Source organism: Daucus carota, chromosome 5 (assembly GCF_001625215.2).
Source record: "Daucus carota subsp. sativus chromosome 5, DH1 v3.0, whole genome shotgun sequence".
In the NCBI taxonomy this organism is placed as follows: Eukaryota; Viridiplantae; Streptophyta; class Magnoliopsida; order Apiales; family Apiaceae; genus Daucus; species Daucus carota.
In genome coordinates, this window is record NC_030385.2 from 43,558,808 (window position 1) to 43,663,607 (window position 104,800).

The following is a 104,800-nucleotide window of genomic DNA, read 5'->3' on the forward strand; positions in this document are numbered from 1 at the left end:
TATATTTGTGCGGAAAAAACAAGAATTTGATATTTGGGGCCAATATTATTCAGCCAATTTAGTCAAAACTCCCCATAAGTCTACTTTACTAAAACCCCTCAGGACAGACTATTTTAACAGATAAAGCAGAGCAAGTCCAACATTATGCTAAGGGGTTCCCTACTATTATTATAATAATATTAAATTTAAACAACTTTGGTGTGGAGGAGAGAGGGAAATGATGTGGAGAAGAGAGAGAAATGAATATTTTAATGATAAAAATAGTTTAGGAGTGGCTAGCATATTCTAAAAATAGGGAAGGGGAAGCTTGTGCTAGTGATTTAGCACATCACTAGCATAATGTTGGAGTGCAATTTTATCCCATATTCCCTATTTTTGGATTTAAGACTTGATTTAGCACACCTATTGGACTTGCTCTAAACTCCAAAACCATAAAGCTCAAGCGCAGGGGCCCACTGTTTAGTCGCTGTTTTTTCTCGAAATTCGAAATCATAAATTCTCCCACAAGAAGCGCAAGGAATCTCTCTCTCGCTCTCTTTCTCTCTCGGTGTTGGAGTAATTTGTGGAGAGAGAGGAAAAGATGGTGGTCAGAAAAGTGGGGAAGTATGAGGTAGGAAGAACGATCGGAGAAGGAACATTCGCCAAGGTCAAATTCGCACAGAACACGGAGACTGGGGAGAGTGTTGCTATGAAGATTCTCGATCGGAGCACTATTCTCAAGCATAAAATGGTCGATCAGGTCTGTTTACTCTCTCTGATGACTCTCTATCTCTATCTATCGCTTGTGTGTGTTGAATTTTGGTTTATTTGATGAATTTATAGGAGTAGAAGTGTTGCTACTGCTTACATTTTGTAATTTTGTGTGTGTGAGAGGGAGGGGGGAGAGAGAGAGAGAGGGAGCGGGAGCGGGAGAGAGAGAGAGAGCCGGGAGAGAGGGGAGGGAGAGAGAGAGATGACTCAATATCATTTAGTTGAATTTGTAATATGAAGAACTAAATAGGAGTTGAGTTTCTCCTACTTGCATTTTGCATTAGTCTATATATGCATTCATTCGTTATGTAATAGTAATACCTGCAATATTAGTCATTAGATTAACTACTCTGCTTACGCATTGATTGTGTGAAACAGTTTATGTGTTTGTGAGATGAATCTAGTTTTACATTATGAAGATAATATAACTACAACTAGAGCTCGATTAGTCAATTTGTCTATTTGAGCATTCGGTTGTTACATAATTGCGGCAAGATTAGTTAGCTACTCGACTTATATATATATATTGTATTTTTCTGCGAGATCAGTTAGCTGCTCGCCTTATATTTATTCATTTTTTACTGCGTGAATTATTATATTTGTGTGTGTGTGTGTCTCTCTCTCTCTCTCTCTCTGTGTAGAATTAAAGAGGATTAAAGGTGCTCTTACTTGCATAATTGTCTGGTTCCTCTACTATTATCTTATATGCTCTAAACTATATATAACATTTTGATCCGTGGACTAAATTTGAACCACTTCTTAGGTTTTGAATCACTTTTCAGGTCATTTAAATGACAGAAAATGTGATTAAATTGTCCTCCCAAAATGAAGTCGAAGATGATAGGAATTAGAAAATAATTCATATGACCAGTTTAAAGGATTAAGTTGAATTAAAATGAATTCAAATATTAGGTAGTTCGGGAACTATAATTCTTGCAAACCGACATAGACTCTGAGTCAAAGATGTTATTTCTGATTTATCTGGCTAAGTAACTAGTGTTGATTAATTCATCCATTGCTTATATAATTGTAATCTCTCTGACATTTGTATGTTCTATTTCCTATGCAGATTAAGAGGGAGATATCTATAATGAAGCGTGTTAGGCACCTACATGTTGTTCGTCTGCATGAGGTATACACTCAAATCTGGAGTAACAGATTTAAATGTGGAGTTTGTAAAATGTTAAATTGACTTGTTAGCTTGAATAGGCATGCTAATATTATAATTTTGGACTTTACTAACGTCTACTGCTATTTTTAGGTCTTAGCAAGCCGCACAAAGATTTATATAATCTTGGAATTCATCACTGGTGGCGAATTATTTGACAAAATAGTAAGTTTAAAAGAAAAGGCATCAGTTGTGTATACTTCTGCTAGTTCACCGTGATAGTATAATTTGTCTTTACAGGTTCATCATGGGCGACTTAGTGAAGCCGAATCAAGAAGATATTTCCAGCAGCTTATCGATGGTGTCGGTTACTGCCACAGTAAAGGAGTCTATCATAGAGATTTGAAGGTTTTCTCTTTTATTTTGCAACCTTGATTGTGTTTACTATTTGTTTAGTACAAGTCTAACCTTTTCTTTTCTCTATATTTTCAGCCTGAAAATCTCTTGCTAGATTCCCAAGGAAATCTGAAAATATCTGATTTTGGACTTAGTGCGCTGCCTGAAGAAGTAATGTTTTTTCACTAGTGTCATTTATGAAATTTAATACCATCACAGAGAATCTGATTGTATGGGAAGTGGGAACAGTAAGACAAACACACATACACAAAAGGCACAGTGATTAAGGGGAAAGGGAACATCTAACAACAGGGAACATGTCAGATGATTTTTTTTCCTTTTGTCTGTTCTCATAGGGGGTCAGCCTTCTCCGGACAACCTGTGGAACTCCTAATTATGTTGCACCAGAGGTAAGTGTGGGACACACCTTTGTCTCTACAGACTTTGAAATGTATTCATGTCACCTTTGTCTCTGGTCTGCATTAAGTCATGTCCATTATCTTCTGTAGGTACTTAGCCATAAGGGTTATGATGGTGCTTTAGCAGATGCTTGGTCCTGTGGGGTCATCCTATATGTCCTAATGGCTGGATATCTTCCTTTTGATGAAATGGATCTCACCACACTGTATAGCAAGGCATGAACTTTATGTGACTAGATTGTATATTATCTGCTATTTACGAATGAAAATGAGAACTCTCCCAAGTATTCATTACCAATTTGTTAATTATTAATAATTTATGGTGATATATTTTGTATGAAACTCATTTAGTCATCACATAAACATTGTTATGGTAAATAAACAGAAATATATCTGTCGCGTATATGGTGGAGGGGGTAGATGTTCTACATGGAGGAAAACGTTAGGTATGTTTTAAAAATCATAATAACTTTAATGTACTTACCGGGTTCAAGCTCCCCTGCTTAGAAATATTAAGATCTTAAATACATTGTAAGGATGGTGATTTGTTTGAATTTAGACACTTTCGTGGTTCTGTGATTTTAGCTTGCGTACTGTTTGGGATGTTGTTCTTTATTACACTATGTATACATGTTCATTTCAGTTTGTCTTTGACCCTGAATATCCTGCGAGACACTGTGATCTAAAATTATTTTAATGTTATAATCCTTGTTTTAAATTTCAGATTGAGAGAGCTGACTATTCATGCCCGTCATGGTTTCCTGTTGGAGCAAAATCTTTAATTCGTCAAATTTTAGATCCCAACCCTCAAACTGTAAGTAATGAGTGCATCACAGAACATGTATAATTAATCTTATTTTTTATATGTTTTGTCAAGTCATCTTATATTAAAAATTTCCCTATCAGGTAACTCTTGGCATTGCTTACTAACCTCATAATCAGCTTATTTGCTATAATCCATCTATATGATGTAGTTTTAATATTGTAGAATTAATACTAGTGGATAATGATCTTCCCCCTCCTCTTTTCTGTAACCTCGATTATCTCTCATGTATACATCCACAGCGTATACATATTGAAGATATCAGGAATGACGAGTGGTTCAAGAAAGATTACACTCCTGCTGGATTCCTTGAGTATGAAGATATTAACCTGGATGATGTAAATGCTTTTCTAGATGATTCTGAGGTTGGTTTCACTTCTAACTTCCGTGTTTTCTTTCACTTTATTTTCTTTTCTTGTTATCTTCTTTCTTTGTTAATTCTAGTAGTTGAAATGTGGAGTAATCACTGAGATTTCCTTAAGATAGTAGTTTTTTTGTTTGTTTCGACCTTTACAATTAGTTCTCCCTGTATTAGTAGTCCTTGACTAAAGATACTACAAAACTTTCAGTACAAGCTTTAAGTCAAATAGTATAATTGGCAGTAAAAAATAGAAAATAACATCCAGGGTGATGATTAGACAAAATCCCCAAATATGATGTAAAATAATACTATATGAAGAAGGAAGTACAGGGCTATCCACATTATGGAGTTGGTAGAAATTTCCAAATAAAGGCCCAAAATTTAATCTTGTAACACATGAGAGATTTTACTCGTGTTCATTTCATTTTAGTAATATAACTCAGCTTTCCTCTAGATTGATCACCATGCAATATGGTGACCCGTATTTCTAATTAAGGTTCAAAAGATTAGACAGCTTAATTTTGGAAATTACTCGATAAGATGATGGATCAAGTGATAACTTTATGATTTAAATCTTGATCACCATTCAGCTAGGAAAGTTAGATTTCAAGTTCAAGCTCTGAAATTCCTGTAATATCTTTATGTTGGATTTACTTTATTGATATTCATTTTAACAAATCACCTGGTTTACTTGTACTAAATTAGGGAGAACGACCAGATGAGCAGTGTAGGGATGAAGATGCAGGTCCACTGAATCTCAATGCATTTGACCTAATTATCCTCTCTCAGGGTTTGAACCTTTCTGCACTATTTGATCGTGGGCAGGTATAGACTATAAACCACAAAGTCTATATTTTACAGAAATAAATTTCCTAGTTTTCTATTACAAGGCATTTGTTTGGTCAGGGAAAATTTTCCTCTGTTTGGTTGGTTGAAGGGAAATAAACCACTTTGTAAGGAAGAAAAATATGTAGAAATATGTTATGATTTTAAGGAAATATCTTCCCCTGCCAAAAGAAGGAAAGATTTTCTCATTCTGAGAAATCATTTTCAATTTTTCGCAGACATTATTTTCCAAAATCTAGTTATTTTTCTGCAACCAAAGGGAGCTTATTAGTTTTTTTAGTGTAGCTGTAGCCTGTAGGCAATGCTTTTTGCTAAGTTTGTACAAAAATTAAAATGCCGGGACTAGTTTAAATTTGCGCTCATGTAATCTTTCAAAATTATTTTTTGGACTATGTTTCTTGACTTTCTAGCTTCTCTTTGTAATTCTTTTAGGTGGGGGCTATTGATTTATATACTTTCCAAAGGTTTTACTAATTCCTTGGAGATAGCCAATAAAGAAATTTGTATATAGTCCATGGGTAAACTGAAGGACAATATATACTATAAAATCAAAGCAAATAAGTCAGTAGCCCTATAATTATTACTCCCGTTAAACAAACATAGCCTTTAAGGTTCGTTATCACTCTCGAGTCTCGACGTGTTGCAGTTCTCTATATTTCTTAGAGCAACCCCAAGTGCCACTCTATCCTCCCTCTTAAGTCATATTTTAACAAAACTATCACAAAAATCTGCTCCAACACTCTCCTTATGCCTCCCTACAAATTTAAGAGCCTCAAAGCCTTCCTCTCTATTGAGGAGCATCAAATGCCTCCTAAACCAATTTTATAATAGTATATATTACTTCCTTCTAATGTGGTCATCCTCCATTAACATATATTGTCTATAAATATAATTTTAAAAGTAAATAGAGATAAGTCGAGGAGGATTGTTGGAGCTGGGTGGTGATAAATGACTAGAGAGTCTGTATAATCATGATTTAGTTAGGAGTTTGTCAAGCAACTCTTAGAGTTGCTCTTATGTCATGCATATTATCCATTGGTATTATATATAAGGTTTAGATGAAATTGGTATTCTTTAAGATTTAGTAATTTTTCATTTTTCATATAGTATCAGTGGCAGTGTTGTCTGGACCTACAAAAGTTTCTCATTTTTTTGCAGGATTCGGTCAAGCATCAAACACGTTTTGTGTCACAAAAACCAGCCAAATTGGTTTTATCAAGTATGGAAGTTGTTGCACAATCAATGGGTTTCAAAACACACATTCGTAATTACAAGGTAAAACTATTTGCAGAATCTTTTGCTTTAAAGTTGACATCTAACAAGTTGAACTTGTTTACATCATTATAATTGTGGTTTTGCCAAGTTATTGAACCAATTGAAACCGAAATCATCTGTTTATGTTCAGATGAGGGTGGAAGGTCTTTCAGAAAATAAAGCATCCCATTTCTCGGTTATACTCGAAGTAAGTTATCAGTCTCGACTTCTACAGTTTTATGTGTATCACTTGTGCAATATTACCAAGCAATTCCATTCTCCAGCAGATTTTTGAAGTTACTCCGATATTTGTCATGGTTGACATTCAAAAAGCCGCTGGAGATGCTGGAGAATACCTGAAGGTGAGTTGCTCTTCTTGTGCCACACCCTGCCTCTCAAAAAATAGTATGAGATACTGTACCAAATTTCCCATACTGTTGTTTATCTTAGTTCCATAGTTCTCCGCAGTATAGAATGAGATTGTTTTAGCTCATACTAGCATTGATATAAACTTTTTTAGTGGACAGAAAATGAATTTAGATTGGATTTTCTTTTGTACAATAGTTAAAACTTAAAACCCTCAGTTTTTTTGTGTGTGTTGAGTTTTAAAGACAACTGAATAGAGATGATGCTCCTATATCCTTATACATTGATGTCATTAATAAATTTATAACTGGCCATGTATGATGCTGCCATAGAATTATCTTAGCTTTCTTTTTCCAGTATTGAAAGTTATACAATGTTTCAGTTCTACAAAAGTTTTTGCAACAATCTTGAGGACATCATCTGGAAACCACCTAGTGAGTATACCAAATCAAGAATTACCAAGGCCAAGAGCAAACAACGTTGATTTTGCTTGCTCTTCAGTTACACTGAAATTTGCCCTGTCGGCGGCCAAGATTCGATATGAACAAATGCTATAGTAGCACTTTTTCGAGATGCTAGGATGATTATGTAAAAGCTTTGTCAATATGTACAAATATAGTTTGAGATCTTTTACTGAACTGGAAAGACCCGAGTTACTATATGTACTTTGAACAATTCATTAGACTCAGACGCATCTGTATGTTGCTCTTATTTCTTTATAGTGTTTGAAGCGTTTAAGGCTCTTGTAGAATATAGTTCGATAACTTATATTTAAAATTCTCTTTTTTTATATAAAAAATTAAAATATTAAATTCTTATTAAGAAAAAAAAACTAAAATAATTTATAAAATTATAAGGGTCCTAAAACGTGTATAAGCAACCGGAGGCTCCATTCCTAAGGTAAAGAACCCGGGCAAGGAGGGAGTACGAGAGGACCTGAAAATTAAAGCTCTTGGAGTCAAAATTGAGTATATTAAGTCGGGAAATTAATATTTTTTGGTATCAACATTATTACTTTTTCTTAGGGGTGGCAATCGTTTCATTTCGTATACTTTCGTTTCGTGTATTTTCGTGTTTCGTGTACTCAAAGGTGAAACTCGTATCCACCCGTTATTAATTTTGTGTACCTAATTTGAAACCCGTATCCGATCCGAATCGTTTCGTGTATATTTCGTGTACTTTTCGTATATATTATATATAAAAATATTAATGTATTTTTTAATCAAAAAATGAATTTAATATATATTTTCCTTTATAAATTTATTAAATGTGAATGATATATTTATACGTGTATACAATTCTCTATAAATTTGTTAATGTATCTACGATATATATCCACACATACATATAAATATATACTTTATACTCAATTATATATTTAATATATCATAAATATATATATCGTGTACCCCAAATGAACCCATATTCGACACGAAATCTATCGTGTAATTTCGTGTTCGTGTACTTTCGTGTTTCATGTATCGAAAATCAAAACCCATATCCATTTTTTTCGTGTCGTTTCGTATTAGCGTGTTACGTGTCAAATTATCGGGCCTACTTTTTCTATTTAATTTATCACATACATCATTGCTATTTAATTTATCTAAAAATTAATATAACACGTGCCATCGTTGCAAAATACTTCTAACATAACGTTCAATCATCAACGTAGCAGGACCTGCAAATAATATTTTTCGAGTGGTGGTTTCTTTCATGATCACCACAGTTGCTCACTTCCCTTCACTTTATTTCGCAATAAAAGGGACCTTTAGGTCAATACTGTGCCTATATAGTTTTACAGAACTTCTGCTTCCGTTTCCAAACAATGTATACAAACTAGTGCCAATCTAGTAAAATGAATGGAATGGTCTAGGTATCCTAGTTCCGAAAAAATAAAGTCCTCAAAGAAGTGCGCACTTCATCGTCTGGAACTTCTGACTTCTCAAGTTGCAGCAGTATCACTTGGAACATCAGCCCCGCTAGGGATTTTGCCAGGAAAGTCGGTTGTCGAAGAATCTGAACCTATCATACTGCAAAACCCAAGATATCTTAAGCAAATAAGTAGGTGATATCTTATATATCTAAAGTAATCAGTAATTTGAATGCTTAAACGAAACACTGACCTTTTATCAACAATGACCACAGACCGAAGCTCACAGTTGTTAAAGCTGAGTAAACAGATAAATAAAAGATCAATGTCAGAGAATAAAGATTACAAGCACCAAGCCAAGTGAACAACTAAATTTTAACAAAGAACAGCAGTATACAGGATTCCCTTTGAAGGTCTTAACCATCAAAGAATATCAGCTGGGTAAATTTGATAGAGGAAGGAGGTTAGTACTGAATACATGTGCCGGAGCTATTCATATGTTAGAAGAGTTGGAAATGGAGATCACAGGTATATATCAGAAGTGGTACCAAGAATAAGTATTCTTTTCTCCTAGAAAAAGAGTAGTTTTGTATCTAACATTGGTTATATATTGTATATCGTTTTATATGACCATACAAGACTTCTGCAACCAGCCTAAAGTACAGTACAAGGATAAGGCCTTATATTTTGATCAATATTTTGTAATATTACATCAAAGAATCTTGTGTACTTGTATGATTATAACATAGGAGTAATTGAATACTTATTTAGCAAAAAAAATAAAAGTAAAACGTAAGTGAATACTTACAATGTGCCCATTTCACTCTTAATGGAAGGATGACAATCGTCTCCAAATTCTCTTAAGGTATGAACAAGAAATCCACTATGGGTGACAACCGCTATCTCTTTCTCCTTTCTCGTCCACAGCCTGATGGAATCATAAAAACAAATTAATTAATTAATTAATAACACAAAACATCCTATTGAGTGGGGTCATGGACACATCTTCGGTCATCCAAAGGCCAGTGTCAGGAAATGCACATATAATTTAAGTATCCCAAAACAGTTACAGCGCGGAGTAAATGCAGAACATAGTAGGTCAGTTACCAACTTGCGCATGTTAAAACTCAGAAGTATGTCCCTCGTTTAAAAAAACTGTGTTTACTGGTTAAATGGCATGAGATGCTTAAATATACAGATGGATGTCTTTTGAAGCAAGCGGAAACTTCTTGCTGACTACTTAACTCAAACATAATCATATTTAAAGATGGGTACTTTACCAGTCCAAAAATTTCTTTCCTCTGGCAGCAACCTCTTCATTCTTCTCTCTTACATCAGCTTTCCACAAAACATCATCTTCATTTTCTATCTGCGCAAAATTCCAAGTTATATTAGTAAGCAACTCTGAGAAGCTACGTGAGTCAATTACATCAACCAGATTATAAACTCGACACTTGATATAATTGCCGGGGAAGGGGAGGACTTGCCAATGAGAAATCAATAGCAGGAAATATGGGTTTGTACTCGCTGATGCTTCTTCTTTGATCACATGGATGAACTCCCTGCATTGCGATAAAAGTGTGATGAGATTCTAGAAAATATAGCATTCTGATGATAAGTACACCAGAAGACAGAGTAACAGACACAACGTATGTTTTCATGCTGACACTATTGTAATGGACTAGTGTTAAAACAAACGATGCATATTCAGAATGTATATGTATCCCCACAAGAATGGCACAAAATGCATTTGTACTTCACAATTTTAGACTTTTGAGGGATCACTCCCTAACACCTTGACTTCCGAAAAAAGAGTAAGATATCTGTGGGAATATAGGAGCAAAACTCAATCCAAAACAAATAGGGTACAACACAAGGATGGCCTTATTTCTATGTAGTCTTATACATTAGAAGAATAAAAGGCTGCTGTTTGCTTTGCATCACATACCATATGCTCTCGGCAAAGCTCTACAGCTATGAAAGGTGGACATTTCGAACTTGAGATTGCAGGGCGGTTACTTTTACCAGCATTTTCCATCATTAGGGGAGGTACATTTGTTCCGTCTGCACCAGCTTCACCTCCAAAAGTTCCAACTGCTGTTTGCATAGTTCTATAATGTAATTATTAGTAAATTTAACCAGCAGACGGAGAATAGACAACAATGAGGAAGTTACATGGATATTATATAGCTTGATCTTCCAAATACAAATGATGGCATTATACACTTATAGTGAGGAGAACAAGATAATACAAAAATGAAGAAAGATGATTGCCACATGGAAATCCAAAGGCAGAAGAGTAACAAACCAAAGATTAATGAAAAAAAATATAGCTATATCTTACAAATTTGTTAATGTAGTAACTGTGACAGAAGAAATAATAAATCACGCGCAGCTAAATGCATAAAAATTAATTGGTTCTCTTCTGACTCACAAATATATAATGCCTTGGAATAATGTAGAATCCAAAAGAGGAGTCTTTCAAAGTCAAACAAAGCACAAAGTTCCAGTAAGAAATAAGAATGGGTAATCTGTGACCAAAAATTCTCATGTGTTCACCAATATAGACTTTTAATAAACTTACGTTAAGTATGAGTGGTGGAATTGTCGGAAAAACTGAAGCTAAGGGCCTTGTTGACTTGGTATCTAGACTAAGAAGGAACGAGCCATATCAAATACATTATGTATGTCCCTAGATGGATCAAAATTAAGTGTGAATTTTGTTTTGTTTAAGGACAGAATTTCAGATCCAATTACTAAAGAGAAATGTTTGTGTAAATATTGGGTAACTAGGAACGGCATAGCAGGAATGGCAAACATAGTGAATATCTTCAGAAAAGTAATTAAATGGCGACACTCAAATAATCTCCTTCAGGGCCAAAGTTTAGTTCAGTTTAAAAATATATGAATTGCTTATTTCATGTCTCCCTTTGTATCTTATAATTGTATCTGTAAATTAAATAGATAAGTAATAAGTAATTAAGAATGTCAATAATATAGCAACCATATGTATCAGATGCAAGAGACTTCTTTTCTGGTAGATCATACCCTGAATGTATATTAAATTCCACAATTGAACGAGAAAAGAGAAAAACAATCAGATTATTCCTATGTGAGTTTATTGAATAAGTCATATTGCAAATCTTTAACATTTAAAAAGAGTGAGCAAGACCAGGTACCTTAACAGTGGTGAAACAACAACTAATTCAACTCTATCGATGATCCCAGATGCATGAACATGCTTATGCAGATTGTCCACCTGTTAATATGCATCAAATAATTATATTACTACTCCCAGTAGGAAGTAGATCACAGAGACAGCGCATACAAATTTAATATTAAGCAGATGCAGACCTCACTGAGACGGGTTGCTATAGACAGATTTGAATTTCAAATTTTGTACGTATAAAGTTATATCAGTCATAGCTCGACTGGTAAGAAACTTATGATACGGATTTTACTTGAGAACAATGTTGATATCTTATGTCCTACTCAGCAAGTAAAAAAAACTCGGGTTTATTGTACATCCAGGTTCAAATTTTACTAAAGTTTATATACATTGCTTACCCATGAATTTCAAATAATAGCTGTATTCTGCTTATAATTCTATTTCTTTCTTAAAAAGCCACCACTGGATGTAAAGAAATCCGCCCCTGGTATTAGCTGATATTCTTAAAAAAGAATGTCTTACAGGTAAGCAGGGTAGATGTTTTCATTATGAACTCCAGAACCGTAAACCTATTGCTATATTTCAAATTGAAGAAATTGAATATAAAGTTCAAGGTTATAGTTTACGAATTCACGGTTGTTACCTGCTGCCAGCCTAGTGGAGTGAGATGGGCATCAAAGAGTTCTTGAGATAAGTAGGCACTGTGGTCCTTTTCTCCTGCTACATTATGAATTCCTTGAGCATGTCTCACCTACATACACAATAACCAGATTCACATACTCCTCCTTATATGAAGCATTGTGTTTTCAACTTTTAATTTGATTATATTACATGTTGTGAAAGAAGCAAATTATATAACTGGAAATAGGGGATGATAAAGAGACGACGAACCAGGTGAATAGTTTTAGACCGATGCAACGGGTAAACACTAGTGCCAGGAATCGGATTCGAACCCATATCAGCAACTACTGGATGCATAAAAAGCTAATTCAGTAATCACAACTTAAAATGCCAATATAAGATTACAGCACAATAACATCACACACATCTTATCAATCAAATTCCGTTTTCATCCCCAATCATCCAACCCTCTTATCTCAAATAACTATTGTCCTCAATAAACACATTCATGTCAGTATGAATAATAATAATACTCAAGTAAATCAAAAATCCATGTCCATATGTCCAATAATCCACTTTCTAAATTTCACAACCACAAAAATTTATCGCCTGGTAATCAATAAAATTTCTCCACACCACAACTGAACATATCAAACTCAACAAACCTCGCGTTCAATAAATATGATCACGAAATTAAACAAAACTCACAAAATAAATTATAATTACAAATCTGTCAGATAAGTCCAGTCAGATCGAATTCATAATAGGAATAAAACATTCTTATAAATATCGCAACCAAATGTTGCCACGAACACGTGACTAACTCCGTTGGAGATGCTCTAACACGTAAAATCCATAATAATACATTACATATGTATCGAATTTAACGGTGAATAAAAGACTTACCGGAAGGAGATGAGCAGCGAAGAGTGGGGAAATACGTTGAAGATGAGGAGCGATTAGGTTTGGTATTCGAAGGAAAAAAAGATACGGGATCGCGGAGGGAATATAACGGATTAATGTTGGGAGGTGGCGATAAAAATAATAAAAAATGGGGATGGACGTAATTGTTATTACCCGAAATAGTAGGGAAAGTGGAAGTCATTGTGGAGTGTTTGTGTTTGATTTGAGTTTGCATTGGGTTCAGTGCACCTCCCCATGTGTATGTCCGATTTATATGTATATTTTTATCGGGTTTTTTATTGGTACAGTAGAGTGTTGCCTTTTGTATGGTTGTCGGGGCTTGTCACGCGGTTCTCTGGAGTGGCCAGCTGGCAACTTCTCACTCAATTTGTTTGGAGTAAGGGTGGGCGGGTTAAAAAAATTTAGAGTTAATGACACTTTGTACCTCCTAACTTTGGCCCAAAAACAGTTTAGCACCTAGACTTTGAACTTTGACAGGTTGCAATCGATAGTTTATAATTTCTTGCAATGTGTCACCTCTACTAACTTTTCCGTTAAAAAAAAAAAGTTAACGTTAAGTGGCAGAGGGGTATGCTAGAAAATGCGTGCATGGCAGAGTGTATTTAAATAATATATATTTAAATATTTAGTTATATTATTAATCATTTAAAAAATAAAATTATGTTGTGATAAAAAATTTAAATTTATAACAACTACTTTAACTGTTTGAGAGGTAACAGTGTGTATATTAGTTTCTAACAACTACTTTACCCCCTGTGACCCCTCAAAGTTTATATATTATATTTTGAAATTATTTCTGAACACACACAACGATAAAAATTAAAATAATGTTTAAAATATTATAAACTTAAATTTTTTATCACAACATAATTTTATTTTTTCAATGATTAATATTATAACTAAATATTTAAATATATATTATTTAAATACACTCTGCCATGAATGCATTTACCAGCATACCCCTCTCCCACTTAACGTTAACTCTGTTTTTTAACGGAAAAGTGAGCAGAGGTTACACATTGCAAGAGATTGTAAACTATCGATTGCAACCTGTCAAAGTTCAAAGTCTAGGTGCTAAACTGTTTTTGGGCCAAAGTTAAGGGGTACAAGGTGTCATTAACTCAAAAATTTAATGACCCAACCTAATTAAATCGGGTTTGTTAATTCTCAACTCAAATCATAAAAATTAAATTCATAACCCAAACCAATTTGTATTACTTCGGTTTGGATTGGTTCGAATCGGTTTGATCGGATTATGAAATATAAAATAATTTTTTTTTCATAATATAGCAAAATCAAATTTCGACACATCAAAAGATAAAACTTTAACTGAATGTACTACAACAAGCAGGTGAAATACCCGGTGTATACAAAATGAGTTAAGCACTATAACATCTTAAAAAATCTGCACTACTGACCAAAACAATTAAAGCTCGATACTAGAAATTTCAGAATTACAGAAATAAATTTAAAAATTAAGTTGAACGGAAACAATTAGTAAAGTACAACAAATCAACAATTAGCAAAACACAACAAATCAACAATTAGTTAAATGGACTAAGCTAACATATTATGGGTTACTGGGATGGGGTGAATGATTTTTATGTGTAATTTAATATTTTTTAATCGGGTTGGGTTGGATCGGTTAAATAAAACCGAAACCCGTGTCCAACCCAATTAAATCGGGTTACTCATTTTTTAATCCAACTATCAATCGGGTCAAAAAAGTTCGGATGAAATATGGTCGGCTTGGGTTGGTTCGGTCGGTTTCAGCGACCCGTGTACACCTCTAGTTTGAAGTGTGCCATTGGACGGAGTAAAATTATTACTGTAGCCAAATAAAAAATTATGAATTCTACTCCCTCTGTCTCCTTTATTTCTTTACGTTATTTTTTGACACGCTTTTTCATACTCATTTAAATTTCACAATATATGTTTTAAAAATTTTTTCTCTAAACAAAAAATTGATACTTAAATTTTTATTCAAAAAAAGAAAATTTTAGAAAAAAGTTCTACAACTATATTTTATAAGAGTCTCAAAATGCTTGCAAACAGTGAATGTAAACAAGCACGAGGGACGGAGGGAGTAGTATTTATGATAATATATTTTGATTTTGTCAAATTTATTAAATAAATAATAAATAAACTTCATAAAATCTAAATAAATTATTATGCATATTAGATATCATAACATTTAGTTGGTTAAGGGAATAAATTGATAATAATTTTATAATTAGGCTTGCATGGGTTATAAATTAATAAAGTATTTAAATTTAAATATACATATATATTAAAAAAAATGCAAGCAACTCGATGAACGGGGCTAGTTGATATTGTTGAATATACTCCCTCCGTCCCAGTCATTTGTATACAAATGGCTGGGACACGGAGACCAAGAAACTGAGTAAGAAATGAGTAAAGTTGAATGAAAATTGGGTACAGTGGTGGGACCCATTTATATTTAATAATAAATTTGAGATAGTGGAGGAAAGTAGTGGGTGTAATAGTGTTTATATTATTATAGAATGGAGATAGTGGAAGAAAGTAGTTGGTGTAATGATGTTTTATATTATAAAAGTTTATTATTTTTGGAATGTATACAATTGATGGGACGTCCCAAAAAGGAAACTGTATACAATTCATTGGGACGGGGGAGTACTTCGTAAGCAGCCGGATATAAATGTTGCAAACTTTGAAATTCAAAAAATACTGATCGGATAATGTTGAAATGGACTTAGGTAACTCAGCTAACATGGTTTCTAGATCATGGGCCGGCCATATAGCTCCTCACTACATTCTAAACTAAGAAGATCTTTGTTAGGCCCAAAATATTTTTTCTTTTACAAACCAGGCCCAAGAACACTCCAGTTACGTTTTTTTGCTTCATGCACATTTTACAGAATGAAATAATCAAGTGGATAAATTATTCTATGAATACGATATGCATACGATACAATATTTTTAGAAAAATTAGTATTTTCTTTTTGGCATAAAGTATTTGCTAGTAAATCAATAAATTTGAAGAAGTAGCTTGTTATAGTATATTATCCAAGTTGGATTATTAAATTACTAAACCAGAAAAAATATTAAAAAAACTTTTAAAAGTGCTACAGATAATTTCTTGTGTGCCTCATCGCCATAGACATAACATTCTATTTAGCGATTCTTGTCTCTGCAACACAATACAAGCCCTTTTAGTTTATGACGAAAATAAGAGTTACTTCTACACAGCTAAGAAAAGTTAAGTTAAAATAATATGTAAAAACAGTTTGCAACTTGACTAATTTCTAACTAATCACTTGGTCAAATTTGTCATTCCCGTGATAATTACATGGACTTTTGTCCACAACTTGATCCTTAAACTATTGTATCAAACAAGCTCGTTTACTGTTTAAGATATCTTGCGATTTGCTAAGCAAAAATTTAGCTCCCTAAATGTATAAATAAAGTTTGATTATTTATCTCTGTGTGTATCTATTTTTTATATCTCAGAATTAAAACTGTTGAGTTGATAAAAAATGATGTTAAAAAAGTGTGTTGTTGCATAACTTTTTAAAAATATTTATATTTTTTAAATTATATATATTGTAAAAAGTATTTATATTTAAGTGTGTTCTTTTTTAATAATTTAAAATACTTGCTAAAGTCAAAAACAGCTAGCTAAAATGTTACATAGAGAATTATTTTTTGTTCTATTCAAATTTGTAATCCAAATAAAAGCCAACTATTATAACAATATAAAATAGAATCGCCTATAAAAAAAATCTTCAGGATAAACCCTAATTTCCACTTGAAGCTAGGCAATTAGATTATGATCATCTGATTATCTTTGATTAGCAAAAGCTGCCAAATAGCAAGGTCCGTATTAGCGTTTTGGATTATCTGCAGATTGATTGATTAATGATAAGCTCATGTACTTAAACTAGCGTTTTTTATACAGAATGCAGAGTTTTATAGTGCATGAAACTGCTAGTTTCGCAACAACAGAAGCTGACTGTGGATGAAACTAAGTACCCAGATCGCATTTCAATAATTCCTCAAGTAACACGATGAAATGATATGGCTGCAATTCAATCTTTGAATATTTTGTTTTAGATTTAGTGTAGTGCGGCTGTGGAACATTATTTTACCATCAAATTGAAAGTGGGAAATTTTATATATTTTGTCGTTATAAATAGAGGCGCATGGAAGTATATTACGAGATATTTTTCATTTATATAAGAGCATGTATCGTTGTAAGTGTCCGAGATTATACGCAAATAAATTTACATAAGAGGGCTTTCATTTAAGCTTTAACTCTTTTTTTTATATATATAAAAAATAATTCATCCATCAAAAGCCATACGGCATCTATAAATATAATCAAAATTGGACAGACGCTGTATTATATCACTGTTGAATCAATCTTTCTTGGAGAGACAACTAAACGATTTGAAGATAATGTGAATATATGTACTCGTTTTCATCTGATTGGCTTTCACCTGACTATTTTGAACAATCGGATGTAATTTCATAATAACCTTCAAATCTGAATCAAACTCATGAAAATCATATCGATCCATAACCTCGGTCATGAAGAACATCTAAGCACACCAAAACAAAAACCAAAAACCAACTCTTTTAACTCTTTTAATCTTTATTAATTTAAAAAGTGCCTATCTTATACTACTAAGTTAAATAATAATTTTTTGAAAAATAAGTCAAATAATTTAAAGTTGGTAAAAGTTATTTTTAAATAATATTCTATTTTATTGTTTCAAAAAGAATAATTTATTTTATTATTCCTTAAAAAAAACTAATATATTTTATGATTTATACGGCATCATAACGGCGACGAGGATGTACAACGCGACTAGAAATAATATAAGTTGCACCTTTTCTGTCAATTATATCAAGTGATCATATGATTAGCGGCTGCCGAATTGCTAAATTCTAAGTACCAAATCATTGGCTTTATACTCGTAATTACACACATATTGTGTAGATGGAGAGTACCAAATTAAGTGTTGTGTTTGATCCTTGAGGAGACCGACACCGGGTTTTGAGAATATCATAAGCTTCTAAAGTTGGACAAAAAAGATTCACAATCGGGAGAATTATTGTTTAATGAGCTTCCATAAAGTGCCAAATTATTTGTTTATTTCAAATTAACTTGTTGAACCATCACAACCACTTTCAATATCGACAACTCACGTAACCCTAGTTTGCTTTCGCAAACCTATTTAGTGTATTCTAATGACGTACTGTTTTTTTTATTTATGCGTCACATCTCGAAATTCAATTCGTTGTACCGTTATGTTTGACTGGGGAGTAGGGTTTGATCATATATTTTAAGTAATTCGACTGGATATTTAGTTGCTTCAATATTATTTTCAGAAAAACATACTCAGATAACAATAAATATTTTTACCGGTAAATAAAAACAATCATGTTTTGACAAGGATAATTATATCAAAATTATTATTTATCATAGAGTTCGCAAATTAGGTAAATATTTGGTTCTTTTTTTGAACAAAGATAATAATTCAATAATAAAAAGTCATACGGCATCTACATACATGATCAAAATTGAACAAACGCGTAATAATATCGTTGTTGAATCCTTCCATCTTGGACAAGCAACCAAGCGATTATTTGAAGAGATATATACATATTGTAATCCTCCAACTGTTGTTTTGAGCAATCAACCATAAATGTATCACCATAATAACCTTCCTCATCGAATCAACACCATCAAAATCCTGCAGATCTAGAATCCCGGACATGACAAACAGTAAAGAAAATCAAAATCAAACTCTCACACAATGAGAGAACAAACAAAACCCAAATAAATTAGGAACTTATTGAACAAAAGCAAAAGATGAATAAAGACTGCTAAAAAGAAGAAAAGATTGGGGCTTTCCACCGGTAAAAACCGATGGAAGCCCCTCAAATTATAGAAGCGGCTACTTCAAGAATAGAAAGAAAAAATAGAAGAGAACCCTCTAAATTCTAGGTAAATATTATTATCAGAAAAACATACTCAAATAACAATAAATTTTACCGATAAATAAAAAAATCATGTTTTGACAAGGATAATTATATCAAAATTAGTATTTATCATAGAGGTTGTCAATTAGGTAAATATTTAGTTCTTAAAAACATAGTTACAATTTTTAAATTATTAAACAATTTTTGTTGTCACATGAAATTATGTTAGGTCCATCTTTTAGTACTTTTACATGTTTCACATAAATCAGTCATTTAATATGATATCAAAATTCGATTCAGGAGAAGACTATGGTTTTGATCGTCTCTCTGCTCCACACTGCCTAAAAGCAAAAGAAAAAATAAAATCTGAGTACTCTGTGCAAATTAATCCATCACAAACATCTACAAACATTATGTCGGATTTATATTAACTTTCTGTGAAACTGTTAATTTTTTTATTTTGATAAATGTTTAGCTCCTCCCAAACTATGTTACTTGTTTCTTCTCTCGTTTCAGTTCGAATGCAGTACGCAACCGCGGGAATATGAATTTAGCTTACCAATCTCACGTAAAAATAATGTAAAGGGTCCAAGCCCATCCCTCTAGTACATGTCCTTGAGGATTTTGCAGATAATTTAGAAACACGTATCTACATAGGATGACAATTGACAAGTGCTTCACTGCTTCTTGATTTTACACTATGATTGTTTATGGGCACCAAAACCATTGGCCGAAACTACTACTTCTAAATCTAGCTCTCGTAACGCATATGGACGTCACGTCACTGCTTTGCTGTACGAGTGTATAGCAATTGCCAAATTAATGCGTACTACCATAGTCCTTTCACATTATTAATATTTGGGAGAGAAATATTTGATATGGATTTGAAGTTCCAAATAAAATATTTTATTTATTATTTTAATCTTTTTTAATTAATGTTTAATTATTTTTTTAAAATATATATCATGAAATCATAGTTTATATCTATTTTAAAATATGTCTCAATCATCGTAAAAATTATTAAGAAATGGATGAGACCGAGGAAAAATTATAATTAATATTATAATTATTGCCTTAGTACTCTTCGTGGCGACCAGGTGCAAAACAAAAGTAACCCTAGGCTCGTGTAATTTGACCAGCTGGACGTAGGCTATTACTGTACCTAGTATGAGGATTGAGGAGGTAAAAAACCAAAGCACTTGGCAAAAAGACAAAGCAACAAGTAAGAAAAATACTAAGCATTATACTGTATGACCCTTAAACCACCACAATTATATACACTACTCTCCATATGTGTCCATAAATAATTGACCAAAATAAGCTAGCAGGGATGGCATGGGTGGTGGTTTTGAGTTGTATAACTGTGGGCTAATTTTGGTGCTTTTTATTATACTGTAGCCGATCTGATCGATCGATCTATCTAAAACTGTTCAGTTTCCGCACACATAACAATACAGCTTGTCGCCAACAATGTGTTGGTGCGGTGTTTGAGTTCTTGTACTCTTTTGCTGGAGTTTAGGAATTTGGCTACCGGTTGTGTGCAGTAATTAGGAAAAAAAAAATATGGGGTGTCGGAGTAAATATTATTATAATTTTGTACAATAAAATTCAGAAAATCAAATTAGTCTCCGATTATTAAGTATAAACGTGTATGGAAAAATCATTTATAAAAAATGAAAAAATTGTAAATGTTTTAATAATGAACCAAAACACATGCAAGAGAGTGTGAAGATACTGGATGGAACCGGACCAGGTGAAAACTGAAGAGCCGCCGCTGTTTCGGAAACAATTCCCCTCACAGATTTGCATGTTTTTACGTCGTGTCGCTGTCTCTATTCATTTCACGGTTTTACCCCAACCTCTCTCAGTAACTTTGTATTCTTTCTTATCTTGTCAATCTCGTCAGGTTAATTTTTTATGGACCATGCATTTGGCTCTTTCTTCGTTTTTACTAGCCTTCCGAATATTATTAACTTTATGTGTGACGTTTAGGACAAAACTCGTACGGCTATATCAACCAGAGATCACAATCTTTTAACATTGAAGTAACATATATTTCATGATGCTAGAAATCATGAATCGTAATTAATTTGTTAACTTATCGATTCAGGGATTATCAGAAATTTTTTTAATGACTTAGAAAGTTTTAGTTAAATTAAAATATGAATGATGAATCAGTAAAATATTTTTAAATAATAATGAAGAATTTGTCCAGAATTTTTAAATGTATCAAGGATATATAGAATGCTGCAGCCTACACATGAATGTGAATATTAATAATATTGCAAAATGATTCAGGATTGAACATGTATGAATTATGATCATGAAAAGCTGGAATGTTTAAAACTCAAAAGTGATAAAGTGTTCATTGATTTATACCTTTGATTAATGTCACTTCACGTCTTCGTCAACCTTTCTTCATTTCAGATGGCAGTGGAGCTCCCATATTTATTATTTTTGACAGATCAATATATATTTTTTTACTTATAAACTTAAATCCATTCATGCAAAGATTTATGGGTTCACAAACCACATTGCATGACATGTGTAACATCATCTTTTCTGAAATATGAAACAAACGCAAATATATTTGTTTTCAATTTTGTGTGAATTACAAAAACACAAACACCACAAAACTATGCACACTTGAATTAATAACCCACCAGCAGATTGTGTTTTTCCTCTTGAAGAGCATCTCATAACAAATTTTCAATGATGTCTAATCCTCTCCAGACAACAACAAATTTTATAATTAGGAATTTCGTTTAGTCTTTGTAGTAATATATTTAATATGCACAGCCTCTACTTGTACATTAGTTTTAAGTTTGTTCTGGTCACTATATATATAATAACCAATTTGCTACAAGCTTCACATTATCAAGTCCCTCCAAGAGCCCTTCCAACTAGAGAAAAGATATGGAGTATAGTGGTCATGATTTGTTGGAGGAACTCTTGTCTCTCAGAACTGACCCCTGGGATTTTGCTACCAATTTTCCATTAGAAATGAACGATTTCTACAATAACATTGCTGCTTGTAGTAATTTTGATCATTTTCTCGAAAATCCTTTTCTTGATACCACACAACCCTTTTGTTTTGAAGAGTTTTCGAGTTTCCCATTCGATCAGCAAAGCCTTAATGTCTCCTCCACATTCAATGTGTCTTTTGGAAATGAAATCGCGACATCAGTCCCACAACTCACCTATGATTCTTCGTCGTTTAATACACCCTCATATGTTCCTCTAGAAGAAGAGTACTCGTCGCGAGCTGTTGCTAATTCTTGTAAAGTAGAGCTAACTCAATCCCCTGAGTTGCCGGTTTTCAACCAAGGAGTTTGCTCTGAGAAGAAGACTAAAGGCAAGAGACTCAACGGAGAGCAATCCAAAAATCTGATGGCTGAGAGAAGACGAAGAAAACGTCTCAATGACAGGCTTTCCATGCTTAGATCTGTTGTTCCTAAGATCACCAAGGTAGTACATTTTACAACATTTATTCAGTTGCATGACTTTCTCGTTTATTAGTCAATGTTGTAAAACTTTCTAATAATTTTTGTTGTTTTATTAACATGAATAAATGCTGTAAAAGATGGACAGGACATCAATACTCGGAGACACCATAGATTACATGAATGAGCTTCTGCAGAGAATCAAGAATTTGCAAGAAGAAATGAATCCAAACCAGCATGAGCTAACCTCGGCATCTATTTTAAAAAATGTGAAGCCTAATGAAGTTCTTGTAAGAAATTCACCAAAGGTAGACTTCATTATGATATGTTTTAATTAAGACATTATAATTCTCTTATTAATTAACTCCATTAAGATAGTACTGTATGTTCTAATATTTGTGTCTTTGGTGAGAGCAGTTTGATGTGGAAAGGCGAAATGTGGATACCCGAATAGAAATATGTTGTGCTGCCAAGCCTGGTTTACTATTATCAACTGTGACAACATTAGAAGCATTAGGCCTTGATATTCAGCATTGTGTCATTAGCTGCTTTAATGACTTCGGAATGCAAGCTTCTTGTTCAGAGGTATAATTCCATCCATGCTTCCACTTTTCTCCGGAAATACGTTTTTTAACCATCAACCTCTTGTTATCAAAAATAATATTCACTTGGATATAGAACGTCAAAATTACTTTATTCAGAGTAAAAATATACTATCTACATTATGTTGAGGTCAAAAAAAATAGCGAGGATGTTATTTTATCGATTATTATTTAAATAATCTATAATTGTATATTACAGGAGATGGATCAGAGAGGAGATATAAGTCCAGAAGACATGAAGCAAGCATTATTTAGAAATGCAGGGTATGGAGGAAGGTGTTTGTAGAGGGGTTTCTTTGTCCTCGAAAGTGAAGGCTTGTGGTGCATACTGGATCTTCATTATGATGTGATTTTTGTCTTATTTGGAGTAGTACAAGTAACAGGCTGCTTAAATTTATTTGTTATTCAAATTATTTATATGCTTAAATTATTTATGCGACTGGTAATTTAAAATTCAAGAGGAATACGTGTGTGGTCTGTTCTATCAAAGTCCATTTTTATGATTTTGGTTCACCACTCGGCTGAGAAAGAAGTGGATGGCGAGATTTAAGTTCACTCGTTTATTTGTGTTGTTTCATGTAAGTCTATTATATGAATAAAATTGGCTGAGGTAAATATTTCAAAATTTTAGTCTTCAGTTTGTTGTCTCGTGTTATCGGAGTTATCGGATATGTAAAAAAGTGTCGATCACTCTTAAAAAATAACGAATATCAACTGCCGTATCTCCCATGATGTATATAAATGTTAATTATTATTCTATTTTTAACAATAATTAGATAAGACAATCAAAAAGCAAAAAACAGGTGGAATCATATTTAATATTTACGAATAAATTTCGTGTCTCTGTTTTCTCGTAAACCTATTATACGAATAAATTGGTTTTGAGCCGTATCTTAAGAACCTCTCGATCAAGAACGCTTTGAAATTTTCTTATCTCTACTATTCTCTCTCAAATTAGGGTTTTGAGAGTCGACTCCCAAAACTAGCCGTCACTTCTCCATTCTTCACCTTCATCCTCTTCATCCACCAAATCATTTTCGCTCTCCCATCTTCTCCACTATTTACTAGTTTTTTGTTTTTCAATAAAATCGAGTGTTGCTTAAACCTCGAAGATTCCAATCGAGTTTTATTCTCGGATCTATTTCGGATTTGAGTTTGGGCTTGATTGTTTTCTGAATAAATCAGATCTTTTGAAATCAAAGATCCGATTGTGTTTTCCCGTCTCGCCTTTTGGCGTGTGTTGATTTAGTACCCCATTCTTGGGCGATTCTGCGTTGATATGTCGTTCTGTGTTATCAATGAGAATGATTGTGATGGAGTTTTGGGAGATCTGGCTTATCGCATCATTAATACTTTCGGCATGTTTATAGCTGGCTTCCGGCATGTAGATAGCTGGGGTATGCTTGGAACGGTGGCGATCGCATGTGCTCACCTTTCACAAATTATAGTTGTTCATTATTCGAGGACCCTTGTTCCTCATTGCTTAGTTTTTACAACTGAGTCGTCTGAACACCGCAACAGCCATGGAACTATTGTGAAGGTCAATTGTGAAGCTACCATTTTCGGGATTGATGTAGGCTGGATTACTCGAGAAGCCTTTGTATTCATTTTCAATTTCAAGAATCCTTGGATTCAGTTTGTTAAGCAGTCTGGAAACAATGCGGCTATTTGTTTAGCTCGTTTTATTGTTTATCAACCTGATTGCATTGTTAGTTGGGGAGTTGTCCCGACTAGACTTGTTTTTAATTTAATGGAATGAATTTGCATTTTGTCAAAAAAAGAACCTCTCGATCATTTTTCAAAAGTTTGCAACTATCAATTTCCAGTTCTTTATTGATGTGCTGTATTCAATTTGGTCGACTATACGCACTTAAACTTAATTTTAGATATTTTGATCATATAAATTTTAAAATTTTTTTTCTTTAAATCAAACAAATTTTTTATTTTGGAAAAAGCAACAAACATGTTCGTAATTTTCCGTCTCAACTATTTCTTTATATCTCTATATTTTGGTGTACCTTTTAATTGCTTACATTCAAAATTTATTAAAAATAATAAAATTTTGATAATATAAATTAATTAATTATTTATACACATTTCATATATTTATCAAACAGAAAGAATTGTATCATACCATCAAAGAATGAATTTTCCACTTCCGTAATTGGGCTGTTCCTATTTGCGTGATTGCAAACGTGTCCGTTCAACTGAAATCTACAACAATAAAGCACAAACTGGCCCATTTAGATGGCCTAGTTTACTCCACCAAGGCCCAAGCTAAAGTTTGATTTCATAAGCTGCGTCCACGAGTTTATCTTTTTTTTATTTTTTTTTATTTTTTGAAAATGAGAATGAATCTCAACGAATATGAAGCGGCAATTCCCCGTGATAATTCTTTCATTCAAGAAAGTTTATCATCTAATCATCGTATAAGATGATCGGGGAAATTTAGATAATAAAACTTTAATGTCCGAAAAAAAACCCGTCTTCTTCCAAGCATCCTGAAAATATAAACAAAGGAAATAAGGAGAATATAAGGCCATATATAACTGATTACATATATTATTAAAAAATAAAGGATAATATGTCCAATAATTAATAATTATTAACATCATGTGTATATCATTCAAGTAGTGAAAAGGAAATTAAATAAAGTCTCAACCAAAGGTGGATCTTTGGTGAGACACTAATGAATAAGAAAATATACTGAAGATATAACATAACAATTATTAACAAGCCAACAAAGTAGCACATAATTGCAGCCGACAAAGTGGCACATAATTGCCTCTTACAGGCCAAAAATACGCCATCAATCATGGTCACCCATAAATGGTACATAATTAACCATCAATAAAGGCATGGTTAACACACTAACCGATTTAAATGTGAAGCAAGACATTTCAAAAAATCCAAATAATTTCCATTTATACAAAAGAATCAACTTGAATGAGATAAAAGAAATTCTAATTAAGGAAATTAAAAAATTTATATGAAGTGCTTAGAGTCTAAGAGCATCTCCAACCATACAAAACCCTTGGCTAAAAAATGAGTTGGCATTCCAAAATTAAAAAATATAGCCAACGTCCTGAAAAAATAGCACTCCAACCACACTAATCTGTTGTCTATAATTTTAGCCAACCTCCTATGGATGGCTATATTTGTCGAACCTCTGCAGGTCTGTAAGAAATCTGTAGGAAGATTGCACATCATTTATTATTGTATTAAACTGATATATTCTATTTTAACAATCTAAAATATTAATAACATATTATTTTTAAATTATAGCCAACCAGTATAACCAATACCATTGAAGCAAAATGTGTTACAGGTGCAGCAAATTTTACATAACGTCTTACAGGTCCAATTTAGCCAACGATTATAGCCAACACCGTTGGAGATGCTCTAAGTATAACATCAATCAATAAATTTAATACAACAATTATTAAAAAGGTTATTATAATGATTACTAAAAAGGTTAATATCAAAAGTAAAAAAATGAAAAAGAGTCAATCACTGTTTAAGGAAATATTACATGATACAATTACCCCATATATCAATCATAATAATTAAAATTAAATGCAGATAATTAAAACTGAAAATTAAATACAATTCTACAAAACTGAAATCATAAATTATATCAAAATTTTAGTCAACAATATTACAACCGCAAGCCACTACCGCGAACCACCGTTAGACCACCACCGTCTACCCGATATGTAAAATCACGTAAAAACAACATGTTAACACTAAATCAAAAACCTATATTTGGTTGTGTCAAAAAATTTTATATCTGATCGTGGTTGCATAGAATTCAATTTTACGCAAGCAAATATCAAAATACAAAGGATATATTTTATGAATAATAATAGTAAGATTTGATGCATATCTATCTAAATTATCAATAGATCACGTAAAATAAGTATGATTGTAAATTAGAAAAAAGTACACCTTAATTTTATGGAGTATATTTACACAAAATGAGTCGTTTTCAAATATGATCAGTCCTTTAAAGATGTCCTTGCAGATGTCGGTGAGAAGCTCGATATCCGGATATTTGATTCGGTTGAAAACACAAATCAGTGAAGAAAACATACTCTAAACAATTATAAAACAAACCGAAATCATGTATACCTTGAGCAGTGATGAGTCTGTAGGTATGGCCCAGGAGAAGAGTGTTAGTTGGCCGCAGAAGCTTGATACGTGTTATACGAAGAGGCTCCCCGTGGTGGCAGCCGCCATGATGGTGGTCATGGGGTTGGAGGGAGTTTGAGGGAAAATGTTAGCCCAAAATTCCAACACTTGCGGCCCAAATTTTGTTTAGCATAAATCAAGCACTAATAAGTAATATAAAAAATTGTTGCAAAACAAACTATACTCCCGTCTTAAAAGTTAAAACACGTTTTGTTCGTTTGCATTACCAAAGATATAGAATCAAAAGCGCACAAATTTGATCATTTCAAATAAGTGGAATAGCAAAACTGAACAAATTAAAGGTAAATGTATTAAATAACTATTTCCCATGTTTAAATAAATATTTTATTTTATTAAATGACAATTCAAATTAATTATCCACTTATAATTTCAAGACAACTTAGTTTAAAAAATAAAATTAAAGACAACTTTTTCTATCGTATTATAACTATTCTATTTTCGAGAATATTACATACATATAAATAATTATTCAATTAACGGCGTAGTTACAATACATATAAATGTAAATACAATTTTATTGCTTATATAATAGTTTTTAAATATTTTTAAATATATATATAAATATTTAAAAAAGGAGCCTTTTTATTGAGATATTTTGATACTGATGTAACTATAATTATAATGAATTTCTTTAGCACTTTACAGATCGCAGACCAGAATGTCATCACATTATTGTTATGAGATTTATTGATGCTATAATACACAAAAAGGACGTATATTATACAAAAGTTCCTGAAAATATTAGGCTAAAGTACTTTTAGCTTTTGCAAGTCAATGACTTATAATAGGATTCAATAAATTAATGGTTATGATAGCTTGCAATTAATGCACTTGCATGAACATGCATAGTCTTACACAAAACTTAAAATATGAATTTTTATGTACTTACAATGATTTCATTTGGTTTAAATTAATTTATTATTATAGTAGTGGAATTAATAAAGAGAGGGTGGTTAAGAGATTCTCAACAGTTATCGGTTCGTAACATGCTCTCTCTGATTGTGGGCGGCATCTTATGATTCACAACCACGTGACCCATTAATCAAATTCTTAATTAGTGTTTAGTTCCAAAGCATATTATATATTAATCTTATATTTCATAAATTTATGATTTCTCGGGTGTTATTGTATTTTATCATAACCATAACCATGTGATAGGACAACTAATTAATGCTACTTGTGAAGCCCAAGTTCAACTTGCAGTTTCATATTTGTCAAACGATGGGAATAAAAAGTTAATTATCGATTATGCAAATATAATTATGCAAACAAGTAACTAGGAATCGGTGATTATCAAATATAATTTTTGGAGATTTTTTTTTAAAAAAAAAAAAAGAAATTTGAATTTTGTATCATTTATTTGAGTTTTTTTAATTATTAAAAATTTACTAATTAAATTTCCGAGTCTATCTGCATGAGCTTATTTCTTATCTATTAAATTATATAAATACACAGTCTAATATGTTCATTTGACTTGGGGTGATTTATAGATTTTGTTACAAAGCCAAGAAGTGCTCATAACAAGTTGAGAATAGTAGTTTTTATTTCATGAATTCTACTTCTTTTCAAAATATTTTAATTAATATTTTAAATTACTTTTAAGTTCTAATTCACATTTATTTGAAGTTCTAAACATGACCGTAATATAAAAGAAATAAGGAGCATGGACTTGTATCTATTTATGTAAAGTAAGCTACAGATTAGATGTTAGTAGAACATTTTTAGCATTATGCGGAAGAAAATGGGATATATATTGACCAAGTCAAAGGACGATGACTTGAACTCTAACGTGGACACGTCACATGGTGTGTTACATTCAATGTACACAATTTAAAACTGTCCAATTCTTTAGCAGGGTCATTTTGTTTACCCAGCCCTACAAAGGGGCGAATGTGTAATTAAATTTAGTGTATATTATTTGAAATATGTTTATTTGTATTTATGGTTCAAATTAAATTATTTATCGATTCAGCTTTAGAAACGTTTTTTAACGTCACCAGAATATTTCCCTTAAAATTTTACTTTATTGCTTTCAGTTAAACTTAACCAAAAAATTTTAAAAAAAGAAATAACCACTGTATAATCACTTTGCTTTTTACCAACAAGAAGAAGAAAATAAGCTTATCAAATTTCATTTCCTCCCATTCTTAAATCATGCAATGGATTTGTACCTTCCCCATTACTATCTCAATCAACATTAACATATAATCAAATCAACAATTCATCAAGATTATCTTAAACATTCTTATCATACTAGCTAATCAAAGAAAAAAGAGTCATGTTTATCGTCTTACGGTAAAGAAAAAGTGATCATTCATTGATCAGGATGTGAAAGGGGTAGGTTAAACCTAACTGCAAGACTTTCACTGCACTAGTTAGGCTACACGTTGAATAGTTCTAGTAAAAGGTAGTTATTGTACTAATTGATTTATGTTAAAGAGGGATTAGGTTTAAGTACGTGACTTTCATGAGTGCTTGTCGTGTAAATTTTAGCATCCTTTCTCTTACTAAGTACTAATAATGATATTACGTATTTGATTAACTATGAATCATCACTGTTCTAAAAATTCAAAATTTATTAAAATGTATTGATTAATTTTGAAAAATATTGTAATAAATTTTTCGTTTATATACTGAAGAAATCTCTCATAAATTCGATCGATATGAAATAGGTCAACTGATTAGTCTTATTTTCAATTTTTACAAGCGTGTAATTATATTCTCTCACATTTAACCGATAGAATCAGAAAAAAAGAAGCCAAATCTCGTTTTATGCCCGAAAGTTTGACTCTATCCATTAAATAACAAAGCTTGCATAAAAAAATTATACTCCTCACTTCGAAAACCATAGTCAAAGTACAGAGCATTAACATACACACACGAACACTTATTCACGCTTTCACACTACATATTCTTTATTTACTTAGACGATCCTTCATCTTGAAGCTTGGTTTAAGCTATGTATACTATGGCCGAGAAGGTTTAGAGAGGGTTTGTTTACCACTTAAAAACTCGATTTTTGGGTTTATAATTTAAAAACACTTATTCGTATTGTTTATGTAAAAAATCAAGAAACACTTATAAAAAGTTAGGAATGCTAGTTTTTGTTTCAGAACTTCTACTGTTTTCCCAAACACTTTAATCAATTACATGTGAACATGATCATTTCAAATTAGTCGGAGATACGCGTGAATTAATTAACGTCTGTATAAAAATGACCGAAATAAATGTGGTGCAAGTAATCAATTGCATTATCAGAGGCGGAAACACAAAGCTCAGACTTTACTCTCAATTTTCACGTATCTGTTTCTTTACTGGAAGCCTAGCTACCATGTACCATCCTACTCCATATAGTCCCAGTTATCCTGCACTGACCTCTACAGTATCTATTACAACTACTACTTGTAGTATGGTACTATCACTGCACTTCATTATTTAAGGTCTGCGCTTGCATTATTTACCTGTCTTGACAGATACTAATATTTAATTATAGCGTTCACAATCAATTGTTATAATTAATTATATAGGCTATTTTATAGTGAAAATGTATTTGTATTTGTATTAAAAACCGTTGCATTCACTACTTTTTTTAACTATCTTTATTTTATAATATTATAAAACACTTTCACATACACTATTTTTCTCCAGTATCTCAATATTGTTTATTAAATATAAATTAATTTCACAATTTTACCTACGTTTCATCTTGCTTGACTCATTTTCACGCATTTTCCTGATTTCTGTATTCCAAGTCAATATCTATAATTGATTGGGATGGACGGAACAACAACGAAATAACAATCACTTGTCAGAAATTATCTCCCTTAACTAAAAGCAAAAATAACATAATTATAAGAAAGAACTGATGGTGTTATTATTATAAGGATAAATCGGATACTATACAGAAGAGCGTATAAAACGGGACATGGTGAGCTCTGATCGAGACGATCACTGGTCTCCAAACGAGTGACACTCCTGTATGGAATTTATCATGAGGTAGTTGTGCATTTGCTCCCATTTCTTCCCTACTAACATATGACATATCCTATACAGCTAAACCTTAGTATCATTAATACAATGTGATCCGATAATTTTACTGTATTTAATTACGTAAATGATTAGTGCGACAATAGTGTGATTAAACTACCGTGTAACATCAATTTGATGCAGTTCATGATTCTCATAACAAAATCACACCGCAAAAATTGTTTTTTATTTGTTGAAGAAAATATAAGGGGTCTAGTTTCAAGATAAAATTATTTTAGAGACCATGCGCGATAAAATAATATAAATTGGTTGTCAATGCATGAAAGAAGTCACGGAGAGGGGAGGTGATAGAATACTCTGATACTCAGTACTGTATTATACAGTTTGCAAGTACCTAGAATCAAACGAGTGCCAGGTAAGGAAATTTACTGATCCTCAACCAAAATAGTATTTATGTACACACCAAATAACACATTAATTTGGTCTAGTTAGCCACCCAACCATGATTTATTACGAACACCATCAGTAATATTTGCAATATTTATCAGATTTTTCGCTATATATTCACTAACAATCATTTTTTTTAGATGGTTAAATCTTATCAGGTTTATTTTCATTAATAATGATGACCTCCTACATTCACAAAAATCTTCATTACTAAAAAGTTTTTACATAATTAAAAACATTAATTATTGACATGTATACATGTACACACTAGTAAAATCATGTTTCATTAAAATTCGAGATTCATCTAATTTTTTCAATAATTTTTAATATTTAACCGATATCGCATTTCATTTCACCCGTCTGAGTATGTGTGTGCATGAATATGAAAGAGATAGTTGGAAGCAAACGAATCTCCTTGGTACATCTTCCGGCAGAAATATTTATGAATAGTATCAGAGAGATATAGAAAGAGAAGCACAATATGACTTGAGAGAATGGCACAATTAATGAGCTCTAAATTTATTTAGTGGGTGTTTGGCAACCCATTTTAAACCGGACTTTTCTAGTTTATAAGTTAGAAATATTTATTCATACCGTTCGTGTAAAAAGTCAAGAAGCACATATAAAAAGCTAGAAATACTAGCTTTTGTTACAGGACTTCTACTTATTTCCCAAACATTTTAATCACTTATAAGTTTTATCTTGCTTCTAACTTCTACTCCACTTATTTATTTTAATCAATAAGCACTTATTTTAAACTCATGACCCTTAATTTTTCACCACAGTATTCAAATCCTCTCTTTCTTCAACTGCACATTACTTGCTACAGTAGCAATATTTGTCCCATCCCTCATCTCTGAATCCCTGATCTTTCATTTGATTCTCTTGTTATTTAACCTTATTTTCTCATCTTCTGTGCCATTTCCATTTATCTATCCATCACATTCTCACTTGCTCTTCATCCAGATCCCATCCCATAATTGAACCAGCCAATTAACATTTCTTAATCCCATATCTTAATCACCCATCTTAATATAAATACACAGCTACTTGATTAGCAAAACTAGTAAACAAACCTGCAATCATTTCATTTCTTGCCTTTTGCATTAGAAATGGGAACTGGTTGGAGAAGAGCTTTTTGCACAACAATCCCAAGAGATCCCCAAGCCACAACCTCATCATCATCATCATCACTAGATAATAACAATAACAAGACTCATTATCATGTTGTTCATGGCCCAGATGATTCTATTAGTCCTGCACCAACCCCAAGAAGCTTTTCTAAGCTAGGAGCTATTTTCTCCGGTGGACTTGGCAGTAGTAGTAACCCTTCTACGCCGCGGCTCCGTGTCAAGACCACCACGAGATCATCGTCATTCACGTCCTCCACGGCGGCTACGCCGGTTAAGAAAGACACCACCCCGAAACTACGGTGCAAAACCATGCCCAACACGCCGACTTCTAAATCTTTGAAAATACCGTCAGCTAATCATGGTTCTTCCAACCCTTCCTCTCCTAGATCCCCTTTCTCCATCTTCAAGAACTCCCTCCGTCTATCTCGGGTGAGTGTATCCCGTCTTTTGAAATTCTGGTTCCGTCATTGATACCTGTTTTGAAGTTGGTTCCGTCACTGATAACTGTTTATGCTAATTAAATGTACATTTTTTTTTTTGTGATTGCAGAATAATTGTGGAGTGTGTATGCAGAGTGTGAAAAGTGGACAAAAAACGGCGATTTTCACATCAGAGTGCTCCCATTCTTTTCACTTTCCGTGCATATCAAACCACCTGAGGAACCAAAACTCCCTGTTTTGCCCTGTATGTAACGCAGCCTGGAAAGACGCAATTCCATTACTTTCGATACATCAACCACAACAGCCTCCGCAGGTAGAAAAAAATAACAACCTGATCTTCAAAACACCAACTTACAACGACGATGAGCCGCTTATTTCCACCGTATCATCCATCAATTCCATCCCAGAAATTCTAGAAAACGACGATGAAATCGAAGAGTTCAAGGGCTTTTTCGTAAATCCAGTGTCCTCGTCTATTTCAATCAACAATGCGAAAGTCGAAACGAGATTGCTCCCCGAAGTTGCTGTTATTTCTACATGTCACACACACGAGACATACGTCGTCGTTTTGAAAATCAAAGCGCCTCCGCCTCGTGTTAACGGTGTTGCGCAGGCGAGGCGTGCGCCAATCGATTTGGTCTCGGTGCTTGATATCGGAGGTAGCATGACGCGCACGAAGCTAGACATGATGAAACGCGCCATGCATTTAGTCGTGTCTTCACTCGGCTCGGCTGATCGGCTCTCAATCATAGCTTTCTCAGCCACGGCTAAGCGGCTCATGCCGCTTAAAGGAATGACATCACAAGGTCAACGATCAGCTCGGCGAGTCATAGACCGATTAGATTTGCACAGCGGAAGCTGCGCTGGTGATGCGTTACGCCAAGCCACTAAAATACTCGAAGATCGGCGCGAGAGAAATCCGGTGGCTAGTGTCATGTTATTATCTGATGGTCAGGATGACCAACCGCGACAAGATAATAATTCTAATAATCGCCCTGTTGCGAATCACGGGTCCTCGACGCGGTTTGCTCACGTCGAGATTCCCGTTCACTCGGCTGGCTACAGTCACGAGCCAGCCGAGGACGCATTTGCTAAATGCGTCGGAGGATTATTGAGTGTCGTTGTACAAGATTTGCGTGTTCGAGTCGGTTTCGCGTCGGGTTCTGATCCAGCTGAAATTTGCGCTGTTTATCCTTGCAATCGTCCATCAGTCTTTACCTCAGGTACTTAAAAAGCCTAATTAATTCAATTTTAGAATGCTTATTTGATTAAATTTTAGTTAGCGGTTAGTGAATTGAATTTATCGTACAGGTTTGATCCGGATCGGAGATTTGTACGCGGAGGAAGAGAGGGAGCTGCTGTTAGAACTGCGGGTCCCGATTACAAGCAACGAGGGCCACCACGTGCTATCCGTTTGTTGTTCTTACAAGGACCCAGCGACACAGGAGATAATACATGGTACAGATCAGCCTCTCCTTGTGCCAAAGCCACAAGCATTTAGATCCTCAATTCCTAAGATCCAAAGGCTAAGGAATTTTTTCATTACTACGAGAGCAATTGCCGAGTCTCGGCGTTTAATTGAGCTAAACGAAATGTCTAGCGCCGTGCAGCTCCTGGCTTCGAGCCGGGAGCTGCTGGTGCAATCGGGTTGTCTAGGGGAGGAGTATGTTCCGAAATTGGAAGCGGAATTATCGGAAATAAGGTGGCGGAAGGAGGTCGAGGAGGAGGTGATGCAACGGCGACAAAGGATGGGGGAGGAGAAGGAGGATCGGCTACCTAAGGTGTCTTGTGCGAAGAAGTCTACTAAGAGAGTGAGCGATTTGCATGGTTTCGAAAATGCAAGGTTTTGAGCAACTTTGTACTCTCACTTCAATCACTAGCTTTATTACTTTTCTAGTTAACCATAAGTGAATTGTGTAGTTAATTACTTACAGTTACGGACTGTAATAATCCCTTTTCTAAAGTAGTACTAGTACTTGGCTTTTGAGTACGGTTGGTTGCTTAACGATATTAACTATTTTTCCAAAAGTCAGTGATATTGATTAACCTATATCTCATAGTTTGTTGAATCCGCTAAATCTTCAATTATTCAAGCAATTATATAATCAATTCTTATTTCATATCATTAAGTTTTTTTTTTCACAACATTTTTTTCAACAAATAATGTAAAATGTTAGAAGGTTTGTTGAAGGTGTAGTTTTTTTTTTTTTGTACTCTTCTAAATTATAAATTTGGAATAGTGTGCATTTAATTTTGGAAGATTGTGGTATGATCTCTGTCCCACAGCAGAGTGGACGATTTGATTTTGAGATACTTGTACTTTGTTCTGATTTGAATGAGATTGGTCGGTAGTATATTATGGGGCTCCTTCAAATTTATAATCATCCGGAACACAATCTTTACAAAACTAACCACCCAAATTTTCAATTCACAAAACTAACCACTCTAATTGTTTCATCCCTCGGGCGAACAAAACTGGGTGGAAAAAACTTCTGTAAGCCCGAAGAAAAGGCGAACACATTTACTGTCCTAACTGTGAACGCCCCATGCAGGGGCAGTGTTTATTTTTGTTAAATACTTTGTTTTTAAAATTCAACACTTCGTTTATTTCATTCGTTTATTTTATTTTAAAAAATTCAAAAAAATTGAAAAATATGATTATTTTATTTATAAAAAATTAAAAACACTATAAATTAAATGTGTTGTTTCGTAAATATTGAATTGATATTATTTTATTGATTAAAAATGTCATGATTTGAAGTGTTTTTAAAATCCAAACACTTTCGTTTATTTTATTTAGTAAAAAATTGTGTTATTTCGCAAAAATTCAATCGTGATTATTTTATTGATCACAAATGTCCTGATTTGTAAATATTAATATTTTTGTAATTTTTTTTCTGAATAAAAATATAACATAAATATTTTTGTTCAGAAAAAGAAAATTTTAGAATATCAATATTAAATATATGGTCAAAATTCCTAAAGATAAGTGTAAAAAGTCAAACGTCCTATATAATGGACCGGAGGGAGTACACGAATAAAATTCGTTAGTGTTTTAATACAAAAAAAAAAAATCTTGAATATTCTAGAAAAAAAATCGGATCAAGTTATCACCACTTTTTAGTTTTTAGTCGATAACAAAAGAAATTAAAAATTATATGTAAAAGATATCTATCGGACCTAGCCGGCTGATCTACCGATATAGATTAATCAAAAATCAGGAATTAATCGGAAGAATTAATCAAAGTGAAAATCGTATCGTGTGTATTTTAATATTAAAATATTATTTAATATTTAGTTATTATTGTACTGGTTATTTATTAAGAAATATATATTTACATCATAAATTCTATAATGTTTCATATTTAAAATGATATAATATTTTAATTTTAATAAATAAAAAACTTATAAAACTGAATAGGATTACAAAAATCAAATCAATTAATAATATTACGGAAAATAATCAATTCGGAAATTTTTACGACAGTATATTAGGTGGTACATACACCAGTAGAGTATAGAATTTAGGAAAATGCTTGGTGCACATAATTGTGTACAAAAACATGTACATAATGACATGTGGTGGATTCTAATTGGATGGCCCCCTGCATTTACACCAACCACCCCAATTAAAACCCACCACCTCACCTGCCACATCATTATGTACAAATTTTCTGTACACTAATTATGTGCACCTAGCGCTACTCTATAATTTATAATTTATAAAGAAGGTAACAAGAGTAGCCTAACACCTCGCACCCAGAAGCCCACAAGGGCTGGTCGCTAGCCACACCAAGAGAAAGAGACATGCTCATTCCACATTTTGACCACACTGTGTTCGCCCAGGGAAGTGGCGAACAGCACAGAACAATTACATACTGTTCGCCTTTGCATGGGGCGGTGGAAAATATGGTGTTCGCCCTTGCTCCCTCGCTATGTTCGCCGGAGGGTTCGTGATTTAGGTTGGTCATCTTTGCAAAATGAAAAAATGAGTGGTTAGTTTTGTAAAAAAATTGTTCAAGGTGGTTAGTAATTTGAAGGAGCCATATTATGGATTGTATTTTACTCCTTAATAATTACTCCCTCCGTCCCTTCCATTTCTTATCAAATAGGTTGGGTATGGAGGTTAAGAAATATGAATAAAGTAGTGAAAAAGAGAAAGAAAAGTGAGTGAGTGGTTCCCACTATTTTTGGTTAGTTTTGAAATGTAAAGAATTGGATGAGACACCAAAAAAAAAGTGTAAAGAAATAGAAGGGACGGAAGGAGTAATAAAATGGTTCTCATTATTTGACAAGACTTATATCCTGCTCCTATGTACTTTCCAAATAATTTTAATTAACAGCCACATAGTCACTCTCGGATTTTATGGATGAAAGAAAATGTTTTAAAATTTGAATTCAATACATCCCTCTAAATTTGAAATCATTTTCCTTCGCAAGCAGCTTCAAAGACCCGATTCTCTGTTATCATAACCTTCGTATTCCTTCGCTGGCTTCGGTATCTATCACCTAGTTGTACATCAAAGGTGCGAGAACCCAGAGTAGGAAATCAAGTACTAATGGTGAAGTGAATGTGAGCTGGTTTGCATGCTGTTCAAATCTTACATCTGACTGTCACTGTTTTAGTAATTGACAAACAACAAAGACGGTAAGATTTAAGATATTGATGGATCGCGGGCTGGCAGACACAGATGTTAATACTTGATACATGTGACCACTTCTTTTTAATTGATTGATTCTGAAAATTAATAATCCAAGTCCTACTTGTGTGTCAATTCGAAATTTTCTATTGTTACTCCCTCCCTGCAATAGGATTTTTAGTTTTTTACTGTTGTGATCGGATCAGAAAAACCAAAAAGAAAGAAGAAGAGAAAATGAGTGTGGCTAGACTTATTAGAAAATATTAAGAATCAATGAAATCTTTGAAATAGAAAATGTTAAGAAATAAAAGAAATTCGATAAAAAAAAAAATGAACAGAGGGGTCGTTTGGATTAAGGTTAGGAATGGTAATCGGGAACGGGAATGGAGGGTATTGGAATGGAGAATGATATGCCAACCCAATGGGTGAGAAATGTGTGATTTAATCACCTAAGAGCAAGTCCAATGGTGAGCTAAAAATAGGTGTATCTATTGCTATAATATATTTTTGGTGCTAAAATAATATCACATCTCTAATGGCTGGTGCTATATCTTGTGCCAAATTTTATCAACTCTACAATGTACTTGAATAGGTAGAGATATAAATCTATTTTTCATTCATTTCCCCCCACTTTTTTACTTTTTGATGAGGTGGCAATTATAGCTATTGCTATAGTTTGTGCTAAATAAAGCACCAACTATAGCAATATGCTATTTTAGCACCAAGTTTAGCACATCATTGGAGTTGAAATTTTTTGAGCTATAGCTCATAATTGGACTTGCTGATTGGGTTCCCATTCCATACCATCAAATAACTAATCCAAACACATATACATGGGATTGATGTTTCGATTCCCGTTAACCGGGCTCATCAACCATGAACCAAACACCCTTAGAGTATTTTGTTTTATTAAAATCATGATATATTTCAAAGAATTCTCACAAATTTTCGAATTTAAAAGAAGAAAACTCACTTTTGAAGGACAAACATGAGACGGAAAAATAATTAATTTTATCATACATCCCCCTATCATATAGGGCACAGCATCATAATTTAAAAGTTTGAAATTAGTATACATAAACAATAAAAAGTGTGTTTTTATTAGGGTTAATTATCAAGTTGGTCACTGAAGTGGGTTTAATGTATCAAGTTGGTCACTGAACTCAAAACGGTATCAAGATGGTCACTAAAGTCACCATAAATATTAAACAAGTACCTTGAAATATGAGTTCAGGTAATAAAAATATTATTTATAAAGTTTTACACATTACTTTTAAATGTTACCACAACCAGCTAAAAGGTTATGACTTCTAGTATTTAAAATAATATATTTATATTTTATCAAGTTTATTTATTATTTATATTTTATTATATAGTTATTTTCTTTGTTTTAATTAAAAATAAATAATTAATAAACTTAATAAAATCTAAATATATTATCATAAATATTAGAAATCATAACCTTTTACTTGGTTTTGGTAACATTCAAAAATAATGTGTAAAACTTTATAAATAATATTTTTACTACTTGAACTTATATTTCAAGGTACTTGTTTGATATTTATGGCCACTTCAGTGACCATCTTGATACCGTTTTGAGTTCAGTGACCAATTTGATACATTAAGCCCACTTCAGTGACCAACTAGATAATTAACCCGTTTTTATTATATTAGTGTGGAAATTTTAGTGTTAGTAACAATTAATAAATTTATTTATATATATACGTGTGTGTTTTATTAAAACCACTATTCGCATATTAACTATAGACATTTTAATTTTTAATCTATTGATAGATTGATAGACATGATATACTTATTGCTGGGTTATTTAAGGAAACACATACAAGTCCCACAGTTCGTATAACAATTCATCACTCAACAATTTGTTGTATTAATCCAGCTGACATCGTATTTAAATGCTCTAATGTCTAACTCCACTGCATTCTGTTTCACATAAGTTGAAGTTAACTTCAACTTGCCGAACAGTTTTTTTTTTATTTTTTTGCGAAAAGCGACAAATTTAATAAATAATTAAAAATGGATGAAAGTTTGTAAAAGTATTTCATCTGCTTACTAGCAAGCGAAACTTGTTTCCTAGAGAATGATTACCGTGTGTTCGAACGATTTTTTACAGAAACTACAGAATCCCTCCCTGTACCCGTTAGGTAAGCTTAAAATAACATAAGAAAAAAGAAGGAAAGAAAGAAAGAAAGATTCACAAGGAACATGACTATAAGCTTCTTTCCAAGCCTCAGAGCATCCCAGCCCAAGTCTGTTTGAGGTCGGGGAACGCGCGAAGTGACTTGGGCAACAAACATTTTGGCCCATTTTCATTTTACGATGACACAATAAATAGTTTAGGGAAATTCTCAATGGTATACTTATAGTTTTGATTTTTTCAAATGGTACACAAAAAGTTTTTGGCTTTTCAATGATACACTCATACTATTCTACCTTTCTTTGCTATACACCTCCCGTCAACAGCTGTTGACCAAACGTTAATTTTTCCATAAAAACAGTATAAACATGATAAGAAATGTAAAAACCAGCCAACAAAACAGTAAAAATGATCCAAAAAGATTCATAGACACTAATTTAAAAATTCCAACATGATCCAAGTAGAAGCAACAGAAGTTCATGTCTCAACATCATAATAAACTTTCTAAACACACCAACCAAAAAACAGAATGCATTAATGTTCTTAAGTATTAGATGAAGCAGGCTGAGAAATGTTAATCTCAGTAGCCTGTGATGATTTAGATGCTTCCTTTGCTGCCTTTGCTGCATTGGACTGGTCTCTCACTCTTGGATTTCTTATCACCACAGGTTCACCCTTTTCTTGTTCTTCCTTCCTTTGTTTAGTAGTAAGGCCTCCTCTGCAGGTCCTTGAATTGTGACCATAACAGTCACATTTAGTGCACTTTACCGTTTTGGCTCTCTTGCCTTTTTGATCTTCCCCTTCCTCTCTTTTTCTATTTCTGCAAGGTCTGCCAACACCTCTTTTGAGTGTTGGTGGTTTGATAGTAGGAATGTCTTCAAATGATGGCCACTGATCTCTGTCAGGAATTGGATTGATGCCAAAACTGTAGGCCTGCTTATATGTCTTCACTGAATACCATGTGCTTACTACCTTGTGGGGATCAATTTTAGCATGCAACATTGCTCTAATGGCATGCCTACATGGTATTCCAGACAACTGCCAAGCACCACAAGAACAAATTTTTGAGTTCAAAGATAAAGGAAATTAAGATGTACCCTCATGGATCTCATATTCTCCAGGTTTTGACATGTAAGCTTTGCAATTGATTGTCTCCTTGCTTATAACTTTCAAAATCTTGACAAAATCTTTGGACAGAGGTCATCATCATGCCAAGTACTTGCAGCTTGCTGTCTAGTTGCCATTCTCACCATGCAAACTCTCCTAATCCCTAAACAAAAAAAGAGACAAAGTTAGAACATGTTTGCAGGCAATGAAAACCAAGTCTGAATGAAAAAACAAGTATAAATGTACCTTCAAGCAAGGTCAACACTGGTCTGCATCTATCAACTAAAGTGGAGTTAAAACTCTCAACAAAATTGCTTGTGTTTGAGTCATTGCAGACATTTGGATCAAACTTATGTTTGCTCCAAGTGGATGCATCTCCTAAGTTTGCAAACCATGTCATAACTGCATCTCCCCCTGCTTTTTGGAGTCTTTCCATAGCTTTTTTGAAAGTAAATTGGGATGTAGCATTGCAAGCCCTCCAGAATAGAATATACATAAGTGGGCCTGAGAACTGCTTTTTGTAGTTCCTACTTAAATGCCTACAGCGGTACCTTCTTTTAGCAGTTGGCCAAACATTTTCCAAGGCCAGATCAATACCTTGTGACAAAGTAAAAAAAGACACATTAAAAGACAAAACAAATTACAAATTAAAAGACACATTACAAATTACAAATTTAAAAGTTACCTTTTGTCTATCTGAAATAATAGTCCAGTAAGTCCTATTTGAGTCCTTGACTATGTGGTACAGGTTCCACAAGAAGAAGGACCAATTATCTTTGTCCTCAACACTGACTACAGCATATGCTAGAGGGAATATTTCATTGTTGCCATCCATAGCAACTGCTGATAGCAGAACTCCACCATAATTGCCTTTTAGGTGAGTGCCATCAATTCCAATGAGAGGCCTACACCCTTGCAGAAATCCCTTCCACATAGCAGAGAATGAGATGAAGATGTTGTTGAAAAGTAATTCCCTAGGGATACTCCCAGATTCAACAGTGGAGTAATGTGCCTTTGAATCTGGATTAGTCTGAATAATCATCCTTGTATATGCTGACAGATGGCTGTAGGACTCATCATGTCCTCCAAAAAGCTTTTCAAGTGCATACTTTTTCATTGCATATAGGGTTGATGACTTCATATTCAAACCAAATCTCTGAAATAAAAGTTCATTTAGAGCCTTACCAGGAATGTCTGGATTTGCTCTAATGTCCTCCATGACCTTCTCAGCTGCCCAATGTACATTGCAGAGAGGGTTATAAGTTTCCAAACCCCTACATGTATGAATATTGGGTTCAATTTTCTTGATTGCCCAAGTCATGCCATCTGGCAACCTGCTTGCATGAATTCTCCATTCACAAGAACTGGAAAGGCAAGCACTTGTGTGCCTTATACTGTCAGCAGCAATGACAGTGATAGCAAATCCCTCCTGAATACAGTAGTCTTTCAGTGTGTTCTTGTAGTGATTTTTATCCAGAAAAATCATCCATGGCTTCAACACAATTTTTCCAAATTCCTTGTCTTCATATATTTCACCATTTCTATACAATCTCTGGTGATAATCATCATCATTCTCATCTGAAATAAATTCATGCCAACTCCCCACTTTCCAGTTTTCTTTGATTTTTGGAACAGTGACAACCTCTTCTAGCTCATCTGTAGGGCATGCTCCTTTAGCCACAACATCTGAATCTGAATCAGAGTGCTCTTTGTAAACATGAGCAGTACCCTCCTCAGCAGTGTTGTCTTCAGCAGAGTTTCCTTGCTTGCAGTCTGAAAATCCACCTTTCTTTTAGCTGTTTTACCACTACTGCCACTTTCCACTGGAAGTCCTTTTCTTAAGGCTGTTGTTCTTGGAACTTTACGACCAAATAAAGACTGATCATAGGCATTAACAGAGGCATTGGCAGAGGCATTAGCAGAGGCAGTGTCATTGTTTGTGTTTGGTAAAGGGGAAAATCTGGGACTCTTCCGAATCTTCAAATTTTTGAAGGCTGTATTAAGTGAGATAGGAGGTGAGGGTAGGATATTAGGTGTGATTGTGGTTTTAGTCTTAGGCTTAGGTTTGGGTTTGGCTTTAGTCTTTGGCTTAGCTATAGGTTTAGGTTTGGTTTTAGTCTTTGGCTTCTGTTTTGGGTTACTTGTGGATGGTTTCACTGGGGTGTCCTCAAGATCATTCAAAGACACGTCAAATTCATCTTCAGTGTCATTCTCATCCTCATTTTCTGCATTACCATCAACCTCAACAATCTTCTTATGCTCATTTCGCCTTCTCAGATTCATAACCAGCTTGTACAGGGGAGTGGGTTGCATCTTTGTCCCAACCCAGATCATAATCTCAGTACTGTCTTTAAATCTTTCGAACATTTGCATCAGATGGGCATCATTCTCTAATCATTTGTGTCTCATATTCCAAGCATACGCAAAGGTTGGATAACCAAAATCTAAGTGAATACCCCTTCTTTTAGCCTCATCTTCATACTCCACAATTAGGTCCAACAATGTGCATTTATCTATTTCGACCTTAATATCTATATTGCTATCCCTCCAATTAAACGTCCAAACCTTATGATCACCCATTCTACAGTACAAAACAAACCCAAACATTCAACAAGAACATACATACCAGACTACACATAACAATACATTACTTAAAGAAATAGCAGCACAAACAACTATACACGTACAACAATGTATACATACAGTGGAATATGCATGGGCACAACATATTTATACACACAATAAACAACAAACACAAGAACAACGAAACACAAATGAAGCAGAAGGCGGAGAAAACGAAATATACCTCAGTTGAAGATGAATTGCAGATTGAACAAATGGAGAATCGAGTGTGCACTCCTGATTGAGAAGAATACGAAATGAGTGTGCTTTCTCTCGTACAAACCCTTGGTGCTGCACTCGACCGTTAAGCCCTCTTTTTTACCTAAGCCCTCTTTTTTACCTACCCGACTTTAACCTGCCTCTGCTGTAATTTCTTATGTTTTTAAGTTTTTTTTTTTAATTTTAATTAAGGGTTAATTGAGGAGAAGTTAACGTTTTATTAACAGCTGTTAACGGGAGGATTATGGCGCGGAACTGTTAAGCCCTCTTTTTTACCTAGCCCTCTTTAACCCGCCTCTGCTGTAATTTCTTATGTTTTAAAGTTTTTTTTTTAATTTTAATTAAGGGTTAATTGAGGAGAAGTTAACGTTTTATTAACAGCTGTTAACGGGAGGATTATGGCGCGGAACGTTTGAATAGTGTACGTGTACCATTGAGAAGCCAAAAACTTTTTGCGTACCATTTGGAAAAGCCAAAACTATAAGTGTACCTTTGAGAATTTCTAAATAGTTTATCACAGTTAAATTTAGGTGTGAAACCGCTATTTCCTACTCCCTCCTTCCTACTGGTCGTTTACGTTTATAATTTGCATGTATTTTGAGACTCCTGAAGTATACGTTCATAATTTTTTTTGAATAAAAATTTGATATATTCTAAAAAAAATATATTATGGAACTATATTTTAAATGTGTGGAAAAACGTGCCAAAAATAACGTGAAAAAAATGAGGGGACAGAAGAGTATAAAAATTACGTTCAAAGAAATATTCGAGTTCATGATAAACCACACATTATAATTCAGGGATAGACTTGATTGTAGATCCACATTAATTATAAGTTTTAAACTTTTGTATTATCTCTTCTATTGTTTAAAAACCTTTGTTCAAATAAAATTGTTTTATTCTTTCAGAAAAATAAAAAATTCCAGTTTTTAATAAAGAAAAGAGAGTATTTTTCAATTTCAATAATTAAAATTTTAAATATTATATAAATATCAATATAAATCTAATTATCGAAAAACAAAAAAATAGCAATAATATCTTTTTGCTCATAATGGTCTGAGTTCAAACCCGACCCGTAATATCAAACTCCAGACAATATATAAACCACAAAATCCACTTCTCCCAGCAGCATCTTCAAAATCAAACCATCTCTCTATCTACAAAGTCACAATCCCTAATTCAAAACCCCTCTTTTCAAAACCCTAGAAACACCCAAACGCTCATCCCAATTTCTCTCAATTGCTCTCACATGGCGGCTCGAGAGCAAGCGCTCTCGCTCCTCGCCGCTGCCAACAACCACGGCGATTTGGCAGTCAAGCTCTCGTCTCTCAAACAAGCTAAAGACATTCTTGTCTCGATTGAACCGTCTCTCGCTGCTGACTTGTTTCCGTATCTCGCTGAACTCTCCTCTTCCCCGGAATCTCTCGTTCGAAAAGCTGTTGTCGAGTAAGCGCCTCTTTTTTCGGTTTCGTTTCGTCCATAAATTTTTAATTCCGCAGTTAATTATTGTTGCGTATGTATGTAGAGTAGTATTCGATGAATTAAATTTGATTTGCGAGTCACTATGCATTTTGAAGGATCAAGTGTGACATAGATAAGGTCTGTCTCGGTTATGCATTTCGGCGGTCCAATTGTGACATAGATAATGTGTACTTCAATTAGTTAGTGACAGATATTAAAGATGTTTTCGAGTTAATATTAATTATGGGATTATAATTTATTCAGATCGTTGAATTTGGGGCAAATATTAGAAAGAAAAAATGAAGAACTGAATATGGAAAATATTGACAAATAATGCACTCGGACAGTTTTTACCAACAGGCACCTAATTTTTTCCTTCCTGGGTAAATAAATATTAAAGATTAAAGTTATTATAAAAAATACAACAAAAGCCGTAAGAAACGGAGTCTGACGAAGGTGGCTTAAATGATATTGAAGCGACCAAACTATGAAACATTAACTGGACTTAGTTATTGAGTTGCATTATGTATGTTTATATTTTGCAGAGGGGGAGTTATTCCTATCCTCCACTGTAGATTTGTCCCTGCTCATGAGCTAATTTCGTTGTTCTGTGTGTAATTGACTTTTTGATATTTGATTTCGTTTTACAAGCTTTTAATTATTTTTTTCTCCATGCTTGCCAGGGTTGTCGAAGAGATTGGATTAAATGCTCGGGAACATTTTCTGATACTAATGCCAACATTATTGACATCAGTGAGAGATAATGACTCTACTGTTGCAACAAAATCTATCACTACTGGGGCACATATACTAGGCAGTGTGTTATATGAGTTATCGTTGCAGGTACGCTTCATATCTTTTGTGCAACCAGTTTATATGTCTGTCCAAAGGTTTGACTTTAAATTTCTCTGTTTCTAGTTCATAGCAGTTCTGAATTATTTCTCATACTGTTTGCAATCTAAAGATCTAATATAAGATCTGAAAAGTATCTTACTCTCATACGGTTGCATAACTTCCATTTGACAGATAATAAATACTCCCTCCGTCCCATAATAAACGTCCTCTTTTTTTTCAAGTTTTTTTTCACGCATTTCCAAGCTTATAAAAAACATACTTGTAGATATTATTTTATCGTGTATTTTGTTTTGTATAAAAATAGGAAGTTCAAATTTTAATACAAAATAAAAAATTTGAGAAAATAATGTCTACAAGTATGCTTTTTATAAGCTTGGAAATGCGTGAAAAAAACTTGAAAAAAAAGAGGACGTTTATTATGGGACGGAGGGAGTAGATGTTTTCAAACACTAATGTTCTATTTGAACCTCGTGCTCGAGTTTTTCACGAAGGAAAAGATTCGGCAATATTTTATGTTGCCTTCTCATTCGATGTTTTGTAAAAGAAAATTTTGGAGCACTACAATGATGGGGAAAGCATTCTTTATTTCTTTCTCCTTTTTTCTCTTCATCTCCAAAGTCGAACTTGTGAACAAAGATTCAAAGCTCTGTTTCCATTGTCTCTTTAGAAGCTTGAGTACATACTCTGCTCTGGTGTCTTTATTGTTTATGGATATGGAGACTCCACACACTTGTACTTACTTGTGTAGCTTACTTGAAGACCTTATATCATTTAATTTACTTGCTCTTTACACACATTGATGTTTACACAACTACTTTTAATTTTCTTTTAAACTTTGATTTTGTTTGAAAAATATTTAGTTTTACCGGCGTGGTATAGTTGAGAGGTGGCTTGAAGAGCTTTGGTCGTGGATGATTAAATTTAGGGATGCCGTGTTTGGCGTTCTGTTGGAGGTATACCACATATTGATGAATATGAATTTCATGATGTTTTGTTATCTGAATTTGCTATGTAAGATGATTATTATTATTTCTTTTTAAATTATTGTCTGTAGTCCACACTAGTAGTTTTAAATTTGATAACTATGTTCTTCATACTTCATGTATGTAATGTATGCAGAACTCTTTTAACATTGGGAAGTTACTGAAGATAAATCTGATTTTAGGTCATTTTTGTACATAGTCCAGTTAACTGAAGATATTATGGGAATGCCTAACTTGTGTGCAATGAAAGACCTAACTGCAACAAATAAAATACTTGTCTTGCAGGCAATTTAAATTTCAAATCATATTCTATGGAAGACCGTATGAAACTATGATGTAATACGATTCATATTAAATCTTATGCCGGAATTTTGCATATGCAAACTATCATAATATAGATAAGCTTTAAAACGAAATTAGCCTGGATGGAATATAAAGCTAAAAGACACAGTGACACTCACACATATAAAATATGAATAGATTCTATTATCTCTCTCTATCTCTCACACACACACATATGTATACCACTATTATATATATGCCACTATTATATATAGAATGAGTATAGTATTGTGAATAATTTTTTTAGTTTAGGTGTTGGTGTTTAAACTTATTACATATTTAAATATTTAATGGTTTTTGAGTAAATATAAAGTAGAAATCAATATATAAATCATTGGGTTATTCATGAGTTCAGAAGTGGATGACGACTGCCTAGAAAGGATCTTTATTTTGGTTATAGTAGTATAGTACAGAACTATAGTCTATATCTGTTTCTTGCGTTTTAGTTAAACATATTATGCTGAATATTGCCTGGCCTTGCAATCTTTGTGCCGGTGTACCATATTTAAATACCTTATAGCTTCTGGATCACATTGCTAATTTTAGTTTTTTTTTGTGCATGTGTAGACCGGTCCTGTTGCAAAGAAGTTACTAGCAGTAAAATTTTTGGAAACATACATCCTCTATTTTACATATGATACTGAGGATCCTGGAAAATGTAATCTTGAAGGTATTTATATCTGATCATTAGGGACTATTGAGAACTGATGCTTGTTTTTAATTATAATTGTCAGCTACAGATGATGTAGGAATTTTTAGGTAGCTACTTTATATACTGTCATGGATTGTTAAATTTTGGTATTTACTAGTGTTGTGTTGGCTGTAGCTGTCTTGCAAATGGGACGACCTTTCAATGTTTCATGGCTGTTCGGCGGTCACCCTGCTATAGACGTTGTTGCCTTGATGTCAGAATCTAATAGATATATTGGTGTTATGTTGGATATATTGAGATCTGCTGGTGCCCCTCTGGGTTCTATGACAATTGCTATTGTTAATTGGTGAGTTCTACATTTATTTTTTCTATATTTTGTATTTGGCATAATACTTAAATACATATGCTTGTTTGTCACTGTGGAAGTAGCATGTCACTGTTACAGGTGTGGTGGATTTTATTGGGAGGGCTGTTTAAGAAAATGGTTAGATCATTATTTTGTTAGTTGTGCCTGTTTAGTCAGAAACTAGATGTCTTGTTGCTTGTAAATACTATATATATCTATATCTATCTATATACTTATTTATTTATATGTTGAGTGCAGTAGGGAGAGAGAGGAGGTGGTATTGTGATAGCTTTGAGAAGTTCGATTCTTAACTAATTCTATTATCATCCTGAAGGCAGGTGTTAGTTTTAAGATGGCTTATAACCGTACTTGAGGTGAATGTTAGTTTCATTTCGTGATCTGGGCTTGGTGTACTTGTAATTGTTTGTATTTTACTGGATTTCAGTTCTCATGATTTATTGCTTTAAATTGGAATACAAATTGTATTATCAGGAGGCTCTGCCTAGTACTTTAGTATAAAAATTGTATCATCAGGAGGCCAGGAGCCTCTGCCTGCTACTTTAGTGGTTGATCAATTGATATTTGTTCAAGTTTTCTGTGCAAGAGTTTAACTACTCCCCCCTCCCCCCATATTTATAGTGTAGTTATATGTCAGATTGTAAGTGATTATTAGTTAATTATGTTTTGGACCAGTCATAGTACATGTTCTACTGCTGTTTGTGGTATTATTTGCAGCATTCTGTCCAACTGCATGATGCAGTGTAAATGATAACGGGCGCTTGCTGGTACAAATATGTTTGATGAAAGTTAATGGTTCCAAGATCATCTGACTGGTGATAGAAGTGCTTAAGCAAGAGATCGGATTAACTTCTGGACATTACTGTTTATTACTTTAAAAGTGTTTGTGAAAAACCAGCAACTCTATACCTCACTTTGTAAATATGAATAAGAAAGCTAGCATGTAAGCATCCATTTAAATTGTATTATCAAGTACAGGCACACATAAATCGTAAGTGAAGTTGACTCATGTCGTTGATGCCTGCTTCCCAGTCATTTAATTTTTGCAGAAATTATTTTCTGTGCTGAAGAGCTTAAGTTGGTTGTTGTTCTTGATTCAGTATTCCTATTGATATTTGCTTTTAAAAAAATCTTCCAGTAATAATACAAAACAGGTGGGTATGGGTGTTGATATTATTTTGGATGATAATATTGATTTAAGTTAAAGCAATGAACTATCATGAAATTGGCAAACCTCCTACTTGTAAAAAAATATGAAATAAGATATAATGATGTGACAAAGAAAGCATCATAAACATTAAAAATTACAATCTTAGAAGTTCCAGGAAGAAACAATAATAAATATAAAAAGATGCAAAAAGTAGTAGAGGAAAGAATATAGATGTCCCTGCTCATGGAATATGAAAGAAAAATGTTAACCAGTGTACAGATTTTTTTTTTTTTTTTTTTTTTTTCTGGATAATATTTAACGAAGATGTAGAAGAACATATTTCAACTCCACTGTGTTATTATTGGATACTCCGATTTTCAGCTCATTGGTTTCTCAATTAGGCAATTATGAAGAGCTTATATAGTTTATTTTTCTAGATCATAATGATCTCTCAGACATTTATACTATATGTTTCGGCTACATGTAATCTCATCTCATTATGGGCACCTAGTAATTGGGATGAGTGCTGTGTAAACTGACGTTTGCGATTTTTGTCCACTCTAATTTTTTCTTTGAGCATACATGGTTTATTTTAGTTGTTGATAGTGTAATATTCTGTTACAATTGTGAAGGTTATCTTTTTTGAAACACGCAGTTGTAAACTGAGGTTTGCGATTTTAGTCCCCATTGTAATTTATTCTTCTAGCATACATGTTTTGTTATCATAGTTGTTAATAGTGACATCTTCTGTTACAACAGTGAAGATTTTCTTTCGTAAATAAGCTCAGTATAATAAGGCAAACTATTATGGGAGGTTGATTTTCTAGGTTTAAGTCTAATGTTAAATGACATTAGATTTTTGGTGCAAGCAAGGTGCATTATACTTTTAATTAACTTAAAACTGTGGTCTGGATTTAGGAAGGATTCAAATATTTGATCCTGCTTTAATGTCTTCGTAGTTATCTTTGTTTGGATTGTCTAGTTGTCTTGAATATGTAGAAACACCTTCTAGGATTGGTATTGAATTTCTGTTTGGACTTTTTGCATGTCTACAATTCTTTTCAGTGGAATGACAGTTTACTTTACTTTATCGTGTATATCATTCAGACTATGGGTTGGTAGAGGTTAGAAATATTATAAGAGTTTCTTTCTTTGTAGAATGCTTTAGTGTATGTTAATACTACATTGTCTTTCTTAGTTTCCACATAGGTGTTAAGGCATTGCATATAATTTTTATTTGAGTAAAAAGACATAATTATATTCTCAAATGGTAAAACTTGATCATTTCAATAATTTCAGGTGTATTGTTTAAGTATGTATTGAAGTCTCTACTCTTTATATCTGTTCTCAGCACCGTAATTTTTCTCTTGAAAATGGAGCGGGACAGATAATTATAGCCATGTGAAGACCAGCAAGTTCTCATTCCAAATTGTTACTTTGCAATGGAATAGCTTTATATGCAACTAAAGTTGCTTTGTCTTGATTGAAGTTATTTTGACACTGGAAGAGTGACGTGTAACTATTTAAAAGTATTTATAAATGAATTTGATGTAGTCATTGGAGGGGAGTGACTGCAGATTTATGTTGGTGGTAACTTTAAAACAAGAACCAATACAGAGAATTAGGTTTTTAGACTCGGGAAAGTTGTGAGTTTTGTGTCCGTGTCTCTCGTACAGAAATTTGTAGGATTGATTTTGTAGTATTGCATATATTCTCATGAACGGGACTCGTGGATTTTCTCTAAGCTGTGACTTTCTTCTTATTGGGTTCGCAGTTATTCAAAGTTTCGGTGTATGATATTTAAAAGATATACTGGCATGGTTATCCTGGTAAAGTTTTGATTAAATTTAAGAAACTCATACAGAGTGGAATAATTTTATGTCGTCTGAAGAAGATTGTTTCTTCATGTTGTGGTTAAGGTATTCCATGTTTAAGCTGGGTTCGGCTAACTCTTCCTTCTTAAAACAGTTGTGGACTTTTTGCTTTGGTTGCTGCATCAGTACAACCCTTGAAACTATTGTATTTTGTATTCTTTATTAGATGACCACATTGGAGTATATATTACAGGCGTCTTTTTCTAAGATTTACTTTGGTGGCCTGGGTGTGCTGCAGAAAATAATTGTATTAATATACATTATTATATTTGTCTTGATACTTGATATAAAGGCATGTTTATCTAATTCTGTTTTTATTTCTGGTTGGCCATTAATTTCTTTTAAAAGATACAAGTATAATTCAAACTAATATATTTTAGGTGAAGTTTGCTATTTTTCTTGGCAATTTATATTTTACAAATGTTTCGTCATCGAGAGTTGAGATTAATATTTGTCTCTTCTGTATGTTACACATTTGACTTATTAAACATTCTAACACTTTACTCATTTTCCTAGTCTTGCAGCTATAGCAAAGAAAAGACCACTCCACTGTAGCTCAATCCTTTCTGCATTGCTGGAGTTTGATCCAAATTTTGAGACAGCAAAAGGAGCCCATGCCCCTAGTATTCAGTATTCTTTAAGAACTGCGTTTTTAGGATTCTTAAGGTGCAACCATCCCGCCTTTTTAGAGGTAAATATTTGCTAGCATTTTTGGTCATATTCTTGGTCTTGTTTTGGTAATTAGTGTCTTGTTTTCACTTTCCTTTTGCTATGTTTTAATATTTAATAAATTTCAAAAGGCTCTACATCTAGGTGCTACGATTGCTATGTTAATAAATTACAAATACGTAATTCATTGTAAAAAAGACTTGTCTAAATACTATCAATACTCTATGAGCTAAGCGATCTTAGCTACACAATCTTTGAATTGTTATCTTTTGAAACTGAATTTCTGGTGCAAATGTGTTTTTGAGAGGTTCTTTTATTATTACTAAGTGTTTTCTTTTTTAGTGATGAAAAGATTCTTAATTAGGGAAACTACTTACTGGTCCATATAATACCAGTTCTGTGATTAAGGGTGTGCATCCTACGGTGGAAAAATATAATCATTATGTGCATTTATGCACAAAATATATGCATTGTAATCTTTGGTGAATGTAGTGTTACGCAGAAATATGTCCATGGTTTAGAGCTAGCTCAGTCCTAGCCTTTTAATGCACCAATATGTACCTGATAAGATATTTACTTTTTGTAATTAGTTTAGAGAAAGGCTGCTTAAAGCACTACGAGCAATGAATGCTGGGGACGCGGCAGATCAGGTCATGCGACAAGTAGATAAAATGTTAAAGCTTAACGAGCGTGCCACACGTGATGCTCGGTTGCTGAAGGTAATTTGTCAATATGCTGAGTGGTTGATAATTTTGTGGTGGCACTTTCTTGTTTCTTTTGGGTCAGTTTCACTTATATTTTTTATGGATCTATAGTCTCCTTGATGGTTTGAATTTATATTTGCAGGATGAGCAAGCAACAAATCATTTGCCTTTTTCTGTAGATTTAACAAGAAAAAGACATTCTAATACTGAGTTTCAAGCCAACAGCTTTGATGTAGCTACCAAAAGGGCCCGTTATGATGTTAATACTAGTGCACCCTCGCTAGTACAGACAAGTGATTCTGGGCACAGTCTCTCTGTTAATGGGAGTTCCCCTGGTGGTGCTCCTCCTTTAAATAGTGACTTAAACCCTGTTGAACAAATGATTGGCATGATTGGTGCTTTGATTGCCGAAGGAGACAGAGGAGCTGAATCACTTAAAATTCTTATATCTAATATTCATCCTGAAATATTGGCTGATATCGTCATAACAAATATGAAACACTTGCCCAAAAGCCCCCCACCATTAATTAGACTAGGGAGTCTGTCAACAACTCGGCAGAATGGCTCTTCAAGTGGTGCATTTCAGGTTCCACAGATTGACACGTCAGTTGCAAAAACTCAATCTGTACACATGCCGTTTTCTTCACCTAATACAAACATCTCATCGTTGTCCGAGGTACCTGCCCCAGTGAATCCCACTCCAGAGTCGAAACGTGATCCACGGAGGGTAAGCTAAGCAGATATTGACATCTAGTTTTTTTAGTTTCTTATAGCTGCACTTTTATTCATGTAGTCTGTAATTTAGTATTTGCTTCTAATAAATTTAATATTTTAGGACCCTCGTCGTCTTGATCCTCGGCGTTCGACTGTACAGAATTCGTCAAATTCTCTTGATAATAATACGAATGTAACTAGTAGCGGCTATAAAGAATCGGAGCTTGAGGATTTTAGACCTATTAACAAGCCAGACACAAATCCCATAGTGACAAGTACTGAAAATCATTCAGCACCTTTTGTACCTGAATATGAGACTGACGTATTTGGGACAAATGCATCTACTGTTTCTTCAGCTGATGACAAAGCTCCTAAAGATGGTGCTATGGAAGTTGAAGAAACCAAAGAAGCTGTCCATGATGTTAGGGACAATTTTTCTTCAGATGATCCACTTTCTCCTACTAATGAGGTTAACCGGCACTCTGTGGCATCAGAGAAGTCGGAGATAATCATAGAAGATCCTTATTCTTTTCTTGACGAAGCTGATGAACTGTCGCCATCTGTTACAAGCACTCCTGTCTTGGAAGAAGTATATCCTGAATTGCCCTCGCCTCCATTATATGTTGAGCTGGACGATGAACAGAAAAGAAATATTAGGAAAATTGCAGTGGAGTCCATCATTGATTCTCACAAACATTTAAATGGCACAGACTACACGCAGACGTGGATGTCACTGGTTGCTCGATTGGTTGCTCAGGTGGGGCAGACTCTTCTTTTGATTGGTTAACTCTTTGTTGAGCTTAGATGTCTGTTTTCATCCCTTACGAGGGGATCATAGGTTGTTCCATTTAAGCCATGTGGTACTTATTTTTTAACGTGGTATGAGATGTGGATAATCTTCGTATTAGCAGATGTACATAAAAAGATGACCAATAGTATACTTGTCTGTGATGCAACAAACAGCGCCATCATAAATTTGAAATACTTGTTTTAGCAGTGAAGCAGTTCTTTTTGCTCTTATATTTGTCCCTGATTTTAATGATGTTGGTTTAATTACCAAGTTCTCGAATGACTGTTTACTAAATTTTAAATATGCCGTTAAAAACATGTTTAACACTGCACACATTTAGGACAATCATATCATTTGTACAACACTCCGCAATGCCTGTGTAACTTAGATATCTCATAAGCCAAAAGATTGACCATGCTAACAAGAACATTACTTTTGAATTCTTGAATTCTATTCTTTGTCCAACTGACTTGTTATTTTACAAGTTTAAAAGTTACCATCTCAGAGGCTTTTTTCCCTACCCGATACAGTAAGGTGATAAGTATGATATTGCTTAAACCACATTTTCATGTCCTAAAAGCTTAAGATATGTTCAGCTTTAGATTACAGAATTGCATCGTGTATGCTTCTTGCTTTAGGGGTTATAAAAGGTGTTCTATTTTAAATTCTCAAAAATTTATTATAACTATTTATCTAAAATTTAGAGTTGTGTAGATGTCAAAATATTAGTTACTTGCAGTATCACAAATTGCTCTTGGAAGTAGAAGAAGTGTTTCAGAATCTGCATATTTTCATCTGTTACTTTAGTTCTGACAACAAAAAACTATTAGCTACTTTAATTTTCTCTGCGCTGATCTGATCTTCTTTAGTGTATGGCTTATCTTTTCCGGTTGGACATTAATTTACTCATCACCTCTTCAGTAGTGATAATTTGTTGGATATACATTGTTTTGTTTTGTTTGTTGTTTGTCTTATACTGTAGTATGTGGTGCATTCTTAACATGTCCTTGTTTTACTGTATAAAATTATAACAGTTCCTTGCATTTAAAGTTCTATATCTCTTTGCACTTCATTATGTGGCTAGTTAAGACTTCCTGAGGTTTCATAATTGTTCTATATTTGGTTAGATAATGGAGTTTGAATTTTAGAGGTATAATGTACACCTTAATGTGTTGGGGAACTTGAGGTTGCGTCGGGGTTGATTCAATGGGCTTTAGAAGATCGCCGCATCTTCTGCTATCACAAGGATATTGACTGAAAGGGCAGAAGTTGGATGCAAACTTAAGTACTTCTGTACCAGAAAGAATTTGGCAACTCTAAGACTTTATTAGTACTATATAGTTATTCAACTTCTGATATTAAATGATTTGTTTGAATTTGGGGAGAAAGATGTTGCTTTGAACATGGGGGTGTCAATTTGACACCAGCTTACAACCTGACACTTATGGAAGATACCCTACACTTCTCATCTTTATTATACTCAGTCCAGATGTAATCTGTATTATGAACTTATACCATGGGAAATGGTGGGGAAATTACTCTATCTTCGTTTTTTTAAAACTTTTCTGTTTTGGTAGTTGATGATATTTTGAGTCAGAGATAAAGGTACGAGTCTGCAGGATATCTATTGTTACTGCTCTAGGATTTTGATCTGTAGTGCTGCCTAGAAAATCGCATCAGTCTTCTGAATTTGTAATTGGACACCGGTTACCAGTTTGAAACTTTGTTGACCATTGAATCATACTTGTCAGTAAAGTCTGCTCATACCTTTGGTTTGTAATTGGACACATGGCTAAAATTTGATTCTATAGTAGACAATAAACTATAAAGGTCAACTGGTATAAGATGTTAGTGAATCAGAGAACGGGAAGGGAGTTTAGTAAAATATTAACAGTTACAAAACTTGCTGCAACATATAAGGGCAGGAGCAAGTACAGTATCTTTTGCAGGATAAGCCTTACAGTAGCAATACCCTGAGCTTAGGTCTAAGCTAGTGTCACAAAGAGGCTGGGGAACAGTGTGAGAACTGAAGAATTTGCGCAGTCAAATTAGTTACCAGCTGTAAGCATTTAGGAGCACGTGTCAAAAACCTTTAGCCCTTATTATAGAAACACATATAAACAAATTAAAATATGTAGGCAGGGGAGTTAATCGACTTTCTAAAACATCAACACGTGAAGAGAGTAATACACTGGAAGCTTTTTATTTAATTATTTTAGTATTATGTAACAAAATTTAGTGCTGTGTTATATCCTGCATGCAAGTCCTATGTATTTCCCACTTGCAGCTGCCAGGATGACCAGAAAAATATTTAAGTATATATATTTTGTATTCTTTTTCGAGGGGACTTGACTCATTATCCCTGGTATACTGGAGTCCGCCTGTGGCTTGATGTTGATGCATATCTGTTAGTATTTCAGTTAGAACCTATGTTACTCGGACTCGGCTAGAAGTGTCCGACATGGATACGTGTCCATGTGTCAGACTCAGTAATATTTTGAAAAATTTACATGTTTTTGGCCTAAAATAAGTGTCCGAGTCCAAGTGTCCATGTCCAAGTGTCGAGTGTCCGACATGGGTACTTCGAGGCAAAATGAAGAGTCCAAGTAACATAGGTTAGAACCTGCTCACAATAAAGAAAATTTATCCAGAATGATTATTATATTTGTTTTGGTGGATTGGAATTTTGAGTTATGCCTTATTAGATAAAGGAAAAAAATTGCAGTTGATTTTAGATAATGGTAAGACCACGATGAGGTTTGGAATTCCCAAACTGCAGACTGTTAGTTTAAGGAGTACTGTTTTAGGCTTTTGTTGGGGGAAGTAACTAGAAATAAATTTTAAAGTCTTTCCTAGTTCTTTACATATTTTTCTTATAATTAACTTTTATCCAGTTCGTATATACTCTGTTTCATATCCTTCCTGTGGTTTTCTGTCATTTGTAATACAGAAGAAAAACTTTTTCATGGCTAAAGTTTTAATATCTTCAAGTTACTTGTGTCCAATCTGATTGTCATACTTTTTTGAATTACATGGATTCCCCTGGTTGCATAGCGCAAGTTTTGTACTTCTTTGCTCTTGCCTTTGTTCCCTGCATAGGTCGACTTTATGAGAAGTTGACAGGAGTGTTTTGCTATGCTACTGTCATTTATAGTATGTCTGGTAATTTTCACCTGTGCAATTGAATTCGAATGGTGTCTAGACTTCAAAAAACTACTATAGTGTATTCCCCACTTTTTGTTTGTTTTTTTGGTGGAATTTATGAGCCTTATATCATATGTGATTTTTAGTGATATGTTGATGTACTCTGTGCATGGGATAGAATGTCTTCTTATCTGTCCTCTACATCTTTTGAGCCTCATATACTTTGCACTCTGCATGGGTAATTTGACATACTTATCTATTCCAACCCTTTTTGTAGATTGATGCGGATGAGGATGTGGTGATGATGATGCTAAAGCACATTGGGTCAGACTACCAACATCAGAAGGTAGTGTGTTATATCTATTTATTTGCTTGTTGGTGTTGGTGTATTTTACCCATCACTTATAAACATCGTGGCTAAGTATGAAGTTTGGCTAATTAATTTTATTATAGTCTTTAGCTCTAATTGATTATTAACTTGATACTCATTTAAAATTTTAGTTAAATCTATTCCCACCTCTGCATTTTTTGTGTTGACTGCAATAGATGTGGTTACAAGTATTCTTTTCCGGTATATTAGGTATCCAATATGTTTAAATATTTGTTTTTTGGTTCTTTTATTTTTGAATCTTGATTCCGAACCAAGTTGTGAGAATAAAGCAACCATTTGGTTCAAGTGCTGTACATGGGGATGGTCTGTGTTTATTTGGTGCAAGGTCTTACTGCGAAGATGATGATCTATATCAGGGGACATACGGATTAGGACATCAGATTTGTTGCTTCTTGTTTCAACTCTTTTAACTGTTTATTATGTTCTGCTTGGAGAGTGGTTGTGTGGGTTGTTCACCAAGTTCTTTAGGTATATGTCTGTTTACTGTTTTTACTTTTCCCATGCGTATTTCAACAGATAGCAATTATGCAGTAGTTTCATATTTTCTCTGTTTATTATTTTACAGCTGTTAGTACTTAGTAGTCTTACTTTAAGGTATCATTTGGTATTTCTTATCTTCATCATGCTCCTTTATTTGTTTGTTTTGATGTTTAAGCAACTTAGTTCCTGGTTCTCAACAATAATATCCATATCGTGAACTTGTGATTCTAGGCTGATGAACATTTGTCACTTAACATTGTGTTATAATTTTTTAGGTTGGATATTACTTAGCATTAGAGAAAGATTTTATATTGTGAATTACCTAAATACTCTCTTAAAATTGTTCATGCTGATCTAACTGGAGTTTTTTTGGCAGGGGCATGAGCTTGTGATGCATGTTTTATACTATTTGAATACTTTAATGCTATCAGATTCTGTTGCACACTCTTCTCTTGCATCTGGTGCATATGAAAAGTTTCTCCTTGGGGTGGTATGTAACTTTCCTCATCTAGTAATGCTTTCGTCGAAGTGAACAATGTTTACAAGTTTCTTGTGTTATAGGCTAGGTCTTTGCTTGACACATTACCAACAACTGATAAGTCTTTTAGTCGACTTCTTGGCGAAGTTCCTTATTTGCCTGATACGGTGTTGAAACTTCTGAATGATGTCTGCTGTTCTGATCACGGATTGAGAAAAGATGCTCGTGATGGTGATCGTATCACTCAGGGTCTTGGTGCAGTTTGGAGTCTAATTTTGGGGCGTCCGGCCAATCGGCAAGCCTGCTTGGATATAGCTCTCAAGGTGAATTGTAATTTAGAGTTATTGATTAAACGAAGTATATTAAATATTATGAAGACATCCTTCTCAACTGGCCTCCTTATTTAGTAGACACAGTTACAACTAACATTGAAACTCATCGATAGCCTTATATTATTGAATTAATCCATCACCGTGTATAGGATCTGCCAAATTTAGTTTTGTGCTTTTGCTGTTGAATGAACAGAGAATTGTATATTATAGCAATTTTAATTATTTTTATCTAGTTTTTCTTATTACCTTAATAATCCTCGTGTTAACACAGCTAGGTAATAAAGTATATGATAGGAGTCTTAGTTGTGCTGAAATTTATGTCGAACTTGAGTTATATAGTATTTTCTGTCTGTAACAGAAGTCAACATGTTGTGCTTTATACCTTTAAGGATGTATATATATATATTCCTTGTTTTTAAATTCTGATTGATGCATTTTTCAATGGCAGTGTGCAGTCCATTCACAGGATGATATTCGTGCGAAAGCTATCCGACTGGTAATGGACATTTATAATTATTTAGGATCTATTCATTGCTTGGTGAATGGGAGCGGGAGACTGCTTAAAGCTGATTTATTGTCTAGCTACTTAGATTTATTTATTTTTCTTGTGTGTTTAAAACATTTTCTTCTTCCTGTTGGGCAGGTGACAAACAAACTCTATGTGATCAGTTACATCTCAGAAGATATTGAACAATTTGCAACAAATATGTTGTTATCAACCATGGATCAAAATATGTCAAATAATGTGCTTTCACAATCGGGAGACGCTGCGCAAAGGACAGAAAGAGAGGTGTGTGCCATACCGCCATTTGTCTGGCTCTTTGTTTTACAGAATACAGATTACTCATTTTAGATCATTTCGTTTGATTTAATGTAATTGTAAAAAGTTCTATATTGACACCTTTGACAAATTATGCTCTGGTTCATGGGTCTTAGTCAAAATGATGCGGTGAATATTTAACTGTAATATCTTCAAACATTGTTTCAGCTTGGTAGCCAAGAAACTTCAACAAGTGGTTCTCAACTATCAGAGCCAGGAACTGCCGAAAATGAATCTGCAAAGGGTGATACACAAAGTGATGTGTTGGTGTCATTTGCACAAGCTCAGCAACATATTTCTTTATTTTTTGCTTTATGTACGAAGGTAAGTATTGCTGAATGCTGATAACACAACGGCCTGACCAAATTTTATCCAATTTTCTTTTTTCTCTGACGACATCCGACTTTTTTTTATCTTACAGAAGCCTGCTCTTCTACAAGTCGTATTTGATAACTATTCCCGTGCACCAAGAGCTGTTAAGCAGGTCATTTGTTTGATCTTTCTTTTGTTGACTTGGTGTTATTAGGTTTTTCATATGACCTACGCCACTGTTCATTATCTTAATCTGACATTTTCATAAGAAAGTAAAACCAAAAAAAAATTAATTCAAGTGTTTTGGTGTTTAAACACCCTTTAGCTTCTGTGAAAAGCTTTGTCCCTGACAATATCTTTTGTGTGGCAAATGCAGTAATGCACATGATGCATGTTTCACAATTTTAAGTAAAGCTATTGTTATTCATTTGGGTTGTATTTTAGATTTGAGTGTACCAGATCGTCTCGTTATATTGGATTTCATTTTAAGCCAATGATATATGATATAAGTCGTGTAACATGAAGGAAACTCATTCTCTGTTGTCTTTATCTTGACACACTATATTCTTGTATTTAATATCTTATGTTCTTTAGTGACTTGTTTTTGTGTTACTAAATCCTTTTAGAAATCTTTGGTGTCTCGTGTTGATGCAGGCTATTCATCGTCATATTCCTATTTTTGTAAGGGCCCTAGGGTCATCATATTCTGAATTGCTCCATATTATATCTAATCCGCCACAAGGAAGTGAAAATCTTCTGACCCAGGTGCATATTCATATAAAGATGTTAACTGTAACTACTAGTTATTACAATCATCATCAAAAGTCTTTCATGTTTCATCAGTCTTCTTTCAGTTGCACTTGTACTGAATACTGATGCTCTCTATTTCGTTAAGGTGTTAAATGTTTTGTCAGAAGGCACAGTCCCGTCTGCTGATTTGGTTGCAACTGTTAGACGTCTGTATGAGACTAAACTCAAGGTATTCCACTTAAGTTCTACCTAATGTACTTGAGTGGTGGTTTTGTGTTCTTTGGCCTCACGTTACATATATTTGTTGCAGGATGCTACAATTCTTATTCCAATGTTGCCTTCCTTTGCCAAAAATGAGGTTTGGTTTTATGCTCATTCTTCTCATTGTATTTTTGTGAAGATTATAATCTTTAGTAAACAATAATTGTAATTTTACTGCACTGCACTTGTTAGCCTAATATTTAGAGAAAACATTATTCATAAAAAGTCTAATAATGTTCATATTGCGGAAATTCAAATTAGTAAAGATATTAGTTTTAAAATATAAACATCTTGTCGCCCTAACTATGATTATTTAGTAATTCATGAGTTGGCGGTCGCAATTTGTTTGCTTGCTGACTCAGAAATTCTCTTAGCACATTGTCCAGTTGACTGACCAGATAATTATTGTAGATTTGCTCTAAGTCTGACCACTTGACTGACCAGATAATTATTGTAGATTTGCTATGAGTCTGTGACCAGTTGTCATAGTTGATTCTTGCAGGTTGGCGCAGCTGATTTGATCTCTTTTCTGTATCTCATTTTAGTCATTATTCCTTGCCTTTTAATCTGGCTTACATTCCCCAATACATTTCACTTGATATAATAAGAGTAAAGGATCAAGACATATCATTTGTCATTAGTCTAATAAATTTCATATGGAAATTTAGGTTAATAAGATATCAATTTTAAAGCATGAACATCTTTCTATCCCAATTTGAGTGAGTAAGTGATGAGTTGTCATTTTGTTGCTTAAACATTACTGACTTGGAAATTCTCGTAGCATATGTCCAATTGACTGCACAGATAGTGCCTAGTATTATAAATACTATATTACAAGGTATTTAGTCAATATACAGTGACACAGTGTTTTGACTTTAGTCAGTAGTATATACAATCAGTATTAGTATTTTAAATTTTTTCAGATAGTGTATTTTTACAATAATACTGATGATCGTATCCTGTACGCATATATCGAATGTAAAAAAAAAGTTAAACTCATTCGTGGTTATATTAGTGTCTTCAATACCATTGTATAAAATATACTACTATGCGCACGTGTTTGTATGTGAGTGTTGTTAATTAAAGTTAATATACTCAACTTGTCAACTACTTGTCAACTAGTCGTTCGTTCAGTCCGTTTAAAGTGAATTTGTCAAGGCTTGATGATAATCTTTGTTGCAACTTGTTCATGCCAAAAATTTATGGTTCAATTAAAATTTACAAAAACAAATGAAGAGTAGCAAAAATTTGATTTCTGGCTTACCATGGAAGTAGTAACTGCAGCTGAGCTACTGAGCTCTCCAGGGAAGTCTATAAGTACAAAATTGAAAATACAGTAACATTGTATCATTGTATGTGTTTGTGTTTGTGTATAATGTTCTATTTCAGAGGCTTAAAGAAAATTCCATTTGTCTCTTAAGATACTATGTGCTCTCTTATGATGAACCTTATAATGTGATTGTAACTTATATATGTGACCTTATGATGTATTTATTATTTTTAACTTTTACATTATTTCATCAGGTTTTACCAATATTTCCTCGTCTGGTTGATCTTCCACTGGATAAATTTCAAACAGCACTTGCTAACATACTACAGGTAAGAACTAAGGGTTGTTATTATCTACTCATCTGTTTTACAGAAATTAGTAGTTGTATGTAAAGGTGGTCAAGTGATGCTTCCTCTTTAGTTTTGTTACTTACTGGAAGTATAAAATGCTTACCTATGTAACTTACTAGAAGAGTTGGATACAGATTCATGCAGAACTCTGTTTTTGCCATTATTGGTAATTGATAATTGTTACAGCTGGTTTAGAATAAGTTTTAAGTTGAATTTATGCTGAAAATTACAACCGTTGCAGTTCCTTTACAAATAATTTTGCTCAGAACTGTTGCAGTTCCTTTACAAATTATTTTGCTTTAGTTCAGTTGATACTCTGCAAGCATGTGTCCTTATCCATTGCATTAAATTATTTAGCTAAGGCAGGAAGTTGTAATATCATGCAAGATACTGCTGATTTTGTGCTTGAGTTACAGTAATTGTAATGCTTTATTTTGCAGGGCACAGCTCAGACTGGTGCTGCACTGACACCAGCAGAGGTGTTGGTTGCAATTCATGACATTAATCCTGAGAGAGACGGCCTTGTTCTCAAAAAGGTGTGTAAATACCCTTTCTGGATGCTTTCTAGTTGTAACTAGTATCTTGCTACTAGATTATTCGCTTTGTATTGACTGGATTCGCACTAGAGCTACTAACATTTTTCCTTATATTGATTATGTCTCTGAATTAGCTGCTAACGTAATTTTATGTTGACATCTAGATCATTGTGTAAGCATGTCAAGTACTTCAGGGGTTATGTGTTGATATAGACCATCAGTAATCTGTTAAATATATCAGTCAAGTACTTAAGACCTGAAAGTCAGTTACATCCGCACAAAACATAAGTCTTCATTGCTGGAACTCTAGCTTACAATAGAAGTCTGTTATTTGATTACAATTGGTATATTTCTGTCAATCTGATGGTGGTTTCATTTCAAAAATACTTTTAATTCATGAACTTTTGGGTAAATGTTCAGCTGCTACTTTTACTTAAGTTTTAGCACGTGGATAGTGTGTTTAGTCTTAATTCATGCATATCCCAAAATTCTGGGGATTTAAACATCACATCCAACTCTAGAAAGAGTTGTTTCTGCCATCCTTTCTCTGACAGGGTGTGAAAGTGGGACACAATTTATTATCCCACAATTTCTTAGAGGTCTGAAAGTTGAGCAATTTAAATATGACGTGCACATCAAGAATTTAGTTGGGGAGACTCTAGCACTTGTCCCTTGAGATTCCAACATGATTAGTGGGTACATATATAAGCCAACAACTACTGTTAAGTTTCCAGCCATGTCATTACGTCTTAAGTGAGGGTACACCTTTCACTCAAGCTGTAATATTTGGGGTACTAGATGTCCGCGTATTTCGTTCGTACTTTAGATTTGGTTCTGGTAGTAATAGCCGAGTGGTGTGAATTACTCCCATGCATGTGGCAATCACACTGTTATGTTAGTCTCTGACCCTCATTGTGCATCGAAATAAGTGTCATCCTAGTTAATATTCTTGGCTAGTCATTAGGTAGTTCTTTTCGTCAATATATTAACTGTAATTATTTTTGCACTTTGATATCTATCAGATAACAGATGCATGCTCAGCTTGTTTTGAGCAGAGGACAGTTTTTACACAGCAGGTCTTAGCAAAGGCTTTAAACCAGATGGTACAATTGTTCTTTGTATGCTTAGAGCCGCAAAAGTTCATTGTAGGTTTAATGTTGCATTTCTAAATTTCATCCTGTATGCTAGGTGGATCAAACTCCTCTTCCTATGCTTTTTATGAGGACAGTAATCCAGGCTATCGATGCTTATCCTACTCTGGTAAGTTGTATAACTATTACCCATTATACATATGTTTTAATTAGTATCTTATCTACAAATATACACCAAGTTAATGGTCGTATTATCTACAAGTCTTATTGTAAAAGCACTCCATCAAACTTGTGTGGATGAACTTAAGCTAAATGCTAATGGGAAAGCTGTCAGTCTTAAACTTGCGAATGAGGATTTTGTTTAGTGGACACTTCTACTTTGAAGATATAAATCATAGAAATGGAGGGAATGCTGTTTTGATTTATATCATAGCACATCAAAGTAGAAGGGCCTCCGATACATGAAAGAGAGTTAGTGGTCGCTGTCAATTTGCAGAAATTTTTTACATATTTGAGTCTTCTGCTCCTTGGACTCTTTTAAAGCTTTCGGTCATTAGTACCATGATTGATTTAATGATGACAGTGACAAAAACGTGTTTCCTTTCCTTTTCTTGGTTTTGCCTGTAGGTTGATTTTGTCATGGAATTACTCCTGAAACTTGTAGATAAACAGGTATCCTAATTAAAACTAAGATATGACATCTCAATTTTTGAGATTATTGTTCCACGTGCGAGTTCTTCTATTGCTGTCAACATGTAATACTCTCATTTTTTTACTGTTGGATACAGGTCTGGAGAATGCCTAAATTATGGGTTGGGTTTCTGAAATGCGTCTCTCAGACGCAACCACATTCTTTCCGTGTCCTGTTGCAGGTATATACAAATTGTTTTACTTTGTGTAGGTTTCTTCCTATTATGTTGCCTAATGTGAATTGGTGACACACACACATGCATGCATACATGGAAATATTTGAATGTTGTATTGACTTTATGTTTTCCTCTGCAGCTGCCATCACCACAACTTGAAGGTGCTCTTAAAAAATTTTCTAGCCTGAGAAGTCCTCTTGCTGCTTATGCAAACCAACCTAGCATAAAAACTTCACTACCTAGGTATAAGCTAGTTCGGACTATCAGAAATCTTCTTGTCTGAAACCTCTATTATTTTTAATTGGATTGATCTATTAAGCTATGCAAAAGGACGCCCTCATTTATGATATTATATTGCACGAGCTAATTGCAAATGCAATATATCTGATTATGAGTCATAAGTCCTGCTTGAAAGTTAGAGGTTTGAGAAAACAATTTAGAGATTTGGGCCATAGTAGAGGTTCGACCATGTGAGTAGCGTTTTGAGCTCAAAAAGCTAATTTTGAAAAAGCTTTTTCAATGAGATTGGCATGTTGTTAAAATACAATAAACTAATTGAACAAATATTTCCAAACAGTTTCATACAAAACAGCTACGTCAATCTGCTATACAGCTACTTTAGTCTGCTAATTTCCAAACAGGGTCATAGTCATTTACATTTGTCATCTATTGCATACAATGGGTCAATGTATATTGCTGATGGTGTTTAATTGTTGCATGTTTCTGGATTCAGAATGCTATTATGCGACTGCTGAATATATCATCCAAAAAAAAAGTGTTGGAATGAAACCTTGACAAGGACGGACTAGTACATTTTATAGGCTATATTTTGATGATTCCGTTGGTGAAATAATAAATCACAGTCTCAAGATTTCTTTAATTTCTGTATTTTATAAAAGTATTGATGATTCGGTTGCTGAAGCATGTATGTGTTATCCACTATGGACAATGTAACTTGTGGCGTTTCAGATTCAGTAATAGTAGTCATTTTCAATGGCAATAGCTGCAGCCTGCAACTGAACTTTCTTATGGATCTGTCATGCTTTGGCAATTTCCTAAAATTTATCATGCTTTGGCAATTTTATAAAATTTGTCATGCTTTTGCAATCGTTTCTCAGAGCAATAGCTGCAACTACAGTTAGTGCTGCTCTAAAGTCTAGCAATTCATTATTTATTTTTATGCAGAGCAACTGTAGCATTACTTGGTCTTGCAAATGAAAGAAACATGCAGCAGCCACATCGCCAACCATCTCTGCATTCTTCGGAGCAAAGCTCCTCAATTCATGGTGCAACACCAACGTGATAAACCGAGACTATTCTTCAGATCTAGAACTCAAGAGCAATGCTGTTGATGACTAATCCCAGGTTCCATGAGCGATATCAGTGCAATTTTGGGCGAGATATTTTTTGCCACGGATCACTGCACCTGCAGGTCCATCCGAGTGGAATGGCAGTTGGAGAAAAAGTCACCACTCATCCCTTCGTAGGTGCATGCTTGCTCAATGTATCATAGTTGTATCTTGTTTGTAATATTAGTTTTGGTAAGAAGTAATAAACCAACTTTAATTGTAACTCTTTGTGTATTGTTTAGGCAGGATACCCTCAGTAGTAGAGAAGTAAAGATTAGTAGTTTTCTGCCAAATCATATTCAATATAACAGCTTTCCTTTAAGGAGAAGGAATGTGGATTACACGATGAATGAGAAAATGGATGGATCATTCTCAGGAGAGTTTTATTTGCATGCTTTACATTAGAAGTGATTCGGCTAATGCTAGTTTACATACATCTGATGGGCCTCCATTGAAATTGCAGGGCCTAATAAAGATGCAATAATGAACCCAGAAAACAGTCAATTATAATTAACGTATTAAAAATTTAGTGTTCCAATATTTATTCAGAAATTTTTTTTAAAAAAAATTATATAATTATATTTGTATATGGATTAAGAAATATATATAAGGATTAATCGGATTTCAAAAATCGAATCGATGGCCAACCTTGCAGGGGATTAATCGGTTAAATCGGGGATTTTTAGAACACTGATTAAAATACGTGTGAAGTCGGGGGAAAAATTGTTAATAAATGGATGGGACTTGTTTCTTGACTAATTCCTGAATGAATTGTTTGTCATTCGCCGATTGTCTTAGCCGGCGGACTTTTTATATCTATGTCTGTATCTGTTCAGACCGAATTTGATGACAATATGAAAGTGATATGTACCTGAAAAAAATTACCGATTAATATTATATTTTTATATTAATATTACAAAAGACCTATTTAAGGAGACTGGGGAAAGATGATGTTTCAGAGTGTTGCGCGTATTTAGATACACACCAAAAAAATAATTTACAAACATGTCATACGTATGTAAAATCTGTGTAACCATTTTATTTTTTTTTTGATATTTTTCCCGAGCTAAGTATTTATGTGAGTGTTGAATTACATGTGATTCGCCGCAGAAAAGCTTAAAAACAATTTTTCTAAAATATTGGTCACCTACCTTTTATATAAACAACTTTTCAATGAAAAACTGTTTTCCCAGAAAATACTTTTAGATTTACTCCCTCCGTCTCAATTTATTGATCCATTTTGGAATAAACACACATATTAAGAAAAAAGTTGGTTGGATGAAATCTTATCTCATGTATCATTAATTAGTGCATTGATAAGTGAGAATATTGTTGAGTTTCAAAAAAATCATAATAAATATATGGATTTAGTGCATTGAAAAATGAGAATAATGTTGAGTTTCAAAAAAATCACAATGAATATGTAGATAAATTTGTATTGAAAGAAGAGAGGGATAAATATTTTGGGACAAATTTTTTTTTCAAACTGGACCTATAAATTGAGACGGAGGGAGTATTAAATAAAATTTCCAACTACTCTTTAGCAGAAAACGGCTGCAGCAATTTCAACAATTAGAAAGGGAGCCTCAAAAGTCAAAACATATGATCCGGCGGTGACAACTGAAACGACTGAAGAAAGATAAAAACTCCAAGCTTCCGTATAGTTCATTGTCAAATTTCGTTACATCAAAACTTACCACTAAGAGCATCTCCGCTTCCTTATATGGTGTGCTAGAATATAACATAAAACACAATTCCAGTAGAGTCCTAGCCATCTCTTAAAAAGTTAAGATAACACTTCATTCCTCATTTTTAAGGATTGTGGAACCATTCCTCGTACTATTTCGAACTATAAAATATTCACTTCACTCCTTTTCTCCCTCTTTCCTTCCTTTCTCTCTCCTACTTACAGGTTGAATATAATATTATAATAATAATAGGGAATAAAAATATGGAATGTTGTTGGAGTTTCCATTCAATAAAATGTAGTAGTCCCTTGAAAAAATGAATATTTTATTATATATTTAGGGAACATGTTACGACTCTGCTGGAGATGCTCTGAGACTAATACTTAACAATTGTTTGGTTCTAAATCCCCGATTTTTTTAAAAATTTTGATTAATCCTCGACCAGTTTTTAAAATATTTAACATGGATTATATTTGGATTTGTCTAAAACTCTCCGATTCATCAAAAAAAAATCGACAAATTCTTAATAAATTCTGAATCAGATCAACCGTTTAATTCCGATTCAAGATTTCTGCTAAATTGCTGCTACATAATATCACTCATCTACAGATTTTCTTTCTTGCTAGCACTGTTCTTAAATTCAAGCACACCGATGAGTCTGCATGGCTCTGCATCCTCCAGCATTTGCACAACATTTCTCATTGTTGGCCTTAACGCTGGCAGCCTGGACGTGCACAAAATCGCAATCTTCAGAACCTTCACCGCTTCTTCTCTGCAGTCTTGCCTAATCTTCGCGTCGATTATGCTCAAAACGCCTTCTTTTTCAGGCAGCTTGCTGCAGACCCAGCTCACTATGTCCTTGCTCGTTCCAAAATCTGGCTCTAGTGGCCTTTTTCCAGTGACTAGCTCCATCAGAACCACCCCGAAGCTATAAACATCACTCTTCTCGTTTATATTAAATGTGTATCCATATTCTGCAAAATTAAAAAATAGTTACAAAAAAAATTTAAGATAAAAAATGTGCCGTATAATTATAGTTTAAAGAGGAGTTAGTAAATTACCAGGGGCAATGTAGCCGAATGTTCCTGCAATGACATGAGTAGAATAAGTTGAACTAGTCTGCACCACTTTTGCCAGTCCAAAATCTGCAATTCGAGGCCTTAAAAGTTCGTCTAACAAAATGTTGCTGGACTTGACATCGCGATGAATAACTGGCCTGTGACAGCCATGGTGAAGATAGGCCAGGCCTTTTGCAGCACCAACCGCTATTTTATACCTTTTATCCCAATCAAGAATCCCTTTCGCGGAATTAGTATGCAGTTGATCCCACAGGCTCCCATTAGGCATGTACTCGTAGACCAGCAGACTTGAGTCCTCACTTGTGATGCTGCAGTACAATTTCACAACATTGACATGTCTTATGGCGCTCAGCATTTTTACCTCTGAGTCGTATTCAGAGGAGGTTTTTGAACCCTTTTGCAACATTGTTGAGCTGCTATAAGTCTTTTTGGCCTCATTTATATCCGAATTCCAGATGTGTTTTACTGCCAATTGTGTGCCATTGGGAAGATCCACTCTGTAGACGTTTCCAGACCCGCCCTTGCCTATTAAATTCTCTTTTTTGATTGAGTTAATGATCTGATCTTCTGTGAAACTCAAGACATTGAATGATTTCACATTCCATGAACGCTTCTCTGATAAACGGTCCTGATCCTTATTAGCACGTCTCTTATTGAGGTACAAGTGATATGCTAGTGAGATCACAAGGGCAACTAAAACAACTGTAAAGAAAGCAATTAAAGTCTGAGTCTCTGGAGACATACTAGTTGAACACCTTTGAAAGGACTTAATGTCCTCACTGCAGAGACCGTCGTTTCCAGTAAAACTACCATTATAGGCTGCAACAGAAAGGGACTTTGGTATACGTCCGGTGAGTCTGTTGTGTGATAAATCAAGCAGGCTAATTCTTGAAAAAGACAGAGTTTGGGGAATTTTTCCAGCTATTTGATTGTGAGACAAATTCAGTGAGTTGAGCATCCTCATCGACCCAAGATAGCCCGGGATTTTACCAGAAATTGAATTGTGAGCCATGTTTAACTCGCTAAGAGACTCACAAGATTGCATTGAATCAGGTATTGTGCCTGTAAAATCGTTCCCTTCCAAATGCAGGCTCATTAGCTGATTCAATCTACCAAATTTCCTCGGAATTTGGCCAGAGAAATGATTGTTACTCAAATCAACAGATACTAATGATGAAGCTTCCAGTAATTCCAGAGGTAAGTCACCAGAAAACTGATTATTACCTAAATAAAGTTCAGTTAAAGACCTTGCATTTCTAATTTCTGGACTAATTGGACCTTCCAGACTATTCATCGCGACATCAATAATATTAAGATCAGGCAAACCCCAAATTCCACTAGGCACTCTACCAGATAAAGAATTGATACTTACACGAAAACGCGTCAGCGTCTGACAACGTGCATAATTTTCTGGTATCTCTCCAGAGAAATTGTTTTGAAGTATAAGTAGCTCAGCCATCTTTCCATTTTTGCACATATCAGGAGGAATTGGACCCGTGAAGAAATTCTCTGATACGTCGATGAACTCGAAATCTGACCAGGAGCCAAGCATCTGAGGAAGTGGCCCTGTCAGCTGATTACCATAAAGTGAGAGGTTCACAAAATGCTTGAATTCACCAAACTCCTCTGGAACTTGACCAGAAAACAGATTCTCATGTACCTGTAAACTCACCAGCTGATCCAAAAATCTGAGCTCCGAGAGATCACCTTCAAGAAAGTTGCCCATGGCATCAAAATTACGTAATTTTGTCAAGTTCCCAAATCCAGGAGGAAATGTTCCATTCAGCTCATTGTTGTAGAGCTCAAGCTGCCATAAGTTCACAAGATTCGCGATTTCTGATGGAATCTCCCCTGATAAGTAATTATCTGCTAGCTCAAGATTTTCAAGCTTTGTTAGGCCTCCAATCCCACTTGAAATTTTCCCTTCTATACTACAATTCGACAAGTACAACCAGGTCAACTCCTTAAGCCCTGTGACTTCCTCAGGAAAAACACTCCGATCAAGCGAATTATCTCCCAGGCTTAGCACAGTTAAATTAGTCATACTCTGTAGCGAAGCCCATGGGAACGTACCCGAGATGCCACTAAAATTCAGATGCAGCACAAGAAGATTTGTAAGAGAAGATATGTCAGGCACAGAGCCTGAGAAAAAATTATTTCCCAGGTCTAAGTACCGTAAATTAGTACAGGCATTTAGATCTTTTGTCAGGGGACCAGACAATGAATTGGCTCCAAGAGAGAGTTTTTCCAAGAATTTCAGCTGGCAAATTGAGTCAAAAGGAACATTTCCTGTCAAATGCTGATGAGAAAGCTCGATTTCTGTAACGAGGCCTTCTTCGTTGCATTTAATCCCACTGAAACTTGTTATCAGATTGTTGTCTTGCCAGGAACTGAAAACATCTGTTTTTGAGCTCTGCAGGGAAGATTTAACTTCAAGAAGTTGTGTGAGGTCGTCGCAATTTGCAACGAAGAGAAGGCAGCAGAGCAGTGACAGAATCAGGATAGCGTTTAGCCGGAGAGTTGAAAAGGCTGCCTGAGGCATTTTGGAGAATTGGTGATTATGTTTGAAAATGGAACTGAAAATGAATGGTTGGTTTGGACAAGTTGTGTAAATTTTGTATACATGCATGCATGATTGCATGGATTGGCTAGGCTCCATTTGGCAAGATTGTGTTGTAAGTTGGCTAGTGGAGTTATTAGTAGAGTGATGTTTTTTGGTCTTTAGATGTGGATTGAAAGCAGTTGCATTGAGTTGGTCTTTGGAACTTATCAATGTGTTTGGTGGTGAAAAGGATTGGGTGTTGTAAGAATAATAGTCAAAACTAGTTTAGTCGGACTAAAGAGATAGACAAGCATGTCTGCAGGCCAGGTCCATTTATTTGGTTCGTGAACTTAGTACAATTGTACAAATGTTAACTTACTCGGAGGAGCCCAACTTGTAGTTCCACACTTAACATAATTCAGATGTCAGGCCTTCAATGTTTCACTCGAACAGAAAATATACATGAAAATTGATTTTTTTTTTCTTTTTAACAATGCAGGCTAATATGTCTTACAAATTAGTATCTGTTCTAATAATTTTCAGAATGAGCCAGAGTTGAACCCGAGTGTCCCGGGACAATATAGAATAAACCCACCACGGCCTATCCAATCGTGTTCGGAAATTGAAATACTTAAATAGGTTCAGATGATACACTTTTTGGAAATGGATATCTGCCCATATGTTTTTAGGATTGCCGATTGCGTTACCCATTCAAATTAGATACTGTGCTTGTTTTTCTATTTTGCGCAAAGAAACATATTCCTAGGGAAAGAAATTGTACATTTTCTTATACTATCGGAATTAAAAATCAACGTTCCAACCAATTTTTTGGATAACTAAACAGATTCTCCCAAAAAAGGGATTTGTGATTTGCAATAAGAAATGGGTAACGATGGATAGAAATGACCAAAATTCTTACTGTATTCAGTGTTCTAAAAGTCGGCGATTAATCGGGATTAATCGCCGATTAATCGCTGTTCGGTCGGCCACCGTCTCGATTAAGCGTTAATCGGTGAAAAAAATCGTTTTTTTAGGAAATCGGCCAAAATCGGGATTAATCGGTCAAAAGTCGGGATTAATCAGAAAAAGTCGGTCAAAAATCGGTGAATTTAAAAAAATTAAAATAAAACGAATTTTTTTTTAAAACTTTAAATTTAATTACCTTTCATTCTTTTAATATTAGCTTCTAAACTATAATTACATAAATTTGCAATATCTTCTTTTGCAGAATTAATTAAATTCAAGTTTATATATGAGATGACTGGACTTGTATATGTATATAAAGGCAGGTTTTGTGTTATAAAAAATCATTAATTTTTGAATTTTATATGACTATAAATTTATACTATATATAATTATATTAATATATATATATATATATATATATGTAATTTAAAAAAATATTAAATTGATTACGATTAATGATCCGATTGTCCGATTAATCGCTGGACGGTGCCTTCACCGACTAAGTCCGATTCCCGCTTTTTACAACATTATGTAATTGATCAAAAATGAAGTATTTTTCATTATCACCCTCCGAAGTACTAACCATGTTCTCTCCCATTTCTAGATTCCGGAGCATTGAAATTAGAAAATAGAAAGGAAGGGAGATATAATAATTTTTTCAAAATATTTTCTCTTACATCATGCTTCCAATTTTTTTCAGCAAAGCAGAGAAAAGAAAACAGAGATAAAATGATCGGAAGAGAAGCTCTGACACACATATGAATATTTACAAAATTGTGTCTCGATTTTAAGAGCACAATAAAATTCAAGAGAATGCTTAAGAATTTTTTATTTTTTAATCTCTCATTTTTTTTCACTCCTCTCGCTCTTTCTTTTCTTACCACATGCTCTAGAGCGGAGCAGAACACTGAATAAAGGATCTCAGCTTTGAAAATGTCCTTGCAGTAAAAATTAGAAATTGAAACTAATCAGTTAATCTACTGATAACTGATTCATCAGAATTTATTGTTTATAAATTTATTAAAGATTTTCTCGATAAATTATCATTTTCTAATCAAATTAAAATATAATTAATTAAATATATTTTAAGAATTGATCTGTGTTTAATCAAATATGTTTTAATGAATCAAGAATTCATGATAAAATCAGGCATTTTTCAATAAATCCACGATTCATGGTAGAGAGGAGAATATGATTATGAGTTGTGCGGATATGCATCACTAACGTCCAAATGTAGTACTAAACACCACGTAAATAATTCTTGATTCTTTCTTATACAAATTTACAACTAATAAGTTTCGCATCACAACTTTGTGTCCCTTTTTGCATATAAATCACAAGTACTGGGCATAATTAAAGAGCATGAGAAAGAAATTTCGCTATCAACTAGACTGAAAATCTCCAAGAGGTGTGCGGTGAATTCAAATTGCACATTTCTATTCGAGAAATACTCTGGAATGCATAAGCCATACGTTCTCTTCACAACAAAGCAGGCAATAATATATGGACACGACACGAAAACACGACCGACGCGGAAAACTGGTGGCTCTTGATTGATTGGGCTGGGTTGGCTTGGCTAATGTTATGTAAACTCCTGGACTGAAGTTGTCCCCAGAATGCGACAATTCTGAAGAACATGGTCCCCTGATGAAACATTAGAAGCAGAACGGAACTTGAACTGCAAATTGGTTAGAATAGGACAATAAGTTGATCATTGATGAATGGGCTTATTACTCCATTAGCCATCCAAGTTTACACCAATATACAGGTTAACCCTTAAAATTTAAAAACGAACGGTCCAACCACTAAAGTTACACAAATATTACTACTAGCCACCGCGGGCAGAGAGTGTACGCCACATTAAGTTGGCCGAGAGTGAGTGACAAACATATACTTCCACTCCTATATGCATGTATCTTTTCTCTCTTAAGCTACACTACTGTTCTTTCCATAGAAGAACGAAAAAGCATCAGAATACAAACAAATCAGAGTGTGATGCTGCAGCTGCACCTGAACACCAGCATTCCCATCTGCTTCTTCTCCTCCACTGACAGACGCTCAAACACAACAACACGAAACACAAAACACAACAGCTATCAGTTTGTGTATTTTGTCCGTGACTTGACTTTTAATTTTTATTTGCAAAATAAAATAAAATAACGATAATATAGCTATGCGGTCAATGGACCTTAAATTGTATGTCTGAAGTCAACGAACTCATCTAATTTGGAATGGAGGGAGTAATTTGCATTCACTTTGGGATTTAGTAATAGAAAAAGCAACTAACTTTCATGGATAAATTATGATTAGAAAGCTTTTATAACTCGTTTAACTGGGTTCGACTCGGTTCATTTAGTTAAATATGTCGAGTCGGGGCACAGATTTCATCTCGTTTAATAAAATGAGTCGGCTCGATTCAATTTGTGAAATTAAACGAATCGAGTTCGTTTAGGGTTTAGCCTCAATTAAATATAAAATTAAACGAGCCGAATTGACATAATTAAAAAGTATATATTAACATTATGATAAAATAAAAGAATCAATTTCTAATATATATAAAAAATTCGTTTACAAGTTAATTTATTCACGATTAATAATTCTTATAATTTATAATTAACAAAATTTTGAATTTAACACACTCAATGATTTTATTTAAATCAACCACGTTTGTTTTTTAAGTATAAAAATATTTTTATTAAAAAATACATATTATTCTAGAATAACCTTTTCATCAAAAAAATATTAAAATCATTTTTAAAAAATAATAGATACTATAAATCACATAACGCGGATTATGTGCTAATATTATTTAGTAATAGCACGCATTTTGAGGCTTTTATAAAATATAGCAATATAATATTTTTTAAATTTATTTTTTTTCTGAATAAAAGTTTAAACATCAAACTTTTATTCAGAATTTTTTTTATAAAAAAAATATCATGGAACTATATTTTATTGAAGTTTTAAAAAGCGTGCCAAAAAATGATGTTAACAATCCAATGGGATGAAGGGTAAAGAACAGTGGTACGTTGCGATTTCTGAGTGGGAGAATACATATGTGACTCTCAGTGTCAGCCAACTTCGCGTGGCGTGCACTTTCTCCCACGGTGGCTAGTAGTGACATTTGTGTAACTTTAGTGGTTGGACCGTTCGTTTTCAAATTTTAAGGATTAACCTGTATATTGGTGTAAACTTAGATGGCTGATGGAGTAATAAGCCTTGATGAATGTCTCGTGTACTTTAAACTTTGGCAATGCGAGGTCATGTAAATCAATATTGGCTGTGTTTTAGTTAGGCCTGCCATTTTCACACGTAACACACTAATACGATACGAAAAATATGAATATGAGTTTTGATTTTTATACACGAAACATGAAAAGTATACGAACACGAACTTACACAATAGATTCATGTCGGATATGAGTTTTCATTTTGAGTACACGAAAATACACGAAATATTTGTACATAAATTTTATTATATATATGTTATAATATATTAAATATATAATTGTGTTAAATAAATAAATAAATAAATATATATATATATATATATATATATATATTTATGTATATGCAGATACATATTAGAGATACATTAATAAATTTGTAGATAATTGTATGCGAGCATAACTATATCATTCATATTTAGTAAATTATACATGAAAATATATATATTAAAACTATTTTTTGATTAAAATTATATTAATATTTTTATATATAAAAGTACACGAAAAATACACGAAACGTTTCGGATCGGATATGGGTTTTAAATTATGTGCACGAAATCAATAACTGGCGGATACGGGTTTCACCTTCGAGTACACGAAACACGAAAAATACACGAAACGAAACGATTGTCACCTCTAATTTTAGTGATAGCCTCCTCGGTTCCCTTTCACATGTTTATTTTAACTTTTTACTAGTTAAATTGATTATATTTTGATTGAAATTTATATGTATCAAATATTTGAGAAAAATAATAAAATTATATCACTAGAAGGTATATATTTAATTTATTTTAATATACATTTAGATTTTAAAAATAATGAATATATAATTTATAATATTTAGTCAAAATTTGGTTAATTTGACTCTTGATAATTAAAATGAATATTATCGGATTGATAAAATATAAGAAAAATGAATATATGAAGTACTTTTCTCCAAATATTCTCTGTAAGTTTTATATAATATTTTTTATTCTTTCAATTTTAACTACTCCTTCCTTCCCAGTCAATTCTTTACGTTTGGTTTGGACATGGAAATTAAAAAAATATGTATAAAGTAGTGAAAAATAGATGAATTGGTGGCGCCTATCGATATTTAATGTATGAAGATAGTGGAGTAAAAGTAGCGTGAAAATGGAGAGAAAATGAGAAAATGATGACACCTGATAATTATTTTTGATTTTAAAATATAAAAAATTGGATGAGATAATAAAAAAGAAAATGGTAAAGAAACGGTCCGGACAGGAGTAAGAATTTGGACCGAGTCGAAGACATCCTAGTTTTCTCTTGGACCTGTGTGATGTTAGTGTTATGTGTCATCTTTTCCATACTGGGAAATTATGACGTTTGTACTGATAGATTATTGTGTATTTTTTAAGATCAAGAAATGATTTTTTTTATTTTATTAATTTTATAAAATACAGTTTTGAATATAAAATTAATAATCAAGTATTATATTTTAATAAATCTGATTTTTCAAATTGAAATATAAAAAATATAGATTGCGAAAGTCCTATTTACCGAGGCAAACTTCTATGATATTTAAATAAGTAATGTTAGGTATCATCATTGTTCGGTTTATATACATTATCTAATTCTCATTATTATTATGGAAAAAATTATATATCTTAAAAAATGTTTTTATTTTTTTTTTTAAATCTAATTGTTAATGATTGCTTCCACCTACACTAATAATGAAATTTTCTATGCATATAGTCCATCCAAATAGTTATATGTCTGTCACGTAATTCGTGAAAAGATTTTGAAATACGTATCATTATTTATCATTGAATATAAATAGAATCATTTATACATTATCAAATAAATTTGAAAAAATACTGAAAAAATTTTGGTACCTAAGAGCATCTCCAACCATCTAAACCCCTCGGCTAAAAGATGAGTTGGCATACTTAAAATAAAAAGATATAGCCAACAGCTCCAAAAACTGAACTTCAACCATGATCTGTCTATAAATTTAGCCAACCTCTAAATTTCGAACCTCTACAGGTCTGTAAGAAAATCTGTAGGAAGATTGTACATCATTTATTACCATATTGAACTGATATATTCTATTTTAACAATTTAAAATATTAATAACATACTATTTTTAAATTATAGCCAACCAATATAGCCAGTATCATTGAAGCAAAATGTTTTACAGGTTCAGCAAATTTTACATAATATTTTACAGGTCCAATTTAGCCAACGATTATAACCAACACCGTTGGAGATGCTCTAATATTCTCGTATTCACAGTGTTGGGAAAAGATTCTCTTTAAATATAGAAAGATACTAACAGAGTAACAGTAAACAAAATTAACTTTTTTTATTAATATATCAACAGAATATGGGGTGTGTCCACGATTCACTCTGTGATACACCACAGGTGTATTAAAAAGTTTTTCCAATATCGGACGAACATAATCTTCTTCTTTGAATTTTAATATTTTAAACATCGATGGATGGACGAAATCAAAAGGATAAAAAAAGTTAAATAGGAAGATTGACCACGGAATTTAAGTTTTTAGTCAGAGCACTATCAAAGGCACACAAGCCCCTTCATCATTTTAAACCGAACCTCACTTGGAGGTTTTCGACCTCTCAATATGTTGTGATAATTATGGCTTCCAAACTTTAGTGTGTTGGTGAGGTTAATTCTTTTCTCATATCAATATTAAATTTATTATTCAGAAAAAAATAAACTAAATCCATGATTCTTTCGAGAATCAATATACTTATATAAAGGAGAAGCGAGGGGTGTAGGTGGCGCCTCTCACATCGCTCCGTTCTATTTTTCTAATTTTTGGGAATTTTTGTATGAAAAATATTAAAAATTAGAACTATCTTTTTTAGTTTCGGATATATTAGAAGCAATGTTCAAAATCTGATTTTGTTTCAGATTATTTATGGTATACTATCTTTTTTATTTTCTCATATATTAGAAGCAAGTTTCAGAATCTGATTTTGTTTCAAATTATTTATGGAAATTAGTAGCGAGGGGCGTGTAGGTGGCGCCTCTCACATCGCTCCGTTCTATTTTTCTAATTTTCTGGAACTTTTGTATGAAAAAAAATCAAAAATTAGAATTACCTTTTTTAGTTTCAAATATATTAGAAGCAATGTTCAGAATCTGATTTTGTTTCAGATTATTTATGGAATACTACCTTTTTTATTTTCTCATATATTAGAAGCAAGTTTGAGAATCTGATTTTGTTTCAAATTATTTATGGAAATTAGTAGCTTTAAAGTTTTAATCTGATTTTGTTTCAGATTATTTAATTATGGGAAAGAGTAGCACACAAGTCTCTCTGAATCTATAAATATCCCTATAAGTTGTAGGGTTTTAGATCATCTAAACACAACCTCCTCTCTCTCAATACCACAACTCTACCTCTCTCCAGTGACAGTTCTCTTGCTCGATTTCTAATTCGATGGTGCCGTTCTTCTGCAACGATAAGTGAAGACTGTTTATACAGTATTAAAAAAAAATAAAGATTGTTGCAAGCAAAGGTAGTTATAGACCGCTATGTGAGAGTCGACAAATCCAAATACGGGAGAAGAATATAGTCTTAACATGATATTGATGGATGATATCAATAATTAATTATTAGCGATGTATGTTTGTTGGTTATTCTTTTATAATATATGTTTTGTTTATTGGACATTTTGTTGTTGTTAATTTTTATATGATTTAATTTGTATACAGAAAAATATTATTCATGCATTATAGACCGCTATACAAGGAAAATCAATATCAATATACTTATATAACGGAGAAGCGAGGGGCGTGTGGGTGGCGCCTCTCACATCGCTCCGTTCTATTTTTCTAATTTTTCGGAATTTTTGGATGAAAAATATCAAAATTGCTCCGTTATATAGTATAGGTTGTTACAAGTAAGGGTAGTTATAGACCGCTATCTCACGGATTTAAGTTAGATGTTTTTGTGCACAATCAATCCAAAAAAATTGAAAAAGGGTGACAATGTAAGAACATGATTACTTTTCAAAAAAAAATAAACACAAATAAAATTAAGATCCGTCGTTCTTTAAATTGTTAATTACGTGTAGAAATTTATTTTCATTTTTTCACCATGAATTATAGTCCAATTTTGCAATTTTATATATTACTATGGTATTACATCAAGATTTTTATAATATAAAATTTATTTTATCTTACAAATATTAATTTTGAATCATGAATATACTTTTTATAGACAGCTATAAAATTATTGCATTTTACAAATGTTAATATTGAATCATTAATATAATTTATATAGGCCGCCGCAACGCGCGGTTTCTCGAATAGTATAATAATATGATAAAGTATTGTCCACATTGCATATTTTATAGTATCCGCACTCATGGTTAGCATCAATTTGTCCACGTCCACCTTCTTTATTGTAAAATGTTAAGTATTAAAAAATTATTCATAATTTTTTCTAACTAATAATTGTTCTCATATTGATAATACATTTATATATAAATTATTTAATTAAAATTGATCATTTCAGGGGCGTAGCGACGTTAATGGGTGGGGCCGGTTGCACCACCGAACCCCTAAATATCTTTTTATAAATTTTAAAATTTTTATTTTTGATTCCACTAAAATTTATTTTTGACCCCATTATATTTATATGATATAAACAAAGTAGATACATTTATGAAATTTTATAGTTATCCTTTAATATTTAACAAAACAAGTTGTTTTATTGATAAATAGCAAAACAAGTTAAAATTAAATAGAATGTACAAATATAATAAATAAAATAGAGATACAAACAATGATATATATAATGATTTTAGTATGTTAAATAAGTCGTCGTGAAAATTGGGTAAGTACTTGATACATTTTAACGAATTCGGTGGACATTTTGATATAAAATCCTTTGGAAAAATTGGGAGAACATTTGATAAGCATTGGTCTTTTGTTTTCTCTTTCATTTGACTATTTTTGAAACCAAACAGGCAAACACGGTGACTTAATTTTGTGTCGTGTCCTTGACTCTATATATACACACGCCCTTGGTTATTACCTCTACCAAATCTCCAAACACACATAATTCTCTGTCTAGTGATAAACTAAGGGAGTCATGGCTAACCAAGCTTTCTACACCGAAAAACTCGAAGATGCTGATCTCGCCAAGAATTTCGACGATGATGGTCGCTCCAAACGAACTGGTATACACACATCACGTGTATCTTCTTTGTTTGTCTGCATGTTCTTTATGTTTATGTCCAAATGATCTAAGAGATGTGAACTAACGAGTGTGTTACTGACTTTAGTGTGTGTGTTTGTGTGTGTGAGAGAGAGAGAGAGAGGGAGGGAGAGGGAGAGAAAGGGGGAGAGGGAGAGAGAGAGAGAAAGGGGGAGAGGGAGAGTGAGAGAGAGAGAGAGAGAAAGGGGGAGAGGGAGAGGGAGAGAGAGAGAGAGAGAAAGGGGGAGAGAGAGGGAGAGGGAGAGGGAGAGAGGGAGAGGGGGGCGGAGAGAGAGAGATAGAGGGAGAGGGAGGGAGGGAGAGAGATAGAGAGAGAAATGGCTAATCATTTAATTTTTCGGATTTTTTTTTAATTGCAGGGACATTGCTGACTGCGAGTGCACACATAATAACAGCTGTAATTGGTTCTGGAGTTTTATCCCTTGCATGGGCTATAGCCCAGTTGGGCTGGGTCACCGGCACGGCAGTTCTGATGATTTTCTCTTTTATCACCTATTTCACCTCGACTTTATTGGCGGACAGTTACCGGTCACCGGACCCCGTTTCCGGCAAGCGGAACTACACTTACATGGATGTGGTTCGCTCTCATTTAGGTAATTTTCCCTTTTTTATGTATTATTCTTGTCAATAATTGTTGTGCGCAAAAATAGAAAAACATTTTGTGAAAAATTCGAAATTGTACCTTCCATTCCCTTTCTTTGAAATGGAAATCTTGTTAGGATGTCGATTACTCAATATTCTCTATAGATAATTTGGTTTTATTACTTTTCGTAACTAATGTATGATGCCTTTCAATTTCAAAAGCAAATTAAGTAAAAAAGTTCGTGATTCCGTTATTATTTTCCTTTTTTTCTAATAAGTCGGAAAATTTTGTTGAGTATTGTGAATTTGTTTTTTCAGGAGGCTTCAAGGTTCAGCTATGTGGATTAGCTCAATATGGGAATCTTATTGGAGTCACAATTGGCTATACAATTACGGCATCCATTAGCATGGTGTAAGTAATTTGTTTGGTGCTTATTGAACAGGCCTTTTTTCGTGTTTAGAATGAGTACTAATGTGGTGTTTGTGCTGGAATATACAGGGCTGTGAGCAGGTCAGACTGCTTCCACAACAAAGGAACTCATGACCATAAACTTTGCTCGGTGTCAAACTATCCATACATGTCCGTTTTTGCAGTAATCCAGATAATTTTAAGTCAAATACCGAACTTTCATAAGCTCTCATGGCTTTCCATTCTTGCTGCTGTCATGTCTTTTGCTTACTCATCCATTGGCCTTGGCCTTTCCATAGCCAAAGTTGCAGGTAAATTTAATCAGCGTGTTTGTGCCTGTTTGTTTTTACAGATTGTTCCGCATTTTATATATTAATGTTAATTGATGAATAAAATATGAAGGAGGTGGTGCACATCCGAAGACAACAATGACAGGGACAACAGTCGGAGTGGATGTAACAGGGTCAGAAAAGATCTGGAGAACATTTCAGTCCATTGGAGATATTGCCTTTGCTTATAATTATTCTACGGTCCTCATTGAGATTCAGGCATGCACGCTCTATATCCCTTTATCCATATAATCCATTTAACTTGCATTTATCTATATCCTTTTTTATCTATTTATCCAAATTATATGCATTTATCTATACCTTAAGTATATTGTCAAGAGTTTTATAACTTCTCTATCTAAAAATTATGTGTGACTGCAGTGTGTTGATTGTATTTATCTCCAAGTAATTAATACAATGAGTTTATAGATGAAGTTCAACTAATATAGACTAATTGAGGGAGTGTAAATATAGAAGATGATGCAAAATTGTTTCAAAACTGTTGATATGTGTGCCATATTAAATGAATGTATATGTCATAGTAAAGTTTTCCAAACAAAAGATTACATGTGTACAATCTCTCTCACATATTGTCAAATATAGTTATTAAAACCAACTCATGTCTACACTAGAATTTATTATAGTGATCAGCTCATCTCAGTTGCACATATTCTGAAACTGAAGATTTGTATTGATGAGCTCAGTTCACTAGACAGTTCCCTGGTATATTAAAATAAATGATTTAACATCACTTAATATATTTTCATATAATTTTGTTCAGAAATATAATGATATGAAGAGACACTTTGACACTTTGTTGAGACATGTGCTTTTGGTAGGCCCACTTAAGTGTAAGGCCTCCATAAGCCATAGCTGATAAGTCCATGTGCATAGACATAGATTTGGTAAAAAAAGTATAAAATGACTCTATGAGTTCTTAATAAGGACAATGAAATTGATGGACCATATACATTTTGGGGAGGGGAATTTGGGCCATTCAATGTTAACTTATCATTTCCTTTCATGTAATTTCTTTCATGTAAAAAGAAACCCAAACTTTTCTAGTTGGATTTCTCTTTATCTGCACACCATTCTTTTTACATGTCACTTCATAAATTTTATTTTGTTCTCTTATAGCTGGTGCCACCTTTAACATTAGGTGTCACTTAATTCAAAGGTCTAGTTGATTCCTCAGATTCCCAGTTGACTAGAATACTTGTTTTGCACCAAAGACTAATCACTATAGTTTGGCACTGTCTCACTAACTACTTGGACCAGTCATTTCTAGTTATGTTACTCCATGAATGTTTTAAGCTATGTTACCCGGACTCTTCATTTTGTCTCGAGTACCCGTGTCGGACACTCGACACTCGGACATGGGTATGGACACTCCGACGCTTATTTTAAGCCAAAAACATGTAAAATTTTCAAATTATTGCCGAGTCCGACACTCCGACACGTATCCATGTTGGACACTTTTAGCCGAGTCTGGGTAACTTAGGTTTTAAGGCTCTCACATCATGAAATGAGAAAGGATTCAAGGAATCCAATACTTTCACTTTAATCCCCTCGTATCAAACTAATTTAATTGTGGTTTTGATGGAAACAGGACACGCTGAGATCTCCTCCGGCGGAGAACAAGGTCATGAAAAAGGCTTCCCTGGCTGGAGTTTCCACTACAACTATGTTCTATATGTTATGTGGCTGCTTTGGTTACGCTGCATTCGGGAACCAGGCACCAGGAAATTTCCTCACTGGCTTTGGTTTCTATGAGCCCTTCTGGCTAATTGACTTCGCCAATGTGTGCATTGCAGTTCATCTCATTGGTGCATATCAGGTGAAGTACTTATATCCGGTGTAATCTCATTGTGAAAAGCAAGTATCCCTTTTTTTTTTTAAAGATTATTTTCCTTCTTAAAAAAATAGGTGTTCGCACAACCCATATTTGGATTTGTGGAGACACGATGCAACAAGCGATGGCCTGATAGCAAATTCATAACCTCTGAGTACTCCGTTCCCATCCCATTCCTTGGTGAGTGGAATATTAACTTATTCAGGATGGTGTGGCGAACAACGTACGTAGTTATCACCTCTGTGATCGCCATGATACTACCATTCTTCAACGACTTCTTGGGGTTAATCGGTGCTGCATCTTTCTATCCATTAACCGTGTATTTTCCCATAGAAATGTACATTGCGCGTGCAAAAATACCCAAGTTCTCCTTCACCTGGGTGTGGCTAAAGATTTTGAGTTGGGTGTGTCTGGCTGTGTCAATTGTGGCAGCTGCCGGATCCATACAAGGCCTGGTTACAGACCTCAAGACATACAAGCCCTTCAAAAATGTCGGGGATTAAGCGAAGCTGGGTTAATTATCTGCAGTGTAGTGGTTTGTAAGTGTAATGAATTAGTTGCAAGTAAGGATGATTATGAAGAAATGTTTGGAATTCTGTAATAATACATATCTAGTAGGCTTGTTCTTGAATGCAATCTTGTAATGGAGATTGTTAATGTGAAATTCTATTTGTCAAGTGGGGAAGTGAAAGTAACATTATTACAAAGAATGTGGTTATTAGAAATAAATTTAAACATCAACATGCATAAACGATGAGAAACAACTTCGTATTACATGTTCATCATAAAATCAAGGGGTCCCTAATAGTCAATTAGGTAATATTAGAAAATTGTTGGACTAAGCTGGAAAATTATTGGGCTAAACTGGAACAACACATTGTCGATGAATTTACAGTCCATCCTCATTAAACGCTTGGGCATCTCGGGCCAGACTGAAGAATAACCCATTTGGGGGTTTATTTATAATATATGATTATGATATAAAAAACAACCCAATTTACTATTTTTTCCCTTTCCGTATGTTTAACATTCAACAATACAATATATTCTGTATACTATATTTCATATACTCTAAAGAAGTAATAGCAAGTAAAAATAGCATATAGTGCAGGACATGCTCCAAGGTCACGGCCATAACCAACTTTATTTCTTTGATGAACAGCTCACTACTTAGAAATACCCGCCCAATCAAGTTAGATTTACCCACTAGACATTGTATGTGATTTTAATTTCGTGCGAATTCTTAATAAAATGTCGCATAGTTGATAGGATTTAAGCACAATGCTTCAAAATCTCATTGATTTTGATAAGATTTCAAAAAACTTAAAATACACCGAAGAAGACCACAAAATCTATTATTTTATGAAATTCAAAAACATCTATCAGCATTTGAATACCATCAAAGTTTAATAGATTTTAAATAATCCCAATTAAATACCATCGGATTTTAAAGCATAATTTAAAATCCCAATCGAATACCACCAGATTTTGTAGCATACTTATACTTTAAAATCCTGATTAAATACCTCAAGATTTTAATGGATTTCAAACAATCCCAATCGAATACCTTCGGATTTCATGAATGCAAAAAAATGCTTTAAAATCCCAATCCAATACACCCCTCTTAGTGTGCAAGTTTTTCAGCTAGAAACAAGCTCAAAATAAAACAGACCATACTTTTCTTTTCTTTTTACGATGGACAAAATCCATATAATCAGAAAAGGATTCCAAACAAAGCCACAAAAGTCTAATCAAAATTCTCGTTGATGTAAAATTCAATATTCCTGTAGATTATGTTAGTCAGTTGAGGGCGAAAACAATCTAGTTCTAATACAATCATTTCATTTCCCTCCATGGTCACAACTTGATCCCTCACCAATGGCCATTCCAGTAAAGGAAGCACTAATTGTACATCTACAGATCGGCAATCCCAGTGAATCACCTTAAAAGCTTTGCACTATGGTCGCCATAATCTTTTGCTCACAGAAAGTCGCTAACATCAAAACACAAGGTCACTACAATTTTGCGCTGAAAGAAAGATGCTAACAGCAAAATGCAAGTCGTCTGCAATATATATAATATATCATTAACAAAGATATGGAAATTGTGTGTTAAAGTAACAAGAACCCCGGATCCCTACCTCAATTCAAAATTTCATGCATTGTTTGACTCGCTAATAACGAATGCTTGAATAAGACTTTGTGCAGCATGGGTCTGTTCGGGAGTACCGGATATAATTATTGCAGTTTCTGATGCTCCAGGTTTTGGATCATTGATTGTGATTTTGGCATCGGATATCTGAAACAATATCAGGTTCATCAAAATCATAGTTCTCTTATTTTCAAAATTATGGCAACACACCAAATAGTCACTAATTAATGATGTTTATTTGTGTCTAGCATTCATGCATGGCATTCATGAGTCTGTTTGGTCCTTGTTATGACGAAGTGTATACTGCATGTAGTTCATAAACAAATGTAACTGCATACTAGTGAAAGATTTTTTCATGGCATGTCAATAAGATGGATACCACATTACATATATATATTCGAGGGGCTTCAAGAAAGAGACATCATTCTCCAAGCCCCCAAATTCCATTGGAAGGAGAGTTCAATATATACTACTATTCAGGCAGGTTTTTTTTTTCTGCAAGTACCTCCCAAAACTCCATTTTTAAGTACTATCCTAATACAAAGGCCAACTGCTGAGAAGCACTCAACCTATTGTACATTATAGATGACGACTACAGGTAGTCAGGTACAGAGTACAGACTACTTATCATTTGAACCTACCAGCAAAAAGCCAAGCCAGAACTGTAAGTAAATAAGCCAGAAACGGATCAATAAAAAACACCTAGACACCCCTCACCCTTCTTAACAAGAGGTTGAGGGTATCACTCTCCGTAGAGACAAACGTGTCCGTGAGTAGTGAGTACTGTATTAATTTTCTCGTAACATAATTAATATATACTGTATATATTAATGTGTAATAAATTATATGAGTAAACAGTACCTGAAATATTTGATTTCTCATTATCAATGTAAATACAATCTGACCGTCCAGAAACTAAAAGCTACAAAATTTCACCACACAACACATTTCTAAAAATAGTTTACCATGAGGATAAAACCTATCATAATAATAATTAGGACGCTAGTATGATAATGACTAATGAGCTATAGATTGTCTGGCCAAAGCAATATATGTATGTGCGTGTGTGAGATGTCCTCTATGACTATGCCATATAAGATTATGCTGAAGAAAGAAACAACTACCGCAACCATATCATAGAGTTGATCCGGAAAAATATGATGTAGATCTGTTTTTTTTTAAGTTGTATTTGGGAATAATATATTTTTGCTCATGAAAAAAAGTTGTGCAAATTTTTTTCCAGAAAAAGTGTAAAAATTATGAAAATTTCTGGCCATGAGATGTACCTCTCGGATCTGCTTCAAACATCCACCATCCTCACCATATATTGCAGGAACAGCTGAACGAGGAACAACTACTTCTACAGTAGTGTTAGTGATGATAGCTTGATGGCTTCCTCTGCATAAAGAAAATGGCATTTAATTTATAAAACAGGAAAAATGATAATACAAATTATCATACAAAGTAAGCATTTATAATCAACAGATATCCATAATTTAACTAAAGAAAACTACCCTCCAAATCCACCCATCCTTCTCTGCGGGCCTCCTGGATAGTCAGGCAATCCTAAAGGTCCTCCAGCACCTTCGTTTGGTCCCTAAAAGCCAATATGGTGAGTTAATAAACAGTAAATTCGAAAATCACGACACAGGAAGGGATAATATAGGGTTAACATGAATACGTATCACAAATACAAGGGAAAGCCCAAGTACATGCTCATAGATATTTCAAAGGGTTAACATGAATACATATCACAATTACAAGAGGAAAGCCCAAGTACATGCTTATAGATATTTCAAATAAATAACAAAAAAGATTACAAAAGAAGTTAAAAAATAATACTTGAGGTCTCCATGGGGCTGCAGGTGGCAATCTTTCAGAAAGATGAGGGGGAAAGCCTGGTCTGTGGATATTGTGCATAAAAGGAGATCGATCATCATGCGGATGAAAACCACCATGCATAGGAGGCATACCAGCATTAAATTTATGAAATGATGGTCCTAGACCGGAATACATTCCAGGAGGTGAAAGTTCCCTTCTCCCCATGTATGAAGGAAATGGAGGTCCTTGATCAGGAAATGCATGATTTGAAGGATGGTTCATGGAAGGAAATGCATCACGGAAGAAGTGTTCACGCAGTCGATTAGTTATTTGCAGTAGGGCTTCCTGAACTTGGTCAAATTCTCCATTTATCTGTCTCGTACAAGGCATAGTCAATGCTTAAATAAGTTCAGAGGTGCCAGTCTTGTATGTAAATTATAACAGCCTATACTTGTGCTACATAATACTATACACATGGCAGTCAATAGAGTACATGAAACGCCAAACCATTTAGATTATTAAAGTAGTAGTTCTATTAATAGATTATAGACTAAATGCAACAAAACCTGAACAACTTCTTCATTTTCAGAGGCACACTTTGGTAACTGATCCTTCCCCAATATACGTATATAAGCCCCAGTAAACTTCCTCATTTCAGATATAACAGCACCTCCCTTCCCAAGGAGACATCCAATTTGATTGGAGGCTATAAGAATTTTTGCTATCACAGTCTTTTCCTTGCTCTCAGGTGCAGCCCTAACAATCCTGGTCTGGACACGAAGAACTGCATCTTGTGGAGCAGATATCCTATCATCTGGATGCTGCATTGTGTTTGCCTTTCAAGTTAAGATATGTTGATTGACCAATATCATTAATTATAATGGGACGCAGAAGAGACGAAAGAAAATATATACAAAACTATACCGATGGACCCGATATGATGATGATGCGATCCTCTGAACCAGACACACCATCAAGAACCTTTATTTCACAGCCACTCTCGTGCTGTAGTGCCTTAACTATAGATCCTCCCTTCCCAATCACACCTCCAGCCTTTTCATCAGGACATAGTAATCGGAATGTTAGGATATCTTGGGAAGGATTATTGCGACCAAGAATACCACTTTCACTATCACGAGAGCCAACATAAGGTGGTCCTTGAGAACTGAAAGGATAATTTGGCTCTTGCCTTGAAAATGGATGACCAGACGATTGAGAAGAAGGCCCGCTAGTGTTGAGGGAGAGCAGTTCATCATCCTGAGGAGGATGCTCCAAAATTTGTTGAGAAACACATAAAAGCGCCTTCCTTATCGCATCCAGGCTCCCAGATATCTTCAATGAGATCACGAAAGACAATGAAAGTGAATTACGATTAATAGTAATAGGAGTTGAAAAAAATATATAAGCCTACTTCAATCAGCTATACTAATGGATGTCACAGGTTGCTTAAGAATTCCCGATTCTAATTAAGGCTAAGGGGCATCTCAATCAACAAAGTCCGCTGGGACCTGACAAAGGACGACAGATTATGAAAGAGTAAATTAGAAGATAACAGAGCCTTTCAAACTAAATGCTCCACGAACACTTTGACTAAAGAAAACAAAATGTTCATTCAAAGTACCTTTCTTCTTTATTGGAATTTACATACCAAATAAGACCACAATAAAAGATTACAAAATGCTTACTGCACCTAAAATCAAAAAACAACTTTTCCGTTTTTAAACATAAAAAAAAATATTTATCTGCAATACGTTATTTACCAAACCAATTCATTTGAACAACAATTGATTAATAATTTAGGACCTAGCCATATTATGCAATATGGACTAGAGCTAAGTTAATTAATGTATTCACATGTGACATGTTTGCACCAAATACAATGATTATGATCTCTTTAGTTTATATCATGAGAAAGAAATGATTTAAGAAAGGATGAGCACGTTTTATGAGAGAACTCGAGAAATAATATGTAAACCTATATCGTGAAGGTTGTGACTAATTTAATTATGGTAATTAAATGTAGGAGTATTGATTCTGAAAAATAAAATTGTATTCCGAGTTTGAAATTAAAAAAGTTTCTTAATCAGCATGTAAAAGGCAGAAAATGACATCTAAGTTTGTAGAGGAACAGACCAGGGAATGAAACAAAAACAATTGTCAAACCTGAACCAGTTCATCGGAAGGAGAGGCACAAATAGGTAGTTCATCACTGGGAAGTATCCTAATTTGTGCCCCACTTTCAGATTCCATTTGTTTGATAACACTCCCTTCGTTTCCCGAAATGCCTCCCGCCTGACTAGAAAGAACAAGTAACCTCAAAGAAAATGCGGAAGCCTTATCATTCTCTTCATTTTCACCAACTGTTTCGGGTTCTCCTTCAGCAATTCTTTCGAAAACAAGTAGCAGAGCCTTCTGAGCAGCAGATGGTCCCTTCTCACATTGTGAATCTTTGGCGGCACCAGATTCTTTATCTATGGTATCAACAGATTCCTTATCTTCACCTTCCTTCTCTTCTTTCTCTTGTTCATCTAGATTATCAACTTTATCAGTATCATTTTTTTCTTCCTCCCCCTTATTCTGTTCAGCATCAACTCCATTTTCCTTGTCAGACTCAATAATGACAATGATTCTTTCATCACACCCGGGGACAGTTTCTTCAACTCTGACCTTTGCCCCAGTTTCTTGACGGATTTGTGAGATGATTCCGCCACCTTTCCCAATCACACTGCCACCTTTAGAAGCAGGACAGAGTACACGAAAGAAGGAGGTTCCAGGAGGGATCCTCAAATTTTGTGAATTAAATGCTGAAGTCTTCTGCCACTTTCCCCTAATATTTGACTCATTCCGGTCATTCTGTCTCTTTGCTGGAGTCAGTTGACCCGACATGTTTACGGACCGAGATAGACCTGTAAAAGCGCTACTTAATATTCGGAAATAAATTCGTGAAAACAATCAGTTGCATGGTGTCGAGACAAAATGATTACACATTAATTCACAATAAAGTTAGCTTATGTTGTCACTAATCTACAACTTATACCATTTAATAAATGCTACCACAATCAAAATCCATCAGCGTCTTTTAAAAACAGAATACAAACAAACCAAAAGAATGATTTCTTCACACTCCCACACTACAAAGTCTACTTCAAACAATAAACTTATAATCATCCATTCCTCTCCACAACAAAACCTCACAAGATAAAAATTCGATTGTTATCCAACAAAATCAAAAATAGCATAATTCCAGGATAAACAAACAAACACTATTACCCTCAATCTCGAAAAACCCTAGCTTTCTTTTCCCTTATCATATCAAAATTTCCCTAAAAACCCAGCTCAGTTCAAGCAATACAAATACAAACACATTCACACACAAAAACACACACACAGAGTGTAATCCAATTGGGTTCTTTTCTACAACAAGTTCCAATTTTTACAAAGCAAGAAACACATAAAATTGCAGAGAATTACATACAAACACATACATAGTGAGAGAGATATAGATACATGAAGATTAGAGAGTGATTAAGAGCAATTAGTTACCTCCAAAAGGGTGAATCTTGGGTGGGTTTTGATAGAAAAGAAGGCTCTCTAACCCCTCTTCTGTTCTCTTGAATCTTGGCTATAAAACCCTTGTTTGTGTTGCTGCTTTGTTTTGTCACGACCCTCCTTGTATCTTTTTTATTTTCTCGCCTCTATATTTATAATATTTTTATTATTATATATATAATATATAATTAATTTTAAATTATAATATGTGTATATATATACACATATTTTTTAATAAATATATTATTGTATATTTAAATTTTTCATTCTCACATATTTTTGAAATTTTCCTTTTTATACAAAAGGTAAATTTTAATAAAGAGAAATTAATTAAAGATAATACTTTTGTTATACAATTACTTAAATTGTGTTTTGAAAACTTAATTGACATTGAAATTCTTTTTATCAAAATAGCATCTAATTTCTAAATATATTGATTTCAATATTTATTAAAAAGATAAAAGATAATATAAATATTTAAGTTTAAACTTACTCTAAAATACTAATTTTGTAAAGAAATGAAAACAAAAAAGAAAATGTGAAGAAAATTCAAATAATTGTGCCCATGATATAATAAATAGAATCCGGTTTCCATTCTTTCCCTTCTCATTCAGGGAAAAAAAAGTATAATATTTACAATATTTTTTTTACAAAGAAACCAATTATTATATGCTCAAATTAACTTAAAACTATTTAATATTAACAATTTTATTAGTCATTAATTTTTTATTTGACTTTAAATTAAAAATTGAACCTGGAAAAATACAATATGAATATTATTAAATATTATCATTACATATATAATATTTGGTTATAACGGTATAGAATGGAGGTGCCTTCAAAAAAAAAAAAAAAAGGGTATAGAATGGAGGTGATTGTATTTAAATATCAATGGATATTAACAGCAAATGCAAGAGAAGGCCTGGAATGAAATTAAAAACAGAGAACATGTTTGGTGCTGGGTAAATTGTCAGTCTTGGCTAGCTTCACTGCATATGGTTTTGTTTCAAAGGCTCCTAGCAAGTTAGTACATTACAATTTCCGCCCACACAGGACAACCATAGTTGATTTGATTCGGCATTCAACATGTTTGCAAATGAAATTGCAAGTACCATGATTTCGAAAGTATTAATATGAAAATTTGATCACTCTGATGAAATGCAGAATTATTTTTTTTTAACTACACTATCACCAAAAATACCAAATTGCTGTAATAAATAGAATAAGACCATGGTGCATTGGAAGGGACTGGTAATGCTGCCATGGTGTGATGCCGCTACTGCTGCTGCACCGGACTATGACCAGATTGAGATGCTTCACCATCTTCCGGATTTTTTGTTTGATGGTGGACACCGATATGGGCTTGAATTTTGGCTAATTCAGTCTCAGCATCGTGTATTTCTTCATTCAAATTTGTTATGATTCCAACACATCCATAAACAGGGTCTGCTTCCCTGGAGTGTGCCTCAAAGTATAGCGAATTTGCAGCATCTGCTCGTAGTTGAACTGGAAGTTGCTGAGACATGAATTTAAGCAGCCAGTCAATCAGCACCTCAAATACACTTATTTACCTTATTGTGCTAACCGGGTACACTCACACACACCTACGTTGTCTCTGACAAGTCTTGAACCATTAAATTCAAGGCAAGAGAATTATCATTTCATATTTAATATGTTGTACTTAATTTTTAGATTATACCAAAACAACCCGAATTAACCAGATACAAATTTGCAACATTAGCCAAGACCTTTAAAATAAATTTGAACAATAAGCTGATCATCTTGGATTAGGACCATAACACAGTATTGTAACAATGTCAATCTGAAATGAAATATAGGGGAGAGAGGGGGGGGAGAGACAGGGAGAGTGGGAGAGAGAGAGAGAGGGATGGAGGGAGAGTGGGAGGGAGGGAGAGAGAGAGAGAGGGAGGGAGGGAGGGGGAGAGAGAGAGAGGGAGGGACGGAGAGAGACGGAGAGATAGGGGGGAGAGAGAGACCTTAAGCATTTTGCCAATGTTACTGGCTCCATAGATTCTGTGCACACACGAAAATCTCTGAGGATCATCAGAAGGGAAATAAGGCGAAAAGATGCAATCTGATGGACATTTCCTCCGCAGATACTTGCAAGCTGCACAACGAGAACGAGTTGAAGTCATGAAGAATATATATCAGTTGAATCTTTTCAAAGATTTTCTCAAATCTTATTGTTATGTATTATGTATAAGATTATATGTATCTTTGATGTTGCTGAATATCACATTTGAAAGCAACGGCTAGTTTTGAATGGCAAATTTGACAGTAGAAATTCCATATTTGGAGTGATGAGAGAGTTGGCAAGAGAAGGCTGATTTCCAGGTTTCCATCTTTAACTCTTTCCATGGTAGGGGTATAGGGGACTCTCTATGTATGTACAATTTTTATCAGCACTTTACAAGCTCAGACTATAATTAATTAAATTTTATCATGATGGAAAAATCTTTTATTCTTCTTCGTTACCAGACACAATTATCGTGTCTTGTTACTCTTGTACGATAGCGAATTTTATGCAGGAACGGAGGGTTCAACATATATTTTAAGACCCATGTAAAGTATAATTTTATAAATTATTTTAAATATTTATTTCTGCATTGAAGTTTAATGGTTAAATTGTTATAAAAAAATAAAAAAAAATTGTGAACAATACTTTATACATGTTAATCCGTGAAAAAAAAATAGGCAGATGGAGTAAAATTTTAGGACTTGGCGCCGAGTAATCCAAACCTTAGTATTTATGATGGAGCGAAAAATATTAAAGGCGTGTATTTGATTGGGATTTTAAAACCTTTTTTTTTGTATTCATGAAATTCGAGTGTATTCGATTGGGATTGTTTGAAATCCATTAAAATCTTGAGATATTCAATTGGGATTTTAAATTATGCTGCAAAATCTAGTGATATTCTATTGAGATTTTAAATTATGCTTTAAAATCCGATGGCATTCAATTGGGATTGTTTAAAATCTATTAAAATCTGATGGTATTCAAATGCGGACGGATTTTTTTTCATTTCATTAAATGATGGATTTTGTGGCATTATTCAGTGTATTTTAAGTTTTTTGAAATCCCACCAAAATCAATGGGATTTTGAAGCAGTATACCTAAATTCTATCTAACTCTGCGACATTTTATCAAGAATCCGCACAAAATCAAAATCAAAATCTCATACAATCCATTAAAATCCATAAACTAAAAACAATTCATTAAATTCTCAATCGAATACATCCCGTTAGTATTGATATTTTCAGAATGCTCAGAAAAATATGGACATTTAAAATTTATTGTGTAATGATCTGGTTATTTTGGATCATAAACTTTCTTCATGATCTCGGTCAAAATTGGGCCGAATCATTTCTCACTCTTCTCACCATCAAAGAAACCATTGTTAGTGGACAGTCTCATCGCGTTGATGCGGTAGAGTCAATTACCAAACATACAGAATTGTTTACATCCAACTAAATATGATTGACTACCATTCTACCATATGCACAGTAAACAATCGACTCTGGACTGTCTCTTTACCCAATTGACGGTGTCGTTGATGTCTCTTGACATAACATGAATACTTTTGTTTCTTTTAGACATGTTATCGCGTAGACAAATAGTCGTGCCGATTTTCTTCCTGACATGAAATTTTATTTTAATCATAATGTCTCTTCACTTGAAATATCAATAAACGGTCTTGTTTTGACGGTGATCCACTCTTATGATCACATCGATTAGCCTTATATTTTCCATCAATAATTAAACACACTCACGCATTCTTGATACCCGTCTTTTCTCTTGGAGATCGGGTTCAAACGTCAACATTCTGTAAAGAACTGCTCGGGCAGGATTAACACGACTACGCTTATTTCATATGTCATTCCGCTCAAACATACCTCGCTAATGTTATACACAATAACACAAACAAGAAAACACAAGGCTCTGTATTTTCATTTCCCAAAACTATTCTACATTCTTAGTTTATTGCTGAACAACGCTATAGTTTCTATGTTCAGTTGGTCTTTCATTATGCATTCTTGTATATGTATCTTCATAGTTCAATGTACCTGACTCCTGCGTAGCAGGGCGGAGGAAAGTCCTGATGTACGCAGTCTTTTTAGATCCCGCTACCATCTTTAACATCAGATAATTGCTCAAAGAATACCAGGAGTCATATACTATAAGTAGTGTTGTTGGTATTGTTAATGGCATCATATTTGCCTATATAATGTCTCTTCTTTTGCTGCCTTCTCGGAGTTCATTTGAACTCTATTGTGGCGCATTGGTGCTGATTATCTGATTAAATCTACGTCTTCACCATCACTGTCAATTTCTACACTCCCTTTCCCTTCGGTATCATCTTCATCAATCAAATCCTCTAATTGCTCAGACTCTTCCTCATCGTCCTTCTCCTGATCTTGTCCATCTATCTCATCATTTACGACTCCTATATTATCTCCCTTGCTCTCCCTGAGCTTACCTTCTACCTCAGCATCTTCAGTGGCAGTTCCTTTAATATCTGTAACGATCTCCTGCAGTTGAGGATCTAAGCCCTTCCTCCCCAGTTTTAACATTCCGAAGTCAGTACTTAACTTGGCAGTCCCGAAGCTCTCCTCTGACGCTAACTTTCTCTGACATGTTTGCCTTACTTGGTACAGCAACCATATGCAAATGGCGAGCAATAAACATATCTGAAGAGCGTGTTTTACCTTGAACTCTTTCGACCTTTGATTCCTACTGGGCGATTGCTTCAGCATTATTGATTCAGGCAAACTGGCTAAACTAGACATTCAGTACATCTCTGAAAATGGTAAATACAATTATGTAGGAATTGGGTCAAAAACGCAGAATAAAGGTTACAAGGAGACAAAATAGTAGACTAAAGGAAGCACACAGCAGGAATGTTTTAAAAGTTAAAAACGCAAACTCCAGCATCCCCCACGAGATTAAGGAATGCCTTATTACCCCTGTTCCCGGCTCCCAAGAGTAGAAAGGTTGTTTCCGGTGAACTCCTAATCGAGATAATTTTTTGGGCATAGGACTGATCACCAGAATTAAGCATGTCTTTAAAATGAACTACTTCAACTCCTCAATTACCATATGTTGATCATATCATAAAGTGATTATCAGTGGAGGGGCACTTTGAATAGAAGGCTCGATAATCTTTGTAACAACTTTATGCCAAATAATATACCAGAATGATTTTAATACTACTACATATACATTAATCTACTACATAGATCTTTATGAATAATATACATTAATGTCATAATAATCCTTAATCTACTAAATATGATCTTTGTGTTATTTTAACATCTTCACATCAAAAAGCTTCATATTATAAGACAATTAGCCTGCTGAGTACGAATCATCACTCTCAAAAATCTAGTGCAATATTAATAAACATGTAACATAACCACAGAGAGAGGGGGGGGGGGAGAGAGAGAGAGAGAGAGAGAGGGAGGGGAGAGAGGGAGAGGAGGGGGGGGGAGAGAGAGAGAGAGAGAGAGAGAGAGAGAGAGAGAGAGAGAGAGAGAGAGATTAATCAAATCAAACAATGTCCATCAAAATAAAGTAGAAAGTGAGAGAGACAGAGAAACACCAACCAGAGGAGAAACTGCAAGCATGTAAGAAGAAGCCTGAGGCAGAGTATGTTCTTACAAATATATATACAGAACCAAAATCAAGAAACAAAAGGTACAGCAGAGCAGAAGTGAGTGAGAAAGGAAAAAGAAGAGGTGGGAAATGAGGTAGAGTGTTAAACATACAGGTAGTTAGATGATAAATACTCAAGAGAGCTGGACTAGTCCTTGTAACATTTTTATGTTGGACCTGTGTGTGTCGGTTAGTCCCCATCAACTTTCATCTTGACATATTTTCTCAACTCTTCAATTACTTGCCTTTACTGTGTTATATTTATCACTTTTACCAAATTATTTTTGACCCACCTAAATCTAGTTTTCTTTCTTTAGGATCCACCATTGTAAAGTGTGATTTGCGAATCCTTCTACTTTTTACTAACCAGCTAGAGCACTGGAGTTAATATTTAATTAAATAATAATTTAATAATTCGATATGCCTTTGGATAATCTGCTTTGTTTTTGGGAAAAAAACTGCTTCCAGCCTTTGGAGAAGTCATTATAATATAAGATTTCAATAATGAATCTTGTCAAAAATAATATTTGATATTAAACCTCGAGATATATAAATATCAAAAATATTTCCAAACAGTTATCTTACCTATCCAGAACTTTTTTACCAGCATTTGGGATATTGGATATGAACCAAAATTTTGAAAACTCTCAAACTTTTCATTTCAATATACCTCAAACCAAGTCAAAAAATGATGACCGAGAATGTCATATAGAAAATCATAAATATATACATAAAAAAACCCAAAATTACACTCAAACAATTTCAAGAGCTATCCACAATGTTGCACATTTTTACACTGTCCAGTTTCCATGCATCCTCCTCTTGTGGGGTATGAACATTGTGCTGGAGCTTAAACTTGCAAACTTACAGACAAAACTTGTCAACCATATGTTGTATTACATCAGCTCCATCGGAATGAATAGATGGAGTTTTTACCTGCAAAAAAAAGGCTGGTTACAGATAGTAATAGCATTTCATTCTTCTCGTTTTTGACATGAAAGATCAGTATGGTACAGTTGTGTACTAATAAATTGAGTAAAAAACTTAGACTAGCATTTCAGCTCCAATAAAAAAAAATTATAAAACGGATACTACGCAAGTCAAGGCATGTACTTGCCTGGATTGTACTGTGCGCAAAAAATCTTTGTTTACTTCCACTAAAGCTAACATCTACTCTTTCCCAGCTTACTCTGTTTAGTCCTTGTATCATTGCCTCTGAACTTGGTATAACACAGATAAACACCATTAATACGCAAGATATGTTACAGACTTGTAGGAAATAAAATCAAGATAACCAACTATCAAAAGCAATATGCCAATATCAAGTGAACTGGTACTCGAGCTTAATCAAGGTTTTCATCTAATAATACTGGAGGTACCATGTTGTTTGAAGTTGTAGAAATATATTCTACCAAGCTGGTAGTCTTGTCAGAAAAAACATTTGAGGGGAATCTTTTCAGAGATTTATTCAATTTACAAGTTGATTCCAATTGTTAATAGTGGCTAACAAATGGTTTCCGCCAATCAAAGCTGTCATATTAACAAAAGTGCAGGATAATTAACAATATAGGAGTTCTAATAACCAAATGTTATGAAATTACAACACTGGTCAAAGATTAGCGAACAATAAATGGGGTACTTACCTTCCAGTTCAATATCATCAGTGATGGCACCATTGACTTGTGGTTCTATATGACAGCCATCTAGCTTTGCAGTTTCTTCATTTACGATATGAGGATATCTGTTGTTTGCTGAGAGATGCTGATGGTAAAATTCAAGATAAGTGAGATACTTATGACTCTAAACAACATCTCCGCTAAATGTTAAATAACTTACTTTTGGGAGCTCATTTTGACGGCGTATGGACGCCGTTCTCCATCCGACAACATCTGTTTAAAGGTAAGGTCAACAGAAAATGTATATTAACAATCACGAGAGCATGATTGGTGTCATGTGTGGTTGATTCTATTTTTTAGATATGTCTGACTTCTGAGCATAAAAAAGAAGAAAACTCAATACATACAGCTTGCTTAAAGGAAGACAGATACTAGAAACAAAACAGAAGTCTTAAATCACATGCATGTTTTATGATATTTCTTCCTCGAGAACAAGTTTAACACATATATTGGAAATATATTATGGATACTAAAAACATTCTCTCATTTATATGCTTTGTGAAAAGGTTGTCAAACAAGTCAGAAGTAGTACAGGCTCAAGTATGAAAACATACAATCGTAAAATGCATTTGAGTAGGTAACACAACGCTTGAAGGACTGCAAAGCAGATCTGCAGCAATAAGCAAGGTTAAAATTAAGACCAGAATCACAATTAACGGTGGAAGCAGAAGGTCCCAGTTAACTTTGTCAGGGGAGCTCACATAAATTGAAGATCTTCACAATCTTGGGTCATCTGAAGCAAAAGAGGAGGTTTTCCATCATCTGTATCATTTAGAAATTGGTGTTTCCCAGTTCTTCCAAGTAGCCATGATATATATGATGCTAACTTCTCCAAGGACTGAATCCCACAAAATAAGGGAACCTGATTTTGCAATGAGTTTGTAAATACAACCACCAGGAGAAGCCGGTAAAAGCATCACAGAAAAATTTTATTTTATTTTTTTATTTTAAATCCTTGTACTCATTTTTGCTTGTGATAAAAAATAGATATACTCTATTAATATTTACAAATGGAGATAAGAATATATGAGAAACGTTTTACACTTTTAGCAGTATAAATCAAGTACCTTAGATGGGTGGATATTGATAAGATACTACCATCATTTCTGGCAGAGATCATAATAGTATTTCATACTAATGATAAGGCTAAGCTATGCCTTTCTCATACTTTCATCAATTCAGTATGAAAGCTTTTGAATTTGCCTCTTATATATATGTTTACAAAAACATTATTCCAAATGATGATTATGCCATAATGTTCAAGTTTTCATGATAAAAATTCTTCGTGCAACTTAAATCTATAGAAATTCTGTCACCAAAATAAATCATGTTTTTCATGTACACGTTATTTGAGTACATTTTGTAAGTGGCAATTTATTAGACATCATCAGAGGACCATTTACGCGTATATAATGGATCATTGCTAACAACTGTACTCTGATTCACTAAAATGGCAATTGATAAACTGTACTTATCCATCTTAATATATTGCCATCTAATAAGTTTTTTTAATTGGCAAACTGCCGACTTCTTAGTTCTTCCTTTAATTGAAATCGTGATTTTTTTGCTAAATAACTTAACTCGTATTATTTATAATGCTGGACTCGATATATAACATAATTCAGCGACATGTATGACATATTATTCATACAAGTTATAACTTTTAGATAATAATGAATCCAACCATTAAGAAAAAGTAACCATGAAGAGAATTAGTCAACACCTGTTTATGCCCTCTCAAACCAAGGTGTGGGGTTGCGGAGGTTATGAAGTTTACAGGCTCCAGTCCAGCAATTTTCCCTTCAGGTTTTTCCTCCCTAAATGGCTTTTCAGATCCATCTGATTCTCCATTAGCTTGATGTCTTGGCTTTCTAAAATCTTCTGAGTAGAGTTTTGCAATAGCATATCTAGCTATCAGACCACCGAGTGAGTGTCCTATAAAAGAAATCTTCTGAAGATCAGGATGACGTTTTACAACCGATATCACCTGAGAAAGTAGAATACTTAAATTATAGCCTGACACTGTATCATGGAACAGAAGCTTCAAAACTTCATTCAGATATTACTAATTAACATGATAAAAAATTTAGTATCACTTCTGAGGAAACAAATTACAATAGTGAAATACAAAAGTCAGTACACACCTCATCGGCTAATCTGCTCCCCATCACATCGATTCCATCAAACGTCAGAGTTGAATAATTACATTCACTGCCTGAACATAAATATCATGTAAATGTGAATTATTTCAAAACATTAGGGCTAACGTGGCAGAAACAGGGAAGCAGGAAACTAGAAGAAACTAATTATTTGTTTGAGGCAGTTATTAATATTCTCTTGAGTTTGTTACCATTATATCTTGTCAATATTAAGTTAAAGAGTAGTAAGAAGCACTTATATTGGACACACTAACTTCACAATATATCAATTGGTATTAATTTGAAGGAGGATTAATACTGCAAGGCTGCTGACAGCAAAACCTTTAGTCTATGTAGTTAACAGATTGTAAATCTAAAATACTCTATCAGAAAAGTGAAATTTTATCCTTAGTTCCCTTACAAAAGTAGCAGTCTATGCAACATATCCATATCTGTGTAGTACAAATGTAATAAAAGCATATTGTACTACTCTTGTTTCCCTAAAATCAATAGACACATTATTACAAGAACACCAATTAACAAATACATTGCAAGGTTAGTCAAAGGATAACTTACAGTGAACCATTACATCCTGGGGGTACCGACTCAAAAATTGCTTTGCAGCATATCTCCAGTCATGAGCACTGCACACATAAATCATACACCAACTTCCAACTCGTGAACTAGTAAAAATGTCCTAATGCACAATTTAAAACTCTGAATGTAATTAAGAGCGCATAGTCTTATTTAGACATTCTTTGGACTATAAGTTATAACAAGAGATATATAGTTCAAGCCTTGGTGAAGGCCTGGGTGTGCAAGTATATTGACATTAATATGCAGCATAACACAAAACAGCAAAAGAACTAAAGAAAAATGTCCCTGAGTATGTACTTGCGGGACTTGCCATTGAGTAGCATATAGTGGAATACTTGTAATTATTTGATCAAGTTCTGAAATTACAAAGATACCCTATGTGGTCACAATAAAAATCCTTTGTATCTCAGGTGAGTACAAACAGGAAATAATTAATAGATCTTATATAAAACCATCAAGCTCAAAGAACTACTATATCCAACAAAGTTAATCATGCAATCAAATGCACATGTTAAAAAGATTATACCTTTATCACAATCAATATGGAGTAATCAAGTAACAAACTCTAACTCAATTGTATCAGCCCATTTAGAATTTTATTCGTGCACATAACAATTTGGCAGAATAGCACATTTTCGAAATATGGCCTATCACATCACATAAAAATTATATTTCCACAATCATTTACTATTCAATATCAACAATAAATCTCCTGAAGTTTATACCATGTCTCCAATATCTTAAAACCACAATCAAAACATCCACTTTTCACAATCCCAACACAACAAAGTTTGCAAACTATAACTTGTAAAACATCCAATGAAAATAAAGTTTCTATCTTTTAAATCATAACTGAAAATCAACTAAAATCTGGATCAACCATCCTGCCAAATGCAAATAAAGTTTCATTCTTCAACTACAGACTAAAAATTGACAAAAATCTTGAAGAACTAACCTGCCAATGATTCCATTAACAGTAACAACAAGATGGGTTGGGCTAGAAAGCAAGGCAGAATCTTTAACTGCAGATTTGATATCAAAATTGCCATGAACATCTGATTCCTCAACAGTAGGGTGCCCAAGGTCTGATTTAAAACAACCAATTAAAGATGAAGGAGATGAAGATAAAGATTTAATCTTTTTGGGTTTTTTCTTCTTGTTTTCTTGGCCCATTACTTCAAATTGTTCTATGCTGTTCTTCTCAGAATCCATTGGAAAACCCAAAAATTATACATACAGGGGTTGTTTGTATATGTATGTACGAGTGGAAAATTGGGGCCTGCAGGCTGCAATTAAGTACTTGTTCAAGGGACAAGAAGACGGCGCATGATGAGTAGAGTTTGTACATGTAAATGAGTTGTTGCCACCGTGCCTACAGCTTTGTGTTTTCAATAATGGTCCATCTCGAATATATATGTGTAAATCCAATTAATTCAAAAAATTTAGTCTAATACATGTGAATATAAGTATCTAAAATTTGACTCCCATCGATAATATATTATAATTAATTTTTTAAGCAAAATTTAAAAGTTCTTCTAATTTAAGTATAATACTTCGAAATATGAAAAGATTTTTTGAAACAATAAACTATAATATCATGATATTCATCATTTTATCTAACTCAAAAAAATTCATTAATTTAATTATATCATCATAATTTATTTAACTACAAACATTCTCAATTAAATATTACAAAATGAATCACAACTTAAAATATTAATATACTTTCTAAAATTCGAATCGAGCAGGCATGCATAATTCAAGAAGGAAAAAAACCCTACTTTTCATGTTCCAAACACTGAGATACAAATGAGAGTAAAAGTTGCATACAACCAAATGATGGAAACTTTTTTCGGTTAAGGTTGCATTTGCCCTTAATTGTTTGTGTACAAGTTACTTGATATTTGAATGAGATTTTTCGATTGAAGTGGCATTTGCTTAGAAGAACCTGTTTGTAGAAATGCTTGTGTTAAATCAAGACTATGTTTGGACGAAAAGTATGTACAAGGTTGTCATGTTTGTAAACATAGCTAACTTTTAGCATTTACTTCACTCAACTTAAATAATTCCACAATATCCAAAATCATTCCTGGCCTATTTAATCCTATTTAAATATTTAACTTATATTGTCTTGTTATTTATTGTTAGATTTACAATAAAAATGTTGAGAATTATAAATTAATATTCATTTGAGTAAAAAATTTATTTTATATAACTTATATATATGTTACTAAGAATATAAAAATAAAACTTTTAAGTTAAAACTGAAAATGATAATATCAATAATTATCGAAATATACTTATCACATTAAATAAATTATTGAAAATAGTATCTCATAAAGGTTTGTAAAGCCAGACAAACATACTACTAATGCACCCTCCTTTTTTATTAGTAGACTACTAGTACTAATCATTTAGTATTTGTTTTA

General features: G+C 33.8%; 10 protein-coding genes and 1 long non-coding RNA gene across 15 annotated transcripts; 5 read left to right on the plus strand and 6 right to left on the minus strand.

Annotated features, from left to right (window-relative positions):
• The first annotated feature begins 389 nt into the window (after positions 1–389).
• LOC108224088 (CBL-interacting serine/threonine-protein kinase 8) lies at positions 390–7,074 on the plus strand. Its single transcript, XM_017398639.2, has 14 exons — positions 390–739; positions 1,820–1,882; positions 2,012–2,083; positions 2,159–2,266; positions 2,351–2,425; positions 2,611–2,664; positions 2,764–2,889; positions 3,398–3,487; positions 3,739–3,861; positions 4,563–4,682; positions 5,862–5,978; positions 6,109–6,165; positions 6,245–6,319; positions 6,706–7,074. Exons 1-14 carry the CDS (start codon positions 581–583, stop codon positions 6,805–6,807), a joined length of 1,341 nt encoding a protein of 446 aa, XP_017254128.1. The 5' UTR covers positions 390–580; the 3' UTR covers positions 6,808–7,074.
• A 928-nt stretch (positions 7,075–8,002) lies between these two features.
• LOC108220219 (phosphoglycerate mutase-like protein 1) lies at positions 8,003–13,141 on the minus strand. Of its 2 annotated transcripts, none has more exons than XM_017393924.2 (10): positions 12,890–13,141; positions 12,254–12,327; positions 12,006–12,113; positions 11,373–11,452; positions 10,142–10,304; positions 9,681–9,755; positions 9,474–9,562; positions 9,002–9,121; positions 8,447–8,491; positions 8,003–8,353 (listed from the first exon to the last, which is right to left on the minus strand). In XM_017393924.2, exons 1-10 carry the CDS (start codon positions 13,119–13,121, stop codon positions 8,266–8,268), a joined length of 1,074 nt encoding a protein of 357 aa, XP_017249413.2. In that variant the 5' UTR covers positions 13,122–13,141; the 3' UTR covers positions 8,003–8,265. The 2 variants fall into 2 exon arrangements, with proteins under 2 accessions (XP_017249413.2, XP_017249412.2); XM_017393923.2 differs by having other exon boundaries at positions 12,254–12,330.
• Positions 13,142–21,701: 8,560 nt separating this feature from the next.
• LOC108220953 (transcription factor bHLH93) lies at positions 21,702–23,380 on the plus strand. The gene is made up of 4 exons (XM_017394852.2): positions 21,702–22,345; positions 22,461–22,628; positions 22,738–22,905; positions 23,122–23,380. The coding sequence occupies exons 1-4, from the start codon at positions 21,794–21,796 to the stop codon at positions 23,206–23,208; spliced, it is 975 nt and encodes a 324-aa protein (XP_017250341.1). The 5' UTR covers positions 21,702–21,793; the 3' UTR covers positions 23,209–23,380.
• Positions 23,381–32,490: 9,110 nt separating this feature from the next.
• On the plus strand, positions 32,491–35,131 carry LOC108220065 (E3 ubiquitin-protein ligase WAV3). Its single transcript, XM_064094408.1, has 3 exons — positions 32,491–33,130; positions 33,251–34,364; positions 34,453–35,131. The coding sequence occupies exons 1-3, from the start codon at positions 32,681–32,683 to the stop codon at positions 34,989–34,991; spliced, it is 2,103 nt and encodes a 700-aa protein (XP_063950478.1). The 5' UTR covers positions 32,491–32,680; the 3' UTR covers positions 34,992–35,131.
• A 9,869-nt stretch (positions 35,132–45,000) lies between these two features.
• On the plus strand, positions 45,001–67,255 carry LOC108222905 (uncharacterized). Of its 2 annotated transcripts, none has more exons than XM_017396872.2 (27): positions 45,001–45,333; positions 46,032–46,191; positions 47,064–47,156; positions 48,096–48,198; positions 48,355–48,526; positions 52,085–52,259; positions 52,828–52,956; positions 53,084–53,668; positions 53,777–54,412; positions 57,867–57,935; positions 58,837–58,950; positions 59,022–59,261; positions 59,719–59,766; positions 59,914–60,060; positions 60,259–60,414; positions 60,512–60,574; positions 61,057–61,167; positions 61,298–61,381; positions 61,463–61,510; positions 62,938–63,012; positions 63,474–63,569; positions 64,592–64,672; positions 64,758–64,829; positions 65,288–65,332; positions 65,449–65,532; positions 65,666–65,769; positions 66,712–67,255. In XM_017396872.2, exons 1-27 carry the CDS (start codon positions 45,137–45,139, stop codon positions 66,827–66,829), a joined length of 4,005 nt encoding a protein of 1,334 aa, XP_017252361.1. In that variant the 5' UTR covers positions 45,001–45,136; the 3' UTR covers positions 66,830–67,255. The 2 variants fall into 2 exon arrangements, with proteins under 2 accessions (XP_017252361.1, XP_017252362.1); XM_017396873.2 differs by lacking the exon at positions 66,712–67,255 and adding an exon at positions 66,260–66,416 and having other exon boundaries at positions 45,006–45,333.
• A 1,805-nt stretch (positions 67,256–69,060) lies between these two features.
• LOC108222097 (receptor-like protein kinase 7) lies at positions 69,061–72,307 on the minus strand. The gene is made up of 2 exons (XM_017395993.2): positions 69,625–72,307; positions 69,061–69,537 (listed from the first exon to the last, which is right to left on the minus strand). The coding sequence occupies exons 1-2, from the start codon at positions 72,299–72,301 to the stop codon at positions 69,167–69,169; spliced, it is 3,048 nt and encodes a 1,015-aa protein (XP_017251482.1). The 5' UTR covers positions 72,302–72,307; the 3' UTR covers positions 69,061–69,166.
• Positions 72,308–81,390: 9,083 nt separating this feature from the next.
• Positions 81,391–85,442, plus strand: LOC108219820 (amino acid permease 6). The gene is made up of 7 exons (XM_017393349.2): positions 81,391–81,555; positions 81,953–82,186; positions 82,494–82,587; positions 82,675–82,895; positions 82,987–83,132; positions 84,523–84,750; positions 84,840–85,442. Exons 1-7 carry the CDS (start codon positions 81,468–81,470, stop codon positions 85,266–85,268), a joined length of 1,440 nt encoding a protein of 479 aa, XP_017248838.1. The 5' UTR covers positions 81,391–81,467; the 3' UTR covers positions 85,269–85,442.
• Positions 85,443–86,507: 1,065 nt separating this feature from the next.
• LOC108223407 (KH domain-containing protein HEN4) lies at positions 86,508–92,409 on the minus strand. Of its 2 annotated transcripts, none has more exons than XM_017397659.2 (9): positions 92,281–92,409; positions 90,901–91,643; positions 89,662–90,069; positions 89,304–89,558; positions 88,759–89,109; positions 88,431–88,513; positions 88,203–88,314; positions 86,906–87,063; positions 86,508–86,758 (listed from the first exon to the last, which is right to left on the minus strand). In XM_017397659.2, the coding sequence occupies exons 2-8, from the start codon at positions 91,621–91,623 to the stop codon at positions 86,920–86,922; spliced, it is 2,076 nt and encodes a 691-aa protein (XP_017253148.1). In that variant the 5' UTR covers positions 91,624–91,643; positions 92,281–92,409; the 3' UTR covers positions 86,508–86,758; positions 86,906–86,919. The 2 variants fall into 2 exon arrangements, with proteins under 2 accessions (XP_017253148.1, XP_017253147.1); XM_017397658.2 differs by having other exon boundaries at positions 86,508–86,829.
• Positions 92,410–93,375: 966 nt separating this feature from the next.
• Positions 93,376–94,684, minus strand: LOC108222556 (LOB domain-containing protein 24). The gene is made up of 3 exons (XM_017396461.2): positions 94,545–94,684; positions 94,284–94,414; positions 93,376–93,802 (listed from the first exon to the last, which is right to left on the minus strand). Exons 1-3 carry the CDS (start codon positions 94,663–94,665, stop codon positions 93,563–93,565), a joined length of 492 nt encoding a protein of 163 aa, XP_017251950.2. The 5' UTR covers positions 94,666–94,684; the 3' UTR covers positions 93,376–93,562.
• A 1,544-nt stretch (positions 94,685–96,228) lies between these two features.
• LOC108220880 (uncharacterized) lies at positions 96,229–98,062 on the minus strand. The gene is made up of 2 exons (XR_010292190.1): positions 97,912–98,062; positions 96,229–97,106 (listed from the first exon to the last, which is right to left on the minus strand). It is a non-coding gene; the product is annotated as an uncharacterized LOC108220880 (long non-coding RNA).
• Positions 98,063–98,595: 533 nt separating this feature from the next.
• Positions 98,596–103,757, minus strand: LOC108220165 (putative lipase YDL109C). 2 transcript variants are annotated; one of them, XM_017393854.2, is made up of 10 exons: positions 103,327–103,757; positions 102,351–102,418; positions 101,781–101,851; positions 101,360–101,623; positions 100,338–100,498; positions 100,191–100,246; positions 99,797–99,849; positions 99,604–99,721; positions 99,078–99,175; positions 98,596–98,896 (listed from the first exon to the last, which is right to left on the minus strand). In XM_017393854.2, exons 1-10 carry the CDS (start codon positions 103,581–103,583, stop codon positions 98,825–98,827), a joined length of 1,218 nt encoding a protein of 405 aa, XP_017249343.2. In that variant the 5' UTR covers positions 103,584–103,757; the 3' UTR covers positions 98,596–98,824. The 2 variants fall into 2 exon arrangements, 1 of the variants encoding a protein (XP_017249343.2); XR_010292189.1 differs by having other exon boundaries at positions 98,845–98,896; positions 99,078–99,180; positions 103,327–103,730.
• Between the last annotated feature and the right edge of the window lie 1,043 nt (positions 103,758–104,800).

What these genes read in the sequence shown, in the direction of transcription:
- LOC108222097 (XM_017395993.2), bottom strand. Translation starts at nt 72,301, where the DNA reads ATGGAGCCTAGCCAATCCATGCAATCATGCATGCATGTATACAAAATT. An exon ending in ATTCGGCTACATTGCCCCTG is followed by an intron (nt 69,538 to 69,624) that starts GTAATTTACTAA and finishes TTAATTTTGCAG; the next exon opens with AATATGGATACACATTTAAT.
- LOC108219820 (XM_017393349.2), top strand. Translation starts at nt 81,468, where the DNA reads ATGGCTAACCAAGCTTTCTACACCGAAAAACTCGAAGATGCTGATCTC. An exon ending in TGTGGTTCGCTCTCATTTAG is followed by an intron (nt 82,187 to 82,493) that starts GTAATTTTCCCT and finishes TTGTTTTTTCAG; the next exon opens with GAGGCTTCAAGGTTCAGCTA. An exon ending in CGGTCCTCATTGAGATTCAG is followed by an intron (nt 83,133 to 84,522) that starts GCATGCACGCTC and finishes TGATGGAAACAG; the next exon opens with GACACGCTGAGATCTCCTCC.
- LOC108220165 (XM_017393854.2), bottom strand. Translation starts at nt 103,583, where the DNA reads ATGGATTCTGAGAAGAACAGCATAGAACAATTTGAAGTAATGGGCCAA. An exon ending in CCAGGATGTAATGGTTCACT is followed by an intron (nt 101,852 to 102,350) that starts GTAAGTTATCCT and finishes ATTTATGTTCAG; the next exon opens with GCAGTGAATGTAATTATTCA. An exon ending in GGAGCAGATTAGCCGATGAG is followed by an intron (nt 101,624 to 101,780) that starts GTGTGTACTGAC and finishes CTACTTTCTCAG; the next exon opens with GTGATATCGGTTGTAAAACG.
- LOC108222905 (XM_017396872.2), top strand. Translation starts at nt 45,137, where the DNA reads ATGGCGGCTCGAGAGCAAGCGCTCTCGCTCCTCGCCGCTGCCAACAAC. An exon ending in GTGATGCTCGGTTGCTGAAG is followed by an intron (nt 52,957 to 53,083) that starts GTAATTTGTCAA and finishes TTATATTTGCAG; the next exon opens with GATGAGCAAGCAACAAATCA. An exon ending in TTGCTCGATTGGTTGCTCAG is followed by an intron (nt 54,413 to 57,866) that starts GTGGGGCAGACT and finishes CCCTTTTTGTAG; the next exon opens with ATTGATGCGGATGAGGATGT.
- LOC108223407 (XM_017397659.2), bottom strand. Translation starts at nt 91,623, where the DNA reads ATGTCGGGTCAACTGACTCCAGCAAAGAGACAGAATGACCGGAATGAG. An exon ending in TCATCATATCGGGTCCATCG is followed by an intron (nt 89,559 to 89,661) that starts GTATAGTTTTGT and finishes AACACAATGCAG; the next exon opens with CATCCAGATGATAGGATATC. An exon ending in AGGATGGGTGGATTTGGAGG is followed by an intron (nt 88,315 to 88,430) that starts GTAGTTTTCTTT and finishes TTCTTTATGCAG; the next exon opens with AGGAAGCCATCAAGCTATCA.
- LOC108220065 (XM_064094408.1), top strand. Translation starts at nt 32,681, where the DNA reads ATGGGAACTGGTTGGAGAAGAGCTTTTTGCACAACAATCCCAAGAGAT. An exon ending in ACTCCCTCCGTCTATCTCGG is followed by an intron (nt 33,131 to 33,250) that starts GTGAGTGTATCC and finishes TTGTGATTGCAG; the next exon opens with AATAATTGTGGAGTGTGTAT. An exon ending in TCCATCAGTCTTTACCTCAG is followed by an intron (nt 34,365 to 34,452) that starts GTACTTAAAAAG and finishes TTTATCGTACAG; the next exon opens with GTTTGATCCGGATCGGAGAT.
- LOC108224088 (XM_017398639.2), top strand. Translation starts at nt 581, where the DNA reads ATGGTGGTCAGAAAAGTGGGGAAGTATGAGGTAGGAAGAACGATCGGA. An exon ending in AGCATAAAATGGTCGATCAG is followed by an intron (nt 740 to 1,819) that starts GTCTGTTTACTC and finishes TTTCCTATGCAG; the next exon opens with ATTAAGAGGGAGATATCTAT. An exon ending in TAGATCCCAACCCTCAAACT is followed by an intron (nt 3,488 to 3,738) that starts GTAAGTAATGAG and finishes ATACATCCACAG; the next exon opens with CGTATACATATTGAAGATAT.
- LOC108220953 (XM_017394852.2), top strand. Translation starts at nt 21,794, where the DNA reads ATGGAGTATAGTGGTCATGATTTGTTGGAGGAACTCTTGTCTCTCAGA. An exon ending in TTGTAAGAAATTCACCAAAG is followed by an intron (nt 22,629 to 22,737) that starts GTAGACTTCATT and finishes TGGTGAGAGCAG; the next exon opens with TTTGATGTGGAAAGGCGAAA. An exon ending in TGCAAGCTTCTTGTTCAGAG is followed by an intron (nt 22,906 to 23,121) that starts GTATAATTCCAT and finishes TGTATATTACAG; the next exon opens with GAGATGGATCAGAGAGGAGA.
- LOC108220219 (XM_017393923.2), bottom strand. Translation starts at nt 13,121, where the DNA reads ATGCAAACTCAAATCAAACACAAACACTCCACAATGACTTCCACTTTC. An exon ending in GTTGTTTCACCACTGTTAAG is followed by an intron (nt 10,305 to 11,372) that starts GTACCTGGTCTT and finishes ATTACATTATAG; the next exon opens with AACTATGCAAACAGCAGTTG. An exon ending in GGAAAGAAATTTTTGGACTG is followed by an intron (nt 9,122 to 9,473) that starts GTAAAGTACCCA and finishes TGATTCCATCAG; the next exon opens with GCTGTGGACGAGAAAGGAGA.
- LOC108222556 (XM_017396461.2), bottom strand. Translation starts at nt 94,665, where the DNA reads ATGGAAAGAGTTAAAGATGGAAACCTGGAAATCAGCCTTCTCTTGCCA. An exon ending in ACTAGCCGTTGCTTTCAAAT is followed by an intron (nt 94,415 to 94,544) that starts GTGATATTCAGC and finishes CTCGTTGTGCAG; the next exon opens with CTTGCAAGTATCTGCGGAGG. An exon ending in ACATTGGCAAAATGCTTAAG is followed by an intron (nt 93,803 to 94,283) that starts GTCTCTCTCTCC and finishes TTCATGTCTCAG; the next exon opens with CAACTTCCAGTTCAACTACG.